Here is a 144179-nt window from a genome sequence, read left to right on the forward strand (position 1 = left end):
GTTCTCCAGGTTGCATAGACCCTCAGGGCCCAGGCCTTCAGCTGATGCTGTGCAATGCCAGGTCCGTAGTAAATAAAGCCCCCCTCATTTGTGATCTTATTCAGGAGGGGGGTGCGGACCTGGCAGGTATTACGGAGACCTGGTTGGGCCAGGAGGGGGGGGTTCCCCTCGTTGAAATGTGCCCACCAGGTTTCCACGCATTCCATCAGCCAAGGTCACAGGGGAGGGGCGGGGGGGGTAGCGGTTATCATTAAAGAAGGCCTGAGACCGAGGGAGGCCACTGTTCCTCAGACGGCCGGCTGTGAATCCCTCCTTGTGAAATGGGGTCACGGGGTTCAGAGGGGTTTGCTGATCACGTACCTGGCTCCCTGCCACGTGGCAGCAGCCCTGCCTGAGCTACTCAACGTCATCGCCGCGGTGGCGGTTGATACCCCTAGGCTTATGGTCATGGGGGATTTCAACCTGCCGTCCGTGGGTGAGGCGTCAGAGGTGGCTCAGGAGTTCATGGCTTCCATGACAGCCATGGACCTGACCCAGTCAATTCATGACCCTACCCACACGGGGGGAAACACGCTGGATCTGGTTTTTGTCTCTGGACAGTGGTTGAGTGATCTCGAGATAGGGGATATAGTCATCAAGCCCTTGTCATGGTCTGATCACTCTCTCCTTTGTCTCGACCTTCGAACCGCTACACCCCGCCGCAGGGAGGCGGAGCCGGTAAGATGGTTCCGCCCCAGGCGCCTGATGGAACCTGATAGGTTCCAGATGGAGCTTGGGCCATTCCCTGAGGCTCTGGCACACGCCTCGACTGGAGACCTAGTGGCCGCCTGGGATAGGGCAGCCGCTGGAGCTCTGGACCGAGTCGTGCCTTTGCGGCCTCTGACCCGGCGCCGATCTCATTTAGCTCCTTGGTTCACTGAGGAGCTGAGGGAGTTGAAGCGCCGGAAAAGATGCCTAGAGAGCAGTTGGAGGGCCAGTCTTTCTGAATCTGACCGGACACTGGTAAGATCTCATATTAGGAATTACCTAGTGGCAATAAAAGCAGCGAAATGTAACTATTTTGCTGCTCTTATTGCATCATCAGATAATCGCCCGGCCGCCCTGTTTAGGGTGACCCGCTCCCTGCTCCACCAGGAAGCGCGGGAGGACCCCTTGGAGGGTAGAGCCGAGGACTTTGTTCAGTATCTGTATGACAAAATCACTCAGATTCGGGAAGATCTGGACTCCGACTGGGTAGTCTCAGGGGGAGGGACTGGGGCAGGTCTTGAGAATGTTATCTGGGATGAGTTTGATCCTGTGACCCCTGAGGACGTGGACAAGATTCTGGGTAGACTGAACGCGACCACCTGTTTATTGGACCCGTGTCCCTCCTGGTTAGTGCTGGCTTCTCGGGAGGTGACACGAGGCTGGTTCCAGGGGATTATAAATGCTTCATTGGGTGAGGGTGTCTTTCCTGCCGCCTTGAAAGAGGCGGTGGTGAGGCCTCTCCTCAAGAAGCCTTCCCTGGACCCGGCAATGTTGGTAAATTATCGTCCGGTCTCCAACCTTCGTTTTGTGGCGAAGGTTGTTGAGAGTGTGGTTGCGCAACAGCTCCCCCAGCACCTGGATGAAACGACGTATCTGGATCCGTTCCAGTCGGGCTTCAGGCCCGGGTACAGCACGGAAACGGCATTGGTCGCGTTGGTTGATGATCTCTGGAGGGCTCGGGACAGGGGGTGCTCCTCTGTCCTGGTCCTGTTAGATCTCTCAGCGGCTTTTGATACCATCGACCACGGTATCATGCTGCACCGGTTGGAAGAGTTGGGGGTGGGAGGCACTGTGTTGCGGTGGTTCTCCTCCTTTCTCTCTGACCGGTCGCAGTCTGTGTTGACAGGGGGACAGAGGTCGACCCCGAGGCCCCTCATATGTGGGGTGCCGCAAGGGTCGGTCCTCTCGCCTCTCCTGTTCAACATTTATGTGAAGCCGCTGGGCGAGATCATCCGTGGTTTCGGGGTGGAGTACCATCAGTACGCTGACGACACCCAGCTGTACATCTCCACCCCGGATCACCCCAACGATGCCCTTGAAGTGATGTCCCGGTGCCTGGAGGCCGTACGGATCTGGATGGGGAGGAACAGGCTCAGGCTCAACCCATCCAAGACCGAGTGGCTGTGGTTTCCGACGTCCCGATATAGGCAGTTGACGCCATCACTGACTATTGGGGGCGAATCATTGGCCCCCACGGAGAGGGCTCGCAACTTGGGCGTCCTCCTGGATTCACGGCTGTCTTTAGAAGAGCACTTGACGGCCGTGACTGGGAGGATTTTTCATCAGGTTCGCCTGATTCGCCAGTTGCGTCCCTTTCTGGATCGGGACTCGTTACGCATGGTCACTCATGCCCTCGTCACCTCCCGCCTGGACTATTGCAATGCTCTCTACATGGGGCTCCCCTTGAGGAGCACCCGGAGGCTCCAACTGGCGCAGAGTGCGGCCGCGCGGGTGGTAATGGGAGCGACGTGGCGCTCCCATGTGACACCTCTCCTGCGCGAGCTGCACTGGCTCCCGGTGGTCTTCCGGGTGCGCTTCAAGGTTTTGGTTACCACCTTTAAAGCGCTCCATGGCTTAGGACCTGGTTATCTACGGGACCGCCTACTACCACCAATAGCCTCCCACCGGCCAGTTCGCTCTCATAGAGAGGGACTCCTCCGGGTGCCGTCAGCCAAACAATGTCGGCTGGCGACCCCTAGGGGGAGAGCCTTCTCTGTGGGGGCACCTACCGTCTGGAATGAGCTCCCCCCGGAGATACGGAGGATCCCGGATCTGCGCACCTTCCGCCGCGCTGTGAAAACCTTTTTATTCCAGCAGGCGGGCTTGGCCTAATCTCTTCCCTTTTAAATATGTAAATTTTAATCTGTTTTTAAATTATTGGGGTGTTTTAATCTGTCTGGGCCAAAATAATTTAATTTGATTTTATCTGGTTTTTAAATTTTTTATGTCTATTTTATTTTATTGTTTGGCTGTTCACCGCCCTGAGTCCTTCGGGAGTAGGGCGGTATACAAATCGAATAAATAAATAAATAAATAAATAAAGTCCATCCTCTGTGGCCGTTGACTTAAAGCAAAATTGACTTAGGGCTGTATAGAAGTACAGTATTTGGACTATGAGCCAAGCTGATTTGAATAGCTTCAGGCAGGGCCTACTTCCTCTTAGGCCCGAAGAGGGACTTTGCTTTGGAAAACTGGAAGCATCGTCCATATCAAACTACCTTATGTAGAGAAATAAAAAATGTCATTATGTTTTCACTTTTTGACAGGTTTATATGAAACGTTCAGGCAGAGCAGACTTTTTAGACTCAGTGAAATCTACTGAATGTCAGATAAATAAAAGAGAAGGGGTAACATTTTTATTTCTTTGAGAGTGGGATGAAATTTGCAGGTGCCATTTCTACTGCAGGGATGAAGCCTGCCAAATTTCAGGTGAAAAGGGATGAGAGTTTTGTACAAGAGAAGTTTTTGATGCTTAGGAGATTTATTTATTTATTTAGCAAATTTATAGATGAGGAACATCGGAGCTTCCTTCCCTATACGTATAGTATGAAAATGATAGGCCTCAGGAAAGGACCTTTAGAAAGTAAACTATATATGTGGATTAATTCAATTCAATTCAGTTCAAATCTTTATTGTCAGTGCACAACAAATATGTACAATGAGATTGATTGAGCTCCCTCAGTGCCCACACACACACACACACCCAACACAATACAACTGACAGTGAAGACAGAAAATCCCTAACCCAATAAATCATATTAACAAAATACCCAGTCCTATTGCATCAGTGTAAACATGTTACACATTGCGCCGGCCCTGCAGTCCATCATACTACATAGTTATGATGTTATTTCTCATTCAGGAGTCTGACAGCCCACGGATAAAACCTGTTCTTCAGCCTATTTGTGAGGCTGGCTATACTTCTATATCTCCTTCCCGATGGTAGGAGGGTAAAAAAGTAATGACCAGGGTGAGAGTCGTCCCTGAGAATTTTCCTCACTCTTCTAAGACAGCAAGCCCTAGGAACAACAATAATAATAAATTCATAATTGTTACATATATATTAAAGGTAATACATTAATATTATTTAATAATGTTCTAAATTTAATAATTAAAATACTAATACTATTGCCAAGGTTGAGAAAGTGGACTGTCCAAGTCCACCCAAGAATCCTGATCTGTTTCAGTCAAACTGTTTCGCAGCAGCAGCCTAGATCTGAAGCTGAGGTTCAACAAAAGCAGATACACACCGTGATTAAAAATATACAAATGGTGTGAGATGTTGATGTGCCATTATGACAATCCATTGTGCCATTTGCATTACTTGAATGCTAGGAAAATTACAATCCTTCACAATCAATGCACAAATTAAAATTGGGGGAGAAAGACACAGAACTGCAAAAGGATCTCTCGGCTTATCTCTCGTCTCGGTCCGTGTAATGTCACAAAACAGCCCCCAGCTCCCCTATTAATGGCAAGTCCCGGCAGGGCTCGACAGGAACCTGAGGACAAAATACTATTAGCAAAAAACCCTCCTCTTCAAGAACTCCAGCACAAGAGTATTTGCACACCAATCAAATCTCAGTATATGCTGCTAATAAGCATCTTCCAAAATCAAATCTTCTTTTTTGTGTCTCTGCTACCATGCCCCTTCCTTATTTTCACAGGCAGGTTTGCACTTTGTAGGCATCTGAAAACAAGTAGGTCTTCGATTTACAAACACAATTGAGCCCAAAATTTCTATTGCTAAATGAGACATTTGTTAAGTGAGTTTTGTGCCATTTTATGAACTTTTGTACCTTAGTTCTTAAGTACATTACTCTAGTTGTTAAGTTAGTAACACAGTTGTTAAGTGAATCTGGCATTGACTTTGCTTGTCAGAAGATTGAAAAAAGTGATCATGAACCTGGGACATTGCAGCTGTCATAAATATGAGTCAGTTGCCAAGCATCTAAATTTTGATCACGTGACTATGGGGATCTGCAATGGTCGTAAGTGTGAAACATGGTTATAAGTCACTTTTTAAAATTCCGTTGAAACTTCAAATAGTCACTAAACGAACTGTTGTAAGTCGAGGACTACCTGTATAGAAAACCAAAGTGGATTCTGGTATCATATTTCCATCAAACCTACCTATAGCTAGGTAAATCCTGAAAATATCTGGATTTATTTGGGAATAAATAAGCATTGATTCAGGTTGCTGGTTGTTGAAATTATACACTATACTATTTCCATTATACATGTCGAGTAGCAAATCTCCTCGACACACACAGCACCAATGTGATGAATCTGATGGCAAGAACCTTACCCATGCAGGGAAGGGGCGTTCAACAATACACCCAGATTTAGCAACAGAGCACGGTGGAGGGGGGTACACGTATAGGAAACACATGGATGGTGATAGGTGACGGACGGTATAGGAAACAAGAAACCAGGGGGGGAGGAAACGAGCAATCTAAAGCAGCAGCGGTGATGACAGCTGATGACATCATCCACCGGCGTTTCCAGCCCTTCGAATGGGAGGAGAGGAAGTGGTCGGCATATTCAAATATGCTACAGCTGTAATTCATCTACACCGCTAATAAAAACGCAGCAATGGAGCAGCTAGCCAACTCCGTCTTTGAGCTGAAGTCACGGCGCCAGCGTTTTCTGTAAAACCGTCGCGTTAACCGAGATTAAATCCTGGGTTGTATTAGCCGATTCCTTGTGTGTGTCGTGCTTTACCCAGCTTCGGACAGACGGTTCCTGAAAGGCTGAGAATACACAATTTTGTAAACCTATACAAATTTACCAGTGAAGGTGAGTTCAACAGAGCTCACTGTGGACACAAGATCCCCTGCCTGATTGTGAGCAATTTCTCTGATCCCATCACAGATTTGTATGACACTATGCATGATTTGCAGGCAGCACATGAGCTGAAGTGGCCAAACAAGTTCATTAGTGCTCTGACCTGGATCCCAAACATGACAAACCCTCTGTAGTTAAATCAATGATTCCTTTTGTTACAATTGAAAATACCTAACCTGTTTTCTGTAAATATGTATATTTGTATATATGTTATTGTGTGATGTCACTATGCTCCTTGCCATTGGTCCCTACTTACCTTTTGCCCCGCCTCCTCTGTATATAAGTCGTTGCTCCTGTCAGAACCTCAGCTGTCCAAATGTAATCCTGAGGAAGACAAGAAATAAATACCCTTGTTATAAGAAAGCCTCCAGTCTATTAAATTGGGCCTAACCAGAATAAATAAACAAGTAACACCTTTATTAGGAGTGCCAACAGCCCTGGCAAAAAGTCTCTCTCTCTCTCATACACATCAGGCTAATAAGTCTATCCAGCAGAGAGATGAATAATTGTCTGCCACGCCTATTCATCTCCGCCCCCTGCCTTTTATCTCCAGAGCTAGGGTGGGGCTTCACTAGCACTGGTGGCTCTTCCTTCCCAAGGATTGGTCCATAGATTTCCACTGCTCTCCTCTCCTCTGCCTTCTGCACATCTGCAGATCAGGCACTGGACCCAGATATTCCTCCTCTTCCTCATCAGCCACTACCAGACCTGGAGGCTGTTGACTCTCCACCTCAGGGCTGCAGGCTCCACCTCTGTCTCTATCTCTGACAGCTCCATTCCCTCCTCCCCCTCGGAGTTCTCAGGTTGCCTTGATGCCGGCCCTGACTCCCACCCTGCCTCCTCATCTGATTCGGCTGCTGGAAGGGCCGGTGGCTGACAGGCCACAACAATTAGTTATATGAGCTGCCTTCTGCTTATACAACCCTTGAATAAAGTGTTGTTAACACTAAATCAAAAGTTATTCATAATATAGATTATTTAGATTTGCTTTCCCCTAACCCCGGACATCTTCCAATTATATGGACTACATCTCCCAGAATTCCACAACCAGCAGGACCATGACTGAGAATTCCCTGGGTTGAAATTCACATTTAGTGAGCATTCATGTTGGGGATGGCTGATTTCAATTATCCGCAATGACCTATTTTGAAGTTATGATCGCAAGGCAGGAAAGTCAAGCCAAAAAATATAGCAGCTAAGCCTATATTTTTCTGAAAATCCTCCTCTGCATCAGTTGAACCAGGAAGGATCTATGGCCACTCAGAATTATCAATTCACAACCTAAAAATTAAACACTATAGAGAGCCAACAAACTCTATTTATTTTACTGCTAGACTGTTTTAAAAATGGAAGTATCGTTTTATATTAAACTCCTTATTACAATATTTTTGCATGACGGATAATGGTTCTTATTAATTCATTTGGAGTCTAACAGGAAGGAGGGAAACATTCTTGTGAAGTATCTTGATTCTTAGTGAGAAAAAAAACCACATAAAATACAATGTTCTATTTTACCAGTGATTATTATAAAATGATCCCTGTTGGCTGATTGTACCCAGAAGTTGGCTTCATTTTCTTTATAAGAGAAAGGATTTTGAAAGCTGTATACCTCAATGGGTTATATCAAATGTAAAATCAACATTTGGTTCTTGGCTACATTATTCATTGATTTTATTTTTTTTAAAAAAACTATCCGCTTTTTCATTCTCTAGGCCAGGAACATGCTGTTGCATTCTGATAGCTGAAAACAAGTTGTATCTCATGTGATATAACATGTCTGAAAGAGTAAGGGAAAAATCAATTAAAGCAAATACCTACTGCTTTCACTCCCGATAGCAAAAATATCAAATGATCTCAGCTGTGAAAATAGAGAACTGAATTGCAACTGGTCATGTTATCTGCGTAATGCAGCTACTCCTTTATTTTTATTTTATTTTTTTAAGGCACTGAAGGATTATAACATTTATGGATCCTCTGCCTGGAGGGAGATTTTCCAATATGTGTTTCAATAAAAGCAATCCAACAACTCTCAGATAATGATCTCTAAAATAATTAATTAAACGAATAAATAAAATGTACAGAATAAGAGCTGGAAGGCACCTTGGAGGTCTTCTAGTCCAACCCCCTTCTCAGGCAGAAAATCCTACAACATTGCAGACAAATGGTTATTCAATCTCTTCTTAAACACCCCTGGAGCACCCACAAATTCTGGAGGCAAGTAGTTCCACTGATTAATTGTTCTAATTGTCAGGAAATTTCTCCTTAGTTCTAGGTTAGTCCTCTCCTTGTTTAGTTTCCATACATTGCTTCTTGTATGCGTAAGTCTGAAGCAAGTAAATGGAGTAGGAAGGGGATAGTTCAAATTGGTTTGAGGTGTGTATACAGAGGTACAACTCAAACACAGGCTCTTAGATATCTTGATGGTGCAACTTCCTGAAGTCCAAATCAAGTTGGCCAAGCTAGATGAGCATTTCTGAGCTTCCAACCCAACATATTAGGAGGCCATTAATATACAGAATGAAAAAGCTTGGTTTAGAGGTCTCCCTAAACATAGTTCTCTTAACTATATTGTCTAAATTCACATAATCTCCTAAGATAACATCTGAATTCATGCAAAACTCGTACTGAGTTTTGTTTGATTGGATTGGCAGTTTAGGTGGTGTTGTGGTCCGCCAACAGCCTGCAGAGCTGGCAGCGGAATCGGACAGTGAGGAGGCTGGGGAGGAACATGGGCCAGTCCTGGAGTCTGGGGAAGGCTCGGACAAGGGCTTTGCGTCGGAGCCAGAGATGGGGCCAGGGCCATCTGGGAGTTATGCGTGGACTCCGGAGCCTCCAGAGTCAGACATCAGAAAAGCAGAGGAACAGGAGGAGCCTGTTCCTAGTGTGCACATGCGCGGAGCTGCCAGAAAGCAAGAACAGTTAAAACAAAAAGGACTACTTGGGAGTAAGGCCTGGAGATGATTGGCCACTCCCATTAGGCTTAAAAGAGGAGCAAAGGCACATGGGCCCTTTGCAGGAAAGCAACATTGTTAATTCTGTTCCCAGTCAGCATCTCTGTTTGATTCTGGACTCCGTGTGGCTTTGCCAAGTAGGTCTTTGGCAGCATGTCAAGGGAGATAAAGGTTGGTGATTATCCCGAAGGACTTCTCCTGAAGGATTTTTTGCAACTAATTCACAGCTGTTGCAATAAAGAGGTTTTTGGGACTACTCGTGTGTTTTAATGACTCACTAAGCCTAGATCACAACAGGTGGATCTAACCAGAATCATGGTGAAGACCTTGCATTGCACTGATTTGAAAAATTGCCGGTTGTCACAGATTGTGGATGTGGGTTTTCAGGATTGAATAGACAAAATCATAGTGCACAAGAACTGGCTTGTGAACCAGTTTAACGTTTTTCTTGATTCATTAACTTTGCACGATAGAAACACTTCAGTTTCTCTAACAAAATGACTTCTACAGCTAGAAACTAAGCAAGCAAAATATAATTAAAACATATAAGCAAATAGATCTTCAGATTTCCTCTTTCCTTTTTCCTAGTGTCTGGAATAAAAAGTTTAGAATGTAGTAAAAGCCAGAAATTAATTGTTACCATTCAAGAATTTCCCTGCCTGCAAAAGTAACACTTATATTACCAACAGTTGTCCACCCAACTATTTCTAAATGGGTATAGCAAAAACAGATTTTGCTATATCATCCATAATTTTTATTTCAATAATAATGATATCAGTGGTTATTGGTTGGATAAGGAGAAAGTTGCTCTGTGTGAAATAAAAACATATTGTTGTATGAAACCTTGGAGTTAAAAGTTGATGAAAACATTACATATTCTTAGCATGATTGTTTGGGTTAATTAATTTTAAAAAGCAGAATAGAGGTACAGTATAATCCCTTAATCAGATCATGGCAGTGTAACAGAAAGATACAGTAACTGCAAATAATGTAATTTCCCATGCATGTATTTATCCCTTGGACACCTTGCAACTTATATGATTTTTGTCTACTTAGGTGATTTCAAACAGAGCAAAGATTTGTAAATATGTTGAGCCAAGTTTAAAGGCCCCAAGCTAGAAAGCAGGAGCGGGTGAGTTCTAGTCTCATCTAAGCCATGAAAGACAACTGGATTACTTTGGGCCAGTCACTCTCTTTCAGCGCAACTCACCTCATAGGGAAGTTGTTACTGTGATAAAAATAAGAGGAAGAAGGTGTGTTGGATATGTTTGCTGCCTTGAGTTATTTGTAAAAGTAATAAAGCTGGGAAATGATGGATGGATGAATGGATGGATGGATGGATGGATGGATGGATGGATGGATAAATAGATAGGTAGGTAGGTAGGTAGGTAAGTAAGTAGGTAGGTAGGTAGACAGACAGACAGACAGACAGACAGACAGACAGACAGATAGACAGACAGACAGATGCCACCCACCAAAATCTGGTCATAGTTAGTAGAAACACTGGATGGGCCCAATTCAAAATCGAGAAGTAGTTTAATTGTAATTAAAATAAATTAATAGAACTGAAAGATGATGGTGGTTCCCCTATATTTGGCCATTTTCTCCTTTAGCACCTTGAAAAATTACAATCCAGCAACAACTTTGGAAAGGGTTCTGTAGAGGCACTTAAGGCATTGTGGGGCTAATCGTGACTCTGGCACCTTAATCAAATGCCATTGATGTGTTACTGAAGACCTTCCTTGCCCTAACTGTTATTAGACCCTCTTCATATGATTCCTGGGCAACAATTCAGGACTTCCTGAAAAGAAGAGAAATATGCCTCTCTTTCACCAAACATCCAAGCCTTGGGTAGCATCTACTGAGTGGTTAGGAATCAATCAGTAAGAAGTGCCCAGGGCAGAAAGTAATTCAAGATTGACATTGCCAAATGCATATCCCAAACTTCAGTGAAAACAAGATCTCAGTTAAAGAAGTAAGAGTTGGGGGCTTTAATGCCTTCATCCTGGAAGCCACACTGACACCGTTATTGGCCTATGCTGAGTGCTAATTCTTGTCCATCAGGTCTTTTCAGCAATAGTTGAATGTGAATGTATCATGTAACCAATGCTTACATATTTCTTTTGGTTTTGCAGATTGCTGCAGATCGTTAGGACAATGCAGGGATCACTTTATGAGTCAGGGTGTGAATTGTACAAATACATAAAGATTTGTAAAGGGTCTAATGATATGTAGCACAAGCAAGGTGATTTTTAAAAAGCTAAGCAAGATTGGGTCAGCTTGATACTTGGGAGGGAGATTATCAAGGAATCCAAGGATCATTGGCTACAATGAGAAGTCAAAAAACATCCTAGAAGAATGCAGTAGCAAATCATGTACATACCGTTGACAAGAAAATAGGATGGTTCTGCCTGTGAAGTCCCAGGAGAGCAGTGTTACTTATTTTACTTTATTTTATATAGCAATAGCTATATATACTGCTTCATAGCGCTTTACAACCTCTCTAAGAGGTTTACAGAGTCAGCATATTGCCCCTAACAATCTGAATCCTCATTTTATGAACCTTAGTAGGATAGAAGGCTGAGTGAACCTTGAGCAGGTGAGAATCGAACTGCTGGCAGTCGTCAGAATTAGCCTGCAATACTGCATTCTAACCACTGTGCTACCACGGCTCTGTATACATAAATACAGGCGCGCGCGCGCATACACATGTAGAAAAGCGGGGCAGCTGTCATCCAGCATCATGACTAGCTGGCAAAGGAGATTTAATCCTTCCCTCCCTACTTTCCCTCTAAAAACAATTCACCCTGAACAACAAGAATGAACAAGTGGGCAATAGAGAAAATTCCCATCCATGTCAACCAGAATTAGAGTCAGGCATCCTCCATTAGCAAATTTTTCATTTATGATTTCTAGCTACACTGCAAGAGTTTTGTTATGTACAACATGTTGCTCGTACACATGTTAAGTTTCACCTCATAAAATAGAGTCTGTGAGCTAATCAGGGCTATAAATCAGCTCTGGTTCCTCTGGATAATTTCCAGGGAAAGCGATAGTTGTTGGCGACGCTACAGAAGTTAAGATTCAGCTGCCAGTATTTTAAGTACAAGCCATTCAAGCAGGCAATAGTGTGATGAAATGTGAGAAGAGAGCCTTATCTTCGACAGACAATATCTCAGTGTCACAAAGGTTTCAGTGGGGATCTATTAAAATGAATGATTACATTTTTAATTTGTAAGATCTGATCTTTTCTTTCCCTCTTCTCCAAGAGAGTCTTCCATCACTAATCTTATATAACTTTGATTAACTGATATGTACCACTCTGAAACACAAAGGGTCACATTTTTATTAGCACAACTGACATGTAACAGCCAAGAGAGATTGGAGCATCCTCTCTCTTCACTGTGTGAGAGGAATCATATATGAACGATTATCTAAAACTCTTCGTTGTTATGTTACTAGGCTGTGTGTTCCTGCAATGTCCCACACAGGAGCGTAGAATGAAATTTGTACTCTTGTTTTAAATGTATCAATATCTAATCATCCTACTAAATGGAGTAAGTGCCTGACTTTGGCTGCCTGGATTATTAGATTCAGTTGTATTATTCTCTTCTCCAAGGACAATTTTTCCAATTATATCGGGGTGGCTGCTATAAGGTCATGGGAAAATTGGAAAATTACTTTTTATCTATCTCTCTTCCTTTTTTCCTCCATCCTTTCAATGGCAGGAGTCACTCCAAAGCAACTAACAGGTCACAGACTTCAATTTGGACAACCGATCTGCAAGACAGGTGTGTTATATTTCAGCTGGATTACCGGCTCTGTTCTGTTTTTGCTTTGCTGTCATTCAGCTTTCAAAAATAGATTTAATGTGGTAGCAAATGATGGGGCCATCTGATCTCTTAGGGAGACCATCCTAATTTGAGATCAGTGTTGACAGAGTTGTGTTTTTGCACCGTGATTATATATTCTGATTCGATAGGATAGGCATCAACCAAGCTGCCAGACAGTTTGGAACGGTGGAAAAATTAAAGAAAGCCGCCCATCGTCCGACCCTCAGAAAATGCCTGCAGGAACAAAAAGGGACTCTGATCAGGCCACCCAATATGCTTACAGTCCAACATTATATGTAGAGATTATTCAGCCACATTAAGAGTAAAGCTTACAAGCTCTTTAAAACATTATCAGAAAATGATTACACCTATGGGGAATATGGCGTAAGAGTTTTATGTTTTCAAGGAGAGTTGTTAGTCTGCAGAGGCCAGTTAGACAGCTGCCCCAAATACGTCTAATTTATTTTCTATATATATGGATAACCTGCTTTTCTATGGGGGCTCATTGTGGTTGCTACATGTGCCTGGCTGTCTCCCTGGGAAAAGAAGGACTTGTTTTGCCATCTGAACTGACTCAGCTGTGGATCTTGGACTGAAGATAGAGCCGTTTGTTTCAAATAAAGTTGGATTTTGGTCATTTTTAAAACACTTCTCAATATTCAAATTGGGATGGGCAATTTACGGTCCACCGCATAAACTGGGATTTATAGAGACCTTTATCTTGACTAGGTGGCTCAGTGGCTAAGACACTGAGCTTGTCGATCAGAAAGGTCAGCAGTTTGGTGGTTCGAATCCCTCATACAGCTCTCCTGCGTGAGCAGGGGGTTGGACTAAGATGACCTCCAAGTTCCTTCCAGCTCTGTTATTGTTACCTGTTACCTGTTATCCTTTACCAGCAAATGGTGGGGTGAATGGAAACAACAGCCTAACAACATATGGGCTCTTGATCCTAACTTAAATACTGTAATAATCAATAACTAGAATGCATTTCATTTCCAGATTCGGATTTTTTTTATTATTATTATTGATCTGTGATTTGCTGCGTCCTTGTGCGTGTACTGTGTGCTGCATGCAGAAATTTCTATAACACACTTGGGAATTCATGTCACATACTGGCTGATCTTCATTCTGGGGCTCAAAAGGTTTTTAATTAAAATGTGGTTCATTTGACAAATTGGAGCATGAAAAGAATAACTACATTACAATGAAGGACAGAGACAAGGCTGAGACCCTCCAGATGGTCCTGGACTACCAAATCAAAGCAACCCAATAAAGCAAAATGAACAACGAAGAATGTCAAGAGATGTAGTACAGCAACTCTAGAAAGCCCAAAGGTTTCCTTATCGGGATTAAGAATAATCACAATGAAGGATAAACTGCTATGCAGTTGCCATTTACATAATCTCAGCTTGTTCTAGGAAGGGGCATCATATCAAGTCTCATGTCATTGACCCACCTAGCTCAACGCATTCCACAAGGTCTCAAAAACCTTTTTTCTACCTTATGGAACCTCCTCCAACCAGACCTCGGAAAATTAGTATCAAGTTTTTCTGTTGGTGGCTGGAAAAAAATTGAGGGAAAAAACTAACTTTGTCCAATTATATTATGAAGCATATCCACTTTGCACTATTGTCCCATCTGCTCTACCTTCAGCACTATAAAAAAATCTGCTAAACGGAGAAAGTATCGTTCTAGTCTTTGGAATGTTGCCTACCCCTTATCTATACTCTTCAATAATGAATCTTCAGCATCTCAGATCTCAGTCTTCCTCATCTTACCTTGGGATGCCAGGAAAATGTTGCATAGAAAGCATGCTTATTCTTCCAAGCTATGGCCCTTGCGCTAGCTGGGTGGTGTGTAAAGGAAACCAAGATAGGCAAATGCAAGATCATAACACCTAGCTATCAAATGGAAGTCCTATCATATTTGGTCTATTTTTTCTCATTGTATTGTTTTGTTTATTTATTTTATGCATACACAAGTCACAAAACCATCTTTAATCTTTAAAAAAATAGAAGAAAACAATCACAAACAAACTAAAAACAAAAACCAAAAGACAGAAGAAAAGGAAAGAGAAATAAATTCTTCATGATATTTTATACTTCTCAATAGTCATTGGTTTACAGTTGATGGATTCATTATGTGCCATCAAGTGACTTTCGAATCCCAGTGACCACATCAAAGATTTTCTCCCTTACAATTTATCTCTAACCTGGTCTTTCAATTCTTCCCACAACAAACTCATCGCCCTTGTAACCGAGGGTATCCACTCTGCTGCTGGCTGCCCTTTTCTTCTCTTCCTTCCACCTTTCCCATCATTATAACTTTTTCCAGACAGCTAAGTCTTTGTACAATATGTGTCCAAATATACTACTATACCATGAATAGTTCAAAATATTTTTGTAATATATCACAAATTCTCTGCCACATACTGTTGCATCCTTTGATTGTCTTTTCCACAATAGATAGATCACACATTTCTGACAACCATTTGTCAACATCTGAAATAATATCACATTTCAAATTTCTCAGTTTGAACTGTTTTAGTCAAGTCCCATGTTTGCAAACCAAAATTCCTGGTGAAAATTCCAAAACTTTAGTATGTAGTTCAACATTATATTTACATCTGTAACTTTTAAATATTTTCCCATTAATTTGCTTATACTCACCCAGTGTAATGAACCTTGTCCTTTTGAAGATTCATACACACACACACACACACACACACACACACACACATACACACACAGAGAGAGACATACATATACCTATATATACACATAGAAACACACACATACATTAACAAGCAGTTTCCAGAAATGATTAAGAAAGGAAGTATGCAGTCTAGGTAAATATGTCAGTACCTTAGCTCTTAGACTTCTAGAACCACTGAAGACCACTGTTTTATGGTCTCCTCATGGGGAGCTACTGTCTAGGCCATTTATGGGTGATTCTGAGTGCTGTCCTTACCTGGAGATGAATCCAGAGAAGCCAATCCATTTGCCGGCTCCTCATTCCACTCCACTTTTTGGCTCTGCTGTCTTCAGTTCGCCTCTACTTCCCTGGAAGTCCTTTAGCATAAAATAATCTAGTGATGTCTATCCTTTCAAATACAATGATACCTCACTATTCATTGTTAATTGGTTCTGGGAAGCATGATGACTACCAAAAACAATGAGTAACCAAACAAATTTTTCCCATAAGGAATTATGTAGTGAGTCCCAAGGCAGCCAACACCAATAAGTTCTAACTTGTGCATTGAATACCAAACAAATGATGAGTATCGTAACAAAATTTTCATGCCAAAATGCATTGAATACCAAATTTGATGAGCTTCAAAGTAGTTGACTACGAAAGTACCACTGTACATTCTTGGGGAGCCCAGTACAACTTAAATCCATTCCCACAGAAAAGCAAAGAGAAAGAGTCTGATTTTTTTTTTCATCTCCCTTCCTAGGAGACATGGTAATGAAGCAGCTTGAATTGAACTATTAGGCTGCAGCATCGTTTGCTTTGGAATTTTCTGTTGTGTGTGATGAACGTTTAATCAAGCAAAACTTGAATTGACTTTACTGTTTGATTTGCTACCAAAATTAAAACTCAACCAAGAATATTTCCATAGCTTCAGTGAGGAATCATTTGCCCAATGTTTGTATCACTTTCCATCTCCAATAACAACATCAGTCATCATTTCTCCTAATTCAGATAATGAAGGTTTTGGTCCTGTGTCTTTCAATACAGCATCAAGTCAGGATCATTGAAAAGATGGGGAGGAGGAGAGTTTCTATGTACATGGGACATTTCAAAATAAAAATATTATTTTCTTTCCCTGAAAAGGAGAAACCTTAAAATGAGTTATCCAAAACACAAAACATATATATATATACTGTATACTCTCTTTTTACAGCTATTTCGTAGTGGTCATCTTCTAATATTTACATTCTCCCCCAATTCCCTTTATACTATTCATTTTCTTCTTGTCCCTTTCTCTTTTAATTACATTATACTTCTTAACAATCATATTGATTTTATACATTCTATACATTATCATATTCGTTCTTTACATTTTCAACTTCACCCCTATTTTTTTATCCATTATTTCTAGTCTTTAGCCAATTATACCATTTGTTCCAGATTATATAATATTCTGTATCTTCCTTTTCTTTGAGCTCTTTTGTTAATTTGTCCATCTCGGCACATTCTAGGATTTTTTTTTTAATCAATTCTTCTTCTGTTGGTATGTTTTCCCTTTTCCAATTTTCTGCGTATGTGCATATTGTGTTATAATAAAAATAATAAAAAATGAGTTACTCCAAAACAAACAAAAAGACAGGTTTTACAGGATCTAACATATTCCTTACTTTTAAAAACTAGGGGAAATATAAAAAAGCAACTTGTCAAAATGTCATAAAAAACAGATGTCTAAAAAAGAAAGCCTAATGCTGAATCATATTAGTAATAGAAACTGGCCTCTATGCCTTATCTTTAATGTGATTGATGTACGTGAACTGGCAGTTCTATCCTAGTATAGTGAGAAGCTTCACTAGAGGGAAAAGGACGTGCTATAGCTCATTTTAATCTTTTTCCTGCATTCTTCAGCTCACTTTAGCTATAAACCACACCAGATTGTGTTTCAGCTACTGAACTGGAACCTTTAGCTAAAAATGCATGCACACACCATACACAAAGGAAGGGAGAGAAATAAAACCATTATTGCTGTTAGGAATATATGAATTAGATCCAAAAAAAGCAACCATCTCTATTAGATCTCAGGCCAGGTGAGAAACACACTAAGTCTTATCCATTATATGTCAGGCTCCAACAACCAAAAAGGAAACACTGAGGTTTTTTCTAAACAGTTTTCTTTATTGTTCTTCAACTATACACAGAAATCTTGCCAAACTACTTGCATCCTTAAAGATATGCTCTGAGAATTCTTAAGGAGGAACTACCTTGACCTTCTTCTTCCCAACCAAGCTGTCTAAACTGTGCTGTCTTGCTGCTCTGGAATGCAGCCTCCCTCTTCGGGGGATCTGTGCATTGCCAAAACAAAACAAAAAATGACTTGCTTGATTTTGGTACTGTGAGTTATGTGAACTTTGCCATTTTTGTTTACCACTCTGACTTTGTTCCTTAAATTGATGTGAACGCAGAGAGTTTCGATTTGTTCATCCAAAATGGGTACATCAAACCATGGCTTAATACAGGGGTGAAATCCAGCAGGTTCTTACAGGTTCTGGAGAACCGGTAGCAGAAATCTTGAGTAGTTCAGAAAACCGGCAAATACCATCTCCGGCTGGCCCCAGAGTGGGGTGGGAATGGAGATTTTGCAGTATCCTTCCCGTGCCATGCCCACCAAGCCACACCATGCCCACCAGGCCACTCCCACAGAACCGGTAATAAAAATATTTGAATTTCACCACTGGCTTAATACCCTGGGCCCGTCAGTAAGTACTTTGTGTAACATAATTGCGTAATTCACTTCCATCACGTTCCTACATTTTTACAACTTTGCATCTCCTGCATCTCTGCTAACAATATATATATATTAATTCCATCATTACAGCAATCGATTTGCATAAGAAACAGAGAACTACAAATACCTCCCAGTCATGTAGTTCTTAGGTCCATCAGTTGTTGGGCATGGCCAGACTGAAGTTTCATCCTGTTTGGTTAGTTACTTATTCTCTTGCAAAGACCTTATTGCATGGGCCAATTTTATTATCACCATCTAGCAGATAGATGGTGGTGTCTGAGAAAGAGATATTTGCTTTAGTGCACTTAGAGCAAGGGTTTCAAACACAAGGCCTGTGAGCTGGATCCTGCCTGCGATGTGGTTGGATCCAGTCAGTGGTGAAATCCAAATTTTTTTACTACCGGTTCTGTGGTAGTGATGTCGCTTGGTGGGCATGGCTTGGTGGACATGGCAGGAGAAGGATACTGCAAAATCTCCATTCCCATCCCACTCCAGGGGAATGATACTGCAAAATCCCCATTCCCACCCCATTCTGGGGCCAGCCAGAGGTGGTATTTCCGGTTCTCGGAACTACTCAAAATTTCTGTTACCAGTTCTCTGAAATGCTCAAAATTTCCGCTACCGGTTCTCCAGAACCTGCTGGACTTCACCCCTTGATCTGGCCCAAGGGGTTGTCCTGGAAAATATAAGGGGCCGGCCTCCATCGCTTCAGCCCAGTCTACCCAATATGAAGAAGAAACATTGGGTCAACGTGGTGTTGGTCCGGTTTATCCAATGTGAAGAGGAAACATGCCAGCAGTTTGGGGAGTGGCGTCAAGCTGGCCACACCCACCCACTTGGCCACACCCACCCACTTGGCCATGTCCACCCAGCCCCCCAAGATCAACCACAGCCCTGATGTGGCCCTCGATGAAATTGAGTTTGACACCCCTGACTTAGAGAGTTTGTGAGACTTTGGTCTAGTGATTAAGGCATTAACTAAAAGCATAGGAGACCATGAGTTCTAGTTCTTCCTTAGCCATGAAAACTTGATGGATGACTTTGGGCCAGTTACTGTCTCTCAGACCCACCCACTTCACAGGGATGTAGTTGTGGGGAAAATAGGAGAAAGAAGGAGTAGTAGGTGTGTTCACTGTCTTGAGTTACAATATTTATAAAAATAATAAAGGTGGGATCAAAATAAATCTGAGTGATGAGAAGGGTCCATGTGGGGCTTCCTGATGCTGCCTTGCCCTTGGAATAAGCCATGAGAACTGGAGACAGGAGAGCTCTAAAGCAGCAGCTTCTCAAGTAACTTCTATTATTCAGCCATTCATTGCCTGGTGTCATTTTTCACCCCAATCTACACATTGTTTCTGCTCTTGGTATTTAAAAACCCCTCTTCTCTGACTGAGATTGCCTCCAAGGTCTGCTGCTCCTAAAATAATAGGCTATCCAGGGTTTGTTTGTCCTTTTTCTCATCCTTCAGCATCTCTTTGGAAAGCTGCTGTGGCTCTCAAGCCTTGAGCAATTCAACAGCAGAACTCCTACCCAGCTGCGCCAGTTATTGCTTGCCTGCCTTCAGAACTAAATTTGCCACCCACTGCATTTCCAGTTTTTCAGGTTACATTTTTCAAGTGTAGCTTTCTCTAATCTGCTTTCCCCAGTTCTGTGGGACTGAAGACTGTGGATCTTCTATATTTTAGTTGTTAATTCCTTTACTTTACGAACGTTTTCAACACTTCTTGTCCACATTTTGGAACTCACATAAAAATTTGGGAATTGTCAACATTAAGGTTTCCATCATCCTTTATTTCCAGCAGTGCCTGCCTCAAAAGAGCTCAGAGTTGTCCATGAAGAGCCTTGGTGGCGCAGAAGACTAAACTGCTGTTAAGTAACACCAGCTGCCTGCAATTACTGCAAGTTCAAATCTCACCAGGCCCAAGGTTGACTCAGCCTTCCATCCTTTCAAGGTAGGTAAAATGAGGACCCGGTTTGTGGGGGCAATAAGCTGACTTTGTATAAAAAAGAACACCGCTTGTGGGGGGGGACGAAAGTCCTACTAAGCAGGTATATACAAAAGTATGAAGGCTATTGCTTAACGCATTGTAAGCCGCCCTGAGTCTCCAGAGAAGGGTGGCATATAAATCAAACCAATAAAATAAATAAATAAATAAATATGCTCTCTGAACTTTGACAATTACTAGTGATGATGGCCATAGATAATATAGAATTTCAATCATTTCTACTCTATTTCTTCTAGACCGAACAGTAAAGCCATCTTATAGAAAGGCAAGAAACAGGTATTGCTATTTAGAGATAACGCTTTCAATTTATAAAGCTCGATCCAGTGCATTCACTGGTTACCAGTACATATTATGTGCTCTGCAAAAATATATCCTGTGCCAGAATAAAAGCTTAAATGAAATCAGGGCTCAGCTTTTGTATCTGTTTTGATTTTGAGTGCCAAGACTCAGACCTTGATCATTTTGAAATGATAATAAAGGGGAGGGAGCAAGCTTTTGTAGATGGGCAAATTAAATTCTATACATCACTGAGAAACAATTTGTATCCTGGACATAATTAAGACATTACCAAGAAATTATAGGCAATGCAATATATAAAAAATGAAAACTAAATTGATAATTTTATTAAATGAAATAAAATACTAGATCATTGAAAAGTGTGACTGCGTTCCCTGCAATTTAATTGCTTTTTGCAATTTTTCCCTTATTGCCTTTAAGGTTAAATACTAACCAAATATTGTCTAATTGTAGCCAAAGTCCCTGATCCTAATTGATATTTATCCTGAGCCATTATTTCAGTATTTATTTATTTAGCAAATTGACGTGCCTGCCCATCTCATAAGAAGTGACTCTAGGTGACGCAGAGCAAAAGAAATGTGAAAAAAATAAACATGTCAAATACTATTGTATTTAAAAAAGAAGAAAAATAAACACACACACGAAATTCAATTAGAAACTGAGCCACCTCAAGTTCTTACCAGTCCCCTATGACCCTCAGAGCCAAGTCTTGAGAGATTTCCGAAAAATAAGGAGGGATGGAGATGACCTCACTTCAGAACATAAGGCAATATTTGCTAAGTGATAAGTAATGGTGTGAGAAAATCAACAGTATCAGAAACATGAAGGGTGAAGTAGGGTTGGGAATTTATGAGATTGAATAGTTGGTGCCTGCTCAGATCAAGAGATGCCAAAAAAGATTGAAGCATTTACAACACGAGAACGAATTTCATATTCACAATCTGAATAAATTTGGATGTTTAGCAATCATAAGGAAATGTTCCCCCACAGTATGGTTCGAAGTATTTTCCTCATCAGGATGCTGGATAGCACATCACATCCGGTATTCACTTTCAATTATGTATCTTGTATTTCAGGACGCATCCAGAGTAGCAGTTTCATCAGACAATTCTTAATATGATTAGAGACCCACCCCTCTTCCTTCAGCAAACTTCATCTTGATCCTGCAGCTTTTTGCATTTGAAAGGATTAGAAGCACTTTTTGTGAGCTGGAGGGGTTTTTTTGTTTGTTTGTTTGTTTTTTGTTGTTGTTGTTCTTAAGGCAACACTATGGTGGAGGGGGGGGAGTTGTAACCAGGAAGAGAAGGTTATTTATTTTTAGAAATTGCTGCCATCTTGTGGAAAGCACAGTCAATCACAAGGTGGCCCTTTTCTCCCTTGAGGGATGATGGCAGAATTCATTTAATTCCTGCCAAGTACAGAGTGATCAGCTTTAAGGGTGACCCTCGCTGATGTAATTGCTTAGCCTATCCATGATAAAGAACAATGTTTAAGGAATCTTCCCTACCAAGATGAAGGATACACTGCATTCTGCTCCTTTCTATTACCCCCATTGGATCTGACAGTATTTTCACCCAAAACATTTTAAAACACTCTTGTGTTTCCCTGATGGCATTTGTCTTTTATAAGATGGCTGCTCAATGGGGAAAGGATGGAGAAGATAATGCAATCACCCATCCTACTCAGAATTGGTTTTGCAGTTGCCTGACAGGAAGCAGACACACACACATGCACACACATACATACACACGCACAAACACGACACCAGATACATAGACACAGAGAAAAAGAGACAGAGAGACAGCTTTTGCTGCTTGGGTATAAATACCAGGGGAAAAGAGTGTGATTGAAGCAGCTCAGTCCCCCTTGTGTTCATTGCGTAAACAATGTAATGTCTTTCAAAAGCCATTATTATTATAAAATAACAGGAAATTATGGAATGAGGACAATTTTGTATATGACTTTTATTATTATTTTAAAGATGTATGGGAATGGGAGCCTGGAGTAAGATCTTATTTTTCCAGAGAATCAAATATTTTTTTAAATAAAACATACACATCCTTTAAGTATCAATAGATTGCTTGATAACCATACAATTCATAGCCAATAGTGCTTAGAAAATACAGGTAGTCATCACTTAATAACCATTCGTTGAATGACTGTTCAAAGTTACAGTGACACTGAATGAATGGTACTTATGCCGGGTTCCTGAACGTATGGCCGTTGCAGTGCCCCCAGTCACGTGATCAAAATTTTGGCACCTGGCAGTCTGCCCTCACTTATGACTCCAGGGGAGCCTCAACTTCCCCCACCAGCCTTTCTCTGTCCATCGCTGCCCTTTTGGCTCCCCCCCCCCACAGTGGCATTCCTTGGCAGCCATAGCAGTGCTGAGGTGAAGTAGAGGCCCAAAGTCTTCAGTGGTCTCAACTAGCCACCTCCACACTCATGCCTCTACTTCAACATCAGTGCTACCCATCCCATCACCATGCCAAGGAGTACCACCTCAAGACCCACACCATGGCCAATCTCCCCAGCACAAAGTCCCAGCTGCTCCCACTTCCCTGTGCTCTGCTGGCCCTGCCACACCCAGCTGATTTTGCCATCTTTTTTTTCCCAACTGCTGATGAGACATCTCAGTTTGGCCGAGCTGTTGGCTGTGCTAGGCCTTCTTCCTGAGGACATCCACACCAGAGGTGGGTTTCAGCAGGTTCTGACCAGTTCTGGAAAACCGGTAGCAGAAATTTTGAGTAGTTCGGAGAACTGGTAGTAAAAATTCTGACTGGCCCCACCTCCTTCTATTTTCTGCCTCCCAAGTCTCAGCTGATTGGGAGGAAATGGAGATTTTGTAGTAATCTTCCCCTGGATTGGGGAGGGAATGGAGATTTTACAGTATCCTTCCCCTGCCACGCCCATCAAGCCACACCCACCAAGCTATGCCATGCCCACCAAGCCACACCCACAGAACTGGTAGTAAAAAATTTTGAAACCCACCACTGATCCACACCATTCTTCAACTCATGTCTGCTATTCTCCCAAACACATGCTCCCCCTCACAATGATTCAGAATGCTTTCTGAAGCATTGCAAGAAGGACGTGCATGATTTAAAGAAAGGCAGGCCTGACCACAACAAGAAAGTCTGGCCTAGCCAGGCTGGATGTACCTCATCAGCAACGGGAGAAGGAAGATGGCAAAGTCAGCCGGGTGCAGCAGGGCAGGTGGAACACAGGGCAGTGGGAGCAGCTGGGGCTTTGCTCTGTAGCACTGGTGTGGCTGGCTATAGCCCATGGCTTTACGCAGCACTCCACAGTGGTGTTGGTGGCACTAGGTTTGAAGTAAAGGTCTGAAGCCTTCAGCAGTCTCATCTGGTTAGCGCCACCTGTAGGCCTCTACTTCGGTCCCATCACTGCCAGTACCATCACTGCCACCAAGGGGCGCTGCTGTGCAAAGCAGCCAAAGTGACAGAGATGGAAAGTGAGATAAGCAGGTGAGGATAGTTCAAGAGGATGCAATCCCTTACCTTACCAAGGATGAGGGCTGGGAGGGATCAAGCTAGGAATGGCTTGAATAGGAGGGAGTTCTCACCTAAAGAGTGGTGGGATTTGTTTAACAATGGCAAAGAGGAATTCTGTACTAACTGGACTGGTCACACAACATTTCACTTTAAAACCACATTGCTTAGTGATGGAAATTCCAATCCCAATTACCATTGTTAACGGAGGTCTACCTATATGACATCTAAGACAGTGACACTGAATAACCCATTCCTAATCTGTCTCCACTTGATTATCTGTCTTGAATACTCATCTAGACCTTAAGAGGCACCCCTACCCATTGGTTCCTTGGAAGAGATTTTAAATCTCCAAGGAGCTGCTGATACAGTTCTATAGAGAAACTATTGAGTCTGTCATCTGCACCTCTATAACTGTCTGGTTTGGTTCTGCAACCCAACAAGACAGACAAAGACTTCAGAGGATAATTAGAACTGTAGAAAAAAACAATTACTACCAACCTGCCTTCCATTGAGGACCTGTATACTGCAAGAGTCAAAAAGAGGGCTGTGAAAATATTTACAGACCCCTCGCATCCTGGACATAAATTGTTTCAACTCCTACCCTCAAAATTGAGGACCCAGTTTGTGGGGGCAATAAGCTGACTTTGTATAAATATACAAAAGTATGAAGGCTATTGCTTAACGCATTGTAAGCCGCCCTGAGTCTCCAGAAAAGGGCGGCATATAAATCAAATTTTAAAAAAACAAAAAACGATGCTATATATCACTGCACACCAAGATAACTAAATACAAGGACAGTTTTTCTCCAAACGCCATCACTCTGCTAAACAAATAATTCCCTCAACACTATCAAACTATTCACATTAGGCTGCATTACTATTGCTATTGGTCTTTTCATCATTCCTGTCGCCCATCTTCTCCCACTTGTGGCTGCATGACTGTAACTTTGTTGCTTGTATCCTTGCGATTTATATTGATATTGATTGTTTCCTAGTATGATCTAATTGCTTATTGTACCGTATGACTGTCACTGGGTGTTGTGCCCTGTGATTCTTGAAGAGTGTATCTTGTCTTTTTATGTAGACTGAGAGCATATGCACCAAAGACAAATTCCTTGTGTGTCCAATCACACTTGGCCAATAAAGAATTCTATTCTATTCTAAAAAAAAAATTCTTGACAGAAGACAGGTAATACTCTCTAATTCACCTATGCTATCTCCAATCGTCACCACCTAGGAGATGTCTGACTTTATTATAAGAAAATGCAGTCTTTCTTTAGTCAGCTATAGAACTTGAAGGAGTGGTAGGTCCAGTCAGCCACTCAGTTGCTCCAGTTGGAGTAATGTACCTTGTCTGCAAGATTGCTATCCATGGTCCTGAACCCTTACCCTTTTGTTTACCTAAAGAAGAAAAGACACCCATGAAGAGTGGAATTGCAAATTATTTCTGTGAAGCTGCCAAAAGAACTGCATGACTGTGGAGACCAGGAACTGAGCTTCGCTCAAGAGCATCTTTAACTTTTCATACTAATTAAAACCCTGTAATGACCTCCATTGGAGATATTGATGGAACTGGATAATGTGTAATATACAATATTGTCTGCACATTTGCCTGAGGATAATGGGAAGATGGGGTATTGTCAGCTCATAGTTGGATTTTGAACCCAGTTCAAAAGCTGGATTTACCACTGAAAAGCTCTTAAAAGCTTGGTACCAGTTACATCAGATTACATTCTCATATATATGTATACCAATACGAATGTGATGCAAAACTTGCTGTAGTATAAAGGAAGTGAATTGCTCTGTTTTTTCCTAGCAAATTAAATCAAATTAATATATTTATCAGAAAAAAAACCTTCCTGGTTATATAAAGGCTATTCAGAGGTTATTTCCTTGTGAGTTTTGACTGGATCTTTCAATGGGGTTGTTTATGTGTCAAGTGAAGAATTTTTAATATTATTTTCCTACATTGGGCTTTTAAATGTACTCTATATGATTATTTATTTATTTATTTATTTATTTATTTATTTATTTATTTATTTATTTAGATTAAATGAACACCAGACTGCAAATGTTTCTGGGAACTTTATATTATTAAAAAATTTCCTCAAACATTAAAATAAAAAAAAAACCAGATATGCATTAAGAAAAAAGAACATACAAAACAAAACAGGGGCTCACCACCACCCTACCCTAAAATGTGCTTTTGCTTTGAGTTATCTTTTTTAAAAAAATCATAAGATAGTAAAATTTGAAGGTTGGGCACTAAAGAAAACCAGAAGGAACTAAAAATTACAATTAAAGGAGAAGAACCTTTGACTTACTAATACAGAATGAAGAAAATATTTTAATATTGGTCATACTGAAGGATATTTTTGAGCTATGGACCCAGAAGTTGATTTAAGAGAATCTGTTTTAAAGATAGGATGGTTTAAAGACTTTATGGAAGAGGAACAAGTTTTACCTGACAAAATTGCAATTTATCTGAAAATTGATTTTAAAAATGGCTACAGAAATGATATGGAAATACAAATGGACATACAAATGTCTTGATTTATTAAGATATTGGTTGATACCTTAATAATTAAAAGTGGTAAACAAATAACAAACCAAGAGAGTGACATGGATAATTTTCCTATATTAAATTTACAAAAGAGGCTTGTTAAAGTTTTAAAGAATTTTGTGAAAAGGGATAAAGCAAACATGAAAAGAAATATAGGCATTATTTAAAGGGCCTAAAGATCAAGATTGTTAAAAGTAAAAGGAAGAAGTATAAAGTTGGTTTATTTGATCAAGGTTAAAATAGATATATTGTTATCTCTGGTCATTTTTAATGGATTTTTGCTGACATGGATTGAAATGACATGGCTTGAAGGTTTAAGAGATGGGATATGGGAAGAAAAAAATCATTTGCTATAATTTTTTTTAAAGTCAAAAGTTACAGGTGGTCCTCAACTTACAACATTAATTTAGCGATCATTCAAATTTATGGTGGCACTGAACAAAAGGACTTACAATTAGCCCCCAAAGTTATAGCCATGGCAATGCCCCTGCAGTCAAGTGATCAAAATTCAGGTACTTGGTAGCTAGAGAATCATTCCTATAAAAGTGGAACAGAGAGATTAAGTCTTCGGATTTCTGTCTGAGGTATGTGCACTTTACCACTAAGCAGTGGTCATTCTTGTGAAGGCTACAAGGTTGTAAGCAGTTAGGCTATGATCTATATGGATATCAATTGGCAATTTGTCTGTCCAAGCTGGAGTAAGCAATGGGAATTTAACAGGATAGCCCTTTATTTGAAGCCAAAGCTGATAGCCAAGCTATTTATTTATTTATTTATTTATTTATTTATTTATTTATTTATTTATTTATTTATTCAGTTTATATGCCGCCCCTCTCCAAAGACCCAGGATTTGAGCAAGAGAAAAAAAAATAGTACCCATAATAAACTGTCACAGGAATACAGGATGTTTGTAGCAATATGCAAAAAACCCAAACTGTAAATAAAATTTGCATACATGGTATGATACAGGGTATCAGCAGCAAAAGTTCAAAGCAAATCAGTTCAGACTTAAACATATAGCAAGCACAGACGCCTGATCATAGAGGTGACAATACAGTATGAAGACAAAATAAGGCAATCCAAAGATCAGAAGATATAGTAGAACATAGACTACAGAGTTGGAAGGGACCTTGGAGGTCTTCTAGTCCAACCCCCTCCTTCAGCAGGAGATCCTATACCATTTCAGACAAGTGGCTCTCCAGTCTTTTCTCAAAAGCCTCCCACTGTCTATGCAGAAGCCTATTAGATCCTCTTCAATATAGTGTTACACCCTATGCTCATTCTAAAAGTTTGGGGAAATGGCTATTATTCTTTTCTAAGAAGCGCAGAGATTTTTTTTTGCTCTGCTGTTATATTGGAATCAAGATCAAAGCTCCGGGAAAAAAATGTTCTTTCCAGTAATAATGCCTGGCTGCAAAAGCTGAACTGTGAGAAAGAAAGACAGATGATTTCAGAATATGAGCTTGGAGACATTAAGAGTACTATAGACCACAAAAAAAGAATCAATCAATTCTAGCCCAAATAAAGACTGATTCCTCCCATGAGCAGTGATAAGCAAATAGAAACTCCTGGGTTTGAGATATGTGATGTCAGCACATAAAAGCCTACAAAAATACTTTGCCATACGCTTGGCGAAGTTGAGGGAACTAGAAGAAAAAAAGAAAGAAAAATTTAAATAAATAACCAGCATGCAGGAGACTACAGCAGTGTCCTTGGAAGAGCTAACATATATCACTGAGGTCAAGTCAAGATTAAAAAAGCTTTTATCCGTGCTTACCTAACTAAAATTTGCTACAGGTAGTCCTCAACTTTCAGTTCATTTAGTGACCGTTCAAAGTTATGACGACACTGAAAAAGTGGCTTAGGACCGTTTTTCATAGATACAACCTGGGCAGCATCCCCATGTGATCAAAATTCAGATGCTTGGCAACTGGTTCATACTTATGACCATTGCTGGGTCCCAAGGTCATGTGATCACTTTTTGCGACAAGCAAAGTCAAAATGGGGAAGCCGGGTTCATTTAACAGCCATGTGACTGACTTATCAACTGCAAGAATTCACTTAACAAACATGGCAAGAAAGGCGTTAAAATGGGGCAAAACTCACTTAATAAATTTCAACATACGTTTTGGGCTCAGTTGTGGTCATACGTTGAGGACTATCTGTATTTGATTTTTAAACTCTGCATTTGACCAAGCTTTGCTAACTTATCATGACATCAGTACAGTATGATTAGATACTTGTGTTATATTTTGCGCATTAGCAGAAGTATCTGCCTCTGCTAGTTGGTAGCCTCATGCTCATCTAGCCCAAACTGACAGTCTATGAGGTTCATATCTTCTCCTCCCACTTGGAGGAATCCCTGACTTGGCCCAAGATTCAATACCACTGACAAGAAGAGTTGGTTTCTATTAGAACAACCAGTCAGAGGAGAGAATAAGAGAACTGCATGGAGCAATTGTCTAGTTCTATCTAGAGCAACACTCTCCAAATGAAACCTGTTCCTAAGTAGGATAATGTCTGTACTGCTCCTAATCAAACGTGCTTATGAAGATAGACAAGGATTATGTGTGAGGCAAGAATTAGTCTATCTAATAGCAATTGCAATAGCACTTAGACTTATATACCACTTCACAGTGCTTTTACAGCCCTCTCTAAGTGGTTTACAGAGTCAGCCAATTGCCCCCAACAATCTGGGTCCTCATTTTTACCCGACCTCGGAAGGATGGAAGGCTGAGTCAACCTTGAGTCTATCAGGATCGAACTGCCAAATTGCAGGCAGCCGGCAATCGGCAGATGTAGCCTGCAGTACTGCATTCTAACCACTGTGCCACCACGGCTCATAGTGTTAAATATATTCAGTCTCTAGAAATACAATTCTTATACTGATTCTGTTACGCTTTATGCTTCCATAAATCAAATAGGAAGATCACAAGGAGATCTAGCTATCCCTTTTTCTGGATAGACTCTATCTGAACTTCTGCAGATCCCTAAATTGCAACTCTCTGGATCATGGATGAGATGCTTCAACAACACACTATCTGCTCTGTGGTTCCTGTGCATGTATAGATGCTGCTATTACCAAACGAAGGGAGAGAATGCCACAGCTCTGCTGAATAAAGGTCGGATGAGGCCTTGCTTTGCATAGGCACTCAACTTTGCTCAGATAGCCAACACACAAAGTGAAGAACCTATTCAAAATCTGCATAACTCTACTAAATTGTAAAGCAGGATTCAGAGTAAGTTTTATCCAAACTTCTGAATATTTCTAAGTCAACCTGACCTGGGACTGGATATGGGATTTGGCTTACTTGGATGTACACACCTACTTAAAATGATCACTTAGTCCCTGTCCAGTCTAATCAAGTTTCAGTCCAATGAAAAAGTTTTTGAAGCTTTGAAAACCTTCCTCTAAATGAATATTAAAAGTTAAGATTTCAGTTCTATTAACTGCCCTCTCCCTATGTTGGAATGGTCAATAAATAATCATTATGAGCCTGAACTGTTAGGTCAGCAATGAAAATGGCATTTTCTGATGTTGCAGCACCATCTATTGGAAACTCTGACATCGTAATGACACCAGTAATGCACAGTTTTCAAATCAATTCTAATTCTGTAAAATCTCGAATTAATCTCCCTTTTATATATTTAAAAAGTCCTAATGAGAACTTTTCTTCATACTATAAGGCCAACGGAAGCATATGCTTGCAGAAACATGAAAAACTAATAGTGAACGGAATATTAATCTGCAAATATATATTTTCCCAGGACCACGGGTGGAAGGAAGTGTTTGGTGCCTTTCCAGAGTTGCACTGAAGCAAATCAGGAGTGGTAGAGAAAAGTGAAATGAGGCATGTTGAAAAAAGTCGGGTTTGAACGGGTGGGGCTCTGATTCCCTTCTAAATATATAAATAGCAATTGCTGTTCTTGCCTGGGCTCAGCCTTTAAGGCCGAGAGCTTGTAGTTTGGCTGCTAAACAAAACTGGCTTCTGTAAAAATGGGAGGGGAGCCATCAGGCAAAATTCAGGATGTGCTTCCCAGAAATAACTCCTTCCTTGCGTCTAACATGTTTAAAAAAAAGCCACCAAGAAAGATACAATGAGGGTGTGATTTTCCATAAATGAGTAAAATAACTCCTTTATGGAAACAACTGAAGTAGAACGTGTCTGCTAATTCCTTGCTGCCATCACATTCCATGTTTGATAGTGCTAGGTATAAAATATCAGGGGATATCAGTTTAAAAGGTTGACGCTGGCTTAGTGATTGGACAGTTTGTGAATGGAAAAAATCTAACCCATAACCCTGTATTCTAAAATATAATGAATGGCTTCTTTTTCAAGGACCTTGATTACACCCAAAGAGCTTCCTCACTGATTTGTGGTTTATTTAGATGCAGCTCCTCCTGTACGTAATTGTCCCTTAGGAAGACACAGTGACTGCAATGTGGGCTACTGCAGCTCCCAACAGTGTTCTCTGTTACATGCTAATGGCAACTGAGTCAACATCAGATCTATATAATGGATAATTCCATCCAGGCAAATATGCCTGCCTGCCTTACTGAGTGTCAAACCAACCCTCTGCTTTTGCACTGCAGTACAGGCATCAGAATTAGGAAGGTTATTAAGCTCCATATGGATGACATAACGGGAACCAGTCATGATAGATGTAGTAGGTCACCTATTAGCTAGGACTTATCTTTATGGCTCAGAGCTGTTCAATGGTATGGCATGCAGGAGGTGTCAAGCATAAATTGACGTTGACTCTGGACAATAATATGGGTTTTTTGTCTCAGACTGCTGTTTTTGCGGGAAGCAATTCTAATCACTGTTAGTTACCCTGCCACAGTCAGAGAGACAAAATTAAACTACAGTAGCATTTCACCATAATATTTCAAGATAATAACAGGGGTGAAATGCTATTGGTTAGCTCCGGTTTGGGCAAACTGGTAGTGATAAAAACTACCAGTTCGGGCGAACTGGTAGTTTAAAAATGCTTTAAAAAAGAAAAAAAAAGTTCCGAGGATAGCGCAGCACAGCTGATTTTCAAGCATTCTTTTTACTACCGGTTCCAGCGAATAGGTAGTAAAAAAATGCTTTAAAAAAGTTTTTAAAAGGTTCTGAGGATAGCGTGGTACAGCTAATTGTCAAGCATATTTTTACTACCGGTTCTGGCGAATAGGTAGTAAAAAAATGCTTTAAAAAAAAAAAGGTTCCAAGGATCACACGACACAGCTGATTGTCAAGCATCTTTTTACTTCCGGTTCCAGCGAATAGATAGTAAAAAAATGCTTTAAAAAAGTAAAAAAAAGGTTCCGAGGCTCACACGGCACAGCTGATTGTCAAGCATCTTTTTACTTCCGGTTCCGGCGAATAGGTAGTAAAAAAATGCTTTAAAAAAGTAAAAAAAAGGTTCCGAGGATCACACGGCACAGCTGATTGTCAAGCATTTTTTTACTACCTGTTCCGGCGAATAGATAGTAAAAAAATGCTTTAAAAAAGAAAAAAAGGTTCCAAGGATCACACAGCACAGCTGATTGTCAAGCATATTTTTACTACCGGTTCCGGCGAATAGGTAGTAAAAAAATGCTTTAAAAAAGTAAAAAAAAGGTTCTGAGGATAGCGTGGCACAGCTGATTGTCAAGCATTTTTTTAATACCGATTCTGGCAAATAGGTAGTAAAAAAATGCTTTAAAAAAGAAAAAAAGGTTCCAAGGATCACACGGCACAGCTGATTGTCAAGCATATTTTTAATACCGATTCCGGCAAATAGATAGTAAAAAAAATGCTTTAAAAAAGTAAAAAAAAAAGGTTTCAAGTATAGTGCGGCACAGCTGATTGTCAAGCATTTTTTTACTACCCGTTCCAGTGAATAGATAGTAAAAAATGCTTTAAAAAAGTAAAAAAATAGAAAGGTTGGCCACACCCACCCAGTCACATGACCCCCCTCCAAGCCATGCCCACCAAGCCACCCCCACAGAACCAGTAGCAACAAATTTTACATTTCACCACTGGAATGTATTGACAGTACATATTGACAGTAACTTTACTTTCTCTATTTTGTACATTTGTTTAATCAGAACTCAAAAGCAATGCCAGACTAAATCTTGGTGCCTTGTGTTTGCAAGATTCTTTACGCCCTGTGGAAAGAATCTTTTTCCTGCTCTTTTTGTGAGGAGTGAAGAACTAAAAAAAAACTGTTTCAGGGACAGGAATGTTGCCTCCATATTAGCTTTTTTTCTAATTTAAAAGAGGCCCTGTGCTTGTTCACTCACAGCAGAGGATAAATATAACCTTCATTTTCCATTTCTTGCTTCCCGCAAATCATCTAAATAGATAATTCCTGTAACTAGGACTGGCCTACAGCATTCTGGCATTTGAGATAGGGAGCTGAAACTATGCTCACATGCCTCCTTATTTCAACAAAACCTTGACAATCTTAATTCTGTTTTCTTCCTATCCTAGTCCACTCCGCTCCTGGTACCACCTGGCTACCTACCTCGATGTGCTATAGAAAACTAACAATTTAAAATGTCATGTTCAATAATGTTCAATGATTCAAACGGCTGAACAGCAAGTGTAACTTTTTCTGCCTGCCTAGCCGACGCTACCATTTTTTAATCTGTTTAAATAATTAAAATGACGCTTTCCGTGCCTTCTTCTTTGCGAAAGATTTCCTGAAGCTCCTGCTCTCCTGAGTAGACTGCAAAACTGACTAGCCTCTCATGTGTTACTGTTGAGTATGGATGTATTTTTAAATTCACTTCCACTTGCAGGAGCTGTGTTCTCCACTGTTAAGTCTTATATGAAGAGTTAAAAGCATCGAAAAGAAAATAATTATGTAGTTCAGGGTTGAACTGTTGGGTTCTTGATCTTCTTTGAGAGTGGTTGTTTACTTGCAGACATTTCAAATAACTAGACATCATCAGCATTATCTATAATCAAGCTCTCTTCTTCTTGGTAAAATATTTATTTATTTATTTATTAATCAAATTTCTATATTTATTTATTTATAAATTTTTAATTCGTGATTTTATAAATTGGGTGTTTTAATTTGTGTTTCGGCCAAAATATTTAATAATTTTAAGGGATTTTTAATATTTGTATTATCTGTATTTTATCTTGGCTGTTCACCACCCTGAGTCCTTCGGGAGTAGGGCGGTATAGAAATTTGATTAATAAATAATAAATAAAATATTTATTATTTATCTGTGTATTATGTTGAATGGCTGGGGAAAACAGCTTCAGTACTAAGTTCCTTAGCTAATCTTTATGCATTCTTTGGAACAATTTTTAATCTCTTATCTAATGGGTAAGATTGTAAAATTAACTTTGATTTCTCTATTTATTCCACTGTTCCATATATAGCCAATTCAATACTCCGGACTTCCTTGCTTTTATCGTTTATTTCAAGCAGTGATATATACCACAACTCTAAGCCTCACAAGAAATTGAGGATAGCTATGTTTCCAGTTATTCCATTTTGCTCTTGTCACTGTTCCCCTATGAATAGTTCCTGACAAGACATTATCCTCCCTAATAGTAATTGTAGCATGATCTATCTTCCCAAATTGATATTGGATTGGCTCTACTCAACTTTTTCATCATGTAGCACAGACTACACTCAAGTAGTTTCAGGGTCAAGAGTAGTGATTTCCTTGCTATCAGCGATGCTGAGGAAAATACATATGTAATGCCACTGAAATACAAAGTTCAATGAATAGGGCAAAAAAAAAAACACAACGGATTCTTCTCTTCATGTCAATATTATCACCATAGCACTCATGAAAACTATTGCAATTCCCATTATCTTCCAGATTGTTAAGAAAGCTAAGCATACTTGTCCAGCAGAATGCTCCTATTAAAAGGTGGTATTCATCTCGCCACACTTTTTTTTTCCAAAAAGTTTTTTATTTTTTAAACAAAAACAACATAAAAACATCAACTTTCCAAACGCTTACAGACAGTATTTCGATCGGTGAAAATCATTTCGTGCTCTCAAAATTTTCAAACTCTCATTATATGACAGATATTCTTACCTCTATCAGAAAAAAACAAGTGCTTAAACATTTTATCCAAATTTCATTTCATATATAATATTTCATCTCCATGCTTTATTATCTATCCATTGATAAAATAGTTCCCATATCAAATAATATTGTTTATCTTCCTGTTCTCTTATTTCAAATGTCAACCTACTCATTTCAGCACAATCCAACATTTTCCTAATAATTTCTTCATCAGTAATCATCTTCTCTCCTTTCCAGTTTTTTGCAAATACAATTCTAGCCGCTATTAATATATTCACAATCAAATATTGTAGTTCTTTGTTAAATGTCTCTGGTAAGATCCCTAATAAAAATATCTCTGGTTTAAGGTCAGTATGTCTCTGTCATTTTTTCCAACCATGTGTATATCTTAGTCCAAAATCTCCTTGCTTCTACGCATGTCCACCACATATGGTAATAGGATCCTGGGGTCTGATGGCACTTCCAGCACTTCATCTCACCACACTCTTGAGGAGGCAGGGACGTGCACCAGAGACTCCCTTCCTCTCCCCCTGAAGTTACTGCTGTCTTCTCTTCCTCTTCTCTTCTCCTTCCCTCTTTCTTTCAGAACACCAGTCTACGGTCTCTGCACCCCTACAGCAGAGAGAATACTAATGTCAGCACAAAAGGCAACCTCCAACGTTCTGGATTTTCCATCCCGCATACCTGGCTTTGGCTGCGAGCAAATGTGAAGTGGCCTCTTCTTGCTGCTGCAATGAATTTCAAAATGCATTTGTACCTCCCTTCCCACTCCTCCTTTTCCAGCTTTGCAAAGAGAGTAGATGAAAGGGAACTGACAAGTTTGGCACAGATGAAGTTAGAATGCAATTTTAACAAAGAACCCAATTTGTACTGCAGCTAATTAAATTAGAGCTTGATAGTCACAGTGCGTCAGAAAAGACAAAGGATCTATGGGAGTCAGTGAACTTCACTTATCTTCCATATCCTTCACGCTAGCTACAGTTTTATGGCAATTTTTTAAAGAGATGTAATATATAGGCATAACATACAGCTGGTGTTTTATAGCTTCTTAATGGTTGACATTAACACAACTCTTGCACCCCCTCTACTGTCTACCAAGATAGAACAGAAGAGAAATGTCTATGGAGGTTCTCAGTCATCCAGGTCATGGTTGTCCCAAAGGTGCTTCCCCCCCCCCCCTTTGTTTCACTTCTCATCCAAGAAGCTTATTCTGAACTGAAGAAGCTTCTTGGATGAGAAGTAAAATGTCTTCATGGAAAAACAAAGAAAATCCAGTTGCCTTTTGTGGAGGAGGTGTGGGGGAGTACCTTTGGGACAACAGAAGAGGAAAGTGAAAAACAGAAGGGATAAAGTCTGCATGAAACAACTGTTCATCTAAAAATTGAGTCCATGAAAATTACCTTCCTACATTGACAATTGAAAAATACCACCAAGAATATATGCCATATAAAAATGGAGAATTCTCTCCCAAGCTAGAGGATGGGTAGAAGTCATACATAGGGACATGACATAATATGATATGTGTAGCTCAGTGGTGGGATTCAATTTTTTTAACAACTGGTTCTGTGGGCATGGCTTATTTGGGTGGGCATGGCTTGGTGGTCATGTGACCGGGTGGGCATGGCTAGCTGATCATCTGACCTGGTGGGCATGCTAGCTGATCATGTGACTAGGTGACCATGGCTATGTGTATAGGGTCTACTCAGAGGGCTGAAAAAAGTCATTTCTGACCAGTCCTCGCACTTTTGACTGGTCCTCACACTTATGACCATCCTCACATTTATGCCCGTTGCAGCATTCTTAACAACCGTGTCACTCATTTCACAATTGCTTCTCTTCACCATGGTGACAAGATAGGGCGAAAAATGTAAAATGTGAGGACAGTGGTAAGTGCGAGGACCGGTCAAAAGTGCAAGGACCAGATATAAGAGGAATGGAAGTCTAGGAAGAGGGACTGGTGCTTGTTCATTATTTCAGGATTTCCATGCCATTTATGTTCAGTGGAAAGGTGAATCTGAGTGCAAGTCCTAGGTCTTAATTATAATAAATAATAAATGATTTAATAAACTATAATAATGAACTACAGTATATACAGAGGTGTCAAACTGTCAGCCCATGGGCTGGATGCATCACGTGTGGGCCACACCCAGCCCAGCTCTGCGAAGGGAAAAAACATCATGAAATGTCACATGGCGGCAATATGATGCCGTGAGTTTGACACCTATGAACTATAATAAACCATGCACAGATATTTTCTGGTAACTTCCCGTATCACACAGAAATTATTACATTAAGTAGTCATAATCATCTCTCCCAAAAATCTAAATTTGATTGGGTCAGGGGAAGGATTAAAATAGTCTTAAAGAGTTTCATTTACAGAGAGAAATGAAATGAAATGAAATATTCATTCTAGACCAGACCAGCATTTTGATACCTCAGTGGTCAACCATATACCTCTGGGATGCACTTGAGGGCAGTATTTCTTCAAAAACATGAATCCCCTCAGCTGTGTTTTATTTTATAGTATATAGAAAAAGACTAGGAGAGAGGGAGGCTGAGAAAGAGACAAGGCCTGGATAAAGATTATTTTTTTTATCAAGATGCTTCTTGATTTAGCCATTAGTGATAAGCTGTCTAAAAGGGCTCTGTTAATACTATATTTAGTATCTGAACATGGTTCAGAAGGATTTTATAATAGTTTGTTGACCATCTTAAATTATTTAAATTAGGAGTGGAAGTGTGAGTTATAAACATTTTAATCAACAAAGGGACTCAGAAAGGACATATCAACTCAGGAGGTGCAGATGGGTAACTTCCCACATTTTTCTGCCCTTTTTCTGCCCCTTTTCTGCCCTACCACTGGTAGGCTTCCCCCGCTTGTTGCTATCACTGCTATTTTTAAAGAATAGAAGAATGCAGAATAACAGAAGGGGAAAGGACATTTGAGGTGTATTAGTCCAACCCCCTTCTCAGGCAGTGACCCTATACAATTTCAGACAAATGGTTGTCCAGCCTCTTCTTAAAAGCCTTCAGTGATGAAGCACTCACAACTTTTGAAGGCAAGGCATTCCATTGGTTAATTGTTCTCACCAGGGGTGGGTTCTACTTACTTTTACTACCGATTCGCAACGGGACCGCGCGCGCATGCGCAGAAACTTCCTGATGACGTCCGGTTCGGTGGGCGGAGCCTACTGCTGGTTTTACTACCGGTTCTTGCGAACCAGTCCGAACCGGGGGCAACCCACCACTGGTTTTCACTATTAGGAAGTGTCTCCTTAGTTCTAGGTTGCTTCTCTCTTTGATTAGTTTCCATCCATTGTTTCTCGTCTTGCCTTCTGGTATTTTGGGAAATAGGCTGACCCCCGCTTCTTTGTGGCAGCCACTCAAAATATTGGAACACTGCTATCATGTCACCCCTAGTCCTTCTTTTTCTCTAGACTAGCCATACCCAATTCCTTCAACCTTTCTACATATCTTTTTGTCTCCAGGTCCTTATCATGTTAGTTGCTGTTCTCTGCACTCTTTCCAAAGTCTCAACATCTTTTTTACAATGTGGCGACCAAAACTGGATGCAGTATTCCAGATGTGGTCTTACTAAGGTTTTGTATAGCAATACTAATACTTCATATGATCTTGATTCTATCCCTCTGTTTATGCAACCAAGGGTTTTATTAGCTTTTTTGGCTGCTGTCACACACTGCTGGCTCATATGTAAGTGATTGTTTGCTAGGACTTCAAGATCATCTTAAGATCTACTTAGGACTTCAAGAGAACTTAAGGGGCGGCATTCAACATTTCATTGAGTTTCATAAAGAAACAAACGGGGGGAAAAGTTGACAGGGCATATTGTAAGGTAGACTTTTAAAAATTTGGAAAGTTCTGAGAATAAGAATAAGTCCAGAGATAAGCCCAATATGATATATATCCAAATTCATAAAACAGATTAAAGACACAGCAAGAGTTGCTTAATGAAGATAGGAATTTAACCACGGTTAATGTATTTGCAGATTACTGGAAGAATAAAAAGTGATTTCAACAAAAAATGAGGCACCAATGACAGAATTTGAAATACTTACATGGAATCAAAGTCATATATTGGGACGCATCTATAAATTGTTATTAACATACAGTATAATACAAAGACAGAACAAAATAAAAACTGTATGACAAATATGGATGCAAAACATAAAAGAATTAAAAGGAAATACACCAAAACATTCAGAGAATTTTAAAAATAAAATTTGAATTGAAATAACAATTATTTTTATAAGGAGTAATTCCAGAGGATATAAACGAGAGTATCACAATCTGCTATGATTTATCCTGACAGCAGCATTAACTAATATGGCAGAATGTTACAAATGTGGTCCAATGCCAACCATATAAAAATGGGAGACCAGAATCAGAAAACACACAATGAAGTGAAAATGATTCCTATATATTTACAACAGAAATTTAACTAAATTCAAGCAAGTACAGTTCCCTTACATGATACAATATATCACAGAGGAAGGCAGATTTAAACATTTGGAATGTAGTTTTTAAGAAAAAAAGTTAAGACATCAATTTAAAAATATTAAATGAGAATGATTTAAATAAATATAAGCAACAATCTCCAATGTTTCAAGAAAAGTACAAATGCTTGAATAGTGACTAGTGACTTGGAAAAATTATGAATCAAAAATTCCTCCACATGATATTCTTGGTATTTTATTTTTACTTTTTACTTTATATTTTACTCTTTCTTTTACTTTGTTTCAGTACTTTCTTTTCTGTAGATCTGTAGAGATTCTCAGTCATCCAGGTCATGGTTGTCCCAAAGGTGCTTTTTCAGGAGGCAACTGGACTTTCTTCTTTTTTCTTTGAAGACGTTTCGCTTCTCATTCCCCACTATCCTGTCAGAGCTGAAGAAGCTTCTTGGATGAGAAGCGAAACATCTTCAAAGACAAAACAAGGAAGTTCAATTGCCTTCTGAAAAAGCACTTTTGGGACAACCATGTCCTGGATGGCTGAGAATCTCTACACACTTTTAGCTATGCAATTTGGGATGAACACCCTTTGAATGGTGTGGGAGTAGGAATGGATTTCCAGAAAAAAAAAATTGCAGACTACAAGAACCAGGAGCACTACTCAGGTAACCCTGAGGACACAGATAAACCTCCAAGTGCTTCAACGACCTCTAAAAGGATGCAAATGACCAGCTTTCTGCAAGGAATATAAATCCTTCAATTCTCTACTATCCTGTCAGAGCTGAAGAAGCTTTTTGGATGAGAAGCGAAACATCTTCAAAGAAAAAACAAGAAAGTCCAGTTGCCTCCTGAAAAAGCATCTTTGGGATTTCCTTTCTGTATCTATACAATTTATCCTTTATTACCAGCTTGGAGAATGCAAAGTGATTATATGTTGATAATCAAGTTTCATATTTAAAAAAAAAAACACCACTCACCACCACCTCACCCCCCAGAAAAACCCAATTTCATGGATTTCCACTAATGGTTTTTCAAAGCCCTGTAACACAATATGTGATTTGCAATGCAAATTGTGTCTCTTTGTACATGTATCACAATGTGGCATGAGGATATATAAAAGACAAAGATTGTGTTATGATGTCATTTTGCATGTTTTACTATTCTAACGAAATTGTAGCCTGCTCTGGACAGATTGTTACAGGCTGAGTGCTGACCTTTCCAATCTATGAAAAAGTTACATTCTCCAGCTTTGGTAATAAATGACATCATACTAAACTCCATCTAAAACTGAGGGGGGATGACTTAAAAAGTAAGAAAAGAAACAAGCACAACAAGTAACAAAGGCAGCGGCTGAATGTGGCTTCAGGATCAATTATTGGCTATATCAAACTAAAATTCCGAACATATCCTGTGTAATTGTTTTACAGATTGAATTGCACCACCCTAAATTAATTACATCAATAATCTATATTAATTTGTTGTAAAGTCATTTAATCATCAAACAGAAGCAAGCTCCATTGACCTCATCAAATTACTCAGAAGTAGATCACTCATTTCCATGGAGATAGCTCCCAAATAAATATTTGCATAATTGACACAGGAGCGCATCAATCTATATAAACAAATACTGACAGTTCAGTACGATCATCTCCTGTAAAAGAGCCCATCAATTGTACACACTCTCTTTATCTTTGAACAAGCCAATTGAATTCCAAGTCTTCTTCACTTTGAATAGACTCTGTTTAGGACAGGGGTGTCAAACTCGATTTCATTGAGGCTACATCAGGATTGTGTTTGACCCTGAGGAGGCAGGGCCAGGGGGCGGGGCCAGCTCAACATCACTCGTGTCTGGGTGCCTGTGATGGCCCCAAACAGGCTCCCAAGCTCTGTTTCGGTTGCAACGGTCTCCTGCAACCCTCTGCCAGCAAAAACTAAGCTTGAGAGGGCCACGCACAGCCCTCACGAGCTCCATTTTTTACTGTGATGGCCTCCTGCAACCCTCTGCCAGTGAAAACGGAGCTCGGGAGGGCCACATGTAGTCCTTCCAAGCTCCGTTTTCACTGACAGAGGCACTGCAGGCCGGTCCTTTGCTGTTTCCAGGGTGGCCCTGCAGGCCGGATCTAAGCACCCCACAGGCCATATCCAGTCCCCGGGCCTTGAGTTTGACACCCCTGGTTTAGGAGATTGTTACCCTCCAGTAAAGTTTTGCATGGTGTTTGCAGGGCATCCAAAGAAAGCTATGAAAGGGCATACTGTTGTTTTATTTCAGAAGCAGATTGTCTGTGTTATCTAACTGGCCTTTTCAGAACAGCAGTGCAGACAATTTTTGCTGAAGCAACCTTTAGTCATGTACTTACCAAAGGATAGAAGTGGAGATATAAGTTGAGTAAAATTGCTTTTCTCTAGGGGCTGAGGCAAGATTAACACTTTCTTATTAAAAATATTTCACACATAACAATATGTGCAAATGCAGATCTTATTTTGTTTCAAACACCTTCCAGCATTCATTAGCTAGTGATAACTCTCGACTTCGAACCGGAAAGTTAACTATTGTTCAAAGTTATGATGAACCTCCTCAGAACTAGAATCCATTTTCAAAGTTACAACACTGTACCAGCACCACCACGATCATGTTATCACATTCTGGGCACTTGGCCATATGCTCACTTTTGTGGCTATTTGCAGCATCCTAGAACTTTTGGACTTTTTGACTTTTGGAATTTTTGACTTTTTTTTTTTTGTTTGCCAGTTTCCAGCATTTACTTCTGGTTTCCTGCAAAAAAAACACCTATTGGGAAAAATGGATTTGCTTTGCCACTCCAATGTTCACTTAGTAACCACCACACTTGCTCAATTACTGTAGTGTATGTTTAACAACTGCTGCAAAAAAATGTTGAAAAATTGGGTCCGGTCACATGATGTCTTGACTTACAACTGCAAAGACTTACAATTGTAATTCTGGGCTCAATTACCATCATAACTCGAAGGTTACCTGTAGTTCAAGATGGAAAGACTAATAGATGCTGCATTTGTCCTTAAAATCATACAAAAGCTTTAGTGCCCATTTCCCTTATTATTGCTCCTAAAAGAAACCCTCAATGAAACAAGAGCCAAAAATATTAGCCTTACCAATTTGGATGACATTACCATGTCACTTTCTAGCTCCCTGTGGACTTCTGAACATTTTTTTAAAATGTGATATGGAAGTGTGTGTGGGGGGGGAAGTTGCTTGTTCCTTCCCAATATGTATGTCATGCCCCAGATTTGCTTTTGTTAAACATTTAGCCTTGCATTCAAGCCGGAAAGGCTCCCTGATATTATTAAGCTGCCCTTTTAAGCAGGATAAAAAAGCCAGAAAGGAAGACTGTCCTTGCTTTAACCTAGTTTTGTCTGCTGAATCATCATTCCCAGCCTGGCCCTTAGAAATAAAAGGGAACCCAAGACGTAAAACTGATTTATTTCTCATTCAATTTTCTTCAGAAATTTTGCCAAAGGCCGATTTGGAACATCCCTTCTCCATGCAAAAAGGTAAACAGTAATTTTTTTACCTTTCATAGGGATAATAAAAGTCCTGTGCAAGTTTTAAAAATGTATTTGGAGAACTGCACAAAGATTCCACAAGGAAAAATATTTGTTTTTAAAATTGGTAATGGCTCATGAATGGAGCAATAAAATAGAATGAGTTCTGACAAGATTTCCCAGTCTGCATATCTTCTACACACTCACCTGGGAAGGAGTCCAGTGATGGGTTTCAACTTTTTTTTACTACTGGTTCTGTGGGTGTGGCTTGGTGGGCGTGGCAGGGGAAGGATACTGTAAAATCTCCATTCCCACCCCACTCCAGGGGAAGGATACTGCAAAATCTCCATTCCCTCCCCAATTCAGGGGAAGGATACTGCAAAATCCCCATTTCCTCCTGATCAGCTGGGACTTGGGAGGCAGAGAATAGATGGGGGCGGGGCCAGTCAGAATTTTTACTACCGGTTCTCCGAACTACTCAAAATTTCTGCTACCTGTTCTCCAGAACTGGTCAGAACCTGCTGAAACCCATCTCTGAAGGAGTCCAAATAGTCGGTAAGACTTACTCTCAAGGAAACATGCATATGCTTTATTATAAAGTATATTTTTGACATTTTTAGCCAGTTATGTGATAAATCATTTTAACAAGGGTGAGATTCATCATAAGCTTTCTGAAAGAGTGCAGGGTCGTGAGAATCAATTATTTCATTCTAAATATTTGTATCTCATGGGTACGTGTTATCAGCAAGCATTGGCACACAAAGTTAGAGAACTCATTCACAAATATTCTCTCACTAAGATATTGTACTGATTTCTGATTTCTTTAAAACTTATAACATTAGTTCTAAACACAATATAATATAGCAATAGCACAGCCCTGGAATTTTTTACATCATCACCTTGATATTTTTATGCATTTCTTCTTAAAATGTTGAATAGGCTTTTAAATATAAAAGAGCACCGTAGAGTCTGTAAGAGATTAGGACAGTGTATATCTGATTCTGTACAAATGATCAAATTTAACTTTTATTTAGTCTGACGAAGCAACATTTATATGTGGGGGGTGGGGTGGAGGGCAAAATCAAAGTCAATACAATGATTGTAATTTTGCAAAACAAACCTCAGACCTTTTGAACACGTGCAAAAAGCCCAGGGCTTCAGGTAAAACAAATAATTGTTTGCAATGTCCAAATTCATACTAGCCTCCACATGTTTATTCTTTTGACTGCTCTGCTTGTTAGCATAAAAACACAAGTTTTGACCAGTAAAACAAAGCATTTTTAACTTTACACAACTGTTCCCTTTTGTTCATTGTGGTTTGATTGGAATAGGCTTTCTTCAATAAAAGGCAGATCCAATCTGGAAGCTTAGGCTGAAAATCCCCCACAGGCAGTAAAACTAAAATAGAAGTTACAACAAAATAAATACGATCAGGAAGACTAATTACATCCATTAGCTTTGCAGACTGGGATTTCTAGGAGCTGCTGTCTAAAAATCTCTGGAGCGTAACAAATCTGTATGGAAACTATATACATCCTTGAAATGCCTACTCCCTTCCCACCCTCTCTTATTATTGACTGCCAATATAAATTGGAAGTCATTTACTGGTCTTTGCACATATGCAGTATGCAGTTTATGCAACAGAACTGCACAGAAAGCATAGAAGTTCCAAATAATAGCATTTAAATTTATACACCACCCCATACATCACTCTCTGGGAAGTTTACAATATCATATTGCCCCCAACAATCTGCAAGACAAGAGTTCCACTAATATCAAAGAAATAGCAGGATAGAATCATTAAAGAAAGGATGCAAAATGAGGGACAGAATTAAATGTGAATTGCAAAAATTAAAATATTTTTTTATTTATTTTAAAGAATTAAATAGAATTGTTAAATTGTCTCGCAGCAAGTTGTCCAGTGGCGAGTTGTTCTGCAGTGAGTTGACTATGGTAAGTGGGCCACAGCAAGTTGGCTGAGGTGAGTTGGCCATGGCTAGTTGGTCGCAGCAAGTTAGCTGCGGCAAGTTGTCCCTGTCAGCACTTCAAGATGCATTTACTCTAGTGCTGACATAAGAAGGAGAAGCGGAGGCATCTGGAAAGGGACGTTTGACTTTTCACCTACTTATTTTTCCTGGAGATAATATCCCCTAGGAGATGGGATGGGAGGGGGGAAATTCCTTTGAGCTGGAGCAGTAGATTAGGGGTAGAATGACTTGGAAGATGGCCAATGAGTGCAGAGGAGTGGGGAAAGGAAAGGGAGGATTTTGGGTCAGGAAGTCAATGTTGGCTACGATGGAGTCGGAGTTAGAATGTCGTGCTTAAAAAATGGGAGTTTTTCATCAAAAAAAATTTATTTGAGACGACCTCGAAACCTGACAGTCCCATTCTGGTGGGCAGAGTTTGCTTGCAATAGCGCACTTTAACCACTGTGCCACCAGAACTCTTATTAAAGCTTTTTTTAACTGTCCCACTCCTACTTAAAATTATTTTAGTCGTTGGATATAGCCATTTGGAAGAATGAGGGCAACGGGAGCTTTCTCAGTGCATTATTTGAATCTAAAAATCCCTGTTCACCGTCAGTACAGGCCATTTCTTTTCACTATTTTTATAGCCTATCTTTCATTCAAAGGAGCTCTAAGGGGAAACTGTATCTCTGAAATAAATTTTAAGTTGAATGGAGAAACCATTGTTAATTTTTTTTTTTTTTTTGCAGTAGTTTGCTCTCCAAGCTTGTTTCAGTTTAGTTTCTGAATGTTTCGTTACATCAGCAGCAGAATTGTCTTCTCCAATTCTCCTTAGTTTATAAATGTCTTGTGTGCCAGTGTGGTCAGTTGATCATTTGATTGGTTGTTTGTTTGGAGCTATATTTAAATTCTGAGCAGTTGACTGGTTCTCTTGTTGATTGGTTGTTCAAATGGTCCGATATCCTGTGGGAATTTACCACATCTTAATCCACACTGTAGCGCATCATATTCCCCTTCCAGCCATCTCCCAAAATGACATGTGAAGTCTTCTAACTCTTTTCAACATAATACAGGTAGTCCTCAACTTACAACAGTTCATTTAGTGACCATTCAAAGTTACAACACCACTAAAAAATGTGACTTATGATCATTTTTCACACTTATGACCCTTGGAGCATCCCCTTGGTCCCGTGATCAAAATTTGGACGTGTGACAAAGGACTCGTATTTATGATGTTTGATCCCCTTAGGCAACCTTCTGACAAGCAAAGTCAACGGGGAAGCACGATTCACTTAACAACTGTGTGACTTACTTAATAGCTGCAGTGATTCATTTAACAAACGTGACAAGAAAAATTGTAAAATGGTGCAAAACTCACTTCACAAATGTCTCACTTAGCAACAGAAATGTTGGGCTCGATTGTGGTTGTAAGTCGAGGACTGCCTGTACAGTACAGGTAGTCCTCGACTGATGACTATGATGGACCCCAGCATTTTTGTCATAAGTCATGATGGATGTAAGTTGAGGGACCTATGTGACCAGCCTGATTTTATGACCTTTTTTGTTAATGGGTGTTAAATGAACACCGTAGGTATAAAGCAAGCACCGCAGTCATTAGGCAAGTCACAGTATTTTTATGGGCGGTTTTCGTCAGAAACCAGCCCAAAAGACCAGTTTCTGGCAAAAAAAAAAAAAAAACCCTCGTAAATTGCACCACCTGAATGCAGAATGCTGCAATTGTCCATAAAGGTGATCCGGTTGTCAAGCACCCAAAATGCGGTCATGTGACTGCAAGGGGGTACATCTGCCACCATTCTGGAATTCTGGAATCTGGTTGTAAGTATCTTTTGGGGTGGGGGTCTGGTACCTGTATCCTGTCTTTGGCTAATGCAAAGCTGAATATTGTAACTGAAAATCAGTAATTACTTAGTTCTGGAAGAAGACATTATTGTGGCAGAGCTGGCAGCAGAGGCAGACGAGGAGGAGGGGGAGGGGGAGTTTGGGCCAGCTTCGGAGCCTTTGGAAGGCTCCGATGAGGAAACAGAACCAGAGCCTTCTGTCTGCCTGAGGTAGAGAGGCAGCTGCCTTTGGGGCCTGAGCTGAGTGAGGGGGAGGAACTGATGTGGCCCATCCCAGATGTGTGTATGCGTAGAGAAGAGAGGAGAGGAAAACCATGGAAGTCAATAAGCCGGCTTTCAGGGAAAAGAAGTCGTAGACGCTCCCTGGCTGGGAAATAAATAGTAGGGGTTTGGGAGTGGCCTGTTGTTGCAGACAACCATTTGTTTTCCAGTCGGATTCCTTTGCCAGAACCAGATTTGTCGGGACTCATTGCTCTGTATTTGAGGTGCCAATTGAGTCTTCCTGCTGGGAAATAATAGATAATGAATTTGCCTCAGCTGGTGTGAACAGGAACTGTTTCTGCTTGGCTTAACCAATGGAGGACTTTTGATCTTGAGTTCTCATGTGAACAGAGACTGTTCATGCCCTGTTTCAGAAGGGGGAAAAAAGTTCACTTGTGACTAGCTATTTTTGGTTGTGAATAAAGATTGTTCCTGCCCTGTTTTAAAAAAGGGGTTGTTTTATTCATAAGTAGTTTCTCATTGCTTGTGAAGACTGGGTCAGAACAGACATAAACTAGAAGAAACTATACCTGAAATTGCCCCAGCAAAGGACATTTGCACTTGCTCTCTCTCCCTTCCTTACATGACATTGGAGAAGCATCAATATAACAGCGCCATCACTTAAGATCCTTACTGTGAACTAATCTCATCTAACAAATAGGCTAAATTAAATTGGCACAGGCCTGATGCAGAATTATTGATATCTTCTTATCCATTTACAGTCTTTACAACATTCTTCGCAATCACCCTGAGGCAAAACATTTTCCCTTGCAAATTTGCAGAGCCGCATCTTCCCTGAATGTCAGCCAACCGAATGCAATGTTCAAATGGCACAGAAGTATACACCTTTTCTTTTTAAAAATGCACAAGTCGATTCTACCTCTAATAAAGGTAAGCGTGGAGATACCCTTGAATGAAGATTGTATCCTGATGACAAGTTTTGGGCATGTCTTTTCTGGAATTTGGTTCCACATAATTGGAGGGAAGACCCTCTTTTGAAATGCCAGTAGAACAATCCTGGTATGAGATCGGTAGCAAACAGAAATACTGGAATGAGATGACTCAACAAAATGAAGATAATAAAATGATTTAATTCCTGATTCAAAATTATGGTATTAGCCATCTCGCTGCCATCCGATCCATAAGGGTGATCTAATAGCCCATCAAGGACAAGAAAGCCATTTTGTTTCATTTCCAATTTATTTTTTAAAAAACTGCTGAGACGCAATGTAGAAGCAACACCATTTATTTTCTCTTAACAAAAAGCAACTGGGCTTTTAATCTGTTCCAAAAACACTGAGCTTTGCTGAAGAACTAAATGTCCTCTCATCTTTCCTAACACAGTAACCAGTAATAATGCCAAACATAAATTAATACAACATGCTTTAAATAGGTTATGTCAGCAAACTCAGCAAGTTTTGTGTTGAGGCATTTCTAATACACCCTTTCCACTAAGAGCATGGTCATCTGAGATCAAAGCCATTCTGAAGTATCAAAATTAAGCAGCATTGGACCTGAGGATGCCAAACACATAAGGGTAACCCATGTGGAGCCTTCTATCAATTTTGAATCAGCTCACACAAAAGCATTTTTTAATTTTCCTAGCTTCCAAGATGTTGGGAAATAGCCAGCTTCATTTGCACTCATGGAAAGGGCTGAAGTGAAGTCCTCCCCTTCCCAGTCTTAATCAAGATATTCTTTGCAGGATCCAATCTGGGTTGGTCGCTGGGACCAGAGGTTTAGTCTTCCGAGCTTTCAGACTCATAGGATCCCATCTGGGTCAGTCACCAGTACCAGAGGTTTTGTCTTCTGGGCTTTCAGACTCGTGCTGGAACCCGCTGTCAGTAGTGGTGGTATTCAGCTAGTTCTATCCGGTTCGGGCAAACCGGTAGCGGCAGCTGCAGGAGGCTCCGTCCACCCACCCGGACGTAATCACATCCCATTTATCCATATTTTTGATGCTCTGCGCAGTCGCGGAAGCCCCTGCACACGCATGCATTCCCATTTGCAAACTGGTAGCGAAGGTAAGTGAATATCACCCCTGGTTGTCAGGGTTCCGGATGATGCCCTAATTAAATCATGAGCCTCGAGCCAAGCTTCAAAAGAAATACAGTTATTTATTAGGAGCTTCATGTTGGCACGTTCCAACTCTGACCCCTGTTTTCCCCCCTCCCCCCAAGGTGTGTCATCAGTCACATTCTCCAACGAAGCAATTTCGTGGGTTGTAGAGATCACTCCCCTCCGGCCACTGTGGGTTACTGCAGAGACAGCTAAGACAGAGATATGGCTGGAATGTGCTTTTGTTTTGACTGCTGTGCTGCCTCGCCGCAGCTGCAGAGTTCGTTTTCCCATCCCCCTTGCCTATGGCAACTCGACAGCAGGCCAGGGATGCTTTGCGAGTTGACACCCATCTTTATGGAATTTCTCTCTAGCATTGGAACCCATCCTCGGGGAACTTCTCTCACACACATTCTGGTGTGAGAGAAGTTTCCTGAGGATGGGCTCCAGCACAAATTCAAAAGTTGGAAAACTAAACCTCTGTTCCTGGTGACCGACCCTGATTGGATCCTGCATCATTATCCTGGGACACAGATATTTGTCTTCATTGGTAAAATACTCTTTCCTTTACTAACATTAGTCTTGTTGCAAAAGGAATTGTTTGCTGAGGAGGGATTAAGATGGGGTCCCAAAATTCTCACCAGGGGTAGGGGCAGTCTAAAGCCATTCCCAATAAAGCTTCACCATCAGGAGAAGTGTCAACCGTAACAGGTGAATCAGACCAGGAAATCACCTACATAGTAAGGCTAAAGCTATTTGTATAAAAAGTGGCTATAATAACAAAATTTTGCAAATCTGATTGTGCAGTACCACCTCCTCCTCCTCCTTACACTTCAGTGGATTAGAAGATGTCTGTTTGATCATGTAGTCCTGGACTTAAAACAATCTTCAACTCTTTTTGTCTAGGCAAAGATTCCTGCGTATGTTCCCTTCCTTACGCCCTTAATTTAAATTTCAGTCAATCCTGAATTTGATTGTTCTGTGGGTCTCTGTGTGTTTTTGTGTTTGTCTCTTTCTCTCTGTGTGATATTTCTCCTGCTTCAGCAATCATTATCAGGTAAAATACCTTTCTTCACCACAGTGATCTCTGTGTGTAGGCAAGACAACGTACATACCTTATGGTCCTGCTTACAATTCAGCTATTTATTTTATACTAAGAATAACACTGCCATTATACCTGGCAAGATCAAGAGTGACTGATGGTTGGCAGGAAAGAACAGTCTTTCCTTTTTGCCCTCTTCCTCTGAGCAGCAGATGGAGATGAAAAGATGACGACAAATTTGGCTGGAAAGTACTTGGGGCCAAGAGTGACATCCACAGGGTGAAAGAAGCATAAGAATACATCAGCAATATAAGCTCTGTTATATAAACAGCAACAGCCAATTAGCAGACATATTAGCAAGATGTAATAAGAATAACAAGTCTGACTGACTAAAGGGAAATAGGATAGTGATGTGACTTGGCAAGTAATGGACTCAGGGAATACACGTGCCACAGATAAAAGGACAGCTGCTCTACTAGTGCAACTAAAAGTGGAACTCTGAAGGGAGGTATAGGAGGAAATACATTTATATAGAAATGATATCATTAACGGCTGAGAACAAGTATCTGATGGCCCTCAAGAGATCTCAGATGATCAGTAGATACAATAAATTTCTAGGTCAGCCTGAATATTGCAATCTAGTATATTGCAACCTTATATGAAACTGAAACGCTTGTAAAACTGTACCAGGACAGACCAACCCGGTCTGATTTTATAAGATGGAGAGAAATATTTGGAGATGGGTGGTCCTTCAAATATCCAGATCCCATGTTACATTTTCTTTAAAGATAGCCACATTTACACAATGTCTTATCTGGCCACACATTTCTATAACAGCAATATGACCATTTTCATGAAACAGCAAAAAACACCGAAAGATTTATTTGCAAAATGTTTCTGCAAATCATCCCACAGATGATATTTTGCAAAGAGATCTTTCTGCTTTTTCATTTGTTTCGATCTGTATTTCCAAAGATGTTTTTTCTATACAGCAGCATTTTTGATCTTGGCTTTCAAACATAAAATGCAAGGAACAGGCTTCTTCTGATAAAAGAGCCAACTGCTTCATCATCAAAATTTATTAGAGATACAGCATCTAAGGAGATAAGTGCTATATTGCCTGCTAGGAGTTAGGTGTTATGACAATTAGGGCTTGCCTATGACAGCTGAACTGTGACAATTTCATCAACATCTCACTGGGTTCACATGAAAATGCTAATTAGCAACACAGGATATTCACTAAGGACAAAAGATTTCTGGAAAAAAAGCTATTGTAATATAGAGACTTACATTACTTTCTTGTCATCCTCTTATATGAGTTTCTATGCATTTCAGAGAAGATTCTTGATTTTTAAGCTGTTTTCTCTAGTATTTTGATTGTAAAAGACAAGCTTTTAGTCTTTGAAAAAAATATAAAGACAAAAAATAAATCTGAAATCCCCAAATTTCCATAGTCTAGTAAGGACCTTCTAGGTGTCAAACTCGTCGTGTCATATTGCTGTCATGTGACATATCGTGATGCTTTTTTCCTTCACGGAGCTGGGGTGGGCATGGCCTGTGCATCCGCAGGCCACCAGTTTGACACCCCTGTTCTAGTATTTACCAATTTCACACAAGAAGGCAAATTATTTTCATTTCAATCGTGGAAACTAAGAAACTACTGCACTAAAGTTATAATCCTTTGTATCTTACATGAGAATTAGGCTCTGCTGAAGACAATGGATTTTAATCTATAAACATCCACAGGAATTCGCCATTCTAGACTCAGTGACTTCCCAGTTACTTAGAAATTAGTCCTCTTGGTATGACCAACACTTATCAACAAGTACGATGTTAATCATAATCATAATCATAATCATAATCATAATTTTATTTCTATACCGCCCTTCTCCCGAAGGACTTAGGGTGGTGTACAGCCTATTTAAAAACACAGACAAAACAACAATATAAAATTTAAAATAATTAAATAAATTGGCTCAGATTTAAAACCCCAAAAAATTTAAATACCCCAATTTAAAACTATTGTGTTGATAGTCCGGCCTGGCGGAACAACAGGGTCTTCAATGCGCAGTGAAACACCCGGAGGTCGGAGATCTTACGAATTTCCGGGGGCAGTTCATTCCACAGGGCTGGGGCTCCCACAGAGAAGGCCCTCCCCCTGGGTGTCACCAGCCGACATAACTTGGCTGATGGCACCCTGAGGAGACCCTCTCTGTGGGAACGGACTGGTCGGTGGGAGGCTATTGGTGGCAGAAGACGGTCTCGGAGGTACCCGGGTCCTATGCCATGGAGCGCTTTAAAGGTGGTAACCAACACCTTGAATCGCACTCGGAAGACCACTGGGAGCCAGTGCAGCTCGCGCAGGAGGGGTGTCACATGGGCACAATGGGTTGCGCCCATAACCACCCGCGCGGGAATGTTTTCCTCAAACATTTGACATCTCAAACATTTGACATCTCAAACATTTGACATCTCAAACATTTGACAATCAAATATTTACTGGATTCAAAAAACTATTCTTCCATGGGGGGAAACTCCAAAAGCCATAGCTTAAAATCCCTTTGTTAAGGATTGACCAAAATGTCACAAAAGACTGTTCCAGGCTTGGAAATCTTGTGAAATTCTCCATTAGGCAACATATATCAAACCAAGTGTTTCCTGATCTCAAATGCGAGTGCACATTTTCAGATTTTCTATGCATTTTGGATTAATGAAAACAGCTCAGTATTTTGATCGCCCTTAAACTTTGAGCCAACCATTTCTTTTCCCGTCAGAAATATATGAAAAATGGACCATTCTGTTCACTTACTATAATATGGTGTTAAAGTCAGTATTTCATATTGGTTGTAATTTCTAGTTGGTGCAAAAAACATACACAAACCGACAAAAATTCAACTGGTGAAATATTGCTCCTCTCTCTTTGGTGGTAATCTTTTCTTTTATGTACACTGAGAGCATATGCACCAAGACAAATTCCTTGTGTGTCCAATCACATTTGGCCAATAAAAAATTCTATTCTATTCTATTCTATTCTATTCTATTCTGTTCTGTTCTGTTCTGTTCTGTTCTGTTCTAAAACTGTATCAGATGTCTGCTTGTATTATAAATACATTTCTGCCAGGGAAGAAATGAAAGTGGGAAGGGGCAGAAGGGAAAAAATAACTTATTCTGAATTTCTATAGGCTCCAGGTACTTCTATTTCAAGTTCATTCTAAAAATTCTCCGAAAACTCTTTGCCACTCTTTGACAGCAGTAGACACTCTTATCGAATATAAGGAACGCTGGGAAATGTAGTCAATCCGTGTTTGATAGCCTAGAACGCTGCTATTAAGTAAGCGAGAAACCGCTCTTCGGGTGACATTTCACTTAACCCTTTCCTTCCCAACGTTGACTGCTTGGACTTAACATAAGCAATAATTCGGGGGGCGGGGTGGAGGAAGGAAGTCCCGCCTTCTGTCTTGCCTCTAATTGGAGGACAAGTAAGCGGAAGCGACGTCATTCCTGTAAACGGGCATATGCTATGGTGGGAAGTTGGTGGCTCGGGTAAGTTACAAGGCCGGCTGTCGCGGGGAGCGGGCTTTCTGACGTCGTTTCCTCGCAGCCGCAGCTCTGGCTTCTTCTCCGGTTTTGAGCCCTCCATGTCGATCGCCGGGTGGTGGGAGGAGGGCAGGGGAGGGAGCGACGGGCCAACGACCGTTGGGGGAAGCTTGGGCTTCCCAGCTGGCGGGACGATCCGAAGGAAACTTTCCCAAACCATCCGCAGATCCCCAGAACCGGTGCTCGTAGGAAGCGACTCCTTACTTCATTGCAACACGTGTAGATGTGTGTGTGCATGTCTGAACGTGGCCGTACGCGATCTTCCTTTTCCCCGCCTGAAATCAGGCTGTGCTGGGAAGTATTATGAGTTGCCCCAGCATCATTGCTTCCCTTGCCCTCGACGGAGAAGGTGATCCGATAAAAAAAACCTTGCCAATTCGCAGAATCTTCTTCCTTCCTTCCTTCCTTCTTTCCTTCCTTCCTTCCTTCTCCTCCCCCCCCCCATCCATCATCCTTATTATCATTATTATTTTTCATCACACAGTCAGCTGGACGTTCATACTTGGTTTGGCGTTTTTGTCTACCTATCTGGTCCTTACCAAGGACCTGGGATAGGTAGATATGGATGATGATGATGATTTGGCTGTTCTCCACAACTGTTTATCCTAGCAATATTTGTTTTTGTTTTGTTTTGTTTTTTGTCATGAGACTTAGAAATAACATGAAGCCAATTTCCAAGATTTCTGTTAAAATGGAGAGCTGTCTGGGTTTTCTTGATGTAAGGGCTGCTATGATTTGTCACTTTCGGTTGCTGAATGTTGAGGACACCAATATTGCATAGCGATTTTGGGACATGTGGGGAAAGGTTTTTTTTTTTAAACAGGGAAGTAGATAGGTCTAAAATTACTATAGTCACATGTTTTCTAACATCACTTTCATCTTTGTTTCACAAGTAGATACAGGTAGTCTTCAACTTACAACAGTTCATTTAGTGACTGTTCAGAATTACAGCGGCACTGAAAAAAGGGACTCACGGCCATTTTTCACACTTATGACCTTTGCATGATCCCCATGGTCACGTGATTTACATTCGGATAATTGACAAATGACTCACATTTATGACGGTTGCAGTGTCCTGGAGTCATGTGATTTCCTTTTATAACCTTCTGACAAGCACAGTCAATGAGGAAGCCAGCAACCCCCAACAGCCATGTTACTAATTTAAAAACTGCAGTGATTCCCTTAACAAATTAGGTGAGAAAAGTCATAACATGGAGCAAACTCACAAATTTCTCGACAACATAAATTTTGGACTCAACTGTGGTCATAAGTTGAGGACTACATGTACTGACCACCCTCATCAAATGCACCACAACCACATTGTCAGTTCTCCCAGGTAAACCAGAAAGGAAATACATTCAGTTACTAATGCTAGTTTATTGTAAGGCTATATTAACAGAATCTTGCAAATCTGAAATTACAGATCTCCCACAGTGATTTATAATGCCTCGTCCATTAAGGCAGGTCTCTTCTAAGTTTCTATCTCTCACCTTTTAAGCAACTGCAGGTTCCCCCCTTTTATCTCCTTTCCTAGTTAGGATCTCTCCATCTTGTCTCTCAAGGTCACTCTTGCATATTGTTACACATATTCAGTATACAGGTAGTCCTTGGTTCATGACAGTAATTGGCACATTTGCTAAGCGATGTGGTCATAAAGCACAACATCACATGATGTTGCCAATTTATGACAATTCCAGTTGCAGTCCCAAAGGTGCTTTTTTTAGGAGACAACTGGACTTCCTTGTTTTTTCTTTAAAGACTTTTCACTTCTCATCCAAGAAGCTTCTTCAGCTCTGACAGGATAGTGGGGAATGGAAGGATTTATACTCCTTGCAGCAGGGGTGAAATGCTCCCGGTTCGGACAATCCGGTAGCGATGGTTCGGAGAACTGGTAGCAAAAATCCCTGCTTGCGCCCCCCCCCCCAATGCCCAGCTGAGACACATGATCATCAGAGGCTTTTTTTTTTACTTTTAAAAACATTTTTTCTACAACCTCTTCGACCGAAAAAATGCTTTTAAAAGTAAAAAAAAAAAGCCTCTTGATGATCGCGCGGCTCAGCTGGGATTGTCAGAGGCTTTTAAAAGCAGTTTTTTACAACCTCTTCAGCCGAAGAGGCTGTAGAAAAAAGTGCTTTTAAAAGCCTCTGATGATCCCAGCTGAGTTGCCTGATCGTCAGAGGCTTTTAAAAGCATTTTTTTCTACAGCCTCTTCAGCTGAAGAGGTAGAAAAAATGCTTTTAAAAGTTAAAATAAATAGTTGTTCATGCCCACCTGATCACATTACCCTCCCCCCCCCCCAAAGCCACGTCCACAGAACTGGTAGTAACATCTTACATTTCACCACTGCCTTGCAGACTGCTGAACATTTGCATCCTTTCAGAGGGTTGTTGAAGCACTTGGAGGTTTATCTGTGACCTCAGGGTCACCTGAGTAGTGCTCCTGGTTCCTGTAGTCTGCAATTTTTTTCTCTCTGGAAATCCATTCCTACTCCCACACCATTCAAAGGGTGTTCATCCCAAATTGTACAGCTAAAAGACTGAGAATCTCTACAGACTTCCAGTTGCAGTGTTTAGACAAATCCTCCATGATTATTAGGTGCAATATTACATGTGACTTTCTTGCTGGTTTCTCTATTGACTTTGCTTGTCGGAAGCCAGCACTTACAGTAGCAAATGGCAATCATGTGGCCACAGGTTACTGTAGTCATTGTAATTGTGAGCTGGTTGCCAAGCATCTGAATTGTAATCACATGACCGCAGGACACTGCGGCTTTCGTAACTTTGTACAGTTGCTGAACAAATGGTCATTAACTGAGGATTCGAGGTGGCGCAGTGGTTAGAGTGCAGTACTGCAGGCTACTTCAGCTGAATGCTAGCTGCAGTTCAGCAGATAGTATCTCACCGGCTCAAGGTTGACTCAGCCTTCCATCCTTCCAAGGTGGGTAAAATGAGGACCCAGATTGTTGTGGGCAATATGCTAACTCTGTAAACCGCTTAGAGAGGGCTGTAATGTAAATAAGTCCTCCCTGAAAATATTTAAACACAGAGCTGGAAATCAGGTAAGACAGCAAGAGGAGCTCCATCTTGCTCCATACACCCCAAAATAATAAGACCTCCCCGAAAATAAGGCCAAGCGCTTATTTTGGGGTTCAAAAAATATAAGACAGGGTCTTATTTCCAGGGAAACACAGTACTTGGGGGAAAAGGCAGTCTAAGACATTGTGTTACAAAGTAACGAGATAATAACTGATTATATACATCAACTTGATGTATAAAGCAATAAATGATCCTAATAAAGTACTTACACAGTTGAAAAACATGTTCAATTCATAATTTAGTAATGTAGATTTAGTCTCTTACTTTGAAAAATAAGTGATGACAGTTTGAAGTGTAAGGAGGGAGAGCGAGGCTGCAGAGTAATGGAGACGATGGAAAATGATGATGATTAGTAGGTGGAGGAGATGTGGATGCAGGCTTTGTATGAAATGTGATCATATTAGAACTGCAGGGCCTTGGTATATATATCTTCTGTCCTTGGATCTTTGCTTAATAATAATGTCTGTTGTTTTGCTATCTTCTTTCTTTCAAAAAGAAGCTTGTTTGTTTATTTGTTTGACTACTTTATTAAATTTATATGCTGCCCATCTCACTATCCAAAATTGCCTATATATCTCCAAATAAAATTGAAATCCAGAGGCTACTATACTGTTCCTTTCTGTATTATAATTGCTATTTTCTAGCCATTTCTATTTTTCTAAAATTTTCTCAGAACTGACTGTTTTGGAGGTTTTGTTCTTTCAAAAAAAAAAAAAAAAGATTTTATACAAGTAGTCCTTAACTTACAACCACAATTGAACCCATAATTTATGCTGCTAAGTGAGAAATTTGTTAAGTGAGTTTTGCCCCATTTTACAACTTTTCCTGCCACAAGTTGTTAAGTGAATCACTGCATTGTTAAATTAATTACAGTGTTGTTAAGTGAATCTAGCTTCCCCCATTGACCTTGCTTGTCAGAAGGTCGAAAAGCAGATCACATGACCCTAGTACAGTGATGGCTAACCTTTTTTTCCTTGGGTGCCGAAAGCGTGCACATGCACATGATTGTGTGTGCCCACACCCATAATGCAATGTCCCTCAGCACCCCCTGCCCCCCCTGTGTATGTACACATGCCCCCCTGCGCTACCCCGCCCCCTGTGCATGCGTGCACAAACCCCCCTGCACCCCGTTTTGGGCCTAGCAGGCCTCTCTGAAACCTTCTGGGACCAAAAATGGGGTGCGGGGGGGTATACCACACACCCCCGTGCATGCGTGCGTGACACCCCCCGCGCATGCACGCATGTCTCCCGCATGCATGGCAGAAACCCAAAAATCAGGTGGCCAGCGGCAGGTGCGCGCGCATGCACGGTGGAGCTGACCTAGGGTTACGGCTCCATGTTCCCATAGAGATGGCTCCGTGTGCCACCTGTGGCATGTGTGCCATAGGTTCGCCATCACGGCCCTAAGACATGCAGCCATCATAAATATGAGTCAGTTGCCAATCAGCCGGATTTTAATCATATGACCATGGGGATGCTGCAGCTGTCATAAGTGTGTAAAACAGTTATAAGTCACTTTTTTCAGTGCTGTTATAATTTTGAATGGTCGCTAAATAAACTGTTGTAAGTTGAAGATTAACCTGTAATGGCTTTGCTGGACTTTTCTTCACCTTCTACTTGGCCATCAGCAGCAAGTGTTGCAGATCTTTTATTGAAAGTTCTCTGCAGATGGGACTGAAACAATTTAGATCTTGCTTTGTGGGAGCAAATTGTATTTCTCTCACAAAGCAAGCTGGGTTCAACGAAGTACTGGAAGAAGACTTACTTAGATCTGGCTTCTTCCTGTACTTCGTTGAACCCAGCTTGCTTTGTGAGAGCAATACAATTTGTCTTTATTTTGGGCAGCTCTTTTATACAGCAAAGCCTTTCAAATCACATATGAAATCAGGTAGAAGCCACCAAACACCATTGTTAGTGGCTTCTCATTTCTTGTGAGAAAATATGCCTCTGATATCTTTATTATCGGATCTTCAATCGAAACATTTAACAGATGTTCTATCTCTTCAAATTCTTTGTCTTGTTCTAATAGACTTTCTACACTTGTTCTTCCTTTAAAAAAAAAACAAACCTGGCTTTTATATTATTAACATTTCTTCTGATTGCCCATGATGTCTCTTCATTTAAGCAGAAACACGCACAGTGTCACATCTTCTTTTGTTTCTTTTCAAAGCACTGAGAATTTCAAACTTTTCTTCAATCAATAAAGCTTTTCTTTCTCCGCTTGAAATGTTATTACCACCGTGCTTTGTTCACACATCCTTTTCAGTATACAGATTTATTAAGCAGGTGAAAGTACACTTTAACAGTAATAATTAACAAAATTAAAAAAAAAAACCAGACAGATGCAAAAGGCGCTAACCAAATAGTGCATGCATGGCACACGTACTGGCTCGAATAGGCAGTAAAAACAAAGCAACAAGCCATTGCATTCAGCTCGCTAGAGCTTGCGATATTCACGTATCATTTCTTATTAGTGCAGAATTGAAACTCATGCAATTGAAACTTTGTGTTTTACAGATATTGTTCTCTTATTTATCAATCATGTATGACAGTGGCCCCCAACCTTTTGGGCACCAGGGACCCTTTCCGTGGAGAGAGGTTTTTTCCGTGGACCGGAGCGGGTGTAGTTTCACATACTGCCTGCATTCCACGGATGGGGGCTTCGCTTGTTTGCATGGCCTGGTTTTTGGCACGCTGTGGACTGATGGCAGTCCACGGACCCGGGGTTAGGGACCCCTGATGTATGAACAAATTCTTGTATATTAACGTGCTATATAAGAACTATGCTGTGAAAGCTCTGATAGGTATAAATTAAATTAAATTAATTCATTTAATTAACTGAAAAGCAGATAATTTTATTGTTGACAGCAATATTAGTTTATGGCTGCTTATGATTTTTGTCTTAACAATACCAGAAACCTCATTTGTTTTTTCTATAGATTAATTATTTTTGCTGGTAAGAATAACAGTAATATTCCACATTGATTTTTGGAACGCTTACATTGGAAATTCAGAGTTTTAAAGTGGAAGAAGAGGGAATGAAGAGTAGCAGAAATGAATGTAAGTATTTTTTTAAAATTGAGTATTAAATTATAAATTTGATGAATTCAGCAAATCCACTTCATTGGTATTTTGTGGGTCCTGAAAGTACAGCTTTTTGCCCAGGCTTTTGATGAGGAAGATCGACACCCTTTTTCTTCCTTTTTTGTTTTTTTGTTCCCATCTGCAACAATTATTTTCTCTGCCAGCTTTCTTTCTTTCTTTGCTTTGTGTTTTGCATATTTTTTTTACAATGCTTTTTACAATCTGCAAACTGTTCAGAGTCACTGGAAGTCAGGTGGCATAGACCTTTAATATATTATGGTTGGTCGCATAGTCAACCAATTTTTTAGACTGGATTTGACTTTTTTTTATCCACCTATCAAGTCCTTCCCAAGGACTGAGATAGGCAGATGTTGTTTGATGGTATTAAAGGTATCAGGATGAAGAGCCATGATGGCACAGTGGTTAGAATGCAGTATTGCAGGTTAACTCTGTTGACTGCCAGCAGTTTGATCCTGACTGTCTCAAGGTTGACTCGGCCTTCCATCGTTCCGAGGTCGGTAAAATGGGGGCAATATGCTGATTCTGTAAACCTCTTAGAGAGGGCCATAAAGCACCATGAATATAAGTCTAAATGCTATTGCTAAGTATGCTATTCCAAGTAAAGCTGCTTTTGCAATTGACCAGTGGTGTCCAGATCAGGGTGGATTTAAATCACAATTTAAATCATGATTTAAATCACTAGTAAAAAGGCTTGATTTAAATCAACTCGATTTAAATCATAATTTTTAAAGAGCAACTGTCATCTCTGCTACTCCTTTGACCCACTGTTGACTCACCGATAGTCCCAGTGTTGCAGAATATACAGCCTCATGCTACATAACTAAGCTCCATTTCATGCTGAATAAACTAAATTATTTATGTATCTTAAATAGAAAACTATCTTATGATAGATTTTTACCCCAAAAGTTTTTTATTAAAATAAATTCGATAAAAATCAAAAAAATCCGATTTAAAATAAAAAAAAATCTGATTTTTTTGATTTTTTTAAAAAAAAATCATTGATTTTTATCCACCTGGTTCAGATGATGTTCCAGAGGTTTTGGAATTGCACCCGGGGCACCTATAACTGTTGACATTATCTATGCTTCATTTTGCCATGTAGTCGTTCTACTTCTCTTATTATTTTCATTATTATATCATGAAAACTTAAATTTAAAGAGAGGGCACGTGAGTAAATATTGCTGGTACTCTTTCACAAGCAATAATAACCTGTGACTAGGATATTGGAAGAGGACTATGCTAGGTCAAAACATTTCATTCAGCATTATCTATGATGACTGTCAAGGACTGTCAGGGGTTCAACCAACATTTTTTCTTTTTTTTTTATTGCAAAAGTTTTACAATTACATTTTCACCCCTTTTTTTCACCCCCCCCACCTCCCTCCCCAAACTTCCCGTCCTCCCTAACCCTCCCTAATCCTCCCCCCCCCCAGACTTCCCTATTATGTACTCATAACTAATAACACTGATATATAAACCTGAACCCATCCTTCCCCCTATATAATTTTTCCTCTTTTTCTCTTTACATTAAGATATTTCTAGTACATTATTTTCAAATAAAAGCTATTTGATACTTTCTAGTTTGGTATTTGTTCTGAACATATTCTATCCACCTTTTCCATTCCCATTCATAAGTCTCTTGTGAACAATCCTTTAAGTATGCTGAAATCTTCGCCATCTCTGCAAAACTAGCCATCTTCAAAGTCCACTCCTCGATAGTAGGCAAAGCTTCATTCTTCCAATATTTACCTATCAACAATCTTGCTGCAGTTATCATATACAATATTAGTTTTATTTCACCCCGTGTAAAACCCTTAACTATACCCAATAAAAACAATTGTGGAGAGAATTGAATTTTTTTCTTCAAAACATTCTGCATAACCCACCATATTTTTATCCAAAAAGCCTTAACTTTCCTACAGGTCCACCAAACATGATAATACGTAGCATCCAAACATTCGCATCTCCAACATTTTGGCTGAACATTAGGGTACATACATGACAACTTTTTAGGATCTAAATGCCATCTATAAAACATTTTATAAAAGTTTTCCCTCAGGTTCTGCGACTGTGTAAATTTAACATTCTGAACCCAAATTTTTTCCCATGTTTCCAACATCACTGGTTCTTCAAAATTTTGTGCCCACTTAATCATACGCGCAAACCAACATTTTTTCAATGGTATCTGACAACTATAGGAATTAAACCTGGGAATTTTTGCATGAAAAGCATGTATTCTGCAACTGCAGGTAGCAAATGGTGCTAAAGAAGACTTTTTATGCCTAAAGAAGACTAAAACTCCCAGCTCCTAGTCTATTCCCTTAACTCTGACACCAATTCCCTCAATGTTTATGGATGTTTCCAAAGTGCTTATGCGGAAGGCAATTTGAGTCTATGGAAGTATGATTGAAGCCCACACGCTAAATTTTATCTGAGGAGAATTGTATACTTATTTGTATAATGCGGTTATGATCATGTTATAGTGTCTACTACGTAGTCAATATTTTATTGAGAACAGTTATGTAGTTGTTATTACTTGGTAGTTGGCTAACTGCAAATTTTACTGATGTTTTATGTCAAATGCTGTATTTTCTTTATTAAAATATTTGTAGCCTGGCTATTACCTTAAGGAATCAGAGTTGGTTACAATCCATATATTTGATAAACTAGAATAATAAAATGAAGTAAAAATGAACAGTATAAAATTTAACATGGTAATATTTATTACATTATTATACTACTTCCCATTAAATAATCTCAAATCAATTCACAATAAAATGTATTACAATAAAGTGTAGTACAATAATAGAAAGATATAGATTTTTCCAAAAGAGGGTAAGGCTGATTTAAAATAGCTGGTTTCTCAGTGCCATTTTAACACATTTTGTAATGATCGCAGGTACAGTATGGGGTTGCATGTACGTGAAAAAAAGTCATATTACTTCTTTGTGAGTTTACATTTTTGCATTTCATTTCTCTTAAGTTAATGTTTATTATGTAAAATTTAAATGCTTTTATGTTTTAAAGTCTGGATCAAGCTGTGAAAGGAAGGAATCTTACCATACTCGCCAGAGAAGTGCCTCCCCAGAAGACAGGTAAAATGTCTTTTTTTAAGGAATGCTGTGAAAACTCACTATAAATAATAATAGATTGTAATGGGGAGATGGGAGGGGAGACAATTTCTTTAATATTTTAAAACGGCAGCCCCCAACCTTTTGGGCACCAGGGACTGGTTTCCATGGAGGGCGGTTTTTCCACAGATCAGGGGTGTGTATGGTTTCGCATGCTGCCTGGGTCCCACGTGTGCACGGATGGGGCTTCACGTGCTCAGCCCAGTTCCTGGCAATCCACCTACTAGTACCAGTCATGGTCCAGGGGTTGGGGATTCCTATTTTAAAATTTAAAATAGATTTAAAAGTATTGTAAGATTTGAGAATTCCCCTACTATAGTGATTTATTTTTTTTTAGGCAAGTTTTAAATCTGAGAAACTGATTGTTAGCTGAAGTGGCAAATACTCGGTTTACCTGCGAGGGTTAGTCATTTTAGATTAGCTGAGAATCTGGTAGTGGAAATACATCATATTTTTATTCTAATACTGTTTTGGAATAGGAATTGTTTTAAACCTAGATTTGCCTTTCTTTCAGACAGTTTTGATATTTGATGGAAAAGAAGTTAATTGAGGGGGACATTTCTTTCACTCTGATCTAAAGAACCAAGACAACTTCATAAATTGACAGGATTGGTTTTGGGTCTTCTGATCAAAGGAAGATGCAGACAACAATGCTTGTAATTTGGGGATGTTGATGGATATGTGTGTCTTTCTCTTACACGCACATATGCACTATACACACATCACTTCACCTGTCGTGTGCTTTATTAGATATTTCATCAATAGGTGTTTTTGCAGGTGTCTCTAGCTTAGTTTCTTATGTTGCTGTTAATAAGTTGACATCTTCAGTCCAAGATTTATACGTTTTAAAGGTGCGCTAACAATTTTCTCAGTGTCCCCAGGGATATTGGTTACTCTCTTGATCTTCTCAGCAGAAAATTCTGCTGTTCTAAATATATTCCAGTTGTAGACAAATGCTAAGTGAACGTAGCTGAGTTCACAGAGAATCTCCTTCAGACTTACACAATTAGGAGTGGAGCCAATTGAAAAGATGGAAATGAATCCATCATGTGTGAGTGCATTTCCTTCTCTGCCCATTCTGATCTGGGGCCTCATTAGGATTCTGCTCCGCTCAAATCTCATTTCCAAATATTTGTATAGAAACTAGAAGTATGTTACATGTACAAATATCAGATATATTGAATATAAATATCCACTTACGAATGTTCTTTATTCCTTTGCTTCTTTCACTGTCATAATCAAGATGATACCTGTTTTGAAAGGATTGGGGTAGCAGTAGAAAATACGAAAAGGGAGGAAGGGATTAGGTGCAAGATTTATGGTGTAAATCTTGTAAAACTGATGAACCAAGGACTAATTCAAGGACATACATAAACACCGAGACTTCAGTGTTTAATTATACAAATAATATCAATCTTTTTTTTTACTTTTGCATATAGGGTAAAGTTCTGTGCAATACAAAGTTGACAGCTGAGGAACATTTGAAACACACTATTTGCTTTCCAAAGTTACACAATCCATTATATATTTATTTGTTATTTATTTATTTATTTACTTACTTATGCCTTCAGATCAGCGTTGACTCCTTGTAACTGCCTGCAGGTTTCTTGGCAGCATTTTTTGGGAAGTAGGCTTGCCAGTTCCTTCTTCCTAGGGCTGAGAAAGGTGACTGGCCAGCTGGCTTTGTGCCTAAGGCAGGACTATACAGGTAGTCCTCGATTTACGACCACAATTTATTTATGTTAAGTGAAAAAATCTGTTAAGTGAGTTTTGCTCCATTTTACGACTTTTCTTGCCACATTTGTTAAGTGAATCCCTGCAGTTGTTAAAGGTCCCAAGTCACTTTTTACGGTGCCGTTGTAACTTTGAACGGTCACTAAGTGAACTGTTGTAAGTCAAGGACTACCTGTAGTCACTGTTTCCTCATTTGTAGTCTGGTGCCTTAACCACGACACCCAACTGGCTCTCCACAAATTCTGTGATGTGTTTAACATTAATTGCTAATCAAGTTTTGCCCTTAACCCAGGAGTAGATCCATGGAGCGTAAGAGGTCTCAATCTCCACAAAACAAAGGCCATTTGGAACACAGAAGATCTGACAGAGAACATTCAGGAAGGGGGCATTACGATGACAGATACCCAGAACCAAGGTGAATGTCAAGTGCTTCTAAAAATTCTGAACTTTGCGTTGTTTAATTGCTGATGTTTTTGTAAGCTTTCGTAGGGTGTGCTGATTAGGATTTTGCTTAAAATAAGTTTTAGAACTGATGAATGGTAAATATTGGCATCATATTTAAAATTTACTTTTTCTTTCTTTTATACTTTGAACATGAAATATGTAGATTTTTTTTTTTTATTTCAGAAGGAGAGAAAGACAGGAGAGAGAGAGAGAATCTGATTGGAAGAAGCACAGGAAGTCCCGGTCACCTGATAGAAGAAATGATACGGAGAAATCAGGAGTACAGGGCTCTCTTTTACGTGAGGAACCCCCTCAAAAGAAAAAGAAAGAGGAAGTGGATCCAATCCTTACACGGACTGGTGGTGCATACATTCCTCCAGCAAAGCTCAGGATGATGCAGGCACAAATCACTGATAAAAACAGGTATACCAGGATTTCTAAAAATTATATTTTATGTAAATTAAATTAAATTAAATTTTTCTCCAACATTCAGAAAAAAAAATCTTTTTACTTTCTTTCCAGTCCTCCACACCAATTATGGGTTTTTATTTCTTCTAATTTTAAAGTTCTCCAAATATTTTTGTCCAAAAGTCAGTTTGCTCTTCGGGTTTTGTCACTTTAAATTTCTGCTTTGGTCTTCTTCCTTCTTTTCTCCCATGCCCATTAGCCGCTATTATTTCGCTGGGACACTTTTAACAAGTTTAAAAATCTTTTTCTTTTTTTGTCTATGAGCTGGCAATCACTCACCCGGCATCAGTGCTCTGTTCAAATCACCGCTCCTGCTCAAAACGTAGTCCGGTTGCCCCAGCTTAGTGACGGCCACAATGGCTGCCGCTCCCGCTGCCGAGTCGGAGAGTATCCTCTGACCTCCGAGGAACTTGCCTGTTCCTCTTGGTCTTCCAATCTGCCTCTCCTTCTTCTCCGTCCCTACAAGACAGATCCGGTCTGAAGACTCCTTGGTAGCGGCTTGTCAGCCCGGGATTTCGCAGGGCTCATCGGAGCCCGCTATTTCCCTGACTGTCTCGCTGCGATGCTTCTGGTTGAATCTAGTGCCCACAATTTCTGAATGCAAGCTATTTCACTGGTTAATTGTCCTCACTTTTAGGAAGTTTCTCCTTGATTCCAGGTTGCTTCTCTCTTTTTAGTAGTTTCCAACCATTGTTTCTTGTCCTGCCCTCTGGTGCTTTGTAAAATAATTTGACCCCCTCTTCTTTGTGGCAGCCCCCCAAATATTGGAATACTGCTATCATGTCATCCCAAATTCTTCTTTTCTTTAGGCTAGTGTTTGTAGACTATTTTGCATTTGTAAAACTGAAGTGAGAGATGTGTCACTATGTTTAATGTTCCAGCTGATCATTCTTTTTGCTCTAGTTCTTTGCTTTTTGCCCATTAGTAAATTTGTATATTTTGAAAAACAGCTTAGCCTATCAAAGAATGAGCTGGGAAGCACTGAAGAAATCCATCAATGGTCTGATCAACAAGGTGAACGTTTCAAACATTGCCAACATTATAACTGAACTTCTTCAAGAAAACATTGTGAGAGGCAGGTAAGCATGAAATATGTACATAGCAGCCCTTTCTGCTCAGTTTAAATATGTGTGAATATTGATGTATATATATGAAACAATACTAGGGATAGAGAAAATGTGGGACATACCACATTGGGATCTGGGTAGTGGCTGTAGGTAGAGAGGAAAAGAACAATGATAAAGACAAGCACTGCCTCAATCACCCCATAAAATCCCTCTTAAGATCCCTGCAGATTTAATTTGAATATATTCCAACTCTTCACTGTGTCATTGCAGAATTCCTATTAACATAATGGGTTTGCTCTGAGTTTGAAGAAGACACATTTTATATTGCTTGCACAACCCGTAGATCTGGGCTTCTTGTTAAAAATACTCTACAATGTATTTATAGAGGCTCCTGCTTGAATCAAACTGGTATGTTCATTTTAAAATAAGAATGGCTTGTTAAAAGTTTATGCAAGCTTGCAGATAAATTGAAGATTTGTCCTTCGCAAATTCTTTTGAAGTCAAGATGTTTTATATATTTTGTGGGATTCTAATCCAGCGATCAAATTAGCTTTAAAGCTTTTAAAGCATGCAACGTGGCTTTTGTAATGTGTAATTTTTTTAAAAAAGCCAGGTCTTTAAAAAAAAGAAACAGATATTAACTGGAGCTCTGCCATATTACAATGGATATTTTCTGATCCATGACCACAAACTAGTTTGAATGGAGATGAAAGAATTGTGACTGCCTTCTAACTGTAGTGCTCAAAAATCAAACAGTTTCGGATTTGCTTTTTTAAATTCTTAAGTGTTCTTTTGTGCACTGGATTCCATTTTGCAATCTTATGGTATTCAAATACTGTAAAAAATGATGAAGTCTGCCTGATTAGGTTCTTGAGCTCTTCCGTTTATTGCCTTAGTAAAGTGACTGAATAAAAATAAGGCTTGTGTTTCATGGCAGTTTGTTCATATTACATAACAATCAATTTACCCTCTTGCTGGTTTTTTTAGTCCTGATAAGCTGTTGGGGAAATGAGTTTTCTGTCAGTGTTCCTCTTTGAGACAGGAGTAAGTAGCAGCCTCTGATGGATTCCTAATCCACAAATATCCTCTTCTGTCATGTTTCTTCTAAGTGCTTAATTAAAACACAGATTACCAGAAAATATCTTTATATCTGAATTAGGAGGCAAATTATACTTGTTGAACTTAATTTACTTTTCTATCCCAGTAACATTGATGACCTTGTATGTTAATGACTTTTGGCTTGCACCGATAAGCTTTCTCTATATGGGCTGTAGTTATGCTATTTTTCCTAATGGATTTTAGGTAGCAGAGTTATCATTATTCTGAAAATTACAAAGGTAGTAATTTGTTATACAGGTGATCCTCAATTTACAACTATAATTGAGCCCAGCATTTCTGTTTCTGATTGAAACATTTGTTAAGTGAATTTTAACAACATTTTACGACTTTTCTTGCTGCAGTTGTTAGGTGAAGCACTGCAGCTGTTAAGTTAGTAACATGTTAGCTTCCCCATTGATTTTGCTTGTGCAAAGGTCGCAAAAGATGATCACACGATGCAGGGACACTGCAGTTGTCACAATACGAGTCAGTTGCCAAGCATCCAAATTTTGGATCACATGACCATGGGAATGCTGCAACGGTCATAAGTGTGAAAAACCATTTTTTCAGTGCTTGTAACTTTGAATAGTCACTAAATGAACTGTTATAAATCGAGGACTACCTGTATTTAATTTGAAGAGAGCAGGATTTGGGAGTTGTTTGTAATAAAGTTTCTTTATCATTTTGCCTAGAACTAAGTGTTAACTATTCCTTTCTGAAATACTACCGGAAATTAATGTATAATATCACGATATAAACTTACAGCATGAAGAATAGTATCGCAGATGAAAAACCTAAAATGATCATAGTGAATATCATATGTTAGGCGATATGATAGCTTAGTGATAATACTGTGCGCTGGAGAAAATCCAATGCTTGTCTTCAAGCTATCATGTCATATATTTTAAGGGAGTCTAGTAAAGGATTAAGTCTGAATTTAGATGCATTAAGTTATATTAGTAGAAATGGATTTCTCTACCTACTTCTTCCCAGTGTAGCCCTTTCAGATTCTGCCCCCCCCCCCAAATATATTTCAGAGGGTCAGAGCTGCCGCTGATTGGGTAGACTGGTGGGGTGGATGGAATATCCATACAGGGAAGTCTTATCAATCAGATGAGAGTTAATCTCTTTGAAAACCTTTTAAGGAGCTAGGGGCAGTAAGGAAATTCATTTCCACGTGCCTTGTTGCCTGCATTTAAACTTAGATTAAATTATGTTTTCTTTAAAGGGTCTTTATGTCTCTCTTCTCATTTATAGGGGATTACTAGCAAGATCAATTTTGCAAGCCCAGAGTGCTTCCCCCATCTTCACTCATGTATATGCAGCTGTTGTAGCAATTATCAATTCCAAATTTCCAAATATTGGGGAACTGATTCTCAAGAGACTCATTTTAAATTTTCGTAAAGGATACAGAAGAAATGATAAGGTATGGAAAAAGCCATTGGAGAGGTTAATTGAATAAGGTTGAGTCTATTAAATTCTTTATATTTTGAGCTGCCTTAGGGAAATATGCTCAATCAGACTTATTTCCTAATTAGTGTACATGTATATAGTCATGAGGAGATCACAGAGAAGAAAGGGCCATATAATATTAATATTTACAGGAGTAAAAATCAATTGAAACTCAAAGTAATTTAATATAAGAAAAACAAAATGCTTTCTGTACAACAAAACTGAAAAAAGTATTGATTTAGTATATTCAATTAATTTTTGAAATGTTGCAAACGTATGTAAGACTGTACATGAAGAAGCAAAATATTGCTCTCTTGGTGTCCAAATATATTGTTGTTGTTGTTGTTTTGCCATTGTAAAAACTAAGAAGGAAAAAAAATCAAATCATCAAGGGTATAAAGAACAAATCCATGTTAAACAGAAGCAAATACTTACAATTCTGTAGCACAACAGTGAAGTGACAGTTGCATAAGAACTGGTTTATAAAAATGATTTATTTTTTTCATTGCTGTACACTATATTAAGCAAAAACAGACAAACCATATTATGGCTTATTGCTGCTTCTGAGCCAAGCCATAATACTATGTACTTATTAAGCCATAATTGTACAATACAATTTCTAAATTGATTGTAAATTTAATCATAGTTCAAGTAGGCCCACTAACTTAATCCCACTTTTTTGTTTGACCTGAAGATGGTTACTGGTAAATATTTTTTGTCTCTTTTCCAATAAAACTAGTAAGGGACAGGCAATTTCTCTCTTCTTTAATATTATAAAATGTTAAGTACTCCTATGAACCACTTGAATCCCCTCATGCTTGCATGAACAACTTGTAGCCCATAAACTCCCTGTTTGTGTCCTTTCCAGTCTCCTTTGTCTTGTTCAAGAATGACAGTATGATTTCTCATAATTTTGAAATATTAAATACACGAAAATGGGTATAAGACTTAAATCCAGGTCACAATTAAATAACCAAGGAAATTCCGCAAAATATGTCCCAGACAAACTACTCCTATATGTACATAATGTGGCTTTACTCGCTTCATGACCTTGCAGTGTCCCAAAACGTGTAGTGTAATGTTTCTCGTGCTTCAGTAGGTTATTCATCATGGCATAATGATAAAAAAATAAAGTAATTTAGAATAATGTATATCTTCGTGTTTTGTTTTGCAGCAACAGTGCCTGACAGCTTCCAAGTTTGTTGCACATCTTATGAATCAGAATGTGGTAAGCTATTTGTTGTAGGGACATCATAGTCTAGCTTTTGATTCTTACAAGATAATCTTCCCACAGGAACCAACAAAATGAGGAGCTGTGGTTATCTATTGATGTTTTATATCTCCTTTGCTGTCTACATTACTTCTTGTCATCATTTGTAATACGCTAAATTCAACCTGAATCATGTCAGAATCAGAACCACAATTTAGAACCACAATAGACAATTAAGAGCCATGGTGGTGCAGTGGTTAGAATCCAGTAGTGCTAGCTAATTCTGCTCACTGCCAGGAGTTCGATCCTGATCGGCTCAAGGTTGACTCAGTCTTCCATCCTTCTGAGGTCAGTAAAATGAGGATACAGATTGTTGAAGGCAATATGCTGACTCTGTAAACCGCTTAGAGAGGGCTGTAAAGCACAATGAAGCGGTATATAAGTTTAAGTGCTATTGCTATTAGTGAGATGCAGGCATTATGCTTTTTGCATTTAGTCATCATACATATTTAGGTAGCTTTCCTAATGAAGTGATTGAAGAAGCAGTCATACATTCTAACATATTTGAGGTGGCAATCTCATTTTTTAACGTAGTAAATTCAATTCACTTTTACCTACTAATATCACAGAATTAGGACTTTCTCAGAAATAAGTAGTAGCCGTTTGTTATGTGTGGAAGTTTTCCCTAAGCAATGCAGTCGTTAAGTGAGACATGTGACCTGGATAGCCTCCCAACCTCACTTCCTCCATGGTCATTAAGAGAGAATCATGTGACCATAACTTGCAATTTTACTGCTGGCTTCTCCATTAATTCTGTTTGTCAGAAGCTGGTAGTAAAGCACGCAAATGGTGATGCTGCAACCATGGAAACTGTGATGATCATAAACAGCTGCTGATTATGAAGCACCCAGATCTCACTCATTGTGAGGATGCTGCAAGTTATGAGTATGAGGACTGGTCATAAAGTTACAGGGCGCTCTCAACATCATTCAGTGAATGTTTGAAATTACAAAAGGTGCTGAATGAATGGTGGTTATGACAGGTCTTCGGAGTTCTGGCTGTCCCAGCAGCCTTGTGATCATGTGATTGCAATCTGGGCACTTGAAAATTGTCTCGCCGGTTCAAACCAGTTGTTATGCCATGTGATTGCCATTTGTAACCTTTCCTTCCAGCTTCCCCAGAAAGTCAATGGGGAAACTGGAAGGAAAGGTTCAAAGTTGCTGGGGTAAGCTTCCTTCATCTGCACACCCACTCCCAATCCCTCTGCACCTCTGCCATGCTGGACACACAGATCCACACACACCTCTTGTTGCAGTTCCCTCGCACCCTCCCCAAGTTTTCCCATGCCTTCTTTGCACCCTCCCACATCTGATACCAGCCAGTTGCCTGCCTGCCTGCCAGCCTGGGACTTGCAATAGGATGTTGCCTCACCTAACAACAGTGAAATTCGGTTAACAACAACAAGCAGGATTGCAGAAATTGCCGTCGCTAAGCCATGTGGTGTGCTTCACAATTACATCACTCAGCGATGGAAATTTTGGTCCCAATTGCAATTGTGAGTCAAGAGCTGCTTGTACTTTTTCAGCACCATCACAACTTTATTAACAGTTGCTAAAAGGGACGATTAAGCCAGGATTACCTATATACTGTAGTATTCCTTCTTTACGAGCAAATAGACAAATTTTCAGCAGCTTGGGCAGGGGGAGAAAGGTTGCTTAAGCTCGTCTTGAGATTTCCTAATCAGGCATCCTTATGACCCTTTCAGTAACAGGTTTACCCTTTCCGGGCTAAGGCTTGATCCCCTGTATTTTAGAGTGAACCCCAGAAAGATTTATGGAGATTCTTAGTCATCCAGGTCGTAGTTATCCCAAAGGTGCTTTTTCAGGAGGCAACAAGACTTTCTTTCTTTCTTTTCGCTTCTCATCCAAGATGCTTCTTCAGCTCTGACTGGATGATGGGGAATGGAAGGATTTATATTTCCTTACAGACAGCTGGACATTTGCGTTCTTTTTAGAGAGTCGTTGAGGTCGCTTGGAGCTTTATTTGTGTCCTCAGGGTCACCTGAGTAGTGCAAATGGCTGTGGAGCCTTTTTGGCTGCCCTGTGTCCCTTCACTGTTGAAGAGAGGCACAGGCTGTTGGGGAGGAGTCTCTGTTGTCTGCACCTCAAACTGAAGTGCAAATGGTTCCTGTAGTCTGCAATTTTTTTGGAAAATCCATTCATACTCCTGCACCATTTGAAGGGAGCACAGAGAGGGTCTCCTCAGGGTGCCGTCGGCCAGACAGTGTCGGCTGGCGACCCCCAGGGGGAGAGCCTTCTCTGTGGCAGCACCCGCCCTCTGGAATGACCTACCCCCTGAGATACTCACGATATCAGACCTCCGGACTTTTCGTCGGGCCCTGAAAACACACCTATTCCATCTAGCTGGGCTGGCTTGATCCCATCCTCTCAGTTTTAATTGAATTTGGTTTTAATTGGGTTATTTTTAATATCTTGGGCCGAAATTATTTAATTGTTTTTTAAATTGTTTTTAAATTTTATATGCAATGTTTTATCTTGGCTGTACACCGCCCTGAGTCCCGCAGGAGAAGGGTGGTATAGAAATAAAATAATAATAATAATAATAATAATAATAATAATAATAATAATAATAATAATAATAATAATAGCTAAAACAAAAGCAGAATATAAGAAAGAAGTAATTGAGCAGCGAGCTGAAAATTGGAAACACAAAGCTCTGCATGGCCAATACTTGAAAAGTATTGAAGGCAAAGCTGACCAGAAACTAACTTGGAACTGGTTAAGATCAGGAGTACTGAAAAAAGAAACAGAAAGCTTTATTTTGGCAGCTCAAGAACAAGCCCTAGCCACAAACTGTATGAAGGCAAAAATTCAACATGTTACCACCAACAGCAAATGCCACCTCTGCAATGAAAAAGAGGAGACAGTTGACCACCTGATCAGTGGGTGCAGCAAAATTTCACAAACTGACTACCTACAACGCCATGACCGTGTTGCTAAAATCATTCACTGGAAATTGTGCCAGAAGTTTGGATTTGAGTACAGCAAAAACCACTGGGAACATCAGGTTGAGAAAGTTTTAGAGAATGAGAAACTCAAGATCTTGTGGGACTTTAGGATTCAGACTGACAGGCACTTGGTCCACAACACACCTGACATAACAATAGTTGAAAAGAAAAAAGTATGGTTCATTGACATTGCAATACCTGGTGATGCACGAATTGAAGATAAGCAGCAAGAAAAAATCACAAAGTACCGGGACTTACAAATTGAAGTTGAGCGACTGTGGAAAAAGAAATCGTGTGTTGTGCCGATTGTAATTGGAGCCCTCGGAGCAATACCCAAAGGGCTACCCCGCTATTTAGAAATTCTAAATTTGCCGGACTTGAACATTTTGACTCTACAAAAAACCACCTTACTCGGAACAGCTTACATCCTCCGACGATACCTTAACAGTTCCTAGGTCCTTGGTTAGGACTCGAGCTGCTGAGCTATTAACCAGCCTCAAAGGCTGTGAATCTCACTAAAGATTAACCAATAAATAATAATAATAATAATAATAATAATAATAATAATAATAATAATAATAATAATAATAATAATAATAATAATAGCTAAAAGTCTATGGCAGGGGTGTCAAGCTCAATTTCATTGAGGACCGCATCAGGGCTGTGGTTGACCTTGGGGGTGGGCATGGCTGACGGGATGGGTGTGGCTGACTTGACGCCACTCCCCAAACTGCTGGCATGTTTCCTTTTTGCATTGGGTAGACCAGGCCGAATCCACGCTGTCCTGATCTTTCCTCTTCGCACTGGATAGACCCAGCTGAAGCTACATTGGCCTGATCTTTCCTCTTCGCATTGGGTAGACCAGGACAGCCCCGCGGCCTGGATCTGACCACATCGCGGGCCAGATCTGGCCTGCGGGCCTTCAGTTTGACACCCCTGATCTATGGAGATTCTCAGTCATCCAGGTCTTGGTTGTCCCTAAAGTGCTTTTTTTCAGGAGGCAACTGGACTTTCTTGTTTTTTCTTTGAAGATGTTTCAAAGCTTCTTGGATGAGAAGCGAAACATCTTCAAAGAAAAAACAAGGAAGTCCAGTTGCCTTCTGAAAAAAAGCACCTTTGGGACCCAGAAAGGTTCTGCCAGCATTCTCTATTATATTTTCCATCTGTCTGCAAATAGTTGTGGAAAGACAAAATGCATAGTAATAGGCCTGTTGAATTGGAGTGAGTCTTTCTAGCTGACTGTTGTTCATGTTTTGCTTCAAACAATACTCCTTGCTAATTGCCATTTCCTGATCTAGAGAATTGCTATAGGCATATCCAGTTGGACCTCACTTTGAATACTTCCAACTGCTTTGCTGTTAATGGGATGGGATGTCTTAAAGTCAGCATGTGTTGCCCTGAGCTCGTTGCACTTCTTGCAGTAGTGTTGTATTTTATCAGCTATTTTAAGATTTTTACTAATACTTGCATTGTTTTCCTATCAGGCTCACGAGGTATTGTGTTTGGAAATGCTCACATTGCTCCTGGAAAGACCTACAGATGACAGTATTGAAGTAGCCATTGGGTTTCTGAAGGACTGTGGCCTCAAGTTGACGGAAGTGTCACCTAGAGGTATTAACGGTAAGTAGGCAACCCTGGTACGTTCCTCTTTGATTCCTGAATTAGCAGTCCCCATCTGACCGATTTTACCCCACAGCTATCTTTGACCGTCTTCGCCACGTCCTTCATGAATCTGAAACTGACAAGCGTGTCCAATACATGATTGAAGTCATGTTTGCGGTGCGCAAAGATGGATTCAAAGATCACCCAGTAATTCTAGAAGGACTTGATCTTGTGGAGGAGGAAGATCAGTTTACCCACATGTTGCCTTTGGAAGACGAATACAATCCCGATGACATTCTCAGTAAGTATGCTTTTGAAATCAGACATGTGCTTGTTGTGATCTAGAATTGTGCAAGAGCATAATTTCAGTGTTTTTTTTGTTTTGTTTTTTTCTCCTTTTGGGAAGATGTCTTCAAAATGGACCCTGAATTTGTGGAAAATGAAGAGAAGTACAAAACTCTGAAAAAAGGTATGCGGGTTCAAATTCTTGATTGGGCATGGTTGTTTATTTCTAAGGCACTTCTCTGGCCTAAATGCTGCTGACTCAGTCCAATCTATTATTTTGATTTATTTTATTTTTTTTGTAATGTAGAAATCCTGGATGAAGGTGACAGTGACTCAGAAGCCGATCAGGATGCTGGTAGTAGTGAAGAGGAGGATGAGGAAGAAAGAGAGGAGGAAGAGGAGGATGAAGATGGTAAGAGTTCCGTTTAAACTAAATGGGATAAACGACTCAGAGCTCTGGGTAATACACTATGGCAGGACAATAAATCTAAATTTGATTTATATTACATCTGTTTAATTATCACATTTGGAAACCACCCATCTTCCTCACAAAGCAATTCTGGGCATTGTACAAAGACTTAAAAACAGAAAAACGGTATAAATATTATAACATAAACCAGATTAAAACAAGAATAAAATACCGTATTTTTCAGAATATAAGACACATTCCCCCCCACCCCCCCAAAGAGGCTGAAAATTTGGGTGCATCTTATACTCCGAATGTAGCCCAGCCTACCCTTCGGCCCCCGTGCGTCCTCTTCCTTGCTGCAGGGATTGCCACCAAGAATGGCTTGTGTTTTTGGGCTCCACATGTTGCATTTTCAGCTCCAAATGTTCCATTTGAGAGCCCTTCAAAACACATCGCTGCCGATCGCCACCTGAAAACACGACACATTTGGAGGCTGAAAACACGACACATGGTGCCCAAAATGGCTACCTGGAACTGCTGCTGTTACCGCGTTTCGCCTGCTTTAGTCACTAGCTCCATCCCACGATCAGCTGTGCTTTTGAAGCTGCTTATCAGCCCCAATGAGCGCTTGTGAGCGAAGCGATCGTCCGCGCTTCTCCTGCTGTCCTCATTGCTGCTCCCTCCGATGATCAGCTGTGCTTTAGAAGCTTTTTTTCAGCCCCAACCAGCACACGCTCAAAATCAGCGAACTAATGTGCTGAAGCTGATCAGGCTAAGGATGCTAGACAGATGAATAACTGGTAGGCAGAATTCCCCCCCCCCTATTTTCCTCCCCTAAAACTAAGGTGCATCTTATACTCCGAAAAATATGGTATTTAAAATTCAGAATTACAAAGCAGGGGAGGGCCTTCAAGGCACTTACCAGCCCAATGGCCACATGCACCTCCATCTCTCCCCAAGCAAATTGTCAGAGTAAGGTCATTGGATATTTCTGAGAGGCCTCAAGTGTGGGGCCCTGCTTCGCCTCTGGGGGAAGAATTTTCCCAGGGGCAGTGGCAGAGAATGCTCTCTTCCTGGACCTCTCCAGGCACAATTCGTTAACTGATGAGTTTACAGCATGCCCTCCCTGCCTGACTGGGTGGAACTGGTGTAATGGAGTAAAAAGAGCTTCACAGGTACCCAGAGCCAATACCATGTAGGACTTTAAAGACCATAACCAACACCTTGAATTGAACATAGAAGCAGACCAGATGTTTTTAATTACCATTGGGGGAAATTTATATGAACATCATAGGCCTTCTGTATTGTGCTCAGGAAAATGTACTGACTTAGCAAAGGTGAATATTTGTAGATCAAGGGTAATTTTAGTTATACTTACTACCCATAAATCAGAGCATTTGTGTGTATATTTAAAGCTTTTATAAAGTTTATTCACTTGAGGTAAAAAAACAGTTTTTGAAAATGAGCTGTGCCTAATTAATCTACTTTTGAAAATCTTGACTTCGTATTTCTGCTGGAAAAGCAGTACTGATGTTTAAGAAATGGAAGCCCAGTGTTGTCTTGATCACAGTCAGGACTAGCATGCATACGTTTTATTTCATTTTTGCATTCAACTTTTTTTCAACTGTAAATATTAGCTTTTTTTCTTCTCACCTGCTTCTGTCTTTACCAAAGATACGTATTTTATTTATTTAGAAAATTTATATAGCTGCCTACTTGCTCACAGCAACTCTAAGAAGCTCACAAGCAATAAAAACACAGTATTAAAAAAAATACCCTCCCCCATACATACACACACACACACACACACACACACACCTGTCCAGCGACAACACACAGTCAAATGAGCCATTTGATGGACTCCATCCCACTTTGGGTTCCCCAGGCCCACTAACAAAACCAAGCTTTCAGGTACTTATGAAAGAGTGGGCCAGTCTTATTTCTGAAGGGATGATATTCCAAGAAAATGTTTGACCTCTGTCATTACCAACAAAGGATATATAACAAAGTATTGAGATGAACTTTTGATATTCACCAAATATCCAAATTTGGGAAGAGTTTGACTCTGTTACCCCAGAGGAAGTGGACAGGATCATGGGGAAGCTGAGTGCGGCCACATGTGTGTTGGACCCGTGTACCTCCTGGCTGGTTTATTCAGCCCAGGAGCGACACGAGGCTGGATCCAGGCAGTGATAGCAGCTTCTTTGAGGGAGGGTAACTTCCCGACCGCCTTGAAGGAGGCGGTGGTGAGGCCCCTCCTCAAGAAGCTGGCCTTGGATCCAGCTGTTTTAAGTCATTTTCATCCAGTCTCCAACTTCCGCTTTTTAGCGAAGGTTGTTGAGAATGTGGTGGCACGTCAGCTCCCGCTGGTCCTGGATGAAGCAGATTACCTTGACCCGTACCAATCGGGTTTCAGGCCCGGGTACAGCATGGAGATGGCATTGGTCGCACTGGTGGATGATCTCTGGAGGGCCTGGGACAGAGGTCATTCCTCTGTTCTGGTCCTATTGGATGTTTCGGCGGCATTTGATACTGTCGACCACGGTATCCTGCGTCGCCTCGAGGGGTTGGGAGTGGGGGCACTGTTTTACGGTGGTTCTACTACCTCTCGGGTCGAATGCAAGCAGTGTTGACGGGGGCAGAGATCGACCCCGAGGCCCTTCACTTGTGGGGTGTCTCAGGGGTCGGTCCTCTCGCCCCTCCTGTTCAACATCTGTATGAAGCCGCTAGGGGAGATCATCCGTGGTTTTGGGGTGAGGTATCATCAGTATGCTGATGATACTCAGCTCTTTATTTCCACCCCGAACCAAACCAGCGATGCCCTCGACGTGATGGTCCGGTGCCTGGAAGCGGTACGGATCTGGATGGGTAAAAACAGACTGCAACTCAACCCGGCCAAGACCGAGTGGCTGTGGGTACCGGCATCTCGGTTCAGGGGAGTGGTGCCATTGCTGACTATAAGGGGTGAAGTTTTGCCCCCTGTAAACAGGGTGCGCAACTTGGGCGTCCTCCTGGATTCATGGTTGAGCTTAGAAGCTCATATAATGACCGTGACCAGGGGGGCATTCGCCCAGATACATCTGGTGCGCCAGTTGCATCCCTACTTGGACCGAGATGCCCTACGCACAGTTACTCATGCGCTGGTCACCTCACGGATTGACTACTGCAACACTCTCTACATGGGGCTGGCCTTGAGGACCACTCAGAGGCTTCAGCTGATGCAAAATGCAGCCACGCGGGTTGTGATGGGAGAATCCCGATACTCCCATGTTACACCCCTCCTGCACGCCTTGCATTGGTTACCGGTTGCCCTCCGGGTGAGATTCAAGGTGCTGGTGATGACCTATAAAGCCCTACATGGCTTAGGCCCAGGATTTGGCGGACCACCTACAGCCAGCAACGATATCCCATCGCCCGGTTCGCGTCTATAGAGAGGGCCTGCTCAGGGTGCCATCAGCTAGACAGTGCCGGCTGGCGGCCCCCAGGGGTAGAGCCTTCTCGGTGGGTGCGCCCACCCTCTGGAATCAACTTCCCTTGGAGCTCCGATTAGCGCCTGACCTTCGCACCTTCTGTTATGAATTAAAAACTTGGCTTTTTAAATCGCTTGACCTGGTGTGATGGGGGGGTTTTAAGGGTTAAATTTTAAATTTTTTAGATTTTAGATTTTATTTTGTGTTGTGGCTTGTGTTTTTATTATTGTGAGCCGCTCTGAGTCCATTGGGAGATAGGGCAGCATATAAGGCGAATAAAATAAATAAATAAATACTTATTTTCCACCATAATTTGCAAATAAATTCTTTCCAAATCAGACAATGTGATTGTCTGGATTTGTTTTCTCATTTTGTCTCATAGTTGAGGTCTACCTATGATGTCAATTACAGGCCTCTCTCATCTTTTTAAGTGGGAGAACTTGCACAATTGGTGGCTGACTAAATACTTTTTTGCCTCACTGTAAATCTTCGAGAGAATTTCAGTTAAATTTGAAAGAGGGAGAATTCTCCTATGCCTCTAAGAATCCTATCTATAACAACATATAACAATTGCAATAGAACAGGAGGTAAGATTTCATTGTGGTCTGATGCATAACTAAACAAACTGTTTTAATGTAAATAAACACCCAGTGTTTAAATAAGCTCTGTTCATGATGACAGTCTGCAATAATTACCATCTTCTTTTTTATTTTTTTGGCCTGACAAACAACGCTTTCCTACTGTTTAAAAAACAATATTTTTCAGATTTAGCATCTACCTCAATGTGTTCTTGTATTTCTGTATAACCATTTTCCACTGTGTAAATATTTTTACAGATATTAATTGTAGACTGTCAAAATATGCTAAACTGCTTTATTTGTGAACCATAAGAGGGGGATAAATGCAAAACAACATCCACACTCCTACTTTTGTAAACAGTAAGTGTTAGCAAGATTCAGTCAGGATAAAAGTTTTAAAATCTGATTTCAAGGGAAATACTTTTAAACAAACCTTAATCCTGGTAGTAAATTTTGTGGATCTTATGTGGATTTTAAAGGCTGACTGAATGCATATTGTATTATTATACTTAATATTTGGGCCAAGTATCACCAAAAGTGATACTTTTATTTTAAATTTCTTTTCTTGTTCTGCATTAATTTTCATTACAATTCTAAATACAGTTTTATAGAGAAGTACAGTATTTTTGTTGGGTTTTAATGGAGTGCCTGGCCCAAATATTAAATATAATAATACAATATGCATTCAGTCAGCCTTTAAAATCCACATAAGTCTTTTTTTGCTGGGCTTCCTGGATAGTTTCCTATCAAATATGATCCAGGCCCCATCCCTGCTTAGCTTCCAAGTTCAGCTATTTTTCATGAATAACTCATTTATTTTGAACAATCACATCTGAAACAATGTGTTGGCAATGCTATGCAATTATTTTCCTGAATGGTTTATCCTAATCTTTTGTTTGTTTCCTTTTATTGATCAAGGACAAAAAGTTACCATCCACGACAAAACGGAAATTAACTTGGTTTCCTTCCGGCGAACTATTTACCTTGCAATTCAGTCAAGGTAAAATGAAACATAACTCTCAGTTAACACCCTTATAGCATAAATTGCAGGCCCTTTGGCAAACTAGCATCCTAGATGACAGCATGCAAAACGTTAGCTTCAATCTATAGCACTTGTACGTTTTTCTTTATATGTAAGGACTGCACTTCAAAATGATCTCTGACCAAACTGATGCCTTTCAAATTTGTTGGACTGCAACTCTTCAGATTCCTGTCATTGAAGATTTACAGTCATGTAAAACCACAAATTGTGGAAGAATTCTCAATCTGAATCTATTGAAATTAGAAAATTCATACATTTAAAACGGACAAATCTGCACTTGTAGAATAAAAGAAAACTGGCCTAGAACTAAAAATATTTGCAAATGTTTCTATTGCCTTCTTTACGTCAAAACCGTTATTCTGTGAAATTACATTGTGGAAAAAGCCAGTGTTTTAATTTGTTTATTAGAATTGGTACATTTCTGTTTAATATGATGTTACAGTAATAATGACTCACAAATGAGAATCATCTTGTTTTTAGTCTGTCTGAAAATCTATTGGTTTTGGCTGGAGCGCATGGAAAAAAACCATTTAATTGCTAAAATAGAATTATTTTTCAAAGAAATGTACATAGTTAAAAATACATTGTGCTTTTTAATGAGGAGGAAAATGGAGTTTTCATACATTGATGTATATGCGTTGTTTTCTTTATTTAATGAACTTCTTGCAAGTGTACCTATATGTGTGTATACCTTTGAGTCAGTGTTGACTCCTGGCAGCTGCCTGGACAAGTCCCAGCAATTTTTTGGTAAGATTTTTGAAAGTGGACTTTCTATAGTCGTCTTCCAAGAGCTGAGAGTGACGGACTCAAATTCACTCAGCTGGTTTCATGCCTAAGGCAAGACTAGAATTCACTGTCTCCTGGTTTTCTACTTTGGTACCTTACTGCTATAGCAAACTGTTGTCATGTAAACTTATTTCAACAGATTTAAGGCTCAGAGACCAGTGATAAATCAAGTGACAAGGAGTGTCTGACTTCAGTAAGAGAGGTTCTAAATATGGGAAGTTCTGGAGGTTCTGGAGGTTCTGGAAGTTCTTGTACAGTTAAAAGGAATTCTTACATTATAAACATTGGAATGCAGATGTCTTAAGATGCCTTTGCCTGAACAGTAGTTGAAACCAGCATGGTTTTGATGTTGCACCAAAGTCACTTTGAGGTTTTGTGAGAAGCTTTTACCATGTTAGGGATGAAAGTTAGTTATGTACAGATAAATGTATATTTTCCCTTTCTCTGTCTCTAGTTTAGATTTTGAGGAATGTGCCCATAAACTATTGAAGATGGATTTTCCTGACACTCAAACAGTAAGTTTTAATAAGGGTTTCTTTTAGGGTTTTTTTGCTTTTCCATTCCTAAAAGGGCATTAAAAATACAGTTACTGAGACAATCATATTTTATATAGTATAGCAGCTGATGTCTAGTATGGAGGTTCTCCCACAGTTGGTTGTGACCCTGGGGTGCGTCATGAGCAAATCTGAGGGGGGTGTGGGTGTGGGTGTAATCTAGCCATTTTTGAGAAACTTATATAATTCTGTCGATCAGAAAATGTCACGCTACCTCTTCCTTCGGGAGAAGTTCTTGGATGGGCTTGGTGAAACAATTGAAAGTTTATTTCTCCCTTTTTAAAAGTCCCATCCCTCCCCCCAAGGGAGATGGATGGTTCAAAAATGTGAAAAATAAAATAATAAATAAAATCAGGTGATGTGGAAATATAGTTGTAATTACAGATTTTTTGGGTGTTTTGTTTTTATTTGTTGTGCTATGTTTTTCCCTTTTTTAAAAAAAGTAGGTAGTAAATTGTTCAATTCTTATGTATGCTTGTTTGAAAAAGGATTAATATTTTTTTTAAAAAAAAGTTTGAAACCTACTTGGTGTGCAGCCCCCCTGTTAAAATTTCCTTGTGGTTCTCTATAGTGGGAGGTTAACAGTGCAGGGGTATGCCCATTAACTTTCTCTGCTGCAGTGCTTATGCTGTAAACAGTCTTCTCTTTGGTGCCAGGTTACCCACTTCCCTTACGGTCTTCCAGAAATTCATGGAAACAACTTTTCTGGAAGGCATTAGGGGAAGAGTGAGTGGGTGATCTCTGAGTAGTTGCACACTACTGTTAATTTTGTTTTTCTTTTCTGTTGCTTCATTGTTGAAAACCATGGGAGTCTATGTAGATTACAGCAATGAATCAAAAGGTACTATGATGCAGGGTGAATTACCTTTGGAAGCAGGTTGAGAGAAGTTCTGACATAAATCCAGCTTTGAGTGCACTAGTTCCCTTAAAAGTGCAATGTGACAGTTTTATTCATGGGATGGTGGGGTTTATTAATTTACTAGCTATTATAAATTTTAAACACACCACCCACATTGGTTTTACAATAGATTGATTGGGATGAACATGTCACCTTTTTCATTTTTATGGTTGGTCGCACAGTCAGCCGCATGTTTGGTCTGGATTTGGATTTTCAACCATCTGTCAAGGACCTGAGCTAGGCAGATGTTGTTACTTGATGGTGTTAAAGGTATCATTGCAGAATATAATACGTTCTGAGCCTTTTTGCAATTGACCGGTGATGATTTTGTCAATGCCAGTGGTGTTCAAGTGGGGCTCCCCTTGTTTTGGGATTGCATTTAAGGCACCTATTAACAGTTGGTGCTATTTTTGCTTTCTTTTGCCATAGTTGTCCCAAAGGTGCTTTTTTTTTCCAAGAGGCAATTGGACTTCCTTTGTTTTTCTATGAAGACGTTTTGCTTCTCATCCAAGAATGCAAATCTCCAGCTTGTCTGCAAGGAGTATAAATCCTTCCATTCCCCACCATCCAGTCAGAGCGGAAGAAGCTTCTTGGATGTAGTAGTAGTAGTAGTAGTAGTAGTAGTAGTAGTAGTAGTAGTAGTAGTTGTTGTTATTTTATTTATATACCGCCCTCCTCCCGAAGGACTCAGGAGGAGGCGGTATGTAAAGCTAAACGTCTTCAAAAAAAAACAAAGTAAGTCCAGTTGCCTCTTGAAAAAAAAAAAAAAAGCACTTTTGGGACAACCATGACCTAGATCAGGAGTGGGCAACTGTGGCCCTTTTACAACCTGTGGACTTCAACTCCCAGAATTCCTGAGCCAGCCAAGCTAGATGGTTGAGAATCTCCATAGACATTTTGCCATAGCTGTTCTTCTATTTGCAGGTCTTTGCATTTTGTGATTTTCTCTATTTCTTTTCTGCTGTCCCTTGGTACTAGTTATTATTATTAGAACCAGTTTCATCTAGTGGTTAAGATGATGGCTTATAAACCAGGAGGCTGTGCGTTCTAGGTTTCCTTTAGGCATGAAAGCCAACTGGGCAACTGGGTTAGGCACTCGCTCTCAGCCCAACCATCTCACAGGGCTGTTGCTATGGGGAAATAGGTGGCAGGAATATTATGTATATATGCCATTTTGACTTAGGTATAAAAATGTGAGGTAAAATAACAACAAGTCAAGCACAGGTAGTCCTTGACTTACAAATATTCGTTTAGTGACCATTGAAGTTACAAAAATAGTAAAAAAAGTGACTCATGACTGTTTTTGAATTTATGACTATTGTAGCATCCTCATGGTCACATGATCAAAATTCGGATGCTTGACAGCTGGCATGTATTTGCAGAGTCCCAAGGTCGTGTGATCACCTTTTGTGACCTTCTAACAAGCAAAGTCAGTGGGGAAGACAAATCCCCTTAACATTTAACAGTGTGACTTACTTAACAAGTACAGTGATTCACTTGCTAAATGGGGCAAAATACACTTAACAACTCTTGATTAGCAGTGAACTTTTGGGCTCAAATTTGATCATAAGTCGAGGACTGCCTGTATTTACTGTTAAGAAACCTTTGGTGTAGTGGTTAAGGTATTGGCTAAAAACTGGGAGATGGGGGTTTCTAGTCCCAATTTGGGCACGAAGCCAACTGGGTGACCTTGGACCATTTTTTTTCCAGGAAGTTGCTCTCCAGATAGACTGTATATAAATGATGGCTTTGCACAAATTTTTCTAACACATGAAAATACACTGAACACCGAAGCTGAGCAATTTTATTTATGAGAATATATTTCTAGAAATGTATATTATGTAAACTTATTATATAAAATATATTACGTAAATTAGGTATCTGTGCTCATATTTTGCTGACACTATTATTAAATGTTTCCACCAATCTCTTGGCAACCTGGAACAAATTTGTGTAACTTTCCCAAAAAACAAAGACGGGGGCTGAGACTGAAAATACATTTTATTTAATTTCCTTTCATTACACTTAATCTTAACAGATCTGTATTTTTAATGATTCTCCACTCTTCTATTTAATATTTAATAGTTTTCCCCTTCTGTCAGTTAAAAAGAATGGCTTTGAGGAAATTCAGTGGAATGTATCCAAAAGAGTCATGAAGGAAGCTAGAAGTTTCGACCTTTTCTTGCCAGAAGGAAATGTGTAAGCCAAGGAACAGGAAGCTGATAATTTAAGCCTCACTGTTTTATTGGAGGAAGGAATTTATGATCTCATGCCTCTTTATTCACATTGAAATCATAGTTTAGTATTACATCCAGAGGCAAGCCACTTTATATGATTATATCTGAAATACACTGTATATCATGGAACTTTTCTCTATTCCATTCCTGCCTAAATGTAAGGACCTGCCTCAGCTACCTTCCCAAGAAAGTAAAACTCTTGAAACAGTTCACATTTCAAAAGGAACTTTTACTGAGAGATAGTGATTGCAGAGAAGTCAGGCAGAGTCTGAATTCAGGCACGAAGTGTTAGGCTGAATTTCCCCCAACCCCTATCCCCAGTACCCTGTGTCCATCTGTAGCCAATAAATTGCCACAAAGGTGTTGTGAAAATCTCCGAGGCTGGGTGGTGAGAAGAGGTCGTAGTCGGGATACTGCGACTTTGAATACCCAGCTGGTACCGGCAGAGAGGGAGTCAGTGCAGATGGCCATGTCTTCCCTTCCTCAATTCCCAAGCAGTTACAGTAAAGCAAAAGCATGCAAACCATTCCATCCGCGGTGCCTCCCCCCCGCCTCCAGAACAGCAGCATTCTGATAGGAACCTGACACTAAACGACTCTACTCACCACCCTTAATTCAATATAAACTTGTTCTCATCTCCCACAAAGTAGTTACTGTCATATACAGTGTAATTAATATACACCTAGCAAAAGGGCTCCTTCTTTGCTGATGGAAAGGGGGTGTATCTTCAAGAAGAACTTGCCTTGTGCCTAGCCATCGGTGTTGTGTTTTCTGGACTAGATGTAGGCAGTAGAGACGTATTTATTTTTTCAACATATTTGTGCAGTGTACTAAGTCAGTACTTCCCATCCTGGGTGGCCTCTGGAGCTTTCATCAATGACCCTGTTTTGCTCAGAATCCTGAGGCTTGAAACCCACACGTCTGGAAGGAGCTAGGTTAGGGAAAACAGCGCTTTATGCTTGTGCTAAAGTCTGTCAACCAAACCAGGAAATAGTTCCATTTCTGCTTAACTTGGATATTCTTAACTGTAATCTAAATCCACGGTTTCTCCTATGTTCGTTCGACTTGAGAGTTCGTTCTCAAGTCTAACTTCTGAAGTAAAACTGGCTGCTGAGACTTTTTGGCAGCATTTATCACTCTCCTGAGCTGAACTTTTTCATCCCTTTGTGCATGCAGGGGTTTGGGATTTAAAAAAAAAAAGTTTGGGGAATATTGCTGTTCCCACTGCATATGGTAGCTCCTGTCCCAAATAACTCATTATGCATCTGTATATATTTGTATGTGAGTGAGTGAAAACAGGGCAATCAGCTACCTATCACAATGATTTAGAAAGAGGAAAATGTGTGTGTTCCTGTGGTTTAATATTTGAGCATTTGAGTTTAAATCTTTTATCCATTATTAATAATAAGCCATACTTAATGTGCAGCACCAACACACCTCTGTATCTTGCAGTGATTTTAAAAGTTTGGATAGGCTAAGATTAATTTCTGAGATACAGGCTTTACAGACCAGGTTTTATTACACAACAAAAGTTGTGCTAAGACAGTATGAAAGGGAGATCTATTGATTGCAGGTAGTCCTTGACTTACAACCATTCATTTAACAATGATTCAAACCCTTGCAATTATGTGATGGTAATCTTGGCATTTAGCAACTGGCTCCTATTTATGATTGCAGCATCCTGCAATCCCATGATTGCAATCGTTACCTTTTCTGACAAAAGGGGAAGCTGGATTCACTTAACAACCATGGTGATTCACTTATTTATTTATTTATTTTTTAAATTTTTATACCACCCCCCTCTCCCGAAGGACTCGGGGCGGTGAACAGCCAAAATTAAAAACACACAATACAAACATTAAAATACTATAAAACGAAATTAAATTTATCTTTGGCTTCCCCAATTTAAAACCCCTTACCCATAAAATTCCCCAATTAAAAGATTTTTAACCCAGCCCGGCTTGCTGAAATAAAAAAGTCTTCAGGGCCCGGCGGAAGGTCTGGAGGTCCGGGATCAGTCGTATCCCTGGGGGTAGCTCATTTGACAACCTTTGTAAAAATTGCCATAAAATTGGGTCCAACTTGACTCGTGATTGCAACAACTTATGTCTCAAACGGTCAAGGCCCGCACCAGGGAGAAGTCAAGCAAACCCACACAGGAAACTCAGCAGCTCAGGAATCCAGATTTTACTTCTCACTCAGAGGCCGGAGCCTTGGTACACGTTGAGTATAATGCACAGAGCCACGCAAAGTCAGCGTTGGGAGCTCTTGCCTCCCAGTGTGTTTTATGGCCCAGGGCCACGCCCACTGGCCACCCAGTCACACTTGCTGTCCACCTAGCATCCGGCCGTCTGTGACATCCGGTAGCAAGCCTCAGGCCACCTGTAGTGTCCTGAAGCACAGGGCTGGACGCGCGGAGACATGTGGGCAGCCACGGGGCGAGCAGCTGACGGGGGCTGATGGAAATTCTGGTCCCAATTGTTGTCATAAGTTGAGGACTACCTGTAATTGATTGATTCATTGATTCATCAATTTGATTTATATTCAGCCTTTCATTCAGGAGATCAAGGTGGCTTACATAGCACAACCTCTTCCCACTTTCCCCACACCAAATGGAGAAAGTAAGGTAGCCTGAGATTTTATGACTGGCCCAAAGGCACCCTAGATACTTCCTAATAGATGAAGGAAGCTTCAGGATTATATCCTAAAAATTTGGTGTGTGTCCCTGTGTGTTCAGATATATATTTTTGTATCAGATCTATACTGTATTGCAAATAATGGAATTGCCTCAGAATTCAGTTAGCTATCTAAATGAATAGGAACCAAAAAATAAGTTTTATGAAAAAAACATTCAATACATTTTGGGGGTCTGATAGATTGTACAGAAACTGGGCCTTTTGCTAATTCATCATTCACCCTGCGCCAACATTTTAAAAGCCTTATTGCATTATTCATGCTGGTACTTTAATGTCTGCTTCAGTTTGTTCCTTTCAGAGGCTGCAAACTTACACATATTGTTTCGTTAGAACTTTCAGTGTTTACTGAATAAATTGATACAGAAAAAAAGTTTACAAAATTATGAAAAGGGATACATTTGGTCATTTACCAGCCCCCCACCCCCCCATACACCAAATTGTAGCCTGCTACTTAAATTCATGTGTGTCTACATACAAAATATGGCCTGGTATATTATAATATGAGAATGTTTTATGACTTCAAAAATAAAGGTTGTCTTTAACTAATGGGGGGAGGGGGCAGACATTTTTGGCCAATTCTGCAGTCCTTTTCAGTATTTAAAAAAAAAGTTGCACAAATATTTTGCTTTCGAGTCTACTACATTTATTTACTAATAGTACTTGTTTATTGAATTAATAAAATTATAGGCCTATATTGCAATTATAGAGAAAGGGAAGTAACTTGTTTCTTCACTAAATTAATTAATCTAGAATAAGCATCAAACTAAGAAATGACTTATTGATTCAAAGTCAGCAAATGTATTGTCTTGAGGTCAACTAGAATACCCGAAGAAAATGGTCAGCAAAAATAAGCAGATGACAGTCCCAGAGGTAGCAGAATAGCAGTGCCATCAAAATGAGTGTAATCGAGTTTAACGCTTTTCCACTTTTAATCTGAGGCATATCCTTGATGTTTACAGAAAGAAAAAGAGAAGAGGGGGAATCTGATGATAAAACTCTTGGGATTAACTAAAAGAAAGTTATGGTTAAATCCTGAAGAAGGAATGTTTGAAATGGCAAAGAAACGGCAAATATAAAGCCTATGCTTTTCTGTCTTTGGTCTTCCTATGAAATTTCATTAGCTGTTTCTTCATCAACTGCTTTGAAGTGATTTATTTGTATTAGTGATAGAATCTCACTGGAGCAACATCCTTTGCCCAAAGGGTGCCAAGGTTGCTTTGGGGGAATTGTATGACCCCCTTATCAGTTATGAATGAAGGGAAGTAGGGTGTCTTTTAAGGGAACTGCATGCGGCCCAGTATAGATGCATTGCTGCCTATATTAGATTCTGGACAAATATTTACCATCATTCAACAGGTTTGCATGTTTGAGCAGAGTTAACTACAGGGAAAGATTATCAATTTCTTCATCGATACTGAATACAATTAAGCAAAATCAGCACTGCAGGATTTCTTTTAAAGGCTCAGAACAGAAGGATCTAGTTAACATTAACCATAGCAAAGCAGTGATTCCATGTTGGTCTTGAAGTCTGTAGAGATTCTCAGTCATCCAGGTCATGGTTGTCCCGAAGATGCTTTTTCAAAAGGCAACTGGACTTTCTTGTTTTTTCTTTGAAGATGTTTCGCTTCTCATCCAAGAAACTTCTTCAGCTCTGACTGGATGGGGAATGGAAGGATTTATATTTCTTGTAGACAGCTGGTCATTTGCATCCTTTCCAAGTGCTTCAACAACCCTCTAAAAGGATGCAAATGACCAGCTGTCTACAAGGAATACTGTATAAATCCTTCCATCCTTCCAAACTCACTTAACAAATGTTTCATTTAGCAACATAAATTTTGGGCTCAATTGTGACTGTAACTCAAGAATTACCATATATTCAGATCTGCATCATCATATATGCTGGCTTTAACAATTGATATACAGATGTTTTGGTTTCTTCTATATAATGTAAACTGCCAGCAAGTCCCAATAGCACATGTAGCATTCAATTGTATGGCTTGAACAAGTGGATCAGTGGTTGCAATTAATCTCGGAAACCGCAGCGCGTTGCTAATGCAGCTCAATGACTCCTATCACATCATGTGTACAAATAATGGGGAACGATTAGATCTAAGCATGTTTATTTTGAATAAGCCAGTGAGAGTGACTTTATAAGCAAATCTGTTTTCCTGAACATGATTACTCAAGATATTCCGGTAGAAATCATGGGTAATATTTAAATATTTAAAATGTTGAAATATTTAATTACTTTAACCCCTGGGAGATATTATAGCGTGGTAACCGCTGTTCAGGGAGCAAAAAGTAATTTGTTCTTCAAGACGCGCTGACTTCATTAGCAAACAGCATCAGCACTTTGCCCTGCTTTATTACATAAAAATGATTGACTGCAAAATTATTCCAGTGGAGCAATGTAAAAATAAATATATGTTTTAACATATTGAATTCATGTAAAATACAACACGGAATTTTGAAGATTATGGTAGTTAGACATTTCTTATCATTAAACAAACAGAAAACCTTGAATATTTATTGATGAGTATGTTAACTAAGGGTGAAATGCTCCTGGTTCAGACCGGATCGCCCGATCTGATAGCGATGGAGGCGGGTGGTTCGGATAACCGGTAGCAAAAATCTCTGCCCCCCCCCATGCCCAGCTGAGCTGCACAATCATCAGAGGCTTTTTTTTACTTTTAAAGGCATTTTTTCTATAACCTCTTCGGCCGAAAAAAATGCTTTTAAAAGTAAAAAAAAAAGCCTCTGATGATCATGCAGCTCTTCAGAGGTTGTAGAAAAAATGCTTTCAAAAGGCTCTGACGATCCCATCTGAGTTGCCTGATCGGCAGAGGCTTTTTTTCTTTTAAATGCCTCTGACGATCCAAGCTGAGTTGCCTGATCGGCAACTTTAAATGGTTGCCTGATCGGCAACCATTTAAAAGAAAAAAAGCCTCTGCCGATCAGGCAACTCAGCTTGGATCGTCAGAGGCATTTAAAAGAAAAAAAGCCTCTGCTGATCAGGCAACTCAGCTTGGATCGTCAGAGGCAAGAGGATCGCCGAAGAGGTTGTAGAAAAAATGGTTTTAAAAGTAACAAAAAAAAGGAATTGGCTACGCTCACCCAGTCACATTACCGCCCCACCATCAAGCCACGCCCACAGAACCAGTAGTAACAAATTTTAGATTTCACCACTGATGTTAACTGATCACAATGCTGATGAATCACACATTATGCTGGATAGAAACTTTTCACAAGTCGTTCGTCTTATGGTTTCATCTTTCCATCAGTAACTTTTCATGCAGAAAGGTAAGTGCATTCAGAGGGTTTTGTGGACTTACAAGTCAATTTTTTTTAATGTAACATTTCTGCACTATTACCATGATATTGCGGTAGTAATTTTTAACTGAAAGTATGTTATTTTCTTTTCTTTTCTTTTCTTTTCTTTTCTTTTCTTTTCTTTTCTTTTCTTTTCTTTTCTTTTCTTTTCTTTTCTTTTCTTTTGCGGCAGAAAGAACTGTGCAACATGATTCTTGATTGTTGTGCTCAGCAAAGAACATATGAAAAATTCTTTGGTTTGCTAGCTGGGGTGAGTTGCTACTTGTCATATCTATCTCCCTTGCCATTCCATACCCCTCACCATGCCTCTCGGTCTTCCATAAAGAGGGCTCATTTACAAAATTTTTCAATATCAGTTGGTAACTTTTTATTTATAACTTAGCTGAAATATTTGGAAAGATGAGGCAGATAGTGGCATCTTGATTTGCATGGTTTATTAACATTGCAAAATAGCACTAAATATTGAGGAAAAAAATAGCCTTTTCCCAGATGTTTTTTTTTTTTTAATATGGAACCATGAGGATGTGATTTCTGCATATGTCACTTCGAAGGAGATTCCTGTTTTTCAATATGATTCCCAAATTGTAGGCCTAGTAGCTACAATAACCATCAGCGCAATGCTTATTTGTGGCAGGCTTATCTTTGGGAATGAGGTCAAAAGGGAGAAGTAAAGCTAAAAGTAAGCCCAAAGAGGGTCTGTGCTGATGTAAGGGAAGCCAGCCTACCTAAGACAAGTGATTCCAGTGATGGTCTTTCCAGTGGTAATATACAGGTAGTCCTCGACTTACAACAGTTCATTTAGTGACCGTTCGAACTCCCCCATGGCACTGAAAATAGTGACTTATGATCATTTTCCACACTTACGACCATTGCAGCATCTCCATGGTCACGTGATTTACATTGAGATGCTTGACAACCGACTCATATTTATGATGGTTGCAGTGTTCAGGACCTTCTGACAAGCAAAGTCAGTGGAGAACCCAGATTCCCTTAACCACCATGTTACTAATTTAACAATTGCAGTGATTTGTTTAACAAATGTGGCAAGAAAAGTAAAAAAATGGGACAAATTGACTTAACAAATTTCTCACTGAACAATGTAAATTTTGGGCTCAATTGTGGCCGTAAGTTGAGGACTATAACTGTGAAAGCTGAACACTGAGGTAGAGTGAGAGAAAGAACATAGACGTCATCTAATTGTCTATTTGAAGAGAGTGGGGAGAAACATCAGTCCCAAACCAAATACTGATTGTTTCCTTGGGGTGACAGTCAGCAAGCCAAAACTGAGGTACGTGGGGATGTGCAGAGATGATGGCCTAGAAATGTTCCTTTGCCTGGCAATGTTGAAGGAAGTAGAAACGGAAGGCAATGGAAAAGATGGGTGGATAGAACAAGATCACTGGAATGCCCTTTCTGCTCCCCAGAATTCTCCAGCTAACTATTAGTTAAATTGTCTTCTTTTTATGTTTAGTTGTCTTTAGAACCAAACTAGTATTGGAAAAAAACCCAGTATGGTAGTCGTCGACTTACGACTGGTCACTTAATGACTGTTCAAAATTATGAGGGACTCACCCCCCAAAATACTTATGACTCTGTTCCAATATTCTAATGGCCAGCCCTCCCATCCTTCACACGGTCATATGACCGCTTTTGGGGTGCTTAGCATCCTACCGACAACTATTGGCATCGTCCCATGCTTACATGACAGCAATTTACAACTTAGCCCTGGTAGCGCAGTGGTTAGATTGCACTATTGCATGCTAACTCTGCCCCTAGACAGAAGTTCAATCCTGATCAGCTCAAGGTTGATTCAGCCTTCCATCCTTTCAAGACTGGTAAAATGAGGACCCAGATTGTTGGGGGCCATATACTGACTCTGCAAACCGCTCAAAGAGTGCTGTAAAACAGTGTGGGTCGGTATATAAGTTTAAATGCTATTGCTATTTTCCCTGAAAACCAGCATTTTCTTCCAGTTTTTGGCAAAAAGGCCCCTAGCAAACAATGAGTCTGCTTAATGACTGTGGTGTTTGTTAAGACCACAGACTCACTTCACTGCAGTGATTCGCTTAATGACTGCAGCAAAAAAATGGTCATAAAATCAGTTCAATCCTGTGGGTGACCCACTTTACAATTGTCATGACTTTGGACAGCAATGGGCAGGCTCCATTATGGTCATAAGTCGAGGTCTATCTGTGATTTTCCTTTTTAATTTTCTTCGTCTGTTTAGTCCTAGCACCCTGCTGAAATCAGGGTTTTTTTTTCCTCATTCTATTTTCTTCACTGTGTTTTTATTTTTTACTTAGCGCTTCTGTATGTTGAAAAAAGAATACATGGAGTCATTTGAAGCAATTTTCAAAGAGCAGTATGATACCATACATCGGTTGGAAACAAACAAGTTGAGGAATGTTGCCAAAATGTTTGCTCATCTTTTATACACAGATTCACTTCCATGGAGTGTATGTAGCCAACATTTGTAGCTTTGACTATACATTTGGTTTTTGATAAGGGGGGGAGGGTTGGGTTTTTTTTTTTTGGAACCTACAGATGTAAATGGAATTAGTTCAAATACATGTTGAGAGTGAAGAATCACATTGATTTTTCAGTCTGGCAAGGGACATGAGTGCTTTGAAAGAGAGAATTTCTTTAATTTAAGAAAAATATAGATAGTTTGCTCGGAATCCAGACTTGGCTTAATTGATAATGTGAATGTGTTTTTGTAAGATGGCCATTCCTTTAGCAAATATTTATCGCAAGGAATATGCTACCATTCAAGGATTATCAAAAATGCCTTAGGGAACAAAGGAAAATTAGTTTATTTTAAAAAGGAAAATAATATTTGGCATTTACTTATCCCTTCTATTTGTAGGTCCTTGAATGCATATCTCTAAGTGAAGAAACGACAACATCATCCAGTAGGATTTTTGTTAAAATATTCTTCCAAGAGCTTAGTGAATATATGGGACTTCCTAATCTTAATGCGAGGTTGAAAGATGAGTAAGTAACAAATCATATTATACATTATTTTTTTAATTCCTTTTTTATGACTGTTTATATTCTTATCAGATTTGTAAACATTGAAGTTGATAAGTAACACACAGTTGTCAGAGGGAGTTAACATATTTTAATAAAAGGTAAAATCTCCCTTAAAGTCTTAATAACCTACATGGATATGTCCATGTTGTTTTCTTTGATTACATAGTGGAAAGAGTTTGACATTGCCTTCTTGTGGGATTTTGTTTTCAACTTTCAATTTGTGTATAACATCTTTTGAAATTTCTCATGTTCTCCCATCCAGGTATTAAACCTGCTTATCTTTATTGAGACCAGCAAAGGCACTGTTTCCCAAATTTATCAGTTTTAAGATATATGGACTTCAATTCCCAGGATGGGGAAATTTTGGGGAGTTGAAGTCCACAGATCGTAAGGTTTCTGAAGTTGAGAAACATCGAGCTTCAATAAAAATAAATGATGTCACCTGCTGTGTTATAATATTGTGGTAGTAAGAGTAACTCAACCTGCGTAATATAGATTCCAGTTTTTTAAAAAAGTTACTTTTGCTTCTCTTCTGACTCTTTCCCCCATTCATATTTTGAAGGGAGAAGGGTTGTCCCCACTTTTCCCCTCAACTGTCATATTCTGTTTCAGGCCAAATCTGCCATCTCCATTCATCACCATTAATCCTTTTGTTTCCTTATTGGATAGCTGTTGTAATTCTTGCATGGTACCACATAGGGGCATGGGGCATCTCTGCTTCCCAGGGCCATACTTTCTGTCATTACTTGCCTTAAAGCTTTATGTACTGAATTTTTAAAAATTCTTTCTATTCCTTCGGAATGTATGCTCTCAGTAGACCGTATATTTATTGAAAAAGATTACTTTTTCAGTAGGATTTTGAATTTAATAAGATACAAATTTCTATAGTTGCAAATCTTGTGTAAATTAAGCTGATTGTTTTAAATATTTCTAAACTGGGATCAAAATATGTTTGTGTGCAGCATTTGAAATTCTCAGTCTTAGGAATGATTGCTATGTTTGGTTTTTAACAGAACCCTGCTACCGTTCTTTGAAGGATTATTACCACGAGATAATCCAAGAAATACTAGATTTGCAATCAATTTCTTCACTTCAATTGGCCTTGGAGGACTGACGTAAGGAAAAAAAAAATTTTTTTTAATTTATATATGTACATGCATCTTTAAATAGTTCCTGTGAATCTGTCCCATAATAGGATCAGATGATGTATAGATAGATTTTGGTTCTGACCATATGTACTGTATGTTAGGGAGTGAAAATATATTCAAACTTTGCCTCTGATGTCCCCAGGCTATCCATAGGAGGCAAAATGCATAAGAAAGGCCTATAATTTGAAACCCATCTGTGCACAACTCTGTGAGATCAATATTGCGACAAATCTGACAATTCAACATTTTATGTTGGTCTTCATGTGTTGGTTCTGCTTAAACACTCTTTCTAATGCGGGCAACTTTTTAATCATTGAAGGCTGCTTATCTTGTGTTTTTTTTTTCAATGCTCAATATCATACTAGGAGCAGGGAGGAATTGCAATTTTCTGCAGGTTTTATTCTGAGCCGGTACTAATGTTGCTCTAAAATTTAAAGACAAAGCATTAAAGTTCTCAAAGACTAAAATACCGGGGGAGGTGGGGGGAACCTCACTGCTAATTCTGTGTTACCAGCGTTACTTAGAGATGCATTCTCACCAAACATGAGCCTAAGGAGAAGGTATCACCCAAGCCAATTTACATGTTGACATTGACTCCACAATCTGAACAAGAAATTTAATTCTGGATAGAATTGGGTTGACAGTGATTAGTAAAGTAATTCCTTATCAATTCAATGAGATTCTTTAAGTAAGGCTACATTCAGAAATACAAGACCGGGTACAACTCAACAAACACTAAGTTATTTATATATCTTCTATTTTGTTAAATTTGTTTAAATAGTGACGAATTACGGGAACACCTGAAAAATGCACCTAAAATAATAATGACGCAGAAACAAGATGTGGAGTCATCTGATTCATCTTCAGAATCAGGGACATCTGATTCGGATGATGATTCCAGCAGCAGTGAGACCTCAGGATCCTCCAGTGGGAGTGAATCTACTTCCGACAGTACGGACAGCAGTGACTCAGGTAAAATTCTGCCTTCAGTCCATCAGTTTCTTTTAGCAATGGGCCATTTGTTCATGCAGACTGCCTTTTTTGCTTGAAGGTAATTTTAGATGTCTAAAATCTGCAAACATTGCAGAGTAATAAATTGCCTGACTAAAAATGTAATGGATGGTGCATATAAATCTTTTAAGAAACATCAAGAAGGGTTTAGGTAGAAATGTTATGCCATAAAATGGTTTAATATTCTGGAACTATGGAATGAGATTAGCCAGACTACCTCTTTGAAGCCTGTCCTATCACCCTCACCTCGGTTAAACGATTATGAGTTTTCACATGTCAGATTTTTTAATTTTGAAGTATGAAATGCATATGGAAGCAAAATGTCTTGAAAAAACATTTATTTTCTTAAAAAAAAAAAAACCACAAAGGCAGGGAGGGGAAAGTGAAGACTGATGTGACATTGACAACATGAAGTAGCTTGCTCACGTAGTAGAATCTTCACGTGTTTACAGTAAGTCATTGAGTCATTTCATTTGGGTTTATCCCCAACCAAAAATACAAGTAGTCCTTGAGTTACAACCACTTTTTCAGCAACTGTTGAAAGTATGGTGCTAAACAAGTGGTACTTAGGACTGGTTCTCTGACTTCTAGCCATTTTAGTGTCTTCCCAATGATCATGTTTTCCAATATTCCTGTTGGCTTCCCACAAGCAGAGTCAATGGGGAAGCCAGTTGGAAGTTACAGTCACATAAGATCCTTACCTAGCAACCTTTGAAGTCCTCTGTTAGTGACAGCAATTGGGACTGCCATCACTAAGTAATGAGGTCATGTGACATGACCACATTGCTTAGTGAGGCAATTCTTATCCCAATTCCCATTGTAACCTGAGGACTATGTGTAAGTATTTTTGGAATTACAACCTTACTAAACTTTGTTAAAATAGTTACCTGGAGAGAAAATTCTGATATGATCGATTCTCTTGATTTTGTTCCCACAATTGCAGATTTATTGCAGTCTGAAATTCACTTCATTTTCATTATCTTTAAAAACACTCTCTCACACACAAAAAAGTAATAATGTATTTAGGGATTATGCAAAAGAAATACATTCAACATTTTAAGCTGTTTTGTGTTGAGATACGAATCTGCTAAAGTATGCACAATGTATGCACAATGCACATGGTGAAGCCCCTCAGGCATTGCTAAAACAGAAAAGCTTTATTTTATTTGCCTCTCTTATTAATTAAAGATGTGATATGCAGTTCTTTTTGGCATACATATGTGGCTCTGTAAAAAATATTAATAGTTATTCTTAGATTAATGTAATGAAGCCTAGTGCAATGCAGCCTCTTTTACATTTTATTACATATTATCCTGCTTTGCTAAGATTTATTACCGGATAGCATGGTACTTGAACATTTCCATTTTATATTTACTTTTTTTTTTTTCAAGTTTTTAAAAAATATATAATGAATTTGTTACTTTGCTGGTAGACCATTTCAGAGTGTCGAGCTTGCCTGGTAAACCAGATAGAATCACAACTAGATGAGCTAGTTTTATTGTAATTTGTAAAGCTGCATTGATAGACTCTTGCAAGTTTGAAAATACTTCCCCCCCCCATCTCCTTTATCGCCCAAGAAACTGGGAGGGTCCCTTCTGAACCTCTTGTCTTGTTCACTATGCAACTGCAGGCTATGCTGTCTCTTATCTGATCATTCCCTAGGCAGCATTTCTTTGCTTCATCTCCCAAGGACTTTGTCACATTTGATTACATGGAGCATATCTGCAGTTAATTGTGGGAGCAGCTGATAGCCCAGCATGAGTTTCTGCACTGAAAGAGCCTTTTAAAAAATTAGCTATATGGATGAGGTTAAGGGCAAAAATACAGATAGTCCTCAATTTACAATGTCAATCCCTGTTCCCGTTGTTAACTAAATCCCTAGGTAACTTCCTGCTAGTTTCCCATGACCAAACTCTGTGGGGAGAGGCATGGCACTGGACATGGGAAGATATAGGAGATGCACAAGAAATGCAATGCAGGTCAGGGAGTCTATGAGGGAGTATGCAAAAAGGCATGGGTTATAAAGGGTGCGAGGTGTGAAGAATTATGCAAGAGGCATGATGTGGGTCAGGTACGGTGAAGATGTATGTGAGGGATGGCACAGGTCATGGAGAAGGTGCAAGAGACATAGCACGGGTCAGGGAGTGTACATGAGGATACTAGGGTTGCACAAGCAGCCCAGGTCAGGGAGAGTGTGTGGGTGTAAGGGAGGACACAGTGCAGGTTGGAGAGGGTGTATGAGAGGGGTTGTAAGTAGCATACATCAGGGAGGACTGCATAAACAGGTGCACAAGGGCGCAGGTCTGGAAGGGTGCACAAGGGAAAGGGTGCAAGGGGATGCACAAGGGAGTTGTGGCAAGGGTTCAGGGAGGGTGCATGAGAGAGAGTAAGGGGCTGGCACAGCATGACTGCTTGAGGAAGGTGTACAGGTGTGGGAGACTTAGTCCAGCAACTTGCAGCCTTCCTTGCCAGCTTCCCTGCCAAGTGAAGATTGGCCAAGTACCCAGATCACAATCACATGACTGAGGAAGTTCTGGGGTGTCTGAACCTCCAAGGATTGTTCATAACCACCATTCATTGAGTGCTGCTTTAACTTTGAACAGTCACTGAATGAATGGTCGTAGGTCAAGGATGACCAGTATTTTAATTCACCTGGCCTCCTATGTTTGCCCAAGCTGCTCCCTGCTTCCCCCAGCCTCTCTACACTCTGGCAGCACCATTGCCTGCTTCCCTCAAGCTCCCTTGGCTCCCTTGCTTCCTCCACCTGTCCTCTAATTGTGCAGTCCCATGCTTCTCTGGTCTCCCTTCAGTTGCCCAGCATGGCACTCTCTCCCAGCCTCCATTCTAGCATGACCTGCACCAGGCCTCCCAGGACCTCTCCCAGCCCCCTCTACCTCCTGTATCCCCCTAGAGCACTCTGCCCTCCTTACCTGGGACTCCTGCTGTTCCCAGTTAACAATTTGTGCATCTTGGGAGTACGATGGCCAAAGGGACTTCTGGGATCGTTGGTGCTAAGTGATATGGTTACATAAAATTGCACCCCTCACTTAGCAATGGCAGTCCTGGTCCCAATTGCCATCGTGAACCAAGGACATGTATAGCTCATTTTTTAAACTCAGTTTAGAACTTGCATGTCTGTATTAGTATTAAAAAAGAGCTCCATGCATTCACTATTCCTTTAATATGCTTTTCTTATTGAATAGGAATGTCAAATTGCCTGGTAGGCTTTCTAGCTTTCATATAAAACATTTTTTATAGTGTAACAGTGTTAATTTTTTGCAGAAAAAAGCAATAGATTTACAACACCCTACAGCATAGAAATGTTTTATATGTAAATTTTCTTGGGTAAAAGGCCACTTGCATTAAATAGTTATTTTAAGTTATGGATGTGAAGCCGTGTAGTTGGGCCGGAGACTGGAAACAACAAAATGTTGAAGGAATAAAAGGATTATTTGTTGTTCATGTTAAATAGATTTTTTTTTTTTTTGGCATACCTGCATCTTGGTAGAAAATCAAAACACAGATGGTACTAAAATGGCAAGATTTTAATTGAATTGAATGGCGTTATAGATGTTGGGGTCCATTGGTCATATTTCCTAATCTGTGAATTTTACACACACAAATGTCAAATTTCAAAATCAATAATAATGAAATGAAAGTTGGCATTTCTGAGAGAAATGCAGATGGTGTGCATTTCCTGGGAAGTAAACAGAAAAGCTTCTGATAATAATTCATGCCATGAAATGGCTCATATGGCCTCCCAAGGTGAGCAGAAACATTTCAGATTATGGCGGTGAGATATCACATTTCTCTCTCTCTGGTATTATTCTCCATTTCTTTAGAGTAATTAATCAGACTTTTCTTACATATTCCATCTTGGGAGTTTTGAATACAAGCAACATGGTTTGACAAATTAAAATTTTAATTTTAGAGTGAAAGCCTTCGTTTTTTTTTCTTTCAGATAAGAAAAAGTCTCAAAAGAAGAAAAATGCGGATAAAGGTACCCAGAGAAAACAAGGGAATAAGAAGAAGAAACTTGAAAAGGAAAAAGAATGGAGGTGGCCCGAGAGGGAAAATGGTGCTGCAAGAAACTCGGAGAGGAATGCTGACAAAAGCTCCAGTAGAAAAGACGAAGCATCTTATGATAGAGATTATTCCAGTGATAGAAATAATTCCTGGAGTGGAAAGGAGAGGAACCGAGAAAAAAATGTACTTTTAGACAGCAAAACCAGCCATTCTAAAAAGAGAAAAGAAGGAAGACCTTCTTTTTCTGAGGATGAAGAGAGGGACAGGCACCATAAAAGGGACAGCAAGCTCCACAGAGAGAAGAAGGATAGATCTAAGTCCAGAGAGAGATCTCACCATTATCCCAGCCCCAGAGAGTTTGAGGAAAACAGCCAATATTCAAACCAGTTTAAAGAGATAAGGAAAGACGAAACCAGGAGAAGGCACAGAAATGCTTCCCCATCCAGGCACAAGTGAATCATGACTTTTCAATACCGCCTTGCCATTTGAACTGTCTTTTTACAACTTGCTACACATTTTTAAAAGAGAAACCCTTTGTACAAAATACTTCCAAACAGTAATGACTCTTCGAATCGCTGTTAATTGTTGGAGCTTTCCCCTAAGCTGCTGCTTAAAAGACTTTGAATCCAAGAGGAATCAAAGCCCAGTAAAACAGTTAAACATTGCTTTCAATGGGATATTAGTATGCTGTAAATATTTATTCTTTGAATTTTATTTGTGTTCTCTGGAAATGCTAAACATTCCTTCCTTTTCATTTTTGAATTTTAGATTTCAGCATATATTAAAGTTTCATTTCAGAAATAACATTTGTGGGTTTTTTTTTGTGAATTACAGATTAAAGGGCAGTCTTTTAAATTCGACAATGAAAAATAGATCAGTGTTTGGAAATGAAAGCTTTACCAATATCTATCATGGTTTATTTGTCACATTCAATGCCATATATGCTTGAGACAAGCCCATCCCTAAATAAGCATGATCCTTGACTTTTTGACCCAATGATATGATAACATGCCATATGCCAGGGTGTCAAACATAAGGCCTGCGGGCCGGATCCGGCCCGTGGGGCCGTCCTGGAAAATGTAAGGGGCTGGCCCGCATCACTTCGGCCCGGTCTACCAATATGAAGAGGTGCCAATGCCAGCAGTTTGGGGAGTGGCGTCAAGCTGGCCACACCCACCCAATCAACCATGCCCAACCGGCCATCCAAGGTCAACCACAGCCCTGATGCGACCCGCAATAAAATTGAGTTTGAAACCCCTACCGTATGCGGACAAGGCTGATTAATCATATACTCTAGATGGAAAGCAGTTGTTAATAAACAATAGTAATAAGTTGATCCTTATGGCTGTAAATTTAATAAAATCTAAATTTACAAAATTTAATTGTAAATTCTAAACAGAAGTTATGCCTCTGTTTAGAATTTGAAAATCTAAAGCTCAAAGAATCAATATGTTAAAATTCCCTCTTATTTAACTGAAAAAGTCATAAAAGCTGATGTTGAATAAAAACTCATGTAGCATGATTGGTAGATGTTGCTTTGATGATTTAATCATAAAAGATTATTTCTTTAAAAATCTAGTCAGAGCGTGTGTATTTTTTCACTTCTGCTGAAAAATATATAATTCTGGTAAGAACTATATCTGGTATTTTTAAATTATTGCCATTCAGGGTCTGATGTGAGCAGTACTGTCATCAAATCTCTGTATCATAAATTTTAAGTTTTAAAATGCTTATGAGAGTTACCTGTTGAATCAAAATCAAAATATATAAAAACAATGCAACTTCTGCTTTCAATTAGCCATGTAAATAATGCCACTCTTTAATAATTTCCATGAATACTTGTTAGTAAAGAAACATATGGGTGAACTATATAATTTAGGGCACTAGGAATAGAGCCTGGTTAGTCTATAGCAGGGGTGTCAAACTCAAGGCCCGCAGGGCTACCCTGCTTAGATCTGGCCGGTGGGGCCACCCTGGAAACTGAAGGACCAGCCCACGGTGCCTCTGCCAGCGAAAACAACTTATGAGGGCCACACACAGTGGTCCTTTTTAATGGCAGAGTGCTGCAGGAGATTGTTACAGCCGAAAACGGAGCCTGGGAAGGCAACGTGCGCCTCCCCCAGCTTTGTTTTCACTGGCAGAGTGCTAGCAAAACAAACTACTAGCAAAAGTGGATTCCCCCCCCCCAGCCCCGCCCGGGCCACCACAGGTGCTCCCGACACAAGTTATGTCAAGCTGGCCATGCCCACCATGGCCACACAAACCTGCCCCCCCCGAGGTCAAACACAACCCTGATGTGGCCCTCAATGAAATCGAGTTTGACATCCCTGTTCTATAGGAATTTGATAGCATCTCTTCCATTTTTTTATTACAAGACAGATGTTTTTGAGATGCAGATTGCTTTATTAGATTCAGAATGCTATCTATGCATCCAATGAGGTGAACTGCAACTCAAAAAACTTTATTTTATTTATTTATTTTATTTTATTTGCTTTTTAATGCAATTTGTTAATTCGAAAAGGTACTGCCAGTCTCTTTCTATGTAATTTAAATATCATTGAGGATAACACCACAAAAAGCTACATTTGAAATAGATGACTATAAAAAAATATATCAACTGTAAATTACAAATTTGTACTCAAATTTTTATTCCCTTTTCTTTCTTAGCTTCTGAATTGTTTTCATTCTTTTAAAGCCACTGAATTGTGTCATGAACAAAGATCTGTATGGAAAAAGAGTTGGGAATTTTGCCCCTTCCTCCTTTCCTCTATTCCCAAATGGGATACTTGCAGATTCACTTTCCAGGTGTGGAATCCCTCCAAGACCAGGCCAACGTCATTTTATTGAAAGCAAGTACAGAACAGGAAAAAACTGTGAAACAAATATGAAAGATAATTGGGGAAATGGGTAAACATGGTTTCTTCTGCCTATCTTTTCACAATGGGAATTTCTCCCATATCTCACTCTGTATGGAAGTCTGTTTATTTATTTCATTTATTTATTTATCAAATTTGTTGTGCAAAAGTTCAGAATGTACATATTAATCTTTTATTCTTGTCGGAACAAAGCACAATTCCAACCCTTTCAAATTTGGCTCAAATTTTGAAAACATATTTTGTATTTGACACACAATCACAACAAAGAAACACATTTGGGTTCCAGCCATTTGTCTTCGCACTCTTTCAGAGCTTCTTGATTTTGTTGCCACAAACTGACTCAGCTGTGTTTGTGAAACTGGAACAAATGTCACACAAATCAATTCAAGATACAAAGACCCAAGATGTGACAACTTTAGCAATCTGTGCTGTTCAGCCTGCCCAGGTTTTTGTCTTAAATTCACATACATATCACATCTATTCTGGAAACTATTTGGTTTTTTCGATATTTTGCAGGAGTCTCTTGAAGAAGCAATCCAAACGTAGGGTATTTGTCACTGCATTAAAAATATTTCCTATTTTCTCTGCCCCTTATTTTAATTTTTTTTTAAAGTAGATTTCTCTAATATTTTTTAATTCAAAATGATTAGGCTTATTATTCCTTTAATATTTATTAAAATTAAGAGTCAATTTTAAAGTATCTTTTCTGTACTTTATAGATGACTAATGAGGGATTTTAATCCCTGTTGTCCATGAGCTAATGGAGTTGCAGCTCAGTGGAACACATTTTTTCCTGGTTTGCAACTTGCGCATCTCCCAATGTTTCTCTGAAACTCTGGCAATCCACATTAAGGAAAACACTATTCTTCTGGAACTACTAACTTTCCATTTGAAATGCAGAACTTTCTTGCCCCTGAAGACCTCTAAAGCAAAATATTTCCAGGAACTTTTCAGACTAAAAAAGTGCTTTAAACAACTGCTGGTTTTTGCTTGAGAATTTCCAATATTCGGTCTCCATTAACTCATTTTGCAAAGCCATATTTTAAATGGTTTATTTATTTATTTTTAAATAGACATTTTCTCAATACATTAACCCTGAATATTTTAGTGTTCTTCTTTTCTGAATCTAATTATATTCATTTAATTAAAAGGATGGTAGGATTTTTACCTTAGATAAGCTTTTGTTAGTTAATGCAGTAATTTCTCACTGCATTTCCTTTTTTACATCTGCAAGTCTCTACATTTCAGGTTGTTTTGCTCCATTCCTATAGCAGTTGTCTTTAATCATAACAGATTAAAGCATTTCTTGTCTATTGTCAAGAACCCAGTCACAGCTTTGTTGCCAGAATAGATAAAATGGCTACTACCTTCATATACTTGATTGAATAGATTTATGCCTGCCACAAATTGAGAAAACTCTCAGCTGGACATGCATTCTACTAACCATAGTTTGTTTAGCAAACTACAGTTGGCTGAGCTTTTATAATATCAAAAGATTTTGGGTTACAAACCTCAAGTCAAACAGAATCCAAACCCAAACAGAGTATATTATCTCAACACAAAGTGTGTGTTCTTTCAAATGTCACAATAAGTGTAGGAGAAACAAGCTTTCTTGTTTTTCTTTGAAGAGGTTTTGTTTCTCATCCAAGAAGCTTCTTCAGCGCTGAGAGCAGCTCAGCGCTGAAGAAGTTTCTTGGTTGAGAAGCTAAACATCTTCAAAGAAAAAGTCCAAAGCACCTTTGGGACAACCATGACCTGGATGACTGAGAATCTCCATAGACATTTAGGAGAAGCAATTGATTCATAAAAATATTTTAGTACTGTATGATATTTTATAACCATTTGCGGTCCATTGATGGCTCAGTATATTTAATCTTTTAAAAATGAATATGGAAACCCACTTTCCATTAGAAAATTAAAAATTGGCCAGATTCTCATCTCATCAGACTGGCTTCCATTTAGCTTTTTCTTGCATACCAAAGGTTGAATTGCCTCCCACCAACTATTTTAATATGAGTGACTATGCCCAAATGCCATGAATCAGCTATGTTCAACTGTATGTCAGCTGTGGTTAATATAAATACTCTAAATAGGATGCCTGGAAGTGGGTTTAGTCTGGCCAAGTGAATAAAACCTTGCACCTGACTGTAAACCATCTGTTTACTGTAAACTGTTATTTAGATTGATGTCCCTTTATTCTCTGTGGGTTTTTTTTTTCCTCCAATGAAATATTCAAATGGAATTAAACATTTCTTCATATCCTCATCTAAACACAGTTCTAAAAAGGCCCAACTATGGATTTTGATTATTTTGCGTTATGGATTAGTATGGTTATTTTTGTCTCTGAATGACTGGATGTTAGCAAAACAACAGAGCCTGAGAAATTTTTTTTTTTTTAGATTTTGTATTATGTGAATGGATAATAAGCTGACTTTGTATAAAAAAGAACATCGCTTGGGGGGGGACCGAAAGCCCTACTAAGCAAGTATATACAAAAGTATGAAGGCTATTGCTTAACGCATTGTAAGCCGCCCTGAGTCTCCAGAAAAGGGCGGCATATAAATCAAACCAATACAATACAATTACTCTTATATTGTACAAATGTATATAGGTAAAAACAAATAGTGGACGTTTATGGGCTGTGGAGTTCCCCAACTTCATCTATATCGCAAAAGAATTGGAATATTACGTAGATACCCTTCATATTTAAGAATGTACGATATTGGTATTCTATTTTATATCAAAGAAATCTGATAAATACAGATTCCTATAATATGAGAGTTTAGGTTAACTAAATTAAGGAATTACTAGCAATAGCAATAACACTTAGACTGGTATACCACTCATAGTGTTTTACTGCACTGTCTGAGCAGTTCACAATGTCAGCATATTTTCCCCAACAATCTGGATCCTCATTTTACCAACCTTGGAAGGATGGAAGGCTGAGTCAATCTTGAGCCCTGACAGGATCAAACTCCTAGCTGTGGGAAGAGTTAGCTTGCAATACTGCATTCTAACCACTGCGCCACCAGGGCTGTTTTTATTGGTCAGAGAACCAAGAAGAATTGTGTAAAGGCAGCAATTTTGTACATCCTTAACTTGCATCTAAGGATCAGAGTTAACTCCGTGCATATGTGTACAGTAGTTCTGTTTTAATGCTTTATAGCATTGGCTTTTTGAACAATATATATATGACTTTCAGAGACTTTCTCCTACATTACTCTATTTTTATATCTTGTCCAAGAATAATATTATAGTAAGATAATTGGAGGTGATGCAAACTTCAAGAGGGGTCTTAGCCTTCAATATACCCGTGGCAGTGTATGCTACAGTCTCCAATCTCCCTTTCTTGATTATAAATGTGGCAGAGGGAAATTATTGGTTTGCATATAAAGGACAGAAAATTATAACTAGAGGTTACTTCATTCTGCTTGCCTGTATAATCTAAATGATCTGGTTCTATACTATTTATAGCAAATCTTATTTCCATAAATGCAATGCTTAGATTATATATATATATATATATATACATACAGAGACACATACATACATACATACATATGGAACAGGCACATAGGAAAAGAGAAGTCCTTGAAGTTATGGTATGTTCTGCCCTAGCTGAATTGACCATTTCTCAAGGACAGCTGCACAGTCACTGTTAATTTATAAAATTGTTATGAAATTGCCTTTCTGAAGAACAAGATGAATGCCAATTTTAACTCCAGTTGGGACTTTCAAAATCAATTTCTCACTTCTTCAAGACCTAATTTCTAAAATGGGGACTGCTAAGCCTGCTGATGCTATGGAAATCTTTATCCATGAATCTCAGATAAATTGAAAGTATGATTGCTACTCAGTGGTTGAAAGAACACATCTGGCTTATATGCTCACCTTTATTACTTCTCTGGCTTAAAGGCTCAATCAGTTAAATCTACAAGGTAAAATGGGAGGGGCTATTCATTCTTTTTCCCCAATATCATTTACCATTTGCTAATGTGGACATCACTAAAGGACTCAAGTATCCTATAAATTGAACGTTCTGCCCAATCTTATATACTGTAGTGGAATTAAAACTACAGCTAGAAATATTCACAATTCTTCCTATCTATCTAACCACTAGATACATTTTGAAGACATGAAAATTTTCTAGTGCGGATTTTGGGAGGCATATGATAGATGAAGGATTTGTGGCGTGGTGGCCTAGTGGTGAAGATCGCTCACCTCCTACTGGGAAGGTTGAGAGTTCAAGCCTAAGTATTGGCAGATGTTTCTCTCTTGGCGCAAAGAAAATAAATATTTGCTGCAAACTCCATGTAGGACAAAGGTGGGTTTCAGCAGGTTCTGACCAGTTCTGGAGAACCGGTAGCGGAAATTTTGAGTAATTCGGAGAACGATTAATACCACCTCTGACTGGCCCCGCTCCCATCTATTCTCTGCCTCCTGAGTCTCAGCTGATCGGGAGGGAATTGGGATTTTACAGTATCCTTCCCCTGGAGCGGGGTGAGAATGGAGATTTTACAGTATCCTTCCCCTGCCACGCCCCCATGCCATGCCATGCCCATCAAGCCACACCCACAGAACTGGTAGTAAAAAATTTTGAAATCCACCACTAATGTAGGAGTCAGGAAGGCAGTAAACCCTCAGCTCTATCCAGTTGCTCCAACTCTACCCTGAATTAAGGGACTACAGGATCATAAAAAGAAAAAATATATACGTTAGGTGAAGGATGTAAGTGGAATTCTGCTATTGTGTGAGCAGAAATCCACTTTTCAATTGGATGGACTGATGAGGCCTGCTTGCCTCAGTTCTGGATCTGAGTTTAAGAAAAGATTAAGAATGCTTTCCTCCAAAGCCAAAAGCTATTTTCAGAACAGAGAGGAAGCACTGCCCAGAATGGCCATTTGGAAACAGAGATTACACATCAGACTTTTGTGGAGACTTTGGTACCTAGTGCCTGGCCAGAACGTTCCAAACTGCTCGTCAGATTTTACACCAGGTCCTCCTAGAAACAAGTTCAATACTCTCTGAAAAGAGTGTTATTCCTATTTTTCAAACATGGAACCAACACTTTTCTGGAAAACTGCTAGACCCATGTTTAAAAAATAGGAATAGCACTCTCTCGAGTGTGCTAATCCTGTTCTGCTCCAAAAGTCAATTTAAACCACAAAAGACATCCAGGTTTTGCCAGCTGTGTGTGTTGCTTGTTCTGTCACCCTTGGAAGAATTATTTTTTTCCTCTGTTGCTTCTGCAACTGTGAGGTCTTATGTAGCTTTTTAAAAATATAAAATTGATTATGTCACTTGTATAATTTTTGAGGATTATGCATGAATGCTAAAACTGACAATACTCACAGGATCCATATTATACAGATGCAGTCCTAGCAGCCATTTACAACTACTTATGTCACTCTTGGGGGTGATGAAAGCCCCATTTTTGCCTACCCACATTCTGGCTTTGGCACTGCTAGGTGCTGTGCTGATGGGTGAGGGGCCAAAATACGACTGTGTTGTTTTGCATCTCTGCTCTAGTAAGTGGATTCTCCATGATCACTCACTTCCACATCCCTCATTATTCTTAGAATGCTGCACTGATGATCACTCAGGCAACTGCATCCACCATGATGTTGTGTTATAGTTATGTTGTGTTATGATGTATTGCAGTGTGCACAATCATGGCTTCTCTTGTTTCCCAAATAAAATTAGTAGAGCTGTGCTCTTCCCTGCTCATTGTTGGAAGCTTGGAGAAGAACCTAATTCAAAAATAGGAAGTGGGGAAATGCCAGTATAAAGGGAAATCAGAGATCAGGAGTAACTGAGAGGGTAAATTTGGAGGAGAAATGGTTGCAAGTAGGGCTGGCCCATGAATGGATGGAAAGGATGTCCGAATTGCCCAACATACGTCTAAAATACACTTAACCTCTTCTCCATGGTAATGGGTGTCAAAACATTCTAAACGTTACACACCTTAAAATTGTGGTAGGGCAGAATATTCCAATACTCAAAATGACAATGGAAGGCAGCTTAAATCATGGGCTGAGCCCAAAATGAGCCCAACTTCATTGGTCAAGTTAATAAAATGATATAAACTGTTAGTGAGTAAAGGGTCTAAGAGGTTGTGATTTGGGCAAGGCTGTCAGCATCCCTTATAACTAAATGCTTTCTTGTCCCTTTTACTTCTGCATTCAGAATATTTAGGTGTAGGGGAAACATGATTGTGATCACTGTGTCTCATTGAGAACAGATCAAAGATCAATCATTTTCACATGAACTATTAAACAAGAGGGACTTTCATGTTCTGTTATTAATGGAACTGTAACAGCATGTGAATTGATTGTTCATGCTATTAAATAAAACTAGTTTTCCAAGAGCACAGATTGAAGTACACTTTAGCAATCAGTGCTAAAGTGCCTTTTTTTCTGTTTTAGAGTTATCAACAAAAAAAATAGCATAGTGTTTTTCTGCCACTTAGAAGCACATCTTCTAGACAGTTTAAATATTTATCTGGCTAGTTTAATTCCAATTCAACTTGATTGTGTTCCGCTCAGTGTCTTATTTAACAGTCCCCTGACTTAACTTAAAAGGGTATTTGCAAAACTAATTACTATCCTCAAAGATCTTTGCTCTTTTGTATATATAAAAATAACTATAGTATTAGAAGTTTTTAAAAAAATCTTGTTACTCTGGGCAGAAAGCAGATAAATTTTTAATTTCATGGACTTTGAAATATCTTGAATAATTCCTTGAAAGGAAAAAAGTATAAAACCACTTATTTATTTAAAATATTTATATGCTTCTTTTCCAAAATGGTCTACAACAACTTTGATAGCAAAACAGACAAACAATTATTAATATGTGGCAATAATTATTTAATAATTATTAATGTGTGGTAAGACAAGCCAAATTTATACAAAGTTATCCAAAATAACAAAAAGAAAACGAGAAAGGAATATTTAGCAACTGTTTATCATCCAGAAAAAAGCCCTTTGGCCATGACAGTTGAATTTGATTAGATTGGTGTTCTGTGGCAAGATGAAAAGGTCCTGGGTAGTCCTCAATTTACAACTCATTTAGTGATGATTCAAAGTTAACAGCACTGAAACAAGTGACTTATCATCGATTCTTAAACCATTGTGGAACCATTTGGGGCAACCCACAGCCATGTGATCAAAATTTGGGTGCTTAGCAAATTATTTTTTTTTTTAATTTGATTTATATGCCGCTCTTCTCCAGAGACTCAGGGCGGCTTACAATGCATTAAGCAATTGCATGTATTTAAAATAGTTGCAGTGTTCCAGGGTTTTAGGATTGTCATATATAATCTTCCTGGAGAACTTCTGACAAGCAAAGTCAATGGGAGAAGCCAGATTCACTTAACATCCGAATGGTTCACTTAACTGCAGTGATTTGCTTAACAACCATGGTAAAAATGGGATGTGACTCACTTAACAGCTGCCTTGCTCAGCAATGAATATTTGGGGCTCAATTGCAGTTGTACATTGAGGATGACTTGTATTAAGGCTGGTGCTGGAAGCTTATGTAATTCTCATTTTCTCTTCCTGCTTTCCATAGGAGCCCAGAAGCCCATAATGAACAGCTTAGGCAATGTAGACTGTAATTGGAAGAGGGGAATACAAATCTCAGAGGCACAGTGAAACTATATGTTTGCATATCATACAAACAATTTGCGTAGCAATGGTTTAGGATCAAATTAGAGTTGAAATATGTCTTAAAAACCATTTTTATTTCCTCTAGTGAAGCCCACCAGATGGGTTGGGACTCGATTGCCAGAGTTGCCAATCAGCACAGCCATTAGCACAGTTTCACAGAAGCCAGTGCAGTGAGGTGCAATTGATTCCAAGCAAAAATTATAATCAACTTAGTCATCCATTTAAATACTTGAATTTATAAGAGTTATGTCAATCAATATACTGTACTGCAGTAATTATGTTTTCCTCTCAGCATTTATGTGCCCTGCTCTTCCTGCTTTCAACTTTTCATCATGTGTTGCAGAAAGTATAAACAAAATGCTATATTATGTGATATTTTAAAATGCTTTTATTGTAATATAAATAAAAGTCAAATATTTTCCAAATACTACTAGTAGTACTATTACTAGTATGATTTGGAGAATTAGGCTGACATGGACTTCACAGAAGTTTTAAGATATAATTTAGTCTAGTAGCTTCTTGAAAATATGAGAGCTCCACTATAATAAGTGTATTCAGGACTAGGATGCATGTAAAAAAAAATTTGTTAGTCCCCTTAAACATTATTTTTGTCAGACATCATTTTGAATCAGTCAGTAAAGTGTCTGAGACAGCCCGGTTCATGGCTTCCATGACGGCTATGGACCTGACCCAGTTAGTTCATGGCCCTACTCACACGGGGGGAAACACGCTGGACTTGATTTTTGCCTCTGGTCAGTGGCTGAGTGATCTTGAGATAGGGGACATAGTGATCGAGCCTTTGTCATGGTCGGATCATTCTCTCCTTTGCTTTGACCTTCGAACCGCTACACCCTGCTGCAGGGAGGCGGAACCGATGAAGTGGTTCCGCCCTAGGCGCCTGAGCGATCCGGATAGGTTCCAGACGGAGCTTGGGCCGTTCCCTGAGGCTCTGGCTCACGACTCGACTGAAGACCTGGTGGCCGCCTGGGATAGGGCGGCCGCTGGAGCTTTGGACCGGGTCGTGCCTTTGCGGTCTCTCCACCGATCTCACTTGGCTCCTTGGTTTACCGAGGAGCTGAGGGAGATGAAGCGCCAAAAAAGACGCCTGGAGAGCGGTTGGAGGGCCAGCCTTTCCGAATCCGACCGAACACTGGTAAGATCTCATATTAAGACTTACCTAGTGGCGATAAAAGTGGCAAAATGTAATTATTTTTCCGCTCTTATTGCATCATCAGATAACCGCCCAGCCACCTTGTTTAGGGTGACCCGCTCCCTGCTCCATCCGGGAGCATGGGAGGAACCCTTGGAGGGTAGAGCCGAGGACTTTGTGCAGTATCTGTATGACAAAATCACTCAGATTCGGAAAGACTTGGACTCTGACTGGGTAGATTCAGGAGGTGTTGTGGCCCCGCCCTCTGAGCCTGTCCCATCGGAGGAAGAAAGCTCCGAGCATGAGGAAGAGGAGTCAGCCAGGCCTCCCTCTCCAGGCCCCTCCCCTCTGGCATTGTCTCAAGTGCCGGCCGAGGGAGAGGAGACAGCTGATTCGAGTCAAAGTGATAATGACACATCATTCCTGGACGCACGCCTCCGAAGGCGTGATAAACGTTTGCAGCAGCTTGGGAGGCGTGCTAGGGATTAGAACTGAGTCACTGGACCACACCCCAGAGACCACACCCCAGAGACTATATAATAGAGAGTGGTGGTCAAGGATCTTTTGTGACGAACAAAGCAAAACCTTGGAGTCACTAAAGCCTCGTCCGGAACTGCTGGGAGGAATATTATTTCTGTTTGGACTTTCTTGAACGTTCGTATCTTATCTGTCTGTTTGTGAAAATAAAGTAACTTGGCAGACGGTGTGTCTATCGCTGCCAAGTTGGAGATAAGAACTGGGTGCGTTCCAAAGTGTTTCCTTAACCCTCGACTGGCTGTGTGTGTGTGTGTGGGGACGGGGACAGATCATCTTGTTCGTCACCCCATACTCCATCGTTAACCCACGATGGACCAACAGCTGCAGCAGCAGTTACAGCAGATACTGCAGGCCAATCAGCTTCTGCAACAGCAAGTAGCACAGCTAACTGCCCAACTTGCCTTGGGAAATGCTCCTGCAGCTCCACCTCCTCCCCCTCCCCGCCTGAGATGCCCAGTGAACGTGCCAGATAGGTTTTCTGGGCAGCAGGAGATGTTTCCGGCCTTCTTGGGACAATGCCAACTGTTTATGGCAATGAGGCCGGAGGATTTTCCGGATGACCGGGCTCGGGTGGCATTTGTTATCAGCTCCCTCTCGGGCACTGCCGCCCGATGGGCCACGCCCCTGTTGTTGCAAGATAGCCCCTTGCTCCTGGACTTTCAGGGCTTTTTACAACACCTGCGCACCATGTTTGAGGACCCCCTCCGGGTGCAGACGGCAGCGAGGCGCATCAAGGACCTCCGCCAAGGCAAGCGCCCCCTGCAGGACTATATTGCAGAGTTCCGACTGCTAGGCCAGGATTCGGCTTGGAATGAGGTGGCGCTGATGGACGCCTTCCAGGACGGCCTTTCCGACGAGATGCAGGACGAGCTGGTTCGTGTGGAGGCGCCACCGACCCTCGACGCGCTGGTGACCCAATGCCTGCGTATCGACGCCCGCTTGCAACGGCGACGGCCCCGTCGGGCTCTTCCGGAACCATTGACAGCGTCGGCACCCCCCGCGTTTCGCACCGACAGCGCTCCGAACCGCACAGCGTTTTGTGGCGACGGCTGAGGAGCCTATGGAGCTCGGAGCAGCCAGACCTCAACTGACGGCCCAGGAGCGGATGCGGAGACGTCAAGGGGGGTTGTGCCTCTATTGCGGCGAGGCGGGACATTTTGCCGCCTCGTGTCCCCGGAAGCGGAGTGGACCGCTCAGGCCTGTTCCGGAGTCTCGGCGTGACCTGCCGGGAAACGGGCCAGGCCTGGCCTAGGGGAAACTCTGGGTCAGGCACGTGACCATGCCCCGCCGGAGTCGGCGGCTGTGGACTGTGAGCCCCCTCGGCACCTGATTTTGAACACCCGGGTGTTGTTGGCTAACCGGTCGGAGGGGCTCCAAGCGCACGCGCTGGTGGACTCGGGGGCCACCACGAACTTTATGGACCAGGCCTTTGTGGCCCATTACAAAGTCCCCTTGGTTCCAGTGGACCCTCCATTGAGGGTTGAAACTATAGATGGGCGGGAACTCGTGGCGGGGCCCATCAAAACCGCTACCCAGCCCTTGCGCCTCGCCATTGGAAACCACGAGGAGGCGATCCAGTTTTACGTAACGGCGGATCTGCACTTTCCCTTGGTCCTGGGGATGGCCTGGCTTCGGGCGCACAACCCTCAGGTGGCGTGGTCGAGAAACGCCATCTCGTTCACGAGCCTGCAGTGTGTCGACCACCTTCGCCACACCTGCGCCGGCCAGGACGTCTCTGCCCCAAACGTCTCCTTGCCTCCGGAGCTGACGCCCTTCGCCGACGTGTTCAGCGAGAAGGAGGCGGACCGCTTGCCCCCGCACCGACCCTACGACTGTGCGGTGGACCTAATGCCCAACGCGCCCCTGCCTTCGGGACGCCTGTACTCCATGTCGGAGCCCGAGCTGGCCGCCTTGCGGGACTTCCTGGAAAAGAACCTGGCCCGTGGGTTCATCCGGCCTTCGACCTCCCCGCTCTCGGCCCCGGTCCTCTTCGTTAAAAAGAAGACGGGGGACTTGCGCCTGTGTTGCGACTACCGGCGCTTGAATGCCATCACAGTGCGAAATCGCTACCCCCTGCCGCTGATCCCGGAGCTGATGGAGAGGTTGCGGGAGGCCTCGATCTTCACTAAGCTCGATCTCCGAGGGGCTTACAACCTGGTGCGCGTGAGAGAGGGGGACGAGTGGAAGACGGCGTTCGGCACGCGGTACGGACACTTCGAGTATACCGTCATGCCGTTCGGGTTGACCAACGCCCCCGCGGTCTTCCAGCACTTGATGAACGATGTGTTCCGGGACATGCTGGATCGGTTCGTGGTGATCTACTTGGATGACATTTTGATCTATTCCCGGACCCCGGAAAGTCACCTCCAGCATGTCCGCCAGGTCCTGCAGCGCCTGCGGGAGCACCAGCTCTATGCGAAGTTGGAGAAATGCTACTTCTTCCAGACTTCCATAGAGTTCCTTGGGCACATCATCACCCCCGAGGGCATCGCGATGGACCCGCACAAGGTGGAGGCCTTGCGCAGTTGGGAACCCCCGCGTCGGGTGAAGGATGTCCAGCGTCTGTTGGGATTCGCCAACTACTATCGGACCTTCATCCCGGGCTTCGCCACCCTGACCTTGCCGTTGACCCAGCTCCTTCGGAAGAAGGTCCCGTTCCAGTGGGGGCCCCCGCAGCAGCAGGCCTTCGAGGTCCTCAAGCAGGCCTTCCTCACGGAGCCAGTCCTGAGGCACCCCAATCCACACCGTCCGTTCGTGGTGGAGACAGACGCGTCCAACGTGGCGATTGGGGCGGTGCTGCTACAGGCTCCGGTGGATGGCGGCACTCTTTTTCCCTGCGCATACTACTCCCGGAAACTCAACCCTTCCGAGCGCAACTACACCATCTGGGAAAAGGAGTTGCTGGCCATCAAGGCCGCGTTCGAGGCTTGGCGACATCACCTCGAGGGGGCCCGACACCAGGTGGAGGTGCGGACGGACCATCGGAACCTGGAGCACCTCACCACGGCACGGAAGTTGAACCAGCGGCAGATCCGGTGGTCGTTGTTTTTTGCCCGGTTCAACTTCCACGTCACCTACATTCCGAGCAACCTCAACCAGAGGGCGGACGCGCTATCCCGTAAGCCGGAATACTTTTGCCCCAAGGACTCCCTTCCCCCCCGGACGGTGCTGCCAGCGGACTCCTTGGCCGCGGTCCAGGAACCGGTGGACCTGCGGGCTCAGGTGCTGGAAGCGCAGCGACGGGACGACTGGTCGCAGCAGCGGAGAGCGGACGTCGGCTCCGCGTCCCCATGGACTGTGGAGGAGGGCTTGCTCAGACATCGGGGTCGGCTGTACGTGCCCACGAGTCCGCTCCGAGCCCTCGTCATGAACCAGTGTCATGACAACCCCGCGGCGGGGCACTTCGGCTTCTTTAAGACTTTGAACCTGGTGACACGGACTTTTTGGTGGCCTCGGGTACGGCACGACGTGCACGCCTACGTGACGTCCTGTGTGACGTGCCGACAGGCCAAAGCCGCGTCCGGCCCCCCTCCTGGACTCCTCCAGCCACTGCCGACACCGGAGAGACCGTGGGGAGCCATCTCCATGGACTTCCTGACAGACCTGCCCCTGTCCGCTACGTACACGACCGTCCTCGTGGTGGTGGATGCGCTCACGAAGATGGCACATTTCATCCCGTGCCGCGGCCTGCCCTCGGCCCGCACCACGGCTCGCCTGTTCCTGCAACATATCTTCCGCCTCCACGGCCTGCCGGACCGGGTGGTTTCGGACCGCGGGGCCCAGTTCACGGCCCGCTTCTGGAAAAGCCTGATGGCCGCGCTGGAGGTGCAGGTGTGCCTGTCGTCGTCGCACCATCCGGAGACTGACGGGGGCACGGAGAAGGTCATCGGCATACTGGAGCAGTACCTCCGCTGTTTTGTCAACCAGCAGCAGGACAACTGGGCCGAGTACCTTCCCCTGGCGGAGTTCGCCTTTAATAACTCCCAACACACCTCCACCCAGATGACCCCGTTCCATGCCAACGTCGGATACCATCCACGGCTTTTCCCGTTGACCATCATGGACTCCCCTGTTCCCGAGACCCGGGACTTCCTCTCAGAGCTGCAGGCGGTGCAGCAACTGGTGCGGCGGCAGCTGATCCGGGCGAAAGAGGATTATAAACGGTTCGCCGATCGCGCCCGGCGGGCGACGCCACCGCTGGAAGTAGGAGATCGGGTGTGGTTGTCCACGAAACACCTCCCCACGGACCGGCCGGTACGGAAACTGGCCCAACGCTTTATCGGTCCCTTCCCTATCGAGGCGGTCATCAATCCGGTGGCCTACCGGTTGACTCTACCCCGCTCCATGCGGCTCCACCCTGTTTTTCATCGGTCCCTCCTGGTCCCTGAGGCCCCCGCGAGCCATCTCCGCCGCCCGCCGACGCCTGCCCCCCCAGCCGCAGCCGACGAGGACGACGCCTCGACGTACGAGGTGGACAGTATCCGGGACTCCCGTTGGCTGAAGGGGCGCTTCCAATACCTCATCGCCTGGAAGGGGTACGGGCCCGAGGATTTCACCTGGGTGGACGCGTCTGCCGTTCAGGCCCCTGACCTGGTGCGGGCTTTCCACGAACAGTTCCTGTCCCGACCCCATCCCGACCGTCAGACCCGGGGGAAGGGCCCTGCGGTGGGGGATAGTGTTGTGGCCCCGCCCTCTGAGCCTGTCCCATCGGAGGAAGAAAGCTCCGAGCATGAGGAAGAGGAGTCAGCCAGGCCTCCCTCTCCAGGCCCCTCCCCTCTGGCATTGTCTCAAGTGCCGGCCGAGGGAGAGGAGACAGCTGATTCGAGTCAAAGTGATAATGACACATCATTCCTGGACGCACGCCTCCGAAGGCGTGATAAACGTTTGCAGCAGCTTGGGAGGCGTGCTAGGGATTAGAACTGAGTCACTGGACCACACCCCAGAGACCACACCCCAGAGACTATATAATAGAGAGTGGTGGTCAAGGATCTTTTGTGACGAACAAAGCAAAACCTTGGAGTCACTAAAGCCTCGTCCGGAACTGCTGGGAGGAATATTATTTCTGTTTGGACTTTCTTGAACGTTCGTATCTTATCTGTCTGTTTGTGAAAATAAAGTAACTTGGCAGACGGTGTGTCTATCGCTGCCAAGTTGGAGATAAGAACTGGGTGCGTTCCAAAGTGTTTCCTTAACCCTCGACTGGCTGTGTGTGTGTGTGTGGGGACGGGGACAGATCAGGAGGGGTGATGGAGACAGGTCTTGAGAATGTTATCTGGGGAGAGTTTGACCCTGTGACCCCCAAAGATGTGGACAGGATTCTGGGTAGGCTTAGCGCGGCCACATGTTTATTGGACCCGTGTCCCTCCTGGCTGGTGCTGGCTTCTCGGGAGATTACACGAGGCTGGCTCCAGGGGATTATTAATGCTTCATTGAGTGAGGGTGACTTTCCCACCGCCTTGAAAGAGGCAGTGGTGAGGCCTCTCCTTAAGAAGCCTTCCCTGGACCCGGCAGTGTTAGCAAATTATCGTCCAGTCTCCAACCTTCGCTTTGTGGCGAAGGTTGTTGAGAGTGCGGTGGCGCGACAGCTTCCCCAGTACCTGGATGAAATGGTTTATCTAGATCCGTTCCAGTCGGGCTTCAGGCCTGGGTACAGCACGGAAACGGCATTGGTCGCATTGGTTGATGATCTCTGGAGGGCTCGGGACAGGGGCTGTTCCTCTATCCTGGTCCTATTAGATCTCTCAGTGGCTTTTAATACCATCGACCATGGTATCATGGGGGCACCATGTTGCTGTGGTTCTCCTCCTTTCTCTCTGACTGGTCGCAGTCTGTGTTGGCAGGGGGGGCAGAGGTTGACCCCGAGGCGCCTTGTATGTGGGGTGCCACAAGGGTCAGTCCTCTCGCCCTTTCTGTTCAACATTTATGTGAAGCCACTGGGTGAGATCATACGTGATTTTGGGGTGAAGTACCACCAGTACGCTGATGACATTCAGCTGTACATCTCCACCCTGGGCCACCCCAATGATGCCCTTGAAGTGATGTCCCGGTGTCTGGAGGCTGTGCGGATCTGGATGGGGAGAAAGAGGCTCAACCCGTCCAAGACCGAGTGACTGTGGTTTCCGATGTCCCGATAGTCAGTTGGTGCCATCGCTGACTATTGGGGGCGAGTCGTTGGCCCCCACAGAGAGGGCTCGCAACTTGGGTGTCCTCCTGGATACACGGCTGTCTTTAGAAGAGCATCTGACGGCTGTGGCCGGGAGGGCTTTCTATCAGGTTCGTCTGATTTGCCAGTTGCGTCCCTTTCGGGATCGGGACTCCTTACGCACGGTCACTCATGCCCTCGTCACTTCCCACCTGGACTACTGTAATGCTCTCTACATGGGGCTCCCTTTGAAGAGCACCCGGAGGCTCCTACTGGTCCAGAATGCGGCTGCGCAGGTGGTTATGGGAGCGACTTGGCGTTCCCATGTAACACCTCTCCTGCACGAGCTGCACTGGCTCCTGGTGGTCTTCCAGGTGCACTTCAAGGTCCTGGTTACCACCTTTAGAGCGCTCCATGGTTTAGGACCTGGGTACCTACGAGACTGCCTTCTGCCACCGATAGCCTCTCACCGGCCAGTACGCTCCCACAGAGAGGGACTCCTCAGGGTGCCATCGGTCAAACAGTGTCAACTGGTGGCCACTAGGGGAAGACCCTTCTCTGTGGGGGCACCTGCCATTTGGAATGAGCTCCCCCTGGAGATATTGAGGATCCCGGATTTACGCACTTTCTGCCGTACCCTCAAGACCTTTTTATTCCAGCAGGCTGGGCTGACCTAACTCCTTTTAAATTGTTTAATTTTAATTTGTTTTTAAAAACAGGGTGTTTAATCATTATGGGCCAAATTTATTTAATGTGTTTTAAATTGTTTTTTTAAATTTTATATTATATTATATGTGTTTTATCTTTGGCTGTTCACCGCCCTGAGTCCTTCGGGAGTAGGGCGGTATATAAATCCAAAATAAACTAAACTAAAAAAACTAAAAAATCACATTCTTAGAAGCATTGGGAAATATATATAGCACTTGTTCTGTGTTATATCTTCTACTTTTGCCATGAGAAACGTTATTGGTGAAAACAGTGTATTTTCTTATTCTTCCTTATTCTGAGTAATCTTTGAAATATCTGCTTCATCATTTACTTTAGATATAATCCCTTTTCCTGTAAAATTATGTTAAACTTTCTTCTATTACCGTTAATAGTTTGAAATGGTATAATAGGCTTTCTGTTCATTTAGGATTTCTCTGAAGGATCCTAACATTAGTGAAAGTGATATGAAACAGTGCAAACATAAGGCCCAATCCAATTAAAAATTAACCACATCAGAGTTCAATCTTTTTTATTTGGGAGCTCCATGGCAAGTTCCTGATATTTCCTGAAAAATAAGCCTTTAGTTAACCTGATGGTAAATACTCTTTTTTTGTTTTTTTAGTCTTGTCAGCTTCACTTATCATACTTGCCCAAAAACTTCCTGAGTATTTAGACAAGATGTGTTCAAAATCTGAAGTGCTGTACAGTGTATTTCATTATTGCAGCTCTGTATGAACTGAATACAAAACGTCCCAATAAAATGTCTATATTGAGTGGCAATTGCTTTTAGGCATTTTATTCAGGAGTTTTTCCAAGCCATATGTAGCGGTAGTAGAAACAAAATATGTAAATCATGAATGTTACCTCCAGGCCTTTCCAAAATCACGTTGAATATACAAAATTTTTCCTCAAGGCTGTTCAGTGTAGCTTGATTTAATAAAAGTAGATCACAGATATCAAGAAGAAGCAACATTTCTTTGCTGTTGCTTTAATAATCTTTAAATATAATCTGAATATAAATCTATTTCCCCTTGACATGTTAGTGGTGAGGATTCAGAAAGGGTTTGCTCACTCAGCCTGGGTGTCATCTGAAAAACTGACCTTTGATTTTTCAATAGAAGTGTCCAAATCTGAAGATTGTCTGCTTTGGATTTTCTAATGGAAGGAGCTTCTTTCCAAAATGGGCCTCTCTATTGACTGAAGCAAATGCATCTATTCTGCTCACTTCAGTAACAGTAACAGAGTTGGATGGTACCTTGGAGGTCATTTAGTCCAGGGATCGCCAACCTTTTGGACCTCAGGGACCACTAAATTCATAATTTTAAATCCCGCAGACCATTAATATGATTTAAAAAAAAAGATAAATAGTATTTAGTGCAATATAAAAAATGCAAATAATTTTTCTACGGACCACCAAAATTTTCTCATGGACCACCAGTTGGCGACCATTGATCTAGTCCAACCCTCCACTTACCCAGGAGACCTGGGATTCGAACCACCGAACTTTCTGATCAACAAGCTCAGTGTCTTAGCCACTGAGCAAGACGGGGGAAATTCAATTCATTTTTTCCACGATTGGAAACCCGCAAAGCTGAGCAGCTTTAAAGTCGGGATCGCTGAAGAAGAAGAGCGCGCTTCTTCTTCAGCCTTATAACAACGGCTTAAGAAAAACTTACGGGAATGAACTATCCAGTTGCAGAAGCGCCACTTAGGCCACCCGTGGAAATTAGAGGCTAAGAGGCGAGCGTGGGGCATTTCCCTCTCTCTCTCTTATCGAGACTCGTTTCGTGCAAGAGTTTGAAGCGCGCCAAAAGAAACTGCAAGCGGCCACACTCTCCCTCGCGCGCACTTCACCTGGCTGCCTTAAAGGGTCGTTTAGGGCCACGCCGGGCGCATGCGCGCGGCGGCTGTGTCTCCGGCCGCGCCGCTCTGGTCCAGGCTTGTGCCGCCGCTCGGCCGGCTGTTAGGAAGAGGCGTCCGCGCGCTCCGCCGCCACCTGACAGAAGAAGAAGAAGAAGCTTGACGGAAAGGGCGAGTTTGGGGGGGGGGGGGAAGCGCGCGCTCAGCCGAACGCACGGGCGCCTATGGAAGAAGGGGCTTCCCTCCCACCCCAACCCCTCCGGTGCATTTCCTTCCAAAGCCGCTCGCCTGCCGCGCCTCGGGCGAGGTAAGAAGCTTCGAGCGGGACGGACGGTTCGCGCGCCGGGCTCGAGTGTCAAAGCGGAAAGCCCTTTGGGCTCGGCGGGGATGGTAAAAAAAAAAAAAAGTCTCTCGGTTCGGTCGCGAAGTTTGAGCGGTCCTTGAGTCGCTCAAGGGGGCGGCGGGAAGTGTGTGTGTGTGTGTGGGGGGGGGAACTCGGCGTTCAGATGCGCCTTTTTGCTTTTGCTGGCCGGCCGGCCGACTTGCCTGCCTGCAGAACTGAGGCACCCCCCCCCCCCCGCCACCTCCGTCTTGTCATTTCAGAGGCGCTTATTCGTACGTACCGCCTGGCCTGTGGCAAAAAAAAAAAAAAAAAAAGGAACAGGGCGACTCGAGGCGGTTTAAGAAATCAAACTTGTATTTATTTGATTGGCACTTCCTACAGAATCGGTGTTGGTAGGTATGTGGGGCCCACGGGCAAGTGCCCATCATCATTAAAGACAGCCCGCGGACGGAGCGAGCCGCTTGAGGCGAGCCTTTAGAGAAGCCCGAGCAGCAGCGTCTCGGAAGCGGCAGCCACATCAGCAGCAGGTTTCCTGAAGAGGCGAGCTTTTCCCAATCCAGGCTGCTGACCGCGCGTTGTTTTGGGCATCTGGGAGGCGACAGCAGCAGCAGCAGCAGCAGCAGCAGGTTTGCTGAAGAAGGGCATCTTCCTTTGGAAACAAACTACTGGGTGTGTGTGTGTGTGTGTGTGTGTGTGTGTGTGTGTGTGTGTGTGTGTGTGTGTAAAAGCTGCTTCCCTTCATTGCTCGTGTAGAGAAGTAGCCTGGCGTGTTTTAGAGCCAAGGCTTGCCAGCTGGGTGAAATGGAGCGCGGGTTCTCTGCATGCAGGCACCACAATTTCCATCCTCTTCCCCTCAGGATCTCCTTCAGTTCAGTTTCACTGTTGCAGACAGATGTGAGGTTGTGGAAGAGCTGTTTTCTCGGTTTCTCTAAGTAGGTCAAGGTTTTAGGAGCTGGCACAAACTATCCGGGGACGTTGAAAAGTATGCGGGCAACAAATGACTTGTCTTCCTCCGCTGAGTTAAACAGCAATCCACTGTTCGATCCGCTGAGTTAAACAGCAATCCACCAGGGCTTGAGCTGGGAGAACTATACTAGCCTAGGTTGGCTCCCCTAACGGATGATCCGCTTCTTGTCACAACAGCCATAATGCCAGTGTGAGTGGTGCTGCCCTTATTTGCAGGGCACAGGGCATGGGTTGCTGGCTTCCTTCCCTCTTCTTTTCCTTTCTCTTCCCTGATACCAATTGTCACCCATCTGTGGGAAAGTACCGCCAGTCACTTTCCTTAATCTGAGATGGAACTGGAGTGCATCTGGATTTTGACAGATGGCTAGACTGGTTTATTTATTTACTTTTTATTTAATCAATTTCCAAAGCACCCATCACACTTGCATGCCTTTGGGTGATTTACAATTTTTTTAAAAAAACCAATAACACCTGCTTGGTTTAGAAATCTGTAAGAACTTTGCTCTGGGTTTAAGAGTTTTATTTGGCTGCGTTCTTCTGGAATGGGGCTATTCTAGAATAACAGTACTATTTTGGAATAGTGTTCTCTTCTGGAATAGTGGTAAATGTTTCTGAAATGAGCCCTATTACTGATGGGTTTGTGTTGAATATGGGTGTAGCACTATTCCAGAGGAGTACTAAACCCAGGTTCAGAAAGAATCCCAAATGACAGCTGATAGACACAGAGATGTGCTGTAAAGCAGCAGATGGAACTCACACTGGCTCTCTCTTTTGTACTTCACAAAACAGCCAACCTGCCTCTGCCACCTCTGGTCAGTGCCGTATTCAGATTTTTGAGCTGTGGATTAAGAGACCTGATAAGTATAAAAAAACAGAGCCCAGTTTGAAAGGCCCAAATTCTACTACTGCCCAAAAAGGATAGGAGAGGAAAGGCACACCTGTCCCAGCTTAAAGTGGTTAGTAGGATGATTTTCCACATCAATCACATAGTCTGCAAAGCTGGCCAGGTTCACCCATGACAAAATGTTGTGGTTTTTTGCTTGCTTAAAAGGGAAAATTCTGTTTAACATGGCTCCTAAGCTTGAACCATTTATAGCTAAGGATGACTGTAGTTGTTGGTTCAGGATGAGTTGGAAGTGCTGTAATAACTTGAGGATATGTCAGTAGAAAGAGATTGCTGGGGCATATTTATGCCATGGTTAAGTGCAGATGGACCCTTAGATTTAAAACTCCTTACTTGGAAAAGTTCTATAGGCTTTTGGTCTTCATGTTGAAAGAGATACGGATTTAATTTTCTGTTGGCCTTATGTATCTCTGTTGCTTTATAAAAAGCTTTAGCACTTCTTGAAAAGGGGAATTTCTTCAGCCTGCTTGAAGAAATCATCCTTGATTTGATTACACAACAGAGGGGTTCATATGTATATGCATTGTAGTCTAAAGGTTTTACCTAGACCAGATCTTCAAATCACAGGGTATGCAACAAGTTTATGTAAAACATTTTGAATTGTTAAGGATTTGAGTTTAAACATTTTTTTTTCAAGTTCAATATGACTCCTAAACTTGAGCCATTCTCATTCTGAGCTGAAAGCATCTGTTTCAAATTTAGATGAGAGCAGTATCAAGTTTGAACTGGTAAAAATAATATATTGCAAATATGAGATATTTTCAATTGCAGAAATATTTTCTATTCTTTTAACACCCAATCCTTAAGGAACTTTCCTGAAAGTTAGTCCAGGTATTTTGATGTTCTAAGCTTTCGAATGTGTAAGGCACAATAGCAAATAAAAATATGATTCTTAGAACTATGTGCACTATTCAAAATGAGTATGTTAAGGCTAACAGGAAACCAGAGAAATATGAAAGTTTTGGAAATATGTCCCTCAAACGTTTAATTAAGAGCCTTGGTAGTACAGTGGTCTAAGGCACCCTGTTATTAAGCTGGTTATTAAGACCAGCTGCCTGCAATTACTGCAGGTTCGAATGTCGCCAAGGCTCAAGGTTGACTCAGCCTTCCATCCTTTCTAAGGTAGGTAAATTGAGGACCCAGTTGTGAGGGCAATAAGCTGACTTTGTATAAATATACAAAAGGATGAAGGCTATTGCTGAGCACATTGTAAGCCGCCCTGAGTCTCCGGAGAAGGGCAGCATATAAATCAAATTAAAAAAAAAAAAAAAAGAAACATGAAAATGTGAGTGCTTGTTGAGGACTATCATCCAGATACAGTATGTCTATGTGAACATGACTGTAAAATTTTTATAAAGAAATGAAGCAATAATTTTGTAAGATTATTCTGTGATAATGTTTTTAAAAAGTGTTCTAAAATCCACTAATTCATAAATAGCACCAATGTAAAGCTATTTACCCGCTTGGAATTGTGCTGTTAAGGAAAGCCTGAAGGTAATGGAGGATTTGTAACCTTATTATAAATTGAATAGCATGAATGTGGGTAGCAACCCATTTGTTGACAAAAAATTCAGGATAAATTTAGAAATAATTTATATTGATGTAACTGATACATGTTTTATTTTGAATTCACTTTGATCTATCTGATTTATGAATAGGGGAAGAAGAGGTGAAATAAACTATCAATTTTATGCAGGTATTTTTTAGATGAGTTTACTGGAATGAATCTATCTATCTATCTATCTATCTATCTATCTATCTATCTATCGTGGCGTGGCTTACTAAATGTAATATTAATTTATACATTTTGTATGCGTAAACTAAACATTAACCATAGAATTGCAGAGTCAGTAGTGCTAGAAACAGTATAGAATTCTCAGGTTGAATGCTGTGGGTGAGAAGCACAAATCATAGGATAAAAGGTATTACAGCATGCTGTCTCCCTGGATCCCTGCCTAGAAAACATCTGGCTAGTAAGCAATTATAGCACATGAACTTCCGGACACCACTTTAGTTAATTACTCAAACAAAACTATAAATGCTCTTCTTTCTTTTAGTTAATACAATTATTTTAAAGTTACAAATATGTAAGACATGTTCATTAGCATGTTGGGTATTTCCCATTCTTTAGGTAGTATATTTATTCAAATGCTGTATGAATGCTGAGTCCATTATTATGACTAATTTTATTTGTGTTTCAAAGATGCATAATTGATAATTAAAGATATGGGTTTGCAAGAAGACACAGAGAATTTAAATAGCAATGTGATGGAACTGTAAGTTTAAATGGGGAAAGGCTAAATAATGATCTGTGTAAGGATGACATCATCTATTTCATATAAGAAGGTCAGGCAAAAGTTAGTGAGATAGCTTACCAAAATAAAGACTTGAGTAAATTAAGTTGAAAAAGTTTATTGATTTTTCTTCTGCTACTTCATTTACAAAATAGAAGTGTGTGTCAAATTGACTGGATCTCTTATAATTCTTCAGGTAGATTTGCAAATTAGTTGTTAGTAAAAAGGTAATTGTTAGTTACCTTTTTTAGTAATATTTCATTAAAATAGTCTGGAAAGAAAACCCACCAATTGTTTTAAATGAATTCTAAAAGTATGAGAGAAATGAAAATAATGCTGGAACTGTGATACCTTTCTTTTCTTCTGAGTAAATAACATTGGGCTGATCTTAGTATCCTAATGGGAATATGTTAGAAATCATTTTTTACTGAACCTTTGCTAGCATTAGCTAATTTCTCCAACACACATTTTAAAGTGGTGTTTGTGAAACTGTATGTTGTTCAAAACTGTATGTTGTTCAAAATGAATCTGTTTATTAAAGTAAGGATGGTTTCACTAGTGACAAATACAGAAATTCTAAGTTATAAAATCACGAGTATAATATAAATTATGTAAAAGAACATCTGTCTAGCTATTTTCTATTTTTAGTTAGAAAAGAGAGGGATCTTATGGAGGCTGTACATAAATTAGAGAAAAAGTTTGGAAATAAATGTCACAGTGTGACTGCGAACTAATGTTAATTATAGTCAACATACTTCATCTTTAGAAAGTAACAAACATAAGATGTAAAATGTAAAAATCAGTCATTTTTTGGAAAGCATACTTTTTTCATCCATTTCTGTTTTTGGATTCCAATCAACATTATCATTCAATCTCAAATCACAATGGCACTTCTTCCTATTATACCTTTTGCATCACACTCCCAGATTTGCTCTATAAACTCATCCAAATATTCTGTATACATTTTTGGCACACCTAGAAGGCTTCACAGGAAATTTGTTCACTCAACAGTTGGCAGATGGACATCCTTGGATTCCAAACATTAAACATGGCTTTGCCAGGAATATGAAGGTAATAAATTCAGTAAATTAATGACAAAAATTTATAAACTGATTTTTCATGTAATGTCACAGTAATTTCAGATGGCAAAATCAGTAGCATGAAATTAAGCTTAGATAGGGCAATATCCAAGAAATTCTGGAGACCATTTCACTATATTCAGATAATTCAATTTCAAAAAGTACTCATTAGTCTTTCTTCCAGTAACAAAGACTTGGAGAAGACTTGTAAATTATATATATGGTCAGGCAATCGAGGACTGATTTTGTTTAGTCTAGTGGTTAAGGCACCAAGCTAGAAACCAGGAAGACCATGAGTTCTAATCCTACCTTAACCATGGAGGCTAGTCACACTCTCTGCCTACCTCACAGGGTTGTTATGAGACAAATAGGAAGAGGAAGGAGTAATTAGATGTGTTAGCCAACTTGAATTATTTATAAAAATAAATAAATGTAATCAATAAATTAATCAATAAAAAACCACCTGCACATACTTTCAATTTTTGCTGCTCTGAGATGTGTATCTTTTTATGCATATAATGCCAGACTTTAATTCTTAATTGGCAAGGCCACTCTTCGAGTACCAAAAAAAAAAGAGAGAGAGAATATTACTGAGTGCTGGCAGTATATTGTCCCACTGCAGTTTTGGCATTGCATGGGCATTCCATAGGATGTCTCCAATCTTCGAGGAATAACATTGTGAATAAGGTGAGATAAACTGCATAATGGAGGATTTACCAGTGGTGTTATATTTGGACATGGGTGTGCCATTGCAGGGCAATGTGTTAGTGCTTATATTTGAAGGGACAGTTTGCGTGGTCAGAATGGAAGAGATACTTGGCTTGTTCTATCTCCCAGCTCTTGAGTGGTTGCCTTAATAAAGCGATCAAATGCAGAATGTGTATCAGTGTTTGGAAGCTTGGAAAATAATGGTTTGCCATGGTTTATCACCATCACAAACTCAGAAATTCATTCATTCTCTTCTATTTGTGTAGAAAGTGGGAAATGAATGTATCTGTGGAACATTCGGTTATTAGCAAATTTTCTGGGTCAGCTATTAGCTGGGAAAAGCAAGTGGAGATTCATTACTGACGTTGACTGAGACATACCATAACATCTTGTCTAAATAGATCTGAAAATACTCAAAATATTCCGAATCAATCTTGGATGCATTTTAACCTGTATTTAGAATTGAAGAGCTACCATCTACGTACCATATATGTAGCCCTGAATCACTGCCTTGTACAATAGTGGTGGAGAATAGGAACTATCCAGAGCAGCAGTCACCAACCTGTGGTCCATGAACCACTAGTGGTCCGTGAGAAAATTTTGGTGGTCCGCAGAAAAATTATTTGAATTTTTTTATTGCACTACATACTATTTATCTTTTTTAAAAAACCATATTAGTGGTTTGCGGAATTTAAAATTATGATTTTAATGGTCCCTGAGGTCCGAAAGGTTGGCAACCCCTGATCCAGAGGGCTGGGTGGTTCTCTACTTTACCTGATGGCAAGTAGAGGATGTCAGTACTTGGAGGAATGTAATGCCAAAGCCAATCCATTAATGTAATGAAACTCCCTGGAATCTACTGTTTCAGGATTTGGGTTGTTTTAAAGTGATTAGGCATTTGAGTTCCCCATCTCCTTCCTTGGGATGTTCTAAATGCCTGAGTGCTATAATCCTACTATTTCTAGCTTCTCTTCACTGATTGCCCTGAAATCATGGCATTATATTGATTTCACTATTACTTGTTTTCTGTTGTGGGAAGGATGAAGGCAGAACAAAGCCCCATGATTTGCTGCTTATTTGGAGGAAGAGGAAAGAAAGGACTCACTTGAAGCCCCATGGCCAGATGTGAAGGTTTACTAGACATGAGATAACTTTCCTGGCCTAGTTCTATCAGGTACTTAGTTGAAATTAAATTAAATGTATTATCCAGTGATAGCAGTTATATAATTACCAAATATCTCCACCAATATCAGCAATGCCTTTTCAAGAAGAGAAATTATGTGTCCAGTTTGATTTCATAACTTTTGTTTACTTGTTTTTAGCAAGGTGGGCATAGAATAGATGTTTTACTTATGACATAGAAGGAGGTATTTCATTATAATATAGAATCATTTATTCTACTTTAGGGACAATGACCATGTCAGAATGTAATGTTTTTAATAGGCAAAAGGCAAAAAGTAAATTTATCTGCAACCAGTTTTGTCATTTTTTTCCTGACTTCGCTATGCTTATGACTAATTTTTAAAATGTAACTGTATATATATATATATATATATATATATATATATATATATATATATATATATCCTTAAATTATTTTAAAGACAATCCATAGGGAATTATACCCATGCTGAAATTTCTCCCAGTGAATTTAGAAAGTGCTTTTGCTGCATCATTCTCCCTCTATTTGGAGTTAAACCAAAATTGGAAGAAGCTGCATTGATATACTTAATTTTGTTTGCCTGAGCATAATAAAATTACCTTCAAACCTGATTCTCTAGATCAGGGGTGTCAAACTCGCATTGTCACGGCGGCATTATGTGATATATCGGGACTTTTCCCCCCTTTGCTAAACGGGTGGGGGTGAGGCCAGCATATGATACATCTGGCCTGCGGGCCGCGAGTTTGACACCCCTACTCTAGATGCATCTTTTTGGCAATTCCGAAGGAAAGTTTTCTTTAAAAAAATAGAAAAATATATCACTTTTGATTACCCTGTTGTTAAAGTAAAAAGATAGGAATGAAGATATGAGGGCAAAATAACTTAACATTAACTATGCAAAAGAAAAAAAATTGAATTTATTATAACACTCCAGCATGTTTTCCAAATTGTTATATAATATAGGTAAATTTACTGGTTTTTCAAAGAAGTTTCTCTACTTATGAATCTTAAAATCCTAAACTAATAGATTCAATCTACGAAACTTCACATTTTTATTGTTTTCCTATGGGACTTAATAAGAATTTTTGCCTTATAGTTGTGTCATCTCAAAAAGGATGCATTTGAAAGAACTTCTATAGTGCATACTTCTTAACATTTAATTTACTTGCTACAATGCATTATAGAAACTAATCTGCTGACATTTGTAGATACATCATCCTTGTAAACCAATCTGAGTATGGCAATTCTAGCAATTACAATTGTTGTTCTTTTTATAATAGTATTGTTATACTGTCAGAATAACTTCTCATAGTGTCAAGTATTTTGTTAATGCTTTAGGCACTTTAAATTACTGCTCATCAAAGGTGTTTAATATGTTTTGTTGACACAGCCAAACTGTAGTAGTTTCTGGACAATAGCACAGCCAGTTGAGCATTCAGTTTGCTATCCCTAATCTCTGCTGCTGCATTACACTTCTATTGTTTAGTGTTTCAGAAAATTTCAGAACAGGATACTATATAGAGTCATATATAGGATAAAGTCTGCTGATAATGATGAGACTTTTCTTTGTGTTTATGGCCTCCCATATTTCCCCCTTCCCCCAGTGTAGAAATTAACAGTCAATTCTGTGGAGTGGATTTTGAGGGCATACAGAAGAAAGAACTTTGACCTTATCACTCAGCTCATGGAAACAGTTCCATCAGCTAAGATTTAATTGGATTCCACCTAACATTTGTTAAATATCCATACAGAGCAAGATGGGCAAGTTTCCTTTAATTGGAGTCCAAACTATAATTTTTAGAATATGCAACTCTATTCCTGAGAAATGCTGGGATCCTAGAGTAATACAGTGATGTCAGCAGAGTAAATGGAATTAAACTTTTCAGGTCACTGTTAATTTCAAAAGTATATTTAGAATAAAGGACATTATGCCTATCAAAGACTTAACATATCTAATTTATTTTGAACAGTCGCCATTTTGTTGTTGAATTTTTGCAGTGTGCTTGTTTCCTGCTATGCTTTTTTAAAGGTGCCAAGTACAGATAGTCCTTGTTTAACATTCACTTATTCAGCAACTGTTCAAAGTTACGATGGTGCTGAATGAAGAGTACTTATAATTGGTGATGAGGTTACAACCATTGCCATCTCCTTGTCATGCCTAAGCCCAAAGATGACACAATGATCTCATTAGATCTAGTTCTTTATTTGCTTACATCTAATAGACAGAATCTTGACAGACTAAAACTATAACTTTGTAACCTAATAGATATATCCTGAGAGATTCTACAGCAGTGATGGCTGACCTTTTTGCCATCGCGTGCCAGGAAGGGGTGGGTGGGGGAGGTTCGCACGTGCGCGTGGCCACACCCATAATTCTATGCACCCCACTCCGCACATGTGTGCGTGACCCCTCCCCCCTCAGCTCCTGGCACGCGATGGCCCAATAGGCCCGTTTTTCTTTCTCACCTCGCTCCTGATCCTCTCTATGCATCTGGGGAAGGCGAAAACAGCTTTCATCACCCCCTTGGAGGTCCTCCGGAGGCCCGAAACAGCCCGTTTCCCGACTTCTGGTTGGACAGGAAGTGACGTCTTTTGCTATCCCCAGCCTCCAGAGCCTTTCTAGGAGTCTCTGGAGGCTGGGGACAGCAAAAAACATTACTTCTTGTCCAACCGGAAGTTGGGAAATGGGCCATTTTGGGCCTGCTCTTTAACATCTATATGAAGTCGCTGGGTGAGATCATTCATGGCTTCGGGGTGAGATATCATCAATATGCTGATGATACCTAGTTATACATCTCCACCCCAGACCACCCCAGAGATGCCCTTTCCGTGATGTCCTGTTGCCTGGAGTCGGTGCGGGCCTAGATCGGTAGAAACAGACTCAGACTCAACCCCTCCAAGACTGAGTGGCTGTGGATGCCGGCATCTCGGGTTTCAGAGACCCCATCACTTTTGATGGGTGGGGAAAAACTTGCCCCCGTTGATAGGGCTCGCAACTTGGGTGTCCTCCTGGATGCTCGGCTGTCCCTAGAAGACCACCTGACGGCCGTGACCAGGGGGGCCTTCACACAGGTTCGCCTGGTATGCCAATTGCGCCCTTTCCTGGACTGAGATGACCTTTGCACTGTCACTCATGCCCTGGTTACTTCCCGCTTGGATTACTGCAGTTCCCTCTACATGGGCCTGCCCCTGAGATGTACCCAGAGACTCCAGCTGATCCAGAATGCAGCTGCACAGGTTGTTACGGGAGCCCTTCGTTACTCCCATATAACACCTCTCCTGTGTGAGCTGCACTGGTTACAAGTGGTTCTCCGGGTCCACTTCAAGGTGCTGGTTCTCACCTATAAGGCACTACATGACTTAGGTCCGGGATATTTGCAGGACCTTCTCCTGCCTGCCTCCCACCGTCCTGTTCTCTCACATAGGGCTGCTCTCCTTAGGGTTCCGACGGCGAGCCAATGTCGTCTGGGGGCACCCAGGGGTAGGGCGTTCTCCATAGTGTAGAAATGGGAGGTTCCAGGCTGGGTTGTTCTATGCTCTAGCTCTATGGTCTGAGTTGAAAACTTCTGAAGATCCACCTCCCTGGTGACATCCCTTTAGTTTTTTTCAACTCAGCCTGTGCTCATGGATGCAACTTTTTCAGCTCCAGAGCTTCGAGTTGAGCTAGAATAATTCCCTGAATATTTTTCTTATTTTCTTATTTTAATTTTATTACTTTTCCTTGTATTAGTTTCTCTATTTTTTTTGTCTGTGTGTGTTTCTGTAGGCTAGCTTCAGCAGCGCTGAAGGGGGGGCTGTCCTGCAGCGGAATTGAGTAGAGGGGGTGACTCTGCTTGAGCAACCCCCCACCCTCCCAGCTCCCAACAAGGATTTGCCTGTTGGGGGGCTGGCCAGCTGGCTTTCGCCCTGGTTGAGCCGATTTTCCTCCTGGATGGCTAATTAGCCTCGCAGCCACGCCAGGCCTTCGGAACTGCGGCGCGGCTCTCCCTTTGATCCGCGCTCATCAGCTGTGCAGCGGAACGGCTTTTCTGACGTTTTGTTTTGTTGCTGCTGCTTTGGACCACTACGGCCGCGCCAGCCTCTTGCAGTCTGGGCGCCGGCCGTTTCGCTATTGTGGTTGTCAGGGCACGTTGGAGAGTGCCCAATTGGTCAGTGTCTGCCGCCGGGACGCGCTTTGCCTTTTTTTGTTTTTGCCTCACGAAAGTCCCTCATCGAGCCAGTAAGTCACGGCGGCCTTGTTCCCACGCAATTTGGCGGCAATCAGTCCGGGCGGCTGTGCACCCCTGGCATTAATTTGGCACGGTGCTGGTGGGGCTCTCTGCGGAGGTGGATGGTAGCCCTGGACTATTGGACCAACATTTGAACTGCCTGAGGGCTTGCTTGGCAGCCTGATCGAGCTGGACCTCTGGGCCTGAGCCTGCCAGTTTTTAAACTGCAATGGTTGCGGTGGCCATTTTGTGTTACACAGCGGCCATTTTGTCAATGTGAATCAGGCCAGTATAATTTTTCTTTTCTACTATTTTGGGGGCCTTTGGACTCTAGCTTTACTTTCCAAGTCCCTTGTGTTACTGGCTGGGGGATGGAGTGCGCTGGAATTGGGACATTTCTGGCCTTTACTACCCTTTGGTCTACAGATATGGAAGATTCCAGCAGACAGGCCCCCATTTCTGCTGAGGGCTCGTGGTCACCCCAGCCTGACAGGGGCAGAGCATCAGCCAGACCTAGGACTGCCAGCATCGCTGCAGCCGCTAAACTCAAGGCCAGAGCCAGGGCTAGGTCAGGCTTCACTAAAGCAAAAGAAAAGACAGCCCAGGTCAGACAGAAGGCTCTGGACAGAGAATTTGCCAAGGCCTCAGCTGGAGGTTTGCCTCTGGTCTCACCTCCTGTTGTTTTGGATGACTATCAGTGCTCTGCTCCAAACCCAGAGGTTGCGGTTCAGCAGACTCTAGCAGCTCCTCCTGCACCAGGGTCATCACAGACATGGTTCCCTGAGACTAGGGAGGATGCTTAGCCCACTCCAAGGCTTCTGAAGCATCTTGTTCAGGCCCTGAAGCCACTTTCACCCCCACGACTGCAGGGCTCCGCCAGGGGGAGATGGGGGAACAGGAAGTTCTACACCTTATGAAGAGCTGGATTGATCAGGCAATTAGAAGGGGCATTGCAGAGGGCATGCATCAGCAGTCCCACACTTACGCCCAAATGTATGCCTTTCGACTGGAGGTGGAGCCTCAGAGGCCTTTGTCAGCACTGGTTGAGTACCAGGACCCTGATTCACCTACTCCCTCAGAACTGAGTTATTATGCAGATGACTATCAGGGGGAGGGGGAATTCTCAGATTTGGAGCAGGATACTAACCCGAGGCTGCGCTTCAAAGGGTTATTTAATCCGGCTCTTCTAAAGCTATTACTGGCCAAAGCCAGGGCTACTGCCCGTTTAGGGCCACCTCAGTCAGTCCCTAGTTCTGACTTGGGTTGTGGGGAGCAGGATGATTACTTGTTCACAGAACAGACAGTGGAGGCAGATACCATTCCCATACCGGGGATGTTTTTGGATATGATCCGTAGACAGTGGGCTTCCCCTGCAGAGCTTACAGGCCCACGGGTTTGGACAATCAACTGTTCACCGTAGATACAGCCATGCTTGATTTGTTGGAGGTTCCTAAGGTGGATGCTCCAGTGGCGGCGCTCACGTCCTCTTCCATTTTATCACCTGATGCGGAGGACGCCTTGAAGGCGGAGGATAGAAAGGAGACAGCGCTGCGACGAGCGCATCTGGCTGATTCTTGGGCGGTGAGAGCATCTTCAGCGGCTTCCTTCATCACCAGGGCGTCGGTTCGATGGCTGCACCAGTCCAGGCTCATCTAGCACCTGACGATGTTCGAGCCCATCAGGACTTATCCAAGATCCTGGTGGCGGTGGAGTACACAGTGGATGCAACTCTGCGGCCGCCAGGTTTTCTGCCCGGGCCATGGCTTCCTCTGTTAACGCTAGGCGCATGCTTTGGCTGCGCCATTGGCGCATGGATGGTAAAAACAAGTGGAAGCTGGCATCCACTCCATTTGAAGGGGGTCATTTATTCGGCCAAGCCTTGGACTGTCTACTTGTTGAGACAAGGGACAAGAGGAAGGTCCTCCCTTCCCAGGGTAGACGGGCCGATTTTCGTCCGTCCCCTTATTTCAGACGGCCCTCCTTCCTCCAGGGGGGAGCTGGGGCAGGCTTCCCTCATCAACATAGGTCCTTCCAATATTCCAGACCTAGTTATCAGGCTGATAGACCCCCCCCCCTTTGGCAGAGGTAGATAGCAGTCCACTGGAAGACCCTTTAGGGGCAATGGTGCCCTTGGGGCTCGCCGCTCTAAGTGATGGCTTGCCTCAGGCACCTATTGGGGGCAGGCTCGCTCTGTTTGCAGACCGTTGGGACGACCTAACTACAGATCATTGGGTGAGGGAGACCGTAAGATCAAGGCTCTCCCTCGAATTTTGCTCCCCCCCTCCGAGGCGTTTCCTCCGTTGCCTGATTTCCAGAGACCCGGTCAAACAGGGACTCATGGATGCGGCAATCTAGCATTTGCTGGATATTCGGGCCATTCAGCCGGTCCCACTGGGGCAATGGGGGCATGGGTCCTATTCAAATCTGTTCATTATCCCAAAGGCCTCGGGGGGGTGGAGGGCAATTCTAAATTTGAAGGGACTCAACACTTCCATTCTGTACAGGAGGTTCAAGATGCACTCCCTGCATTCCATCTTAGCCGGGATCAGGGAGGGTGATTTTTTGGCTTCCATAGATTTAACGGAGGCATACCTCCATGTCCCAATTCGGCAGGAACATCGCCAGTAACGCTGGACGACACTACCAGTATCTCGCCCTGCTGTTCGGGTTGGCTTCGGCTCCACGAACGTTTACCAAGATTCTCTCTGTCCTGGCTGCATACCTCAGGTCCCTACCCATCAGGCTCCAGTGTTACCTGGACGACCTGCTCATTCAGGCGTCTTCTCAACGGCTAGCGGAATGGGACTTAGCTACTACGATAGGTGTGCTGAAGGATCATGGTTTTTCTGTAAATTTAGAGAAGTGCTACCTTCTTCCCTCAACGAGGCTAGTACATCTAGTAGACCTGATAGATACCCGGGCGGGTCAGGTGTTCTTGTCCCGGGAACGACAGGAGAGCATAACGACATTGGTACAGCTGATTCGTCTAGAACGGAAGGTGCCTGTGGCCCAACTGTTAGGGAAAATGATCTCTTGTCTGGCCATCGTCCCGTGGGCACGATATCATGCAAGACCACTCCAGTGGTTCTGGCTCTCATTCCAGAGGGCGGGCACCAGCTCATCCAGGACATCCGGGTGTGGGCGCCTCCACGGATACTTCGCTCCCTAGCTTGGTGGACATCGGAGGCCATCCTCAAGGGTTGCTACTTCAGGGAGCCTCATAGAGTGTTAGTGACTTCAGACGCCAGCCTGTTTGGCTGGGGGAGCCATTGCGGGTCTCAGGTAGCCCAGGGACGCTGGTCTCAGCTGGAACTTTCTCAGCAGATCAATTGACTAGAACTGCGGGCTGCCCGTCTGACCCTTCAGACATTTCTACCACAGGTGAGGGGGCAGCATGTGCTCCTCCTCACAGACAACACAACTACAAAAGCCCATATAAACAGGTGTGGGGGACTCATTCACGGTCTCTGATGCTAGAGGCGGAGACTCTTTGTCAATGGGCAGAGATTCACCTTTTGTCCCTGACAGCGGACCACATCGCCAGGATGGCCAATGTCCAAGCCGACTGGCTGAGTCGGGCCACTGTGGATCCATCAGAGTGGAGGCTCCATCCCAGCCTGTTTGCGGATATAGTCGACTGGTTCAGTCGCCCGGTTATGGACCTCTTTGCCTCCCCAACGAACACCCACCTTCCCCATTTCCTGTCCTGGTTTCGGCACACCTTGGAGCAGACCTGGCATACATTGGATGTTAGGAGGGCCCTCTGTATTTATATATCTTGGACTGCTTCTTTCTGGAAGACGGAGGCGCTCTTTGTCTCCTTTCAGCCGTCAACTCTCGGCCATAGGGTGACCTCTTCCACGGTGGGGCGTTGCTTCGGACATGTATAACGTCTGCGTATGAGCTTCAAGCTCTCCCGGTGCCTCAGGGGATAACAGCCCACTCTACACGCAGTGCAGCCACAATGGCGGCCTGGGCTACTCAGGCTTCCGTCAAAGACATCTGTAGGGTGGCCACGTGGACTTCTTCCTCTCCCTTTATACACCACTACAAACTTGATTCTTACGCATCGGCAGAGGCGGCGTTTGGGAGAAGAGTGTTGCAGAGGGTCCACGAGGTTCCTAGGTCGTCGGCCCATGACAGTTCCCACCCGTAGTGCTGGCCGATATTTGGTATATCCCAGCTTGGAACCTCCCATTTCTATACTATGGAGAAGGGACGTTGGTCTTACCATGATACGTTCTTCTCGTAGTGTAAAATGGGAGGTGCCAGCCCCACCCTGGCCTTGTCTGTCGGGGCTGGCTCCCGTGGTGGAGCGTGTCTCTTTCTGTCTTTCAGACAGCTTTCCATTCACTTCGGCTTCGTTGTCAAAACTGAAGGGATGTCACCAGGGAGGTGGATCTTCAGAAATTTTCAACTCAGAGCATAGAGTTAGAGCATAGAACCGTGATGGCGAACCTATGGCATGCGTGCCACAAGTGGCATGTGGAGCCATATCGGTCGGCATGTGAGCATTGCCCTAGCTCAGCTCTGGCTGTGTGTGCCAGCCAGCTGATTTTCGGGTCTTCCAGGCCCACCAGAATTCGGCAAAGAGGCTGTTTCTGGCCTCTGGAGAGCCTCCGAGGGAGTGGGGAAGGCTGTTTTTGCCCTCCCCAGGCTCCTAGAAAGGCTCTGGAGCCTGGGGAGAGTGAAAAACAGGTCTTCCATTCCCACCCGGCCATCATGTGCCAAAAGCGGGGGGAGCACGGGGAGGTCGTGCGTGCATGCGTGGGGGGGCATTGAATTATGGGTGTGGGCATGCGTGCGTGACCCCCCCCCCCCATGCTCCCCATGCTTTTGGCACGCGACAGCAAAAAGGTTAGCCATCACTGGCATAGAACAACCCAGCCTGGCACCTCCCATTTTACACTACGAGAAGGAACATATCACGGTAAGACCAATGTCCCTTCTCTGTGGGTGCTCCCACCCTCTGGAATGAGTTGCCTACTGAGCTCCGGACGGCTCCTGATCTCCGCTCCTTCCGTCGGGACCTGAAGACTTGGCTGTTCAAGCAAATAGGCTGAATGATTCTGGGTTTTATTATTTGTTATTTATTAGTTAATTTGGATTAAAATGGGATTTTGTTGTACATGTTTTTAACTTGTGTTCGCCGCCCTGAGTCCTTCTGGAGAAGGGCGGCATATAAATACATTAATTAAATAAATAAATAAATAAATAAATAAATAAATAAATAAATAAATAAAGCACTTATATAAGTAGTAGTAGTGGTTTATTTATTAGTCTTGCAAACTTATCAATAAAATAAACTACAGCAGTCTAATTCCAGAATAAAATAGATAGGAGGAAATAGAGTGATAAAATACATAAGTTGTAATACAAGAGTCAGTAATTGGATAAATGGATCTCCTTTACAGGATACTCCAATTTGTTTAATGTATCAGGTCCTTATATAAATTGTTGAGTTTGTTTACTGTTTAGATTAGTTCAGTGAAGGGCTTTTTATGCCTTAATGTGATGTAGAAACTCAGCCCTTTTGGTTGGTTTACATTCAATATTTTGTGAAAACTCAGAAAATGAGTTCATTTAGTAATAAGGCTACAGTAAATGTAAATACAACTTTTAGATTTCTTTATAAGACCTAATACAAGTGTTGTTTGCCACATTAGATGCTTGATCATAATAATAGACTTCTGTGACTACCAGTTCATATGATGGAACATGTTTACTGAATCTGTTTTGCTCACTCGGATTTCACCCATCCCTGTGAAATCTTCTTGTTCTGATCTTCACTTTCTCTGTCCAAAGTAGTAGTGCTGATGATCACATTACTGATCTGTGTGGCTTGGCTTCCTTGAAATACAGAGCATAGTTCCAAGTCATTAGATGCTGAGATTTTAACATTTATGGTTTACTGAAAGTATAGCCTGCTTTTCAGCTAAGGGCATCCTTGTACTTACCGTTTAAGGTGATTCTTTAATCACTTAAGTATAAATATGTTTTAATAAATAAAATAACTGGACTGAGAGACTTTCGAAATGTTCATTCCATATGACAGACTACCATATCATCCCATTGAAGAGTTTACCTTCTACTGTCCCGCCTTCCCCCGCCCCCGGTTACATTCCAGGAAAGCAATTGCCCATACACATGGAAGGCTCCTGCGGACACAGATACATACACATTGATTATACACATATGTACATATTAGATAAATATATGCACACAATTTAAAGTTAAATTTATATATACAAAATCAAAATGGACCTATATGCAGGCACAGCTATTATCTTTAAAATAAAAATTCCTTTTTTTGCCAGGTGTTTTGAACTCCAATGCCATCTATACTTTCCCTTTACCTTCCTTCAGCTTTAAAATAACACAGTGGCTAAGAATTGTACCTAGTATATAAAAGGTTACAAATTTGAATTCTGCTAGCTTTTTTTTATTATTACTTATTCTTTCCTTAGCTAACTGAATCATTTTAAGTGCACAGCTACATTGTTTCATTGTTGTTCCAATCAGTGTGGTGCAAAAGTTTCACATAGAAACCATAAGAAAATAAAATGAAAAGCTTAGAAGCTCGAAGAGAGAAGTGCAAGTAGTGCTTCAATTGAGGGGTATTTTTTTCTTCATGAGCCAATGGAATCAAGGACAACTCGCCACAGTGAACTCACTGCAGCCAACTTGTCATGGCCAATTCGCAACGGGACAATTTGCCACAGCCAACTTGTTGAGGGACAAAAGTTACATAATATCAAAGAAATGGTGGAATAGAATTTTTGAATTGTCCCTCAGTAAGTTTGCAGTGTGCTATTCACGGCAAGTTGGCTGTGGAGAGCTGGCCACAATGAGTTGACCATGGCAAGTTGGCAGCGGTGAATTGGCCACAGCAAGTTGGTCATTGTAAATTGTCTGATTCGGAATGAATTGCTGGTTGTAGCTTGTAAGGAAGTAAAGTGCTCCAGCTGAAGTATGTAAGATTGCAACATAAGACAAAACTTTTACATTCAATATTAACATCAGCTGCCTGCAATTACTACAAGTTCAAATCTCACTAGGCTCAAGGTTGACTCAGCCTTCCATCCTTTCAAAGGTAGGTAAAATGAGGACCCAGATTGTGGGGGCAATAAGCTGACTTTGTATAAATATATACAAAAATATGAAGGCTGTTGCTTAACGCATTGTAAGCCGCCCTGAGTCTCCAGAGAAGGGTGGCATATAAATCAAATCAAAACAAAAACAAAAACAAAAACACCATAGCATGAAAATATACTTAGAAATTGAATTTACAATGGGAGGAAAGTGACTAAGGGCTGACAAAATCTATTTCTGCTCTCTGAAAATGTTCCCATACTGGCAACATAGCAATACAGGTAGTCATCAACTTACAACAGTGTGTTTAGTCACCATTCAAAATTACAATGGCACTGAAAAAAAGTGACTTATGACCATTTTTCACAGTTACAATCTTTGTAGGATCCCCATAATCATGTGATCAAAATTCAGATGCTTGGCAACAGGTTCGTACCAGTGTTTATGACCATTGCTGTTTCTCAAGGTCATGTGGTCACCTTTTGCGATATTTTGACAAGCAAGATCAGTGGGGAAGTCAGATTCACTTAACAATCGGGTTACTAATTTATCAGCTGCAGTGATTCACTTAACAACTGTGGCAAGAAAGGCGTAAAATGGGGCAAAACTCACTTAACAACTATCTCACTTAACAGAAATGTTGGGCTCAATTGTGGTTGTAAGTTACTGTAGACTGCAGATAAATCTTGATATTGAAATTTTTATTATATTTATCTATTATGACTCATTTGTTTTACTCAAAAAAATATTTTATTATAAGTTAAATTGCTATTGGAATATTTTTCTCTGTAATAAGAAGCTGGTTCTAGATTCTGATTTGTTTACAAGAAAAACTGAAGTTTTTATTTGTGCCCTTTGTTTATTAAAATACTTTGCACTAAAAATAGCTTTCTTGAACATTCTTCTTACAATATGGATTTTTTTTTAAAAAAATCTTTTTTTGGTTATTGTTTTGAAGTAATGCAAAACAAAATTATATGCTTAGCTGCCCCTTTAATTAGTCCTCATTCTGTCTTCCATGATTTATAGCTTTACAGTTCCCAGAAAAATGATATATGACTTAATGAATGGTAAACCCAGAATGAATTCTCAACTACAATTAAGTGGAGATGCTGCAGGAAAATTAAGTAGAAGGAAGCATCTCCTGTAGAGAGGTTCAGCCTCTAGTGTTTTCTAATTTGGGATTTTTGAGTTTTCTAAGCTCTAACATTCTGGTTGCTTTTCTATTTTCAGCTTATATAAATGAAAAAATCCACAATTTTTAAAAGGACAAAAATATCCCTAGGTTCTACAGGAATTCACCTCCAGAAGATCATAATGATCATATTGGAATCTCGAATTCAAGATTAGACTGAAGTGTAAGATGGCATAACAGAACACCAAATGTTCAGTTTTGGAGAGTCACTGCCAATCAGTATGGAGAAAACTAAACTAGTCAAGCCAATTATACAGTTCAGTATTTTAGGCAGCTTTTTATGCACACAAATTATCTGATAGCTGATGGAAATTTTAAAGAATTTCTCAGCTGTACAAATGCAGCATCTATTTAAAAAATTCTGATACCTATGATAAATTCTGGCATGAATTGCACAGAGGAGATGCTTTTCAATCAACATTCTTTTGTTCTGGTTCAAATCTTATGCACATAAATGGCTTCCTGATGGTTTAGAGAATGTATTCCTATTATTCCACCAACTGATTCTATTGCAGCCCTGATTGACTTCTAGATTGAATAAATAGTGTGGGCAAGTAATACAGTTGCACTTAAAAGTTTATGGACATTTTTGAATTTTCAATATTTCTGCATAAATGTGACCTAAAGTATTATCTACTCTCCACACAAGCTCTAAAATTAGATAAAGAGAATCCAATTAAACAAATGAGTCAAAAACATTATACTTGTTAATTTATTCATTGAGGAAAATGATTCAAAGCTATTCAATTTGAACTGTGAGATGGGTGGCAAATAAATTTGATAATAATTATTTGATAATATTTGTGTATTTCAAAAGTATGTGAATCTTTGCTTTCAAAGGTTTGTTCCCCTTTGAGGAGCAATAACTGAAATTAATCTGCCCTGCACTTTGGCTTGGATAAATCTTAGCCCATTCCTCCTTACAGAACAGCTTCTACTCAGAGATGTTCGTGGGCTTCCTCATATCAACAATCTGTTTCAGATCCTTCTACAACATTTCTATAGGATTAAGGTCAGGACTTTGATTTGGTTATTCCAAAACATTAATTTTCTTCTGCTTTAACCATTCTTTGGTCATAGAGCATGTGTTTTGAATAATAGTCTTGCTGCATGACCCATTTTCTCCTGAGTTTCAGTTCACAGCAGGTACCTTGATATTTTCTTGCAGGATTTGCAATTCAAAATTCATAATTCCATCAATGATGGAAATTCTGATCCTGAGGCAGCAAAACAGACCCAAGCCATTACATTTCTCAGATGGAAATTCTTAGGCTAGAATGCAGTGTTTGCCTTTCACCAAAGGGCTGTCGGTCTTACCTGACACACTCCTTCTCGTTGAGTAGGAACAGCATCCAAAATGGGACATATCAAAGTGTCCTTACGGGTGGGCCGCAGCCTGGTCTGAGGTCCCCTCATCCGCATACATCCTTTGGAGGACCCGCCTACCAAAGGCCGCCTCAGCCGAAGCATAGCTATCCATTTTATAGTGCTTGATGAAAGGGGACGGAGAAGACCAAGTAGCCACACGGCAAACCTCTTCCAGAGAGGCTTGCGTTGCCCACACCGCAGTTGTGGCTGCATTCCATTTGGAGTGTGCCATGATACTCTTGGGCAATGGAAGGGTCTGTATCTCGTATGATTTGACGATACATGCCCTAATCCAGTGGTCCAGGGTCGATGGAGTGACCTTGGCTCTTAAGGAGGTCAGCTGGAATGACACAAAGAGTGACTTGGTCTTCCTGAAGGGGGAAGTTCGCTTGATATAGATTCAGAGTGCCCGTCTCACGTCTAGCATATGCCACTTCTTTTCCAGGGTATGCACTGGATTGGGGCAGAAGTTGAACAAGATAAGCTTCTGGGCCCTGTGGAACCATGAGTTCATCTTCGGTATGAAGGAAGGGTTCAGACGTAATACTACCCTGTTAGGATGGAATACACAGAGATCCCTCCTGACGGAGAGTGCCACCAACTCCGATATCCGTCGAGCCGATGTAATGGCTACCAGGAAGGCCATCTTGCAGGTCAGGAAGTGCCATGTGGCCAATCTCAGTGGTTCAAATGTGGCCTTGGTCAGTGCCTGCAGTACATTAGTGAGGTCCCAAGTAGGGTATCTGTGAACCACTGGAGGCTGAAGGTTTGTTGCTCCCCTAATGAACCTGCAGACGGTCAGGTGTTGAGCCAGGGAGTCCAGCCCCCCGCAAGAAAGGACTGATGACAGGGCAGCCACCTGGCAACAGATTGTGTTGGGTGATAGACCCTTGTTAAGCCCCGCCTGAAGAAATTCCAGTATCGGGCACAGATACCAAAGTTGGGTGCAGCTGCCACATTGGTAGTAAAGCTGTTAGAGTTTGGAAAAGTATCCAGGAATTAGGAGACCTAAGTGAAAAACACGTCTGTCTTTAGCTAGGATGGGAACAGTTGGTGTAAGCATGTCCTTGCAACTTTGGAAGACTCAGTCCTATTGGCTAGCAGACAAGGACAACCCATTCCTGGATCCTGTTCCCATTACAATGGAGAACACATTTTCATTTATGCCAAAACATTCTATTTTATTTATTTTGACTTATCCACATGGTCTTTCACAAACTATAGATGGACATCAATGTTCATTTGTGACAATAGTGGTTTTCACCTTATAGTCTTGTCATCCACATTATTCTTCAATGTTCTGATGGTCTCATTAAAACTCTGGCATTCACCTATGCTAGAGAAGCCTTTAGTTCTTCAGCCTGGAGTTCTTTGAGAGCTCCCAGAGTATTCTATGCTTTGCCCTTGGTGTGATTGGTTAACCACTGCTAGGTAGGTGAACAAAGATGTTAAATTACCTCCGTTTGTACACTATCTGCCTAACAATGGACTAGTTATTCAATTCAATTCAAACTCTCTAGAAATAGTTTTGATAATCCTAGAGATTCACATACTTTTGCCACACATGAATTATTTGGATCATTTCCCACAATAAATAAATGAACAAGACAATACTTTTGGCACATTTATTTATTTGTGTTCTCTTTATCTAATTTTAGGATTTATGTGGAAAAT

General features: G+C 41.1%; 1 protein-coding gene across 3 annotated transcripts; it reads left to right on the forward strand.

The window, feature by feature from the left end:
• Positions 1-53220: 53220 nt before the first annotated feature.
• Positions 53221-101050, forward strand: CWC22 (CWC22 spliceosome associated protein homolog). Of its 3 annotated transcripts, none has more exons than XM_070952406.1 (20): positions 53221-53255; positions 59344-59464; positions 62537-62604; positions 64667-64789; positions 65002-65241; positions 66237-66365; positions 68709-68877; positions 70078-70131; positions 74626-74761; positions 74838-75044; positions 75150-75212; positions 75336-75440; positions 80404-80485; positions 81768-81828; positions 91201-91278; positions 93332-93484; positions 93895-94022; positions 95075-95176; positions 95991-96181; positions 100182-101050. In XM_070952406.1, exons 2-20 carry the CDS (start codon positions 59459-59461, stop codon positions 100700-100702), a joined length of 2616 nt encoding a protein of 871 aa, XP_070808507.1. In that variant the 5' UTR covers positions 53221-53255; positions 59344-59458; the 3' UTR covers positions 100703-101050. The 3 variants fall into 3 exon arrangements, with proteins under 3 accessions (XP_070808507.1, XP_070809291.1, XP_070810087.1); XM_070953190.1 differs by having other exon boundaries at positions 65005-65241; XM_070953986.1 differs by lacking the exons at positions 53221-53255; positions 59344-59464; positions 62537-62604 and adding an exon at positions 63185-63296.
• Positions 101051-144179: the final 43129 nt, after the last annotated feature.

The sequence above is a fragment of the Pituophis catenifer genome, unplaced genomic scaffold, assembly GCF_029215685.1.
Source record: "Pituophis catenifer annectens isolate HBS135680 unplaced genomic scaffold, rPitCat1.0.hap2 SCAF_1, whole genome shotgun sequence".
NCBI classification, from domain to species: Eukaryota; Metazoa; Chordata; class Lepidosauria; order Squamata; family Colubridae; genus Pituophis; species Pituophis catenifer.

Excerpts from the sequence above, each read along its gene's own strand:
- CWC22 (XM_070952406.1), top strand. Across the intron at positions 62,605-64,666 it reads AGTGCCTCCCCAGAAGACAG|GAGTAGATCCATGGAGCGTA; the intron begins GTAAAATGTCTT and ends CCCTTAACCCAG. Across the intron at positions 66,366-68,708 it reads GAAAACATTGTGAGAGGCAG|GGGATTACTAGCAAGATCAA; the intron begins GTAAGCATGAAA and ends TCTCATTTATAG.